The sequence below is a fragment of the Sinohyriopsis cumingii genome, chromosome 1 (assembly GCF_028554795.1).
Source record: "Sinohyriopsis cumingii isolate HCF-2022 chromosome 1, ASM2855479v2, whole genome shotgun sequence".
In the NCBI taxonomy this organism is placed as follows: domain Eukaryota; kingdom Metazoa; phylum Mollusca; class Bivalvia; order Unionida; family Unionidae; genus Sinohyriopsis; species Sinohyriopsis cumingii.
Genome location: NC_142961.1, coordinates 22,481,496 through 22,603,391, shown reverse-complemented (window position 1 = coordinate 22,603,391; position 121,896 = coordinate 22,481,496). Strand labels below are relative to the sequence as shown.

At 36.3% G+C, this 121,896-nt stretch overlaps 3 protein-coding genes across 3 annotated transcripts; 1 reads left to right on the top strand and 2 right to left on the bottom strand.

The window, feature by feature from the left end:
• Positions 1 to 9,231: 9,231 nt before the first annotated feature.
• LOC149806547 (uncharacterized) lies at positions 9,232 to 47,834 on the bottom strand. Its single transcript, XM_089954301.1, has 3 exons — positions 47,763 to 47,834; positions 36,700 to 36,840; positions 9,232 to 23,772 (listed from the first exon to the last, which is right to left on the bottom strand). Exons 1-3 carry the CDS (start codon positions 47,826 to 47,828, stop codon positions 19,918 to 19,920), a joined length of 4,062 nt encoding a protein of 1,353 aa, XP_089810427.1. The 5' UTR covers positions 47,829 to 47,834; the 3' UTR covers positions 9,232 to 19,917.
• Positions 47,835 to 47,866: 32 nt separating this feature from the next.
• Positions 47,867 to 60,895, top strand: LOC149806546 (cytochrome c oxidase assembly factor 7-like). Its single transcript, XM_089954291.1, has 3 exons — positions 47,867 to 48,058; positions 53,380 to 53,520; positions 60,370 to 60,895. Exons 1-3 carry the CDS (start codon positions 47,935 to 47,937, stop codon positions 60,801 to 60,803), a joined length of 699 nt encoding a protein of 232 aa, XP_089810417.1. The 5' UTR covers positions 47,867 to 47,934; the 3' UTR covers positions 60,804 to 60,895.
• Positions 60,896 to 72,374: 11,479 nt separating this feature from the next.
• Positions 72,375 to 101,392, bottom strand: LOC149806545 (UMP-CMP kinase-like). Its single transcript, XM_089954282.1, has 6 exons — positions 101,051 to 101,392; positions 95,784 to 95,930; positions 85,921 to 86,058; positions 84,655 to 84,734; positions 84,100 to 84,196; positions 72,375 to 74,591 (listed from the first exon to the last, which is right to left on the bottom strand). Exons 1-6 carry the CDS (start codon positions 101,126 to 101,128, stop codon positions 74,547 to 74,549), a joined length of 585 nt encoding a protein of 194 aa, XP_089810408.1. The 5' UTR covers positions 101,129 to 101,392; the 3' UTR covers positions 72,375 to 74,546.
• Positions 101,393 to 121,896: the final 20,504 nt, after the last annotated feature.

Here is a 121,896-nt window from a genome sequence, read left to right as displayed (position 1 = left end):
AAACCAACAGTTTGAGAGAAGTCATTCTACACTATTAGAAGTCATGGAAGACTTTTATCAATGTTTATATAGTAGGGATTCTTTGGACATGGAATGTGAAGATCCTGAGGAAGGAGAACCCCAAGACAAAGACGAAGAAGTCATCATGATGAAGTCTAGATGGCCAGAACAAGAATCACATATAGTTTCCTGTTATGCTATAGTCTTGACAGAAAAAAAATTAAGGAATTGATCAAAAAAGATTGCTATGGATGTCATAACGATCATCCCAGTCAAATTCAACACGATAAATGCCTAATGCTGAGTCAAGAAGAAAAATTGGACGAATATCTGGACGAAGCTTGGAGTCTCATCTCGGAAGAAGACGTGTTACAACAGTGGTATAAAGGCTTGCGTGAACATTATTGTCCTCCATTAACAACTCAAGAGATCCATCGCATCGAAGCTCTGTTGGATCAGAGTTGGGAGACAAGGCGAAGAAACGGTTACTTGTCAGACATTTTCAAGCAGAAAGTCAGGATCGAATTGATGACTTATCATTACCTGTGAAGAAGAAAAACAAAAAATGGATACCTGAGAAATTTATTACCTTTTGAACCACAGTTCGTACACGGCTTCTTGGAATCCTGTCGTCTGTGCTAAAGATGAACTCCCTCATCGCAAACCTCAAGACCATCAAGCTTACGTGATCAACACGGACGACAGTCATCTCCCAGGAACCCACTGGGTAGCCGTTTACTTTCCTCAAGAAGGCTGTGTGGAATATTTCGATTCGGATGGATTGCCCCCTTTGGAAGACGATATCATTGACTTTATGAGAAGAAATGCTCAGACCACCCGATTCAATAATGTGAAATTACAAGGCACAGATTCCTTGGTGTGTGGACAATATTGTGTGTATTTTCTGCATCATCGCAGCCTGGGCTATTCCTTAGAACATTTAGTGACTCATTTTGATCCTCGTTCTTCTTCAAGAAACGACGTGAAAGTAGATCGATGGTTTCGTGATCATTATGCTTATCTTTTGTCTCAAGCTAGGAAACGTAGTGTCCATCAATGGTCTAATGACTTCCAACAGTGGAAATCACAATTTCATTCACAACGTTGTCAGCCCTGTTTAAAGTAGAGTGTGAATTGAAAAAATGTCATTTGAAAAAATGTTTGATGTTATATGGTTGGATTATTGTTTAAAAAATGTTAGAGTTGTTGGTTAGTGTTAAGTGATTTTGAATAAAAAATGTTGTGTTTTGAAGAAAAAATGCCTTTGTGGTTTGTTTGGCTATTGGAATCCTGATTCATGCTCTTTGACTTCTCTCTATCCCTCCCATAACACTATTTGAACGGTTCGTCTCGAAAACCGTGTAGTAATGTTTTCCTTCACGTCCGCGCTTTGACAATAAAAACGGGGAAGTCTCCAGTCTGCCCATCCATTGTTAACTTATCTTCCTACGAAGATGTGCTGAAGATTAGCCAAGTTGAACGAAGCCTATGTGAATTTGCATAGGGTCATGACAAGTCTGATACCGAGACCTGAAGAGATAGACAATATCATAATGTTGAAAGTCACTGAAGACCTGAAAGAAGAGCTCTTCAAGGAGGAATTCAGGAAGGAGAAAGAAGAATGGATGGAAAAGTACAGACTTCATAAACAGCAGAGAGAGCATCAACAGCAGCAGCATGAACCTGACAGAGGCTTTGTCAACAGTTGTATCGACACCAAAGAGTTCTTCTTCTCTTTTCCGAAGAAGCAGACCTTATCCCGTGAGAAAGCCTGTCGTCAGAGGAGGCCGTCATCTTATAACCTAAGCGACCGCCATAGCTTCAAGTTCCCAAAAAAAATTCAGGGCTACCCGATACTCTCGAAAAGAAATAACATTCCATTGCCTATGATATGTTAGTCAGTTAGAAGAAAAAATACAGAAGTGAGTCTATCAGCACATGATTTCTTTATCTTGGTTAGAAAGTGTGACTCTAAGTTGTTCATTTTCGTCGCTTATCAAAATTTTATAAATAGTAATGTTCTGTAAAAAGTGAGTGAGTGTTTCTTTTAGGTCTGTGCGTTTTTGTTTTTTTTTGTTGGTGATAATATGGATAATGTACGTTCGGGTACAACGAAATTTAAAGAATTAGGCCCAGAACTCGGTGTGGAGGGAAGAAATACACGCAACAGCAGCGGGAGCAAGAAATGCAGACCTAGCCAGTTAGCATTGAGGCATTCTGCGTTTGACAATGCCTTTGATGTCGTACACGTCGTCTTTTTTGGTGACACGACTTGATTTGAAATACGTACGGGCTAGCGTTTTGGTGAGTACTTAACATCCATGGCTGTCTTGCTGAGCACCTTTTTCCTCCTTTACCACGCTCGGACAGAAAATGAGTGTGTGGTGCGACAATTCCCACTCATGTTTAAAGCCTTCCAGTCAGGTTGTTAAGGACTAGTTAGTCCTACACCTGAGTGGCTAAATTTAAAAATAGTCTGTGAGTACATAAAAGCCTGGGGGATGAGGCTCTCTTTCCTTCCCCAGGAGTAATTAAAAATCACGCGGTGCGTTATTAAACCAGTGATACATGCTCCATTAGAGCGAAAATCACTTTGATTCAAGTAAGCAAGCAAGCAAGTTCGGGTACCGTCTCTAGCACTCTTGATGACACCAACTGTTTGGGTTATTTTCTTTCTTGCAAGCCCCTATGTTCCACTTCTGTTTGTGATAATAACTTGTGATACTTCACATTTCCTAAAGTGGAAATCTTTACAAGCCGTACAAAATACAAAACTTATATGACTTTGGCTTTTGACACTTGCACAGACTCTTCACTTTATAAGTGTCACGAGAAAATTGTATATCCAAGTTTTACCATTTTCAAAAACACGCACACACTTGCAGCTTGACCAGAAATATGTACATCTTGTTCTGTGGATAAGTCACAGACAAGTCCAAGGATATATAGGTGGTTATGAACGTTAGGAATATCCCCTTTTTTCAGAAATATCAAAGCTTGTATGTGCATTTTCCCTTTTCCACTCTATATTAGTGCTTAGATTTGTTCCAAAAAAGAAAAAAGAAACGAAATAAATTTGAAGGAAAAAAAACAACTGAATTTTGAATTCAGGTTTCTCTCTGTTTATAATTTTTTTCAAGTTGATGGTGCATGACAGAGTACATTCGCCTACCTTTCCAAAGTGAGAGGCATTTCTTCACATGTCATTGCCTTTGTTAAATTCGGTTTCATTGGTTAGTTATCGTTAATCTTTAATTTTTTGATGCATTTCTTTTTGATAGAAGATTTAAGGCTTTCTAGTGTTGTAACGTATTTATGTTGTTTAGTCTGTTAATGAAATTATCTATAGCAAAGTGCTTAAGATTTTTCATTTTTTTTTTATTATTTCAAGCCCTACAAAAGGAGACCAAGTTTGTCTTCAAAGAGGATTGAAACTCTAAATTACACGGGCGTGAAGGAAAACATCGTTATGTTCATTCTAATCATGCTTGCCGTATCTCTTTGTGTTTTAGAGGTCATATGTCTTCTTAAGTAAATACACGCATCAATAGACAGACAGATTGGGTCATCATCCTTGAGTTTCACTGTACTTTCGGTTCTTTACTTCATACAAACCCCAAATTTATTAGTTTGAAGAAAAAAAGATAACATGCCCCTCAATACTGTAACACGTCTGTTCTGACTCTACCGATGCGAGTGTGAGTGTTTATGTCGAAATGTTTAAGTGAGATATAAAAAAATGGTCAGCTTGAAAACGCGAACCAATACTGTGACGCTCAGTATTTTGATGTGGTAAGAGGAAATGGTACAACACACACACACACACACACAAAGAGGGCTTGTAAGTTCACATTTCAGTGTCTGCACTGTAATGGTAACAACGCAAGAACATAGGGATTATTATGCCACACAGTCCTAGAACAAAACAATGCATCACCCGTTGTAAGCCATTTCATTGGCTATACTTATTTTCTTACCGCGTTCGCTTCGAATTGACTTGAGTAGCTATTCAGACAGTGACGAGAATGGCCATGCTTTACTGGGTCTATCCTATAGGCGATTTATATAAAAAAATACTTTTAAAAATTAAACTAATGCACGAACAATCGTACCATAGGCGATCCCATGGAAATTGTGTCCGTCTTATTGCAAAATACATCAACATTTAATTTAACCGTGCAGATCGCTAGAACAAACCTCTGATAATACACATTTTGAAAAGTGTTGTGTGACACGGATCGCCATTGTCGCTTGGTGTCTGCTTTCTTCTTCGAAAAGAGATCGTTTCGTCTTGACTATAAAAATTTAATTTGACTAAGTTTTACGCACTACTTGAACTCATACATTTACGTTGTAGGTGTAAGCCGTCGTTCTCAGTTTTCTGGAAGTTCGTTTTTGCGTTTCTCAGATGTGATACTATTTTTTATGGACCGAACGAAATTTCTTTTGGCGTGAATCAGGACTCGTGGTTTTGTGGCATAATTGGAGAGCATTGATGAAAGCCCAGTTATGTCGTCTTCGAAATCGCTGACACGGATTTGAACTAACACTTCAGGTTTTGTGTGAGGCGATACGGTACATCATTGCCTTTTACTTCCTCAATGAAATCGTTTCATCTTATTGCAAAATTACATTTGACTAGGTTTCATACGCAGCAGGTCCCTGTATATAAGGAGAGTGTCTTAGCGTCAGAGTATTCATTCCGCTCTCAAACGATCAAGAAGATGGAAGAGTCAGCACAGATCGACCTGCTGGTCAAATATTTGCTAAAAGTCATACGAAAGCATAATTCACAGGCGAAAGCGGCAACAAAACTTACTCTTTTGCATCGTTGATTTGTTGAGAGTCATACGAAAGTGTGTAAGTGCTAATGAAGTTTGCTATATCTGCAAAGGTAAATGGGTATTTGTCTCCAGAATACCTGCTTCGTCTAAGAAAGAGAGACAAAAGTCAAGATACCTAATATCGTTGTCAGGAGAAAGGACACTGGAATTCAGAGTGCCCTACGAGAAAAGAGAAGAAACAAAAACAAGACGAAACAGAGAAGAGGGATTCAGAAGAAGAAGAAATTGAAGATGATGAAGAACTTGTGCCAGTAAAGACATGGAAATGGAAAAATTGACAATGTGAGCCGATGCGTTGGCCCTGATGTGAAATTTCATACTACCTTCTAAAAGAGAATAGATCAGAAAGAAAACGTAAGTGTCTCTTGGTCTTGACATTGTATAATAAGGATGGCGTGTTTTGTTTTTACTCACACTTTATGAAATTGTGCTCTTTCACCTCTCTCTATCCCTCTGGATCATGTTTTAGTTAGAATTGAAATGGAAGGATGTTTTCCTTCACGCACGCTCTTTAGGCATGCAAGTCGGTAAACAATAGTCAGTCTATTCATCCATCATTTTGTGTCTTGATGTTTCCTAAATCACACACTGATGTCATAAAATAACGGGTTAAATGGGTTTTGTAGTGTTGGGAGTGGGGGTGGGGTGGGGTGTAGGTGTTTGGCAGAGTTGGTCATTGCAGGTGAGGGCTTAGGTGCTTTCAAAAAACTTTTTCTTCTTCACTCTGTGTTGATAGTATATTTGGGGTTTGTATGCGTTCGCGTACGTTTGTGTGGACAGTTTATTTGGGGTTTGTTTTTTCCTCTTCCTTCTGTGTGTGTGTGTGTTCGCGTACGTTGTGTAGATCGTATATTTTGTTGTTTTTTTCTTATTCCTCCCGAGTGTGGATAGCATATTTGGGGTTTGTATGCGTTAGCGACGTTGTGTGAATAGTATATTTGGGGTTTGTATGCGTTCGCGTACGTTTGTGTGGATAGTTTATTTGGGGTTTGTATCATCTCCCTTCTGTGTTGATAGTATATTTGGGGGGTTTGTATGCGTTCGCGTACGTTTGTGTGGATAGTTTATTTGGGGTTTGTATTATCTCCCTTCTGTGTTGATAGTATATTTGGGGTTTGTTTTTCCTCTTCCCTCTGTGTGTGTGTGTGTATGTGTGTGTGTGTGCGTATGTCTGCGCGCGTACGTTGTGTGTGTGTGGGTGTGTGTGTATTGGTCTCTGTTTGTCCCTATAAAACTACCTTTATCCCTATCAGATACACTCTACCTACCTACCTGCAGTAGCGCGTATTCAGGTCAGCCACTTGCAACACTGTTGACATTTATCCCCTAGTGTTCAGTACAGTGACGTCACTGACGCTGGAAATTTCGAGACTATAAATATGGACTTGGGGATTTCCACAGGTTGTAGCTATACATATATACTAGAGTTCATAAACAGGAACGTCACTCAAGCTGAGGCTATAAAAAGATAATGGAATTTTCCAAAGGAATAACCCACAAGTTGGAGCTATAAATAGATAGTGGAATTTCATAGGAATTTTAGCTGATTATAGCTATAAAGAGATACATGGGTGTTTATGGACGATCGTCACACAAGTTGATTTTGTAAGTAGTTACTAATTTTATCTATTTTATAGTGTGTGTGTGTTTGTGTGTGTGAGTATGTCTGCGCGCGTACGTTGTGTGTTTGTGTGTTTGTGTGAGAGTATGTCTGCGCGCGTACGTTGTGTGTGTGTGTGGGTTTGTGTGTATGTCTGCGCGCGTACGTTGTGTGTGTGTGTGTGTTTGTGTGTGTGTGTCTATTGGTCTCTGTCCGTATAAAACTCCCTTTATCCCTATCAAATACATTCTACCTACCTACCTACAGTAACGCGTATTCAGGTCAGCCACTTGCAACACTGTTGACACTTATCCCCTAGTGTTCAGTACAGTGACGTCACTGATGCTGGAAATTTTAAGACTATTAATATGGACTTGGGGATTTCCACAGGTTGTAGCTATACATATGTACTAGAGTTCATAAACAGGAACGTCACTCAAGCTGAGGCTATAAAAAGATAATGGGATTTTCCAAAGGAATAACCCACAAGTTGGAGCTATAAATAGATAGTGGAATTTCATAGGAATTTTAGCTGATTATAGCTATAAATAGATACATGGGTGTTTATCCTTGATCGTCACACAAGTTGATATTGTAAGTAGTTACTAATTTTATCCATTTTATTCTAAACCATTGTAACTTAATTTTAGGGGATATGTTTATTTTCCTTTAAATTCTGGGACAATTTCGTCATTTTAGCGTTACTTTTAGTCACATCCATTTTGTCGTTGAGCATTTCCTTGATTATAGCTATTTATAGCATCATTACAATTATGCAAATTTTTGAACACCCCATCAAGATTTCAGGTCTTGGTAACGCATTATATATAAATCTCACGCTTATACTAGTGTATGTATGTCTCTGTCTCTGTTGTGTTTGACCCTCTACCATCATTGTCCCTAGACAATCCCACCATGTTCAATTCCCCTTGACGCTATACAGACCCACCATGTTCAATTTCCATATGTTAAATTCCCCTAGTCCTTAGACAGACCCACACTCTATTCCCATGTTCAATTCCCGTTGTCCCTAGACAAGCCCAAACTCTATTCCCCATGTTCAATTCCCCTTGACGCTAGAGTGGCCCAGGGTTTTTCTCCATGTTCAATTCCCCTTGATGCTAGAGTTGCCCATGATTCTTCTCCATGTTCAATTCCCTTGACGCTATATTTGCCCACGATTTTTCTCCATGTTAAATTTCCCTTGACGCTATATTTGCCCAGGGGGTGTTTTTAATGCTAAGTCCCATTGACGCTCTAGTGCCCCTATTTACTACTGGGGTAGTTCTCTGGGTGATTGCTTTTTTCTAGATATACACAGAGGACACACCTTTCATTTATATTGCATTTGGTACATGCATAAACATGTATGGAAGGTGGCTCTTTTTCCCACCTGTACAATAAATTAAGAGGCCTGTGGTGCAGGCAATAACCACTTGCAAAAAGGCCCAATGGTCATATGTGAACGTAATTCATGATAAGAGTAAACCTTGCTATTCCCCCTCCCACACCTTAGTCTAGAAGTATGAACAACAGGACCATTAATGGTGCAACCATAAGCAGCGGGCACCAGTCTAAAAGTGTAGCAGTCGAGGAAGGAAGACAGATTTAAATGTGAAAAGAAGTTTCCTAGACCTGTAACTAACAGACTATTAGCATGCCGCAAATAATGAGAGAAGACCGATTCAAAGGTGACAAGATGATTCCCTGTAAAGTAGCACACATGACAACATCACACACATGGCCCTTTTCAAGCCACCATCTAAATTACAACCACACATTTATTTATGAAAGTTAAGTGTGTGATAATAAATAAAAAGGAGTAACTTTTACTCACAGATTGGTTATAAATATTTTGGAACAATGAAGTCCATAGTAATTCAAACTTGAATGTTACTAATTTATGAATTGCAACTTGTACGACTGTCTTAATTAAATATATGGTTAACACATCATTTGGGACTGTCTAACTTACTGAAAACTGGGTAGAGTTTGAATGTCAGGATATTTATGGAGTTTCAGGGAGACTTTGATGACGTTTTGGACTCCAGCCAGCTTTCTACTTTCCTCTCCCAGGTATGTAAATTAAGTTGCATGCTGTGCATGCATTAAAGCGTCCATTTGATGAATAAAGAGTGTCCGATGTCCACAGCTAATCCAATAATCGCTGAAGTGTGTGCTTGCATGCAGCTGGGGTATAAGCTTGTTGAGTGGTGGATCCTGTTTCCCACTCTTAAGAATTATTAGGAAGTACCCATCAAATATACATTAACCAGTTGTAAATGGCTATATGGCCACACATGACCTTAATCCAAAAACAATTGATAAGCCTTGCCATTCATCATCAACCCTTACAGAACAAAGAGCAATGACAAGCAAACATTCAAGGCAGCCAGTATATCTGGTGAAGGAATAACCCATGATGAACCACCCACCTACTGAAGTTATTGGCAAGCTTTCTCAGATACCCATGTTGGTCAAAATGAAACTTCAACCCACACGGACAGAGATGCGGTGGGTGTTCTGAAAAGGTGAGCACAGAGGACTACCTGGGGTCCCATAATGAGAATCTATCAAGGAGCTTGGGATATAAATACAAATGAAAAACCTGAATCGTAACTGTAAACTGTTTATGCCGACTCCACTGGAGGTGGATAAATGACTGCTATATCTCATTTCCAACTCGATAAAAAACTCAACAGAGGACTGAGCACCATGTAAAGATAACACCATATGCTCAAAACAATAAGGGAGGGGGTCATAAATATAAAACTTATCACAAGAACAAGACATATGTAGAAATTTAATTTTCTAGTTCATGATCGTAAATGACAACAAAAGGACAAGCAAACAAAATGTCTGTACAAACAAGAGCATTCCATCACATGTTTTTCAACAGTCTTTGTACATTATATGCATCAATAACATGTTGCATTAGTCCTGCTATATATGAAGCTAATGTACTAATTTACAATTTACAAACTTAAATACTAACCTGCATTCAATATTTTCTTCATCATAAAACCTTAAGCTGACTACAGGTGAGAAAGATAAATACCTGGTACAGACCTCATCCATAATTGCCAGATATAAATGCCATATATCCAGGAAAGCTCATACCAGAGCATTAAATTTCTTGCAAACAATGTAGGCTGCATCTATGCCACTATGTAGATTTTTAATCCAGCAGTCATTGTAAACATTAATTATGCAAAAAATAATTTAAGACTGAAATAATCTTGATGTACAAATTATTGGCCATTGTAATAGGGCAAAAAAAGATAAAACAGTAAAACATTCTTTTCAATTATATCAAAGTAAAACATAAAAACCATATAATTTGGTTACTTTTATCAAATCAGTGTTCTTAAAATCTCATGTCCAACTGACTACAAGTCCAATGTCAGTTCTACCAAATGAGATATCTGTCTAAACAGGATGCGAAAATCAGATGCAATCAATTAAATGCAAACATGTAGGCCAGTAAAATGTGAAAAGTAGGTCACAGTGACAGTCTTTTCTTGCATGGATGTGGTACAAAGATGCATACAATCATGGAAAGTGCTTGAGAAATAAAATTAAAACTGAACTCAAGTCAGTGAGGCATGAAATATGGGTCACAGTGATCCCCTCTGGTGATAAGGGTGTAAGAACTCTTCAATATGCATCCCCTCTCCATGATTCATGATTTTCCTGGTATAACAGTATGTATACTGGGTACAAACTCAGTTAATTGCAAACACCAAACCAAGAATGTACAAATAATGTAAAAGGTATATGTACCAAGCTAGCCCCTTCAGCCTTCAGCCCCCTCCCCAGGTGGTAGGTGTTATCAAACTTGCCCCAAACTGCTGCCTAAGACCAAGGGAGAAAAAAATAGTGGAGATGAAGTAAGGCTGTACATAACAGTATATACTTTTATATATGTGGATGCTAAAATGGAGTGTGGAGATGAGGGGAAGAGGGTATGGGGCTATACACAGACTCCCCTTCTTTGTAGAGATCATCTAAAAATGAAATCTGTTACATTTCTTACTCAACAGAAACAAATGAAACATATCTATTACAAAATGACATCAAAATCTTAACAAAGGCATGCACAATAATGAATATATATCTAGTGATCAATAAACAGTTACACAATGTCAAGATCAAACATGATGTACATTTTGACAAGAGTAATTTAAAGTACAAAAATATCTTGCAACCTGAGTCTTAAATTTTCCAATAAATCATAAAACACAAAATTTTATCAATTATATACAGGTCCAGCTGAATGTTAACAAGTCTAAACTTGTTATCCATCTTAGGAAAAATCCAAAATATGTCATACTTTTGAAAAACTGATGCCTGAATGTTTTTTATTTTTTTTATTTATAAAATGATGATCACTGAAGGTGAAAATTGTTTTCCACAAGATAACAATCAAACCACGTTGCATTAAATGATCTATTATTTTAGAACTTAAAGAATATTTAAATGTACATTTTAAAACCCCAGTGTATCACAAATTTAAACAAGTATTCTTCAAAGGTATATTTCGAGTCCAATAATTTTGCATTATAAATAAGTTATCAACTGCAACATTTCCACTTGCAACATTTCTTAGAAGCTCCTTATTAATTGCCTTACTGACAAATAAGTTCAGTTAAGATTTTAACTTACATTCAAAATGCTAAATGCTTTATTTCACTATTTACTTTAAATTAAATGTATGGTCACAATACTTTTAGAATTATCCTAATGTGAGCTGTACAACTCTACATAAATTGCAAACACAAAATATTTTCTAACTGGAAGTCTTATATCAAATTCGGTTCAAGTTTTCTGCACAATCAGTTTCCAATATCCGTTCTGCACAGAATTTCCTACATCCAATCATGTGATTATTACAAGCTTAACAAAACACAATAGCAGCTTTCTTTAAAACATACTACTTGTATCACTGATCACTGAACTCATCTCCAGCACTGTTCAGATATCCCCACATGCTACATTTAAATTAAAATCTATAATTACTATTTGTTTGACTTGCTGTATTCACAAACCAGTACAATTCCAAAGCCCAAGTTATATCTGAACTGGCACTTATTTAAGATAAACTTCAAATAAATCCACAAACCTGGTTTGATTACAATCTTCTCAAAATTGCCCGAGTCGTGTCCACACACCTTTACTAACAAAATCTGACTCGTGACAGTAACCTTTAAATCAATGTCAGAGTGCTGCCTATGAAATTGTTTTTTGCCAAAGCAACTAAATACAAAGTCTGGTCTCAATTTGTTAGTACGTACTAGAGATCTCATCATTTTCATTTTCACTTTAGTTCATATTATAAAAAGTAATTCAGAGAAAATTCCATGACAATAACAAGCTTTTCAATGCCAATGTGTCAGTGGCCCCAAATTCATCAAGAACCAAAGAACATGATACAACAATCAAATTCAGTGAATCTTTTATCATCCACCTACCATGATGAGGTCACAAAAGAATGCAATGATAAAACATGACTTTGCCTTGTATGACAGAGCTGTGGATTTACTAGGCAGGCATGGAAAGTAGGTAAGCTTCGTGGTTGTTGGGCATTAGAGTAAAAGTGCTGAAAGGAAAACACTGACCAGTGACTGTGACCATGAAAATATGGCCAGGATTTTCATGTTGAGCCCATAATCATAGCATTGCTTTAAAATGCATGACCTTGACCCTAATGACAACAGATTAAGTCTGTTCTGTATGAAACGAAAAGCCTTATGCTGATTCATCCCGATTATATATAGAAATGGAAGGAAATGAGTAAACTGGAACCAAACAAATTTTCTATTAATGTGGTGTTGACCCCAAGGTCAAATGGATGAATCAACATCACATAATAAACTGTCCTTTACTTCATGATTCTTCATCCAAAACAGAATCCCTCAAGAAATTTAGGAAAACATAAGCAAACTCATAACTTTTCTATGGCGATGACTTAGGTGCCAAGTTCAAAGGTGCAAACAAGCATGCTGTAGATTGAACTGCCGTAGCTTTATAGCACTAAAAACATAGGAAAGTAATGTGTGATGGAAAACTTGAAAAAATTAGCCATGATGAAACTGAAAATATGATTTTCAAGGTGGTATTTGACATGACTACTAATTACAAGTTTTCAAGATGGCAACTGTGTTGGCCAAATTGGAGGTTAGTTCTTCACTTTAATTTAGCATCAGTTACAACTAGAAAGAAGAGTTTCAGTGAAAATCACACTTCAATACAACCATTGGCAAAAACAAAAATGGCCACTATAGCAACTAGGCACCCTTTTCATTTAGGACCAACTGCATTTTGTAATAATAATTATATTAAAACATAGTGGTGTGACCATTAGTTTGAGAGTAATAATAGCAAGATGGTGGCCATATTGGATACCTGAGTGACACCATTTTCATTTAGGACCAACTCAAGGATTAAACTGTGTGCCTTGTTTCACGATTTTACTCCTAGTAACTTAGGAGAATTAGTGATGATAAGGAAATGATAACAGATGCCTGATGATTCCAACCAGCATAGCTAAGTTACTTTTTGTTGTTTTGGTTTTAATGCCATTTCTCATCGGAAGATAGGTTACACATGGCAGCCAGCATAACTGGTGGAGGAAGAACCCAGGAAAAGCCTGTTACGCACCACTGGTCCACAGAAAGTTACCGGCAGCCTTCTCACATATCCATACTGGCCAAGCCAGAGATTCAAACTCGTGGACTGAGGTAGGATGACAGTTGTTGGTAAAGGTGAGTGCTTTAGACCACTTGGACATCCGAGGCCCCTGAAGTTACTAAGACCTTATCTTATAGACATGGACAATTGACAGGCAAATACAGTAAAACCTGCCATAATGGTCACCATTGTATAGTGATCAGCTGTTCTGAATGTCCATTACCATTTCCCACTGAGAAATTTAAACCTGAAAAAGTAATGTATTAAATGGTCACCTGGCTTTCTGGGACAGTGGTCAGTTTTTCCTAACCAAAAAGGTCATCTAACTGCTTATAGCCATCACTCTTTCATATTGACCATGAAAATGAGGTGTTTATTTTCCCAAGAAAGACACTGCTTACATCAATACGTGTCATGCGAATTTACGTCAACATGCTTTAGTTTGCTTCTAGTCACTGCAATTAAGTCAATCTGTCAGAGTAACTTTAAACCGAATAATCTCTCCACTGTTATTCATAGAATTTGAACAAAGCCACAATACTGCTTTGAAATTTGTTGTAGAGTTGAATACTAAAGGTAAATGATCATTCTTAAAGTCCATTTACCCCCACTTTTCCTTTGTGGGAGAGAGGATGCACAGAACACAACAACCAATTTGATCAAAATTAAACTTGTTTAACAATTTCTATTGGTTTTTACTGCAAAATAATTGTTTGAGCCGCAAGACTGTGGTAACTATTCTTACCTATTTTTTTAATAACATAGTTGTTTGAGCCGCAAGACTGTGGTAACTATTCCTACCTATTTTTTTATAAGTCAGAATTCAGCACTGCTAATTTCTGTCACCTATTTATTGTAAGTAAAACAATAATACCAAAAGTAATTTACCAGTGTGTACAAGTCTGCAAAAATCTATATGTGAACAGTATTGTGGAAGAGAAAAATAAGCAAACAAACCGTTATAATGTACAGACCAGAGCTTCATTAAATATCCATCTATATTTGAGGAAAAGGTGTTAATCAGATTACTCTTATTTTAAGTAAGAACTGATTATGGACCAACACTACAGTCACTATTTCATACACAACATTCTTCTGGTTCAACATTTTTAAGCGATCCTAAGGCAGAGTTTGCAAGAACACTAAACTCTGGATGAAAACTTGTGCACATCTGCTAGTAAATACATGATGGGAACAGTGTTCATCTTAAAATGCATCACAAGTCATCGAACATAGGTGACATGTCAATTACTGGGTTGACAATTTCCATGCCTGGCCAGATATCAGCTGCAATATACAAGTACCTCCTTACTGTATACTAAAGCAATGTAACAGCATGAACAAGACTCCATTAATGTAACTGATGCACTACCGGCCAAAAGAATTTCTATGAATCCAACACCATTTCTCTTTTTTAACTGTCGAGTGTTAAAACTACATTAATAAGCCATACCAAAATTTTTAAGATGGCCGACATGAGGCTATATTGAATACAAATGTGATCAGCATCATTTTCATTTAGGACCAACCAGACATAAGTACATCATTTGGTGAAACCCCCATGTAAATATGATTATCAATTCTTCTGGAGGAGCAACAAGAATTTCATGTTGCCCATCATGGCAGCTATACTGGATTCAAGATTGGTACAATTTTCATTTAGTAACAACTGGATACTATGGGCGCTCACCAATTATTATGTACTTTTGAGAGAGTGACATATATAATGTGAAGATGTTTGCATTTAAAACATGCACAATGGAGAGATTGTTGGCATACCTCTTTGCTACATTAATGTAATGTGGAGATTTCTTTGGATATTGTACTTTTGGAAATTGAACATGATCTCAGCACACTGCTAACTAAAATGACTGCTCCCTTGTGCTAAAAAATCAGTCTGAATTAGTCTAAAATACAATATCCATAGCAGCTATTAAAAAAGGGAAAATGAATTTTGCCAGACTAGACAATACCAGCTTCTGAAAGTGCAATGAATGAATTACCAAATATATAAAATGTTTTAAAAAAAAGTTATAGGCTCTTTTTTTATACAATTTACCTCTGAAGTTCAGGAAGTGAAAATGACCAAGTGGAGCTAGCATCTTTTTGAAAGGTGCACATCTGGAGTAAAGCCAAGCTGTATACTCTATAACCCATATTACACCCATCAATCATACACAAAAATAAAGGGAATTAAACGTTCTTTGAATTATACCTAAGATATACAAGGTCTTTTTTAAATAACCAGTATAACCAGTGAGGAAAGCCGGGGAAATTTTTTCTTTAAAATTCTAACTATGCAAAAGGGGGCCCCGAGTGGCCGAGTGGTCTAAAGCGCTGACCGTTACGGATCACTGCCATCTCACCTATGTCTGCGTCGGTTCGAGTCTCGGATTCGGCTAATGTGGTTATGTGAGAAAGCTTGCCAGTAGCTTCTTGTGGGTCGGTGGTTCTTTCCGGGGTTTTTCCGGGTTCTTCCTCCACCATTAATACTGGCCGCCATGTATAGCCTATCTAGTGCTGAAAAATGGCGTTAAGCCCTATAACAACAACAACAACAACAACAACTAACTATGCAAAATGCGAAACTGTAGAGTGCCACCATTATAAGAAATGTTTTGGTGAAAGTGCCATGTAATTATTACCAACCACTCAAGAGAAGTAATAATTACATTTTCATGATGGCCATTGTAGTGTCCATATTTCAGTAAGATCTGCAACATTTTCTTTGGGACCAACTTGATATCATAAGAAGACTTTTGATGAAAAAGATCCATATCAATATGACCAGCCATTCAAAAGTAGTAGTGACACCATTTTCAAGATGGCAACCATGGTAACAGTATTAGAGATCAGATTGCCAATTTTCATTTAGTCAAATTAATCATCATAAGAAGTGTTGTGTAGAAAACCCATCATGATATGACCATCCATCCAGAAGTAATGATAACAAGCCTGTGCTGATAGACAGATGTACAAAACACAACAGGTCATTCCATTAGTTTTTCTGGTGTATGACCAGTAGAGCTATAAACAGACAGAGGGAAAGCTTGAAGAAATCTGTGAATGAAAACTTTTTGCACCAGAATAATGAATGATAAATCGGAATTGTGAATTAATTGAATACAAAAGTATGCCAATTGCCTGAAATAATATAATAATCTATACAAAATGTATGCGATCAGGTTGAAAATTCATCGCAGATGGCTTTGAGATGATCATTATTTTTCGTACAACTAGAGTATAAATTATGATGATAAACTCAACAAAGATGAGCAATGAGAAATTTTTTTACATTTTACAACTTAACTATTCTAACATATATACATTTCAACAATTTAAACACAAAACAAGTAATCATATACATGTAAATTACAGTGAAACATCTATAAACCAGATGTCAGCCTAAAATTCTGGTCATTTAACATAGATGGCCAAAATACTGAGGTTTCATTAGTATTGGAATAACCTTTTGATATAATAATGTCTGGTTACAATGGTGTCCAAGTTACAGAAAGCTCATTGTTAAAGAGACTGTTTGGGTTACGGGGGTAGAGGCAGCCAGGTTGCATAAGTTTCACTATATCAATAATGTCAGCTCATTAGTAATTAACAAAATAAAACATACAGTGGCACTTTTATAAAGTTCAAAATATTAAACTTGTCAAAGTACTGAATGTACATATCAATTTTCACACACCTGTTTATACAAAACTTTCATACTTTACATCACTGAGACATGGTCATGGGTATGAAGAGTCCATGATTTTCCTCCTCGGTGAAAAGAATATATGTTACTGAAAATAACTTTCTGAAAATACAAGAAAATGTCATCTAGGATAAGAAATTCATTATATAAAAAACTGGTTAAATGGCTCTTATGTGAGGATATTCACATTAGATGAAGTCACAGCTCATTGGCTTCAAACAGAATCCAATGGATACCATGACCAAGTTCCAAAAGAAGGCAAGAACTATTAGCAGTCAGTGCACTGTAAAGGGTCACATTCACTACAATTTGGTCAAATGGGTCTTATCAGAATTTGTGTTGGAAAACCAAAAGTTTTAAGCGGCCATAACTCCTCTGAATGATGAGATGAGATGCTTGAAATGCAAATCCATCATAATCTCATCAATAAAAGTAAAATCCCATGTAAAGATAAACATAAAAAGATTGATAAGGGCCATAACTCTGTCATTATGGAGTAAACATGTGTCTAAGAAACAATGTTCACATCAAATTGCATCAGAAAAAGTTGAATAGTTCTTGAGTTATGCTGATTACAAGCAATATCCTATGTAAAAATATTATGCTGATTGGCAAGGGTCACAACTCTTCAAAATAGTGCAGAAAAGATAAAACCCATAAAATAACACATCTGGGGCAAAGAGAATATTTTTTACCAAATTTGATCAAAAAATAATGTCCACAAGAATCATAAAAGGCATATTTAAGTGACAATGTTCATACCAAACTGCTCTTCAATAAACTGAATGGTCCCTGAACAATGCCAGTTACAAGCAACATCCCATGTGAGGATATAATATTAACCATCTCAGGTCATTACCTCTATCTGAAAACCCCTTTAATAGCTACTGATATGGCTATCAATGTACAAACCAAACTGCATCAGAATGTGTTCAGTAGTTCCTTAAGCTATACTGGTTACAAGAAACAAGGGGAGATCTAAAATGATCAAAAAGGGGCAATAATTCTGTACATTTTTTATCTGAAACAATAAACCCCTTAAAAGGCACATTGATGTATCCTAAGCAATTCACCTCCCAAATGGCACTCACTTATGTATTAGAACTGCAGCTTTGCTTGCTACAAAAAAAGTGAATGGTTTGACAGAGAGAATGACTGAAAAAGTGATTCCAACAAGGCTCTTGCATCTCCATGTAGGACCCTAGTAAAGTTAAAGATTCTTCATGGAGTAATGTAACAAAATGGCCTTGTACAGATTTTGATACCATGCAAAAATTTATTTCACTTTTCTACATCTATACATTTTGACACTTTTCAGGAAAATATTTATAAGATATTTCTTTTCAACCAAGCATTTTCTTTTGAATCATTCAAACCACACTGCAGCTTGATTACATCCATGCACCTAAAATATTAAGTCTTCAATTTTATGTAAAATCACAGATACTTAAAGCAACGATGAACTGCATAACAAAAATGCCTTATACTTCTTAAATTAACACTGAAGAAAAAAACATCTTTTACAATGTAATACTTGAAGTGCTACAAGACAAGAATTATTTTATATACTTTTTGATACAGTTTTCAAATTCACTAAAAGACAAAAAGCCTAATGCCAGGATGAGGCACCTCATTTAAGTAACTTTAGTGTTAAAATGACCGATGTCCAAGTTATTATGTTTTGTTTATTAACAACCATGTGGTCCCTCTCAAACAAAATTCTGATAAATAATTTTTATTTTCTTGTAAACATGATATGTAAGTCTTTCATGTATGTCTTTCAGGTTGTAATCCAAAGTAGTGCATGATTATAAATATGCCTCTTTGCAGCTACTCACACAAGAAAGATGCCTCTTAGTCCAGTCTCCAAATGATGTACCTGCAAGGCAGACAAATGTCTTTAGTGACATGTGCCAATATAAAGTTTTTCTGTCAGTGGCAATTTTAAAACAAATAAAATCTGTCGTTAGACATGAGATACTCATAAATGAAAAATGTGACTTTTACTAATTCTGCAGGGCTTCCACTTATGCACTGTTTAAGCTGTAAATGATACTTTTTCTGGTCAACTGCCCAACTAAAATAATTATTGCACAGGTCTGATGCAACTCGATTTTATTCTGCCCCTTACTTAAATGATTTTTTGTTTATCAGGTGTTGACTATGGCTTATCCTCCCCAGGTGAAACATCAGTCTGCAAATATGATAATTAAGTCTAAAAAGCAGATTATCAGCTCTCATATAGACCGTGTGGATACAATAAACATCTTGACCTCTGACATGGTTTCAGTTCATGTACAAGTAAATTCAACACTGACTGGTTTTCTCAAATCTGTCTCTTATCTCCTGACTGACTGATAATATAAACTACATGTGAAAATCCGCTGTGAATTATTTAGCCAAGGACAGATACTTGTGCCTGTTATTGAATTGGATAGTTGATCATTTAAGTGAATTTCAGAAATAGGACCGGGCTCTGTTAGTACAACGATTGCTAACACTGCAATTTTCTTACTTTATTTTCATTGAAAACAAATGTTCAATTTTTTTTAAAGACTTCTGTTGTCATTGGATTCTAACATCACTGTTGTAAAAGGTCACTTCTGACCACTTGTGTCTTGACATTAAATAACCTCATGATAGGTGCTTATGACGGAGTGAAAGAGACGTGTTAATAATGACGTCAAGAAGTTTATAAATAGTTATTCTAGATGTTTCCAGTGGAATGCATGATCTTCTATTTTAATAAAATGTCTAAATGTTCAACTTACAATTACTATCAATTATAGGTTAATGTTCAACAGTACATTGGGTTTATGTGCAATGCAACTTAACCATTTTACTTATTTCCTGGCACCAGGAGAGACTAAAACTGTTTTCCAAATCTATACACAAAGAGGCACATTCTTCAAAACAAGGTTCATTAAAGCAAAGGACCTGCATCTGGCAAGCAGATATCTTGTAAATGAATTCTACCTAATTCAATTTTCAAAAGGTTCAAGCTGAACATAAAACTGAAAGATGGGGCTGATCCATGACTAAATCTTGTCAAATATAGTGGATGCCATACCAAGTCAGGAAAGAGAAGCACTTATATGTGTAGGCTGAAGTAGTTCAAAGATGTTTTTATCTTTAGATGATCGTGTTCTATTTGATGACAAACTGGAAGAAATGGATGAGGATTTGTCAGCTGCTGTAGAGTTGTCAATGATTGGCTCGCTATCTGAATCTGTGCAGGTAAATTCAAAGCCGTGAAAAGTTGTTTGAGAGTTTGACTTTCTGTATGAATCGTCTGAGGCTTTGTTAAGACCTGACGATAGTTGGTCCATTTCCCTATTCATTTCTGTAGTTATATTCTCCATCTCACTTTCAGGAGAGCTTAAAAAACTTGTAACACTTCTATCATCAGCAACATCCATCCTGTTCAGTGACTGCAATCTTTCTAAGCCAGGAAAAACTATATCCTCATTTTCAGATGAGCTATGATATGGCAGCTCAACCTGAGAGCACTTCTTCAAAGAATCTGAAGCAAACACCATGCTCTTATCCTCTTCATCCTGAAAATCTGACTGAACAGCAACATCTAGCTTTGGTGCCCCACTTTTCAGTCCTTCTTCACAGTCAAATCCACAATTCTCTACCCTGCTTTTCATATCTTCAAATGGCTCTGAGTCCACTTCCATCTGTCTTTTCATATCTTCATCTGGTTCAGAGTCCCTTTCCAGCTGTCTCTCTTGATTGCACTTAATGAGTAGATCCAGGAGAAGTTCTAAATTGTCCCAATTTCTATAGATACTTGTTCTTGGTGTCAAATCTGGCAAGAGAAAGTGAATCAGGCGACACAGTTGTCTCTGAAGGTTATTAAGGCATTTGTCTGGATTTTTACACACTGATACCTGTGGTACACTTAAATCTATTAGAACAAGCTTCTTATCGACAGTGCCTATCCTCTCAGACATCACAGTCTTAATTATATCACATTCAGCAAAGGTATAACCAATGTCATGGCTATTTCCAGTTGAGTTAGCAGAATCTACATGAAAATTCACATTCTGATTACAGCTTCCTTGAGACTGCTCAATGCTAACTGGATTAGTGGGAGTGATTTTAGTTTCTGAGGAGTTATCTTCTGTTTTTTCTGATTTGTCATTCTCATAGTTATTATCAGATACATTTTCTTTCTGTTGAGTCTTAATACAGTTGCCTTGCTGTTCAGGGACAGTAATATCTGAGGCACACTGTGGAACAGAACTCTGATTATTTCCACATTCTTTTCCTTCTTTCACCTCTGAATCACATTCATGATTAAAGCATTTTTTAAAACTGTTATTTTCATCCCTTAGTTCAGTCAATTCATGCTCTCCTACCTTTCTTCCAGCTATTACATCCCAACAATGAATTTCTTTTGAACATGGCTGCCTCTGACTATACTTCTTTTCCAAAGGCCCTGACTCTATTTGAAATTTGTTATCACAGTCAAGTGAAATCTCTTCACCTTCTTTAGTGTCCTCAGCAATGTGGAATGCTTGTTCTTTCTGCTGACTAGAGTGGTAATCAATATCAACACTGTCATTATCTGAATTACTTTGGACAGAAGCACATGGCATAGCCTGAGAATCTGCACTAGGGTTTAAATGTGGATTAAGTGACCCTTTGTCAAGGTTGGAAGTCTTGGAACGTTTACAACAGTAATCCAATGGACAATTACTGGATAGGTTTTGAGTACTTGCCCTAACCGTTTCTAATATATTCCTATTTTGAGTATCGCAACACAACCAGCAGTTTATTCCTTCATGCAATTCAGATGCTGACTTCTCAATATGTTGGTAGTTTTCATGTTGTCCAGCATCTACTCCAATTTTCCCTTTGCTTGGTATGTTATCTGTACCCATTTTGTCCACATGGTCACTCAAATTATAATTTACTGATGCCTGCACAGCTTGATGATCAAATCTTTCTTCATGGGTTAAGTCATCAGAAAGATGAAGAATTTGCATTATTTCATGGATGAATTTATCAAATTTTTCTGACAGTGGCCGTATTTCTCTGATTAGGTCTTTGCACTTTGGGAAAAGAACAACAAATAGCTGATGGAGTTTTTCCCGAATTTGAACCAGTTTGAGGGTTTTCTTTACAAACTGTCGATAGTTCCTGGGTAAACGGTATTTCTTCTCTTCTGACCTATGTCTATGCCTTCTTTCCTCATGCTGCCCAAAACAACAATGACAAAAAACCTTCTGACCTCGTTTTGATCGACGGTTTCTTATGGACTCTGTCTCATTGCAATCATTATCATCCCTACTTGCGGTTGAAAGAAAAGACAAAAATTGCTGTTGGAAGAGATCTGGTGCCCTCTCTGTTTTCCTGGATTGATCAGTGCTTGAGGAAATTTGAGACAGTACACACGGGATGTCAGCTTCTAAGTCTGTACATAGCTCTATGCTATCTTCCACAGCACAGGTACACTGGTCTGAACTCTTACTATTGTTGTTCTCTTCACTTCCAGCTGGCTGGTCACTTTTCTTCTCACTGGTGGCCACTATCTCAATGGATACATCACATTCAGATGTGAAACTTGTATAAAAATGGGATGAACTGCTGCTGATGCGTTGACTAGAAGTATCACTTACCATTTCCACTCCAGAATCATCTACGGTATGTTTCTTACATTTGCTGATAGCAACAAAAGAATTAAATGCCTTGGAGAAGTCATTTTTCTCATCTCCAACTTCATCTATGTCTTTGATCAGTGAGACCTTGTCATCTGGATAAATTAGGTCCTGTTCGATGATGAATGTGCTAACTGTAGCAGGAAAGACCTCATCATTATTATCAATTCCAACAACAGCAGGAGACAAAGATGGTTGTATCAATGAATTTTGCTTAATCTCAACTGTATTGATGTTGAATTGTGCATGCCTGGCTGGGGGTATTTCTTCCTCTTCCATCACATCATCATCAGAATATGGTTCACCTTCTGAAGAGGGCGTATTTCCATCCAAATCAATCATCACAACATCATCTGGACAGTCTAAACCTTCTGTATCATCTCCATCATCACTGAATTTAACTCTCTTCTCGTTGTCAAGTTCTTGTATGTTTTTGCCATGCAATTTAAATCTGGCTAAAGGAATGTCTTCTCTTTTTGAGGAAATGCTACTTAGTTGCTGAATAATTGTCATTTCCCCATTGCACACTGACTTGGGCAAAATGCCACCACTTTCTATGAGACTCTTGTTTGTAGCCATGTCTGTGAGTTGGGTTGATGGATTATTGATTGTGGACACCATGCTCCTACTGAACTTTTGCGAATGTATTTTCACTGGAGACTTTGCATTCAACATTTTATTTTTCATTCTCAAAAGTTCTCCAATCTCCACATGTTTTTTCTTTGTCTCCCCAACAAAACCAATTTCTTTAAAGGATTTCTGAGATAATATTTTCCTCTTTCTTCTCTGTCTCCTTATGTGATTAGCTATTTTCTGACTCAATCTGACAGACAAATCACCATTATCTATTTTGCCACTTTCATTAAATTCTGAATCACTGATGTCAGTACCTGCATCAACTTCTTTTCTGACACTGAACCTTCCAACAATGCCATTGCAATATCCTGTCTTGTTATTGTTTTCAAGTGGTTTGCATATGTTTAGACAAGGTCTTTTCATTTTGGCTTTGGCCCTGCCTCGTCTATTCCTTACATTTCTCTGCCTATGCTCTCTCCACATGTGGTAGGCCAGAGTATAGCGGTGGCTGAAGGTAGCTCTACACTCGTGGCAAGAGTATTGCTGAACTGTTGAGTGGGAAAGCAAATGAACTTGCAATGACCTCCATGAGGGACAATTAAGCCTACATATACCACACCGGTACAGCCAGTGTTGACTGTGGATTCGTGAGTGGTGCTGCAGGTCACTAAAATGTGAAAAGACCTGGAAAAGAAACAAATAATTATAGAAATTTAATTAAAGCTTCATTGGTTGAAGGAAAAAATAAAATGGAAAGTAGTTGCCTGTATGACCATTTCCTGGTCTAACTCTCAAACCCTAAAATTGATGTTTCAGTCCCTAATTGCTTGGGATCTTCAATAAATCAAGGTAAACATGCTAAATATGACAATACCTATTGCAAGTACATGTATATAATGATACATTTAAAGTCAAAGTAATTTTAAAGTTGCTACAATAAACACCAGACAACTCTGTACCTACATGTATATTCACATTTAAGTCAGATCCAGCCATAGCATATAATGCTGGCAGATTGTTTTGTGTTTTGTTTGTTGTTGTACCCAACTTACAAGCGAGTAATATGGTACTATATTTACTTGAGGTGATTGTATACCAAAACTGCAATCTTGTTCACCAGGAGTTATCATTGCATTACACACCTGCAGATAAGGGAATATGCTTTTCTTTGTAGTTATCATTTCCAGCAGTGTTGATACTATCAATAAGTACAGTACATAATGACAAATATAGGTCTATGCTTTTGGACTTGGTTAGGCAGTGGTGGTGTCATCTACAGGTAAATATGACATGATTTCTTCTGGCAATGCATTTTGCATATAACTCTGAAACGCAGTACTTGAGAACCTAATCATAACACAAAACTTAATGATGGTGTGAAAGATGGATGGATAGAAGGGAAACATACATGTTCTTAACACAGCCATGGTAGAGCAATAAAAGGCAAGAGTACTACAAAAATACTCACGACCCAAGATTGTGAAACGAGGACCAAATTAAAATCATAACATATTCAGGGGTGGCATTAACGATTTTTAATCTGGGTCCATCAATAAGATTGAGCACACTTAACCTTTGTTTCAGACAAAATCATAATGGGTGGGTCCTCTTCTGGTTTTCTGCTAATGGGATGATGCATTAGCCTTCCAAAATGAAAGATTACCATCATTACTCTCTTCCAGTGTACTAGCTCTTTCATGAATAGTAAAATTTCTTTCCTTTCCAGCACTGTCATGTGACATGAATCTTTGTTGATTCATCAACACAAATGCATGCTTTTACACAACAAGGGATTTGTTTCTGATGCTAACAATTCTACACTGGGCTTTGTCACCAGGACACTCAAAATTCTGCCAATGGCCAACCTAATCAAAGAGTTCACTTTTGTCTACCGATGCATACAAAAAAGCCCAACCAGTCTGAAACATTGCTTATCTCCGCCATTACAGCCAGTCAGTCTTTCATATTAATTGACTGTCAATACCCAGCAAGGAAAACATGGGTAAATTCCTTTCTGGCCACTAGGGGTGTCATGTTTATATGCTTAATAGATATCATTTGGTGTTTGTCATGAAAGCATATATAAACTCAATATACTGTTTAAACAAATAAAGTAAATTAGACCTATGGCATGAAACATGTTTAGGATGCTGGTAAAATCAAAATGGCTAACAAAACAATTTCAGAGGTAGAAAATAGTGGTAAAAAATGAAGGCAAAATGCAAAGAGTTTGTTCACTCAAGTAGTAGTAATGACAGTTTGTTGAACTATCTTAAATGCAAATATAAAACCTTCAGTGTATCTGGTTAAGAAATTATCCTCACTCAGCAACCAGTATACCCCATTATAGCATGCTATATTATAACACAAATTTGGATATAACACAATTGTGGTATGGCTGATGAATGTTATATATATTTTTCTATTATGTGAAAAAACTTTTTCTTTTTAAAACTATGAAAAATAATGTGTAAAAAGATTACTATCGCTCTGGAGAAGATATTGTGCTGGAATTATAACAGAACTCTAATGTAAGAGAAATATGTTGTGGCTCCTGAAATTTTGTATACATGTATTTTTCTTGTACACGAAAAACTATTTTTTCTTCTTAAACTTATGAAAAAAAGTAAAAAGTGTATTCAGGTATCGTGCTGGGCTTTGCCAATGTCACAAATTGTGACTTTTTATCCCTTAGTGGTGACAAAATATACCATCTGGCGACTGTTTGGGGGACAACATTGTTGGCTGTTTAAAGTAGTATATACCATCTTAGGTTTGGAGTGGTGAAATTCAAATGCACCATGAAAGGAAGCTGCAAGCATGGATATAAAATGCACTGGAATCTATGTATTTTACACAAACAAATCCTTTGTTCATATAGGCAAACCATCTGAACAGTGCGTTGTTATATAAATCATAATCCACTTATGCTGACATCTGGCTTGAGTACTGTATGCTGTGATACTCTCAAATAGTCAATCTATTGGACCAGCAACAATCAACCAACCTTTGAAAGCAATAACAACAGCAGCAACACTCAACCAACCTTTGAAAGCAATAACAGCAACAGCAACACTCAACCAACTACGGCTGTTTTTTTTAAAAATGTACCCAGAAAAAAAAGTTTGCTGAAATTTCAAAGAACATAAATTACCTCTGAAGCACCAATGGTTCTGCATAACACCAAGCAAATGAAACAAATTTCAGTCTCAGTGTTCTACAATTACTTTATGTTGCCACCAGAAATACAAACATTTATTTGGTCTTCAAAAGTTGTTTTTAGCAGTGACTTTAGTAACACATGATTCCTTTATCAAAACGAGCTGACTACAATCTTCAATAAAATAAAGCACCTTTCATTAAAGGAAGTCAGCACCAAACTTAAATGCAATGAAAGCTGATGGATTGTTGCATTTGCCAATGTGACCAGAAGGTAGACAAACGTGTATGCTTATGATCACAAACAATGGTGGCATGAAGTGCAAATTAAATTTCTGATATTTTGAAACAATAGACATCTGGCTGTCAAGTTACTTTTTAATTTGTTCACATTTTAATTTCCCTATGAAAAGACTCATCCCCTGGGTAGCTTCAGCAAGATGATTGACATTTCAGTCTGACCAAAATCCAGGCCAGTTTAAGTACATATATATATGTTCTTAGGTTACGTGTTTAGGCTCTAATAAACAGTAACAAAAGAAAGAGTGAAAACAACAAGCTTTGAAAAATTTAACAAATAATTTATTTGCCTGGAAAAGAATTGTAAAACTGAAAAAATAAGAACTTACGGTTTTAAGAAATCAAATCCCGAAATAGTCCAAGAATAATTCATAAATTAAATTTTAGAAGTCCTAGTGATGAAAAGTTTTAATGAATTCAAGTTTGAGTCCAGACGAAAAATCCAAAATGGAAGGCGATGACGTATGCTATATCCTTTATAGTAAAGATGTGTCTACAGATTTCTTCGCTGATTCACAAACAATAATATTCTGGTGTTTTTTTTTGTTTCCGAATAAGATGTAAATAAATGTCCTTGTCCAAGAATTCTGTATGAGCACTCAAATATTTCCAGGAAAAAGAATTCATTTTTTAGAATCCAAAATAATCTGAATCATATCTCTCTAAACATCATTTATTAAATCTAAATACTGCGCAATTTTGGAAAACCAAGAATTACAAAATAGAGGCTGTTTACATTTAAAATCACATACTCCCAGTATGACCTTGATAAAAACCAACCATTTTTTAACTAGAATAAAATAAAAATAGAAAGTTGTTTACTTGTCTCAGTGATTTCTGAATCAAGGTCGGAAACTAAGTCAAAAATAGAAACAGTGTTTCAATTATTAGGTGTTTATGAAAAGGGTCAGGTCAAACTGAATTTTCTGGAAAATATCAAATTCCTAGTAAACAATATTACATTACTTTGACATGTAATGAAATTAAAAAATAAAAAGATTAAAAAAACTTACAAACAATTAAATTAAATCAAACATACATAACAATGTAGAATGTAAACATACATACATAACAATGTAGCATGTAAACATATATATATATATATATATATATATATAGACAAAGCCACTTTCTTTATGGTCTACTATGATAATCTAAGATCATATTTAAACAAAACTATCTCACTTATTAAAAATTGTGTAAACATTTCCATTTTTTGTAAATGTGACTGCCCTACCATCCACAATAACCATGTCAACCCAGAATAGACACTGACATGGGTATAATTTAGTCCATGGTGTTACAGGCAAGTCATTCATTTGGGCAAAATCTCAGCAAAATTTAGGTTAAAATTTATAGTTCTTTTCAACCAGTTTATTTACTGCCACATGCATTCAAATGAATACATGCCAGCATCTTGTTAAAAGGACATATATACTGAACCTCTGACACCACGTGCTGACAACTGAAGATGGGTGGATGACTTCAATAGGTACACTAACTACTTTTTGCTGTGATGACTGAATACCATAACACCAATGCAAGACTGCCTCATGAAATTTAAAATCATCTCAAATGCACAAGGATGTGTCAGTAACTGCAAGAAACTTAGAAATAACTTGCAATCACAAACAGATTAAATAGTCCTTAGAAAGTTGTCCATGTATTCATCAGGCAAAATTAAAAAAAAAACATGTTTCCTTTTGCTCTCGTTTTAAAATTAGGGTATGCAGGTAGTATTTTTCTTCAATAATCACACATATTCAACTAGATTTTTTTTTATTTTTAAAAAAATCAACATACTGTAAATATTCAGTATGACTACTTGTGATATTTTTTAACAACGGGGGAAATGTGCTAGGGTTGGCAATGAAAAATAGAGATAGTTGGCCAACCTGAAACATGTTTTGTTTGCCTAACAATAAATGACATATAAGGTAGCATTTTTGAAGTAACATTTTTTAGGCATCTAGCTTGATTTGAAATAAACAGACTGATCATTATGGAACACTTTAAGTCATCAAAAGGTTTCCTATGTTTCTTGTATATTCAATACAGAACAATAAAGTACTACTCAGAATAAACCTTACATGTACCTACATAAAAAACAAGCAATTTAAAAAATGCCATGCGATGAAATTTTTAGTTTGGCATACAGTTTAAATCATATCCAAAAATTTACTAAAGACTATGAAAATACATCAAAATTTAAAACTGAAAGACTACCTTCTGTAAATGTTTACAGCTCATATTTTATATTACAATCTTGAATATACAGTGAATGCACAACATCACAGCCTTTGCTGGGTCATATTTTAGCCTTTTTCATTCATTTGCCCATTTCTGGTACTTTCTTAGTCTCTTCACTTGATCCTATAAAAGTTGCATAAAAGAGGCCTATATGCTTTAATAGAAAGACCCTCCTCTCATGTAATGTCCCCAGCTGGCCTACCAGCAGATCCAGAAGATCAATGAACCATGGTGGCTAGTGCCACAAAGCGGCTGTCAAAATCAGCATAGCAGTAGAGGCCCTGGCTTTGTTGAACTCTTGTGTAATCTTCCTGAATGGTGGAAATGTACAAGTGAAAATCATCAAACTTCAGGCTAAAAGCATCCACTGACTAGGCCCTCTGGGATTGAGGAAAAAAAGGAAAGCTTGTTTAGCGATGTCACAAACAAGTCTACATACAGAATGAACAGAGAAAGTGCAGAGATTATTCTCTGAGCACTACCTTGTCTCTCCTTGAGGGCAACATGAACTCAGTGGGAAACACTGTCCTAGGTTGCCCACTGGAGGTTCCAAATCTACACTTGAAGAGAAGGGGCATGTGTGCCTCATTGTCACCTGAGGTACACTACCACTCATGTGTTGTCATTGGAGACCAACACACTTTGTCAACAAACCTCTGTAGGGCTAAAATACTGCCCTCAATTCCTAATTGTTGAGGTACAGGACCACTGATAACTGAACAGCCAAAGAACCAGTTAAACAAAATTAGAGTAGAAAATATTTTGAAATGCAGAAATTGATCGTAAATGGATTTAATTTTTTCATTATACACTTCGATCTATGTACTTTTCATATAGAATTTGATATTTATATATGTTGGACAGTTCTTTTTTAACGGTTTTTTTTCTAACCTAATTTACAATTATCTGTGCCAAGGTACTATTACTTGGTGTGTAGGTCACCTCTCCTTGACCATCTGTATGAAGATTAAAACTTAACATGTATTTTGTAATTTCTTAATTACAATAATGAACTGTGAAGAGCACTGTCTCTCAGAATAAATGATCTTTGTGCAATATTTCCTCAGCTGTAAATTTGGTTGAATGTTTTCTTAATATTCACAGAATATTTGTTTTTGCTATTGCTATTGTTGTATTTTCTTACATTACTTTTACTTTCCATTGTTTGGTTTTTGCTGTTGCTACTGTTGCATTTTCTTACATTATTTTCCATTGTTTGGTTTTTGCTATTGCTATTGTCGTATTTTCTTACATTACTTTTACTTTCCATTGTTTGGTTTTTGCTATTGCCATTGTTGTATTTTCTTACATTACTTTTACTTTCCATTGTTTGGTTTTTGCTATTGCTATTGTTGTATTTTCTTACATTACTTTTACTTTCCATTGTTTGGTTTTTGCTGTTGCTATTGTTGTATTTTCTTACATTACTTTTACTTTCCATTGTTTGGTTTTTGCTATTGCTATTGTTGTATTTTCTTACATTACTTTTACTTTCCATTGTTTGGTTTTTGCTGTTGCTATTGTTGTATTTTCTTACATTACTTTTACTTTCCTTCATGAATCAGAACATGCAAATTGAGTGATTTTCTTTTGTGTAAGACTGAATAATGATGCATTTCTATTTATCTCTTTGTTTGGAGTCAACAGGATGCAGATCAGCTTAAAAATCTTTGTTGTTGATCATCATTAGGAACTTGTATTGCACCCAAACTCTTTATGAGTAGCAAGCTCTGTACCATTTTTTTTTTCTAAACCAGACTGTACTTTCCCTCCAAATGTCTTTTATATTGTTTTTGTGACATCCTTTCCTACATTTTTCTCATTGTTATGAGAAATACTTCCCACTTTGAAATGAAAGTGTCTCCTATAATAACCTTTTTCATTTTTATTTTTTTTTCATTTTCGACACTGTAATATGGCTGTAGCATGTGATTTAAGTTTCAAAATGTGAATGCATTAACTGTTTCAAGGGGAGTTAGTAGTATCAGCTGACAGTCTGGCCAAATCTATTTTTGGCCTTTGCTTGCAGACCACAACATTCATAAATTTCTGATGTGACTAGTGATACAAAGTAGACTGAACCTCTTAGCTGCCAAAAACACTTCTTAATACATGATTCAAGAAAACAATAACTAATTAAATCCATTTTAGGCATCCAAAATATCTTTGCACCAGAAACTGATCAATGAAAATGGGGAGTGGGGCATTGGGGTAGGGGGTAATTTAATATTTCTTATTCCATAATTGCCCTTAGTTGGAGTTCTTCTAACACGGAACTTTTCCTCTCATTCTTCTCATCTCCTTTTATCAGAGGAAGAATTTTATAATATGGAGGGTAATTCAAGTATGCAACAGGAATAGGTAATTAAAGCTGAAATGATTCATCAATATACTTATTTTTTACCATATCAATAATTATATCAGTATAAGAGGTGAAGAATTTATACAAAACAATATTTACCATAAAAGGTTACTTGAATCTTCAGCAGTCATGGATAATTATTAGTTGTTTGCCTTTTTATTCTTTAAATTTGTAATCTGTCTGAGAAAGTAGTAGAAGGCACACATTTATTTATGTCAGTAGCAAAGAAAAATTAATGACACCCGCCTTCTACAAATTAATGAACAAAAGGTTTGGAATCTGCCGGACCCCTTGCCAATTTGATGCTGATTATTTTATCCCATCAGACACAGATAACATATCAAGGTAAAGAAGACATTTCATATTGATTTAAGTACTTTATTGATCATCTACTTTAACAGAAAGTTGTGCTGTTGCTTCACATCATTTACTTGTACTGAATATAAAGGATGTATTTCAGGTGTGACATGCAGCAAAATATATTACATTCAATTCTGATTGGTGGGTATTGTTTGTTCAAGTCCAGCGTAAAATAATAACCATCTATCAGAACTAACTGTAGCTTATTCACTGTGTGATACACCAGAAGTATTGGCATCCAAACCCAATAGAAATAGATAAAAAGCAACAGAGAAACATCATGCAAAACTAGCCAAGGATTAATATGTAAAGTACTGATATTGTTTAGTGACTGAATGTGTTGACAGGAAATTAGAAAATTAGCACAGAATCGGCAATGGTGCAAATTCCAAACAGCGTGACTTATAGTCCATTTGTTAATTTGTAGAAGGGAAGTGGGCGTTTTCAATAATTTCCTTTTCACTGACAGAAACAAGTGTCTGTGACAACAGCGGTTGTGATTCATCTACAAGGGATACAATGTGAAGGATTTGGCTATCTGTTACCTCCCCTACCATACTCAGATCTGTTCTAGTAAGAGTTGCCTAGCATGAGGAAATTGCACCATTTCTTTGGTTCTGAAGATAACACTGTAATGCTTTCCAAATTTAAGTGAATACATGAAATTGGTAATATAATATTTTAAAAAGCAAAATAAAAGGAATGGTGATCAAGATTAGCCCTGTACCTGACCAAATGGAGCAGCCTGAAATGGTCTAAAAGGTAGAATAAAAATCACTAACACCAAACAGGTAGTTTGGAAGCATTTTTTTTCTTGTCAAGGATGAGAATGTCATATGAAGAGATGATAAATCAAGGTTTGTCTGTGATCTGCATACCAGAAATCCAACCAATATGTCAACACATATAAAACGACACCATCCTACTACTGAGAAACCTCCTAAAGATGAAAAGACATTGAGTTGACACACATTTTTATTTGTAGTTTCACATCTGTGCACAGCTGTGTAGCTTGTGTGTTCTGATATCATTGGTTGATGGAGAAATTCAGTGTAATAATGCTTAAAGCAAATAACATAATTGTCAGTATATCATGCATCAGAAGCATACATGCCACCACCCCTGAGAATTATAAGCATAATTATTGCTATGATAGCTGGAAAAAAAGCATGATTTGGATGTACAAAGAGCAATCTATATATTACATGCTAGAATTACAGCACATATGAAAAAGATAACCTTTTACAACTAACCGGGTACTACAGCTAATCTAAAGTCTTGTCACCAAGAGCAAAATCCGTATGGATTAGAACCAGAATACAAACACATAATACACTGAAAAACTATTTATATTTAGTACTCACTTCAACTAGTCTGCATGTATAATTTTCAATGAATGATCATGCAATGATCATGGCGCTCAGAGTGCTGAATTACATTACCCTCACATTCTTCTTTTAAAGTTTGTAAAGCAGTGTTGATTTGTCCTTTTTTCTGACATGTTTTGAAAAGATCCAGCTACACTAACATCTTCTGTCATATAACATCCATACCTTAAAGTTTTTCACTTAAGATCTGGTGACATTTTCTTTAGAAGTATAGAATGGTCCACTAACTAGCTTATCCATAAAATGAATCTGTAGGCAAATTTCACATTGGAGGAAACCTGTCTGTTTTCGTGGAAATGGGTTGTATACAGCAAATAATTAACATACTCTTATGCTATTCTTAGGCAGCAGTCACCTTTTTAAGAATATTCTCAAATTGTGCAATTAAAGAAATGATAATAACAATGACAAAAACAACTTTTTATTACTTTATTATTGTTATTTTTTTAAAGGTACCAAAAAGGCATAATCCATAAACAGTCTAGCATAAAACGTAATCTGGTGAAAAAAAAGCATAATGATTATGCCAAAAGCATAATGGTTGGCATGTATGCAAAGGATCTTTTTTGTGAAATGTAATGTGAGTTCCATATAAACTCAATTATAATTCCAACTGCAAACTGCACAGGCCTTGATCTGCCATCATCTACGGCACAAACAGATCTGGGTCTCTGTAATTTGTTAGGAGTAATCAGAAGAACAGGCAAACAGGCCCTGATCTGCATGTGCATTATGCTATGTCAGATCAGGATCTTTCTTGTTTGCAGTTTTACTTGACTTTTAAGTAAGTATATATGGTAAGCTGGCAGTAGTTGGCCTATCTATTAGCAGCCTGGTTACTGACTATTTCAATACAAACATCAAGAATGCCACTACTATCTGATTGGTATGCTTAGAGATCCTATTATATCTTAACAAGAGGGCCATCCAGCTTGAAAAATAATTTACCATTTCACAAGACAGGATTTAGTATTGTACGAACCCAACTTATGTAAACTATGTTCCAAAATTTATATCATGTCAAATTCACATTCACATAGCTCAAGATATTTAAAAGTGAAGTTTATAGACAAAGCTTTAATATGGGGATCAGAGAGTCACATGGCTTCCACACAAACTGAAATTACAATTTATTTGTTTTGGTAAGACCATGGGTTTCTGTATTCTTAGTAGTGTAATGTTAAAGTGCTTCAGTAGAAAAGCATATTGGTTTTTTTTTTAACAAAAGCTAAACAAAATACATATTTTAAAACAACTTCACTGAATACTAAAATTTGAAAAGCCATAAAATAAAGCACAATACATGTGATAACATAAATGGGGACGTCCATTAATTATGTCAACAATTTTTAGGCAATTTTTTTTTATCCCCCCTCCCCCTTGTCAACAACTGTCAAACTTTCAGTGACCCCCCTAATAAAATTTTACCCCCCCACCCAACAAACTAACAATATTTTATACGGCTGGCTTTTATGCTAAAAATAGAATTATGGGAATTAAAAGGTCTACAAATAAATTTTAATACATTTTTTTTTTACCTGTTTAACAGATTTCAAATTGACTATAACACTTTGAATTCATGAAAAAAATTGAGAGTTTATATTCTAGCCTCTATCATCTTCCCATGGGGAAGCCCAATGTTCCTCAATTGTTATAATGGGCATAGTGGCTGATTCATTAATTTCTTGTGGAACCGATACACTAGACAAGTCAACATCATCTTCATCTAACCATTCTGCGCTGAACATCTCTCCAACAGCAATAATTGCCATCAGCTCTCTCTGTCTTTTGGCAGCCACTTGTATTGGCTGAATTCTTTGCGGTTGAGGAGCATGTGGTAATTGCCAAGGCCCAAGATCGCATTGTCTGTGCTGTTGAACATGGTGGACTAATTTCCTATTTTTTGATTTATTAAATTTATTGTAAAAAATAACATTGCTGATGTCAATTTATCTTGACCCCCCCATGTCAACAATTGTCAAACTTCTTCAAACCCCCTCCCCCCATTTTGTTGACATAATTAATGGACGACCCAAGTGGCAATTCTTTTCTTCTTGAAATCCTGACAATATAATCATATATTCCAAGTTTGATCAAAGTCAAGTCAGAAATACAGCCTCCACAATGGTAACAAGCTCAGCCAATCAAATGCAAGATAGCCTTGTCAATCTGTGTAGATCTTGATGATAGAAGTACATATTCAAAGTTTGATCAAATCAAATTAAAGGCACAGAATCAAGACTGGCAACAAACATATGTTGAAGGATGGATGCCAGATGATACACAACCTGTACCAGGCACAACCACAGTTCTCAATATATTTAAAAAAACTGAAGAGTCATTTTACCAATGAGCTCAAGAGTCAAGATGAAAATCTCATGAAACAAGAAAAAAATCTCAATATCAGTTTTTTTACAGCCATGAACTCATGTATGGGACTGTTTATTATTTGTGAAGCAAACTGATGTTTAAGACTTCTTATCTCTTGCTGAATAAAATTAAACACTTGTACTTCATTTTGTAAGAAACTGACAAGCAGCCAGTGACACAGACATGGCCATTACAAATTTTTGTACAAGTGTTTCTCTCTCTCCATTGATAACTGTACATATATTTGAAGATTGGAATTGCCCTAAGTGGCAAATGGGTAAGATTATTCACCATCCTTATACCAGTCATTACATTATTTCCAGCTTTCACGACATTTTTAACCCACATAAATTCACTTTTCCAATCTTCTGTAAATTTTCTTACAACTTTTGGAGTTTTATTCTCTTTCTCCTCCAAAATTTTACTTTTTGTTTTATTTGAGTCTGCGGGTTGGAATGATCATCACATGCAGATTGTTTCTAAGACTGAGACAGAAAAGAAAATATACTTTTTTGAATCATTGTAACAGTTCGCAAAAACATCCAATATAACAAAATGGTACCATCTCATTATTCAATCTGGAGCAATTCAAAAGCCAAAAATAAATCACTAAGCGTAATATCCTGAAAATTTGTACACAATGTTAAATTGATTAAAATACCAGATTACAAAAAACTTCTGCGGACTGAAGCAAATTAAACTGAAATAAAACAATGTACACTTGCCTTTGGCAACTGGCTTCAAGAGCTGTTATATTTATCAATTTTGTTTAATTGATTCTTTTTTTATGTGCAATGAAATAAATGATGATATTTTATCAAAACTTACTCCAATCAAGATATAATTTATTCTCTCTTTCTCTATCATTAAGGTCACAGATAATCTTAAAGCAATCTGGCCTCAATGAAATTATACACATCTAAGCAACCCTGAAATTCTGCCCAGTTCATATCGATTTAACAGATATGTGATATTACTGGATGATAGGGTGTAAACAAATGTTGACCACTGTCATATACATAATTTGTTAGGAATTTATGCTTGAGGCAAATTAAGTCAAATTAAAACATGTTCAGACCCAAATGATTGTGCATCATATAAGCAGTTTTGGAATTTTTACATGCATCAGAAATGGGTCACATTTAAATTGTAGGTGTCTAAACCTGAGGGTACATGTCTACTGAGAACCCTGTCAGTTTCATACAACACACTCACATGGCTTTATGGTTAGGCCATTTAATAAGATCAAACTGTCATTCAATCATAACTTCATCAAATACCAAGAGAGAATCCTTCTTAACAAACTTGTAAAACATGCCTTTTTTAATTAATCCATCTATAACAGACACCATGAGACTAGTCAAATTGTTAGTTAAAAATGGGTGAATATGATTTGTTTGAAGGTTCATGCATGCAGATTACCTTTCCACACTGTTTCTTTTTGCAACAGTAAGGCCTGTACTGAGAATGACCCCTTTCATGCTGCCTTAGCTGTAATTTCAGCCTGAAGTTCTTCCCACATTTTGCACATGCCACTGGACTCATTCTTGCACTTTCTAGGTCCTGAAAAATTGAGAGAAAAAAAAAAGTTATTTCATAGCATAGATTAAGCAGAGCAGTGGTTAGAGTTTCGAGGAATCCATGACAAGTCCTTCTCTTCTATCCTTTTGACTGCTCCGGTGGCCTAGTGATTAGAGCATCCGCCTCGGATGTGGGAGGTCACGGGTTCAAACCCCAGCTGAGTCATACCAAAGACTTACAAAATGGTACTAACAGCTGCCTCGCTTGGCGCTTAGCATTTAAAGGTTAGTGTTAGGCCTGGTCGGCCTAGTGTCAGGATAATGTGACTGGGTGAGACATCAAGCTACATGTCTTCGGCATGATGCCCCAGTGCTAGACATCACTATAAACTTTTACACTTCAGACACTGTAGCGATATAACTGAAAAATTGTTAAAGCTACATTAAAAAATCTAAATTTAAATTTAAATTCTATCCTTTTGGGTTTTTTTCTCCCCTGTTAAAAGCATTTTCCAAACTTTTCCTTCCAAATGTGCAAAAGATCATTATTTGATCAGCAGTACATTATATACAATATCATAGAGATGAGACCTTTCAAACAAGTTGGTATTAGTCCTGAACACTATTACTTACATTATCTATGAGATTACAAATACAAAATTTATCACTTATCATGCAAAAAGCAGTTTGGTCAAGACATTTTGGGGTATGCAATAGTGACTGACCAACCACACTCAACCACAGTCCACTACTATGACATAATTATCTGTCAAGAAAATGTAAAGGGCAAAAGAGTTAATTGCATGTGACCAAAATATTTCTAACATTGTTATTTGCTTGGGCTTATCTTGATGCATCTTTTCAAAAAATGCAAAAAGTGTACACCAGAATAAGAAAGTTTGCAAAAAAATGTTGATCTTGGTCTCATTAGCTTGGTGCTTCATTACAATGACATTACCCTACAATGCAGAATAAATACATGTGGAAAATAAATTCAAAAATATTTTGGATGGTACTAATTCTGAAAAGGTATCAACCTGGTATTTGAATGATTCAACATTTGTGATCAACAGTTTATGGCAAAACATTTCATGAAAGTCACCTTCCTGATAAGTATTCATATTGATTTCTACCATTTTTTTTTGGGGGGGGGGGGGTCAGGGTGGTAGCACATTTTTGCAGTGGGTTTTTTAAAATCTTTATTAAAAAAATAATTAGTTTTCCAATCCACTATGCTTTAATGGGTTCAAAAACAATACATTCAATATTGTGGTCATAATTCATAACGTGTAACAAATCCCAATGTTAACTTTTGGATTTACTGAAATCATTCCTGTAATATTTGAGAACAGAGGATCCCAAACAGCACAAGCATATTTTAAAATATGCCTGACAAAACCTACAGTACTACTTTCAAAGTGTGTCTGTATAATAAGTTAATTTTTAATTGGCTGATGGTTGGTTGTTATGGTTTTAACACCACTTTTCAACATGATAACTCTACTTAGCAGCCTGTACCTTTGGTGGAGGAAGAATCTTAGAAAACCACTGGAAGAACCACCAACCCACAGAAAGCTACTGTTGAGCTTAGTCACATACATGTACCATGTTAAATTCATAATAGGTCCAAAGTATTATTTGACTGGGTTCAAATATCTTAAATGTAACAGTTCCATTTAAATAGCAATTGTGCCATCTTAATATTGATTACAATTTCCATATCAAGCATCTTGCAAGCACATTGAATTTGCATACCCAATTTTTGTGCTCACTGTTCTTGTTTTTTTAATGACATTTTGCAGGATTTTAGTATTTAACATGGTTTTAACTGATCTGCATCATGCAGTCATAAATATGAATTTACTAATTAATTGCAAATATAATAATATTAATATACAAGAAGAAAAGGGGGCCCCTGAGTGGCAGAGTGGTCTAAAGTGCTCACCGTTACAGATCCCTGCCATCTCACCTGTCTGAGTGGGTTTGAGTCTCGGATTTGGCTAATGTGCGTATGTGAGAAAGCTTGCCAGTATCTTCTTGTGGGTCGGTGGTTCTTTCCGGGGTTTTCCAGGGTTCTTCCTCCACCATTAATACTGGCCGCCATGTATAGCTTATCGTGTGCTGAAAAATGGCATTAAACCCTACAACAAGAAGAAGAAAAGCACTTGACCAAGTAGTATGCCCTGTGGTATGCCAGATGCTACCTTAGACAAATCAGATACATTTATCAACACACAATGTTCTCTGAACCACAAAAAGTAGGTTTATTCAGCAGACAACTTTGCATGCAATTCTGTAATTAAATAATTTATTCTTTAACAATTCAGGTTAAAAGTTTATTAAAATTCTAGGGAAAATATATATTTGTTCACTTTATCACTTACCAACAACAACAGAATACAATTTCACCGCTGTGAAATGTTTGAAGGTATATAATGGGAAAGTTATCTTAAAGATAGGGGTGAAACAATACACCTGAGCCGTGTATCGATATGATTCACAATACGCAGCTTGCAATATGATATATACTGAAACACAGATGAACCTGATGGTCTTTCCCTCTTTGGATGCTAGGTGGTGCCCTTTTATGTATGTTGACATTCTTGGTCATATTTCCAGTAAGCAGAATACAGAAATATATATATAAAATATTTATATGCCATTCTCATTGATGAGGAGATATTAACAATACTTTCAAACAGACTGCCTGTTGGATGCAGTGAGTTTTGTCCAAAGTTTTAGGCACTTTAATGGTGGTTCCATTTAACTCCCTTTGTTTTGCACAACATGAATGATTTGAAAACATATTATTACCAATTTCGTGTCTCAGTTACACTTGGAAGACATTACAATGTTATCTTCAAAACAGAAGAAATAATGCAATTTCCTTGTACAAAGAATATCTCACCTAAAACAAATCCGGGCATGGAAATAAGGTTGAATACCCAAAAAAATCTATTACATTTTATTTCCTGCAGAAGCAAAAGTCTGCTGCATTCAGATACTTATATTTGTTAGTAAAGAAGGAAAACTATTGACTACACCCAGTCCTATTCTACAATTTTCCTTTAACTTACACAAGGTGATAAACTTGAACACTTTTGAAATCAACCCTACGAGAAATAGTGTGTAAAAAGTATATTATCATTTTGGGGAAGAGTTCACGTATGAATTTTAATATAATATGATCGTGGCTTAGCTTCTGAAATTTAATAATTTCTCCAGGTTCTTGAAGTGTTATGCCAAAATAAACATTATCGGAAATGTTACTTATTACTGATCCATGAGTAAAGCCAGTCATTCGTCTTTGTGATTGTCTTCAATTATTTCTGTATTCAATCGTTGCTCAAACAATAGCCAACATGTGTTTCTTCTTTAACTGCATACACAACCAAGCAAAGAAAATTTTTGCAGTATGAAATATGTGCAGATACCATTCATAGACCCTGGAACGTAATGAACCGTACACGTGCTTCGTGTTTCTTAACCTAATTTTGCTGTTAATTTTTCCCACTGAATACTGACACATAATGATCTGTGACAAAATGATTTTTGTTGTTGTTCTAGGGTTTAACACCATTTTTCAGCACAAGATAGGCTATACATGGCAGCCAGTATAACTGGTGGAGGAAGAACCCTGGAAAACCCAGGGAAGAACCACCAACCCACGAGAAGCTACTGGCAGGCTTTCCCACGTACCCACGCTAGCCAAGCCTTGGACTCTAACCCACGCAGACAGAGGTGAGATGGCAGTGATCCAGAATGGTGAGCACTTTAGACCACTCAGCCACTCGGGGCCCCGACAAAATTATTTAATAATTTAAATATGTAAACAATTTTTTTTAATGCTATTACATGTATTATGGATTAATTGCAAGCCCCAATGGAACGATATCAGACGGCAAGTAAACGGTGTTAATACTCTGTTCAAGCTATATATTAAACGTTGAATTCAGACACAATGATCTGGGACAAATTTATTAAATATTGTAAATCTGTGTGCAATGTTGCAATGGAATTACATGCATTAATGATGAACTACATGCCATGACAGCATGATAGTAAATGGTGTTGAAACCCTATTCATCATATACATTAGACATGAATACAGGGACATGTGCCAATGAGTTGTTTTCTGAAGAAAGTAAAATAATGTAAAACCCCACATTAATACTACCCTGCTATTAACCCGATCCAATTTTTTTTAACCCAAATTATCGCATTATAGCGGGGTTCCAATGTATTCCATCAGTACATCAATCTGAAAGACGTGCAATTTTTGAACTCCAAAACATGTTACTAAATTATTCATTTTTTTTTACTTTTGGAAATAAGCACGATGAAGTAATGCCATTGGTATGTGTAAAAACATTGCTGAACTGGGTGTTCAGCATATCATTTTATCAGCATTTGTTTCTGCTAAAATAGTGCTCAGTGGAAGAATAACAAGATAATTTTTTTTCTGGTGGATGACACTTCCAAAATGGTTTCAAATCTAAAGTTTGGTTACCAATCATGTTGTTAACATAACTGTTATGTGAACTTCTCTTCTTGAATATCTTCTCTTCAGTGTTTCCATTTTGCTTTGGCCTAATTTTGTTCCTAATTTTCAAATTTTATGTATAGGCCAGGGCATAATGACAATGGATATACTAAAGTTTGAATGGAATATTATTTCAGATGAAGAGACAGAACACATTTTATTACTTTCCAGTTTTCTTCCATATCCCTATTTAAATGACCCAGGGATTGTCATGGGCTTCAACAATGTTGCAAATTGCTATTTTTTTACCTTATTGCTGACAAAATATACCATCTGGTGATTTTTTGGGGACAACCTTTTTGGTTGTTTAATTTGTACATACAGTCATGGATTTGGAGTGGAGATATTCAAAGGGACCACGAAAGGAAGCCACAAACTTGGTTACACAATGCACTGGAATATATCTGTTGCATAAACAAATCCTTTGTTCATATTGACAAACCCATCTTTACAGTGCATTGTTACATCATAATCTGCTTATGTTGACATCTGGCCTGAGTACTGTATGCCGTGATACACTCAGTCATGCTACCGGACTATACCTACAATCGACCAACCTCTTAAGATGTGAATGGAAACGGCTACAATTGAATGACAGCTATTCGTTGTTTTGTTTTTTAATGTACCAATAAAATAGTTTTGCTGAAAGAAAACTGATTATTTGTGAAGTACCGATTGATGTGTATAAATTCAAAGCAAATGGAACAAAATCACAATCAGAATTATATGCTGTCAACAGTGCAAGTTTATCAAGGGTAAACAAAAGTTTACCGCTGCATGTTCATCGTCTCATCCTAAGAGTAGGTTAACAAAATTAAAAGCATTAGTCCAAATTCATCAGACAACACAGTCCCTGAACCTGATGTTATACATGACAATCCAACATCATGTAGTGATGGTAGTAATGCTTCAAGTGCAACACCACATCATTTCTTGACAGCTGGAAACTTGGATGTCTGTTGCTGAGATATGATACAAAGTTAAAGCAGATGTTCTGTGATATACGTATCAAGGCTAGGTAATTTTGCTCACTGATCTTTTACTTTTGCCATTAATCCCGTGTTATGACTCCAGGGACTTTATGCAACAAGAAATAGCAAAAGAGACAAGTTTTGCATAATTGAAAATAATTCATTTCTTAAAATACAGGAGTAAAAGAAAGAAATTAACTTACAGCATGGTGAATGAATTCCTGTTTACTAAAAGTCCTTTCAATTCCAATAGTTACATGAAATCTGAATAGATTCCAATGAAAAATGCCCCTTTTGTGTTGAAGTTTCAAAATTTACAGAAAGATTTCCAAAGGATTCAAATAGTCATTGAATAAATTTAGTTAATACCATACAGTTATTCTAGTGTGTCATGCAAAAATGTTTTTTTTTATATCAAAAACCAAGTTGGGAAACTGAATCTGAAAATGCGCTGACTGGAACCTACCATTAGGAAGTTTTTGTGGCATATTTAGGCATCATTTTCACTAAAATATTCACCAATTTTTCGTGTCCAATACAAGTGAAATTCTCGCCGTTTCTCTCTGTGGAGTGCGTAATACTCCACCCTAATATGCCCCCATTTCATATTCTGGTCAGCTGTGCCCAAAACTGCACAATAGCAAAAGATTAGACTCAAGCCTCTTCGACATACTTAAAAAAAAAACTGCCTGTTCTACAGTGAGTGAAAGCACTAGCAATTAATCGATAAATAAACAATGCCCTTTTTTGTTGTAACTAACAATACCTAAAATGTGTGTGAATTTATGTTAACAGTTCAAATGAGGTCTCACGCTACCATACATATTCCACCTTATTTCCTTACTGTTAACTCACATATGCATAAAACACTGCTTACTAAATAACATTTATTCTGAATGAGGTTTCTTGGGGGGGGGGGGCACATATGCTCTGTGATATGTTTCTTCATTCCTTCTTTTAATTTAATGATGTGTTGTGATATGATTTGACTTTTTAACATAGCATTGTTTCTCAGTCATATCGCTACAATGTCTGCAATGTGGTAGTTTATAGTGATGTCTAGCACAGGGGCATCATGCCAAAGACATGTAGCATGATGTCCCACCCTGTCACATTATCCTGACACCAGGCCGACCAGTCCTAACACTAACCTATTAATTCTGAATGCCAAGCGAGGCCACTTTTATAAATCGTTGGTATGACTCGGCCGGGGATAGAACACATGACCTCCCGCATCTGAGGTGGATGCTCTAACCACTAGAGCAGGTTAATTTTATGATGGTAATTAACGCTTATATATATGGTACATTAATGCCAGGTGTTGACTATATAAGTTTCATTGGTGGGAATGGAGATCTAGTTTGCTTGTCGAGAAAAAAATCTAAAGCATTCAGTGATCATTCTTGGGATTTAGGAATCAATTCAATATTAGCAAAGCATGTAAAGCGTGGCAAAAATAAATTTCTGCACTTCTGGTTGAGGGAGATGTACTTTGTGACGCTAGCCATAAAAAAACAGGAGGGGGAGGCATTTAATTCCTGAATGGAATAAATAGACGTTCGCATTATACATCACTTATCTTACATTGCAAAGCATGATCCTGGGGTTTTAGTATCAAAATGTCTTTGACTAAAGTTTGTTATAAAACTGTTGTTTGGAAAATAATACACATAATATAGATTTGCTTAATACCTGATATTTCTATTAAAAAATGAGAGAGAGAGAGAGAGAGAGAGAGAGAGACCAAGACTGTAGATGTCAGGAAAGTAGATATTTTACATCTGATAATGCACTTATTTGAGGTGACAACAGGCACTAACTGTGTTGCGGGACGCAAAGACCATGGAAGTAGTGCAAAACAGTCATATAATGATTTCTTTTGCAATATTATGGATGTAATCCTTGTTGTCAATAAAGTAATAACTATCCCATCTTTTTCAAATTTCACTGCCTATTACATTAATAGACTTGGAAAAATATTCACTACTTGCCCTGGTGACATTTTTTGAAAACTGGCTACAAAATATTGAGGTTGGCGATTTTTGGGCGACAACTTTTTACGAGCCAGAAACATCCCTGATGACCAGTGAAATGTTTTTGTATAACACAACCATTGCATTCAGATTAATAAGCATCAAAATCTTCATTGCTAAACAAAGTGAATTTAAATGGATTTTGTTTTCTGTAAGTGGTATCAGTTCAAGTACAAGCTATAACATCAGGTTACTAAGCCGGTGAATGTGTAAGAATCAATCTGGTAGTGAAAGCAGAAAGAGGTCTTACATTTTCTTTCTCGAGTTGGAATATTTGTTACAGTGATTCTCAATATAAAAGGCTGCCCCTTGTGCAGCAGGAAAGCGGCCTCATAAGAGGGTTGTCTTTATAGAAATGGATCACACAGATGTGAGTAATAATTACATATAAATAAAAAATGCATAACTGGTATTAATATCATTTAAAATGAATGATAAATCTACTCATTGTACCAAACCATTTGAAACCCTTGTTGGAAAAAAAGGACACAAATTTGGCTGAAACTAACATTCTCCATCAATTCCATTATTTTACTGCTACAGAATATATAAATTAATATTTTCTGGTATCAAATTTCCCTGCAGTGATCAAAGGACTCTCCTATTTATTTAGTCAAATTATTTTCACTTTTCATTCAAAACTAAGAATATCAGCTCTTGTAATAACTTACTCCTTCACTGACAGCTATAAACTTTCTAACTTTTACATGATGTGCTCTGTGTTTAGAAAGGAAAGTGACTTTGTCATGTGATTGTCTGGTACCATTTCAAATACATATCTTATCTGCAAGAGAGAAGTCATGACAGCTAAAATGACATTTTTGCTTACCCAAACATGATGTCACCCTGACCTGAGCTATAAAATATTTTGCTTCTCAACCATAAGCTTTTCTCATGTTGATAATTGTCAGCAGTAATAACTGCAAGTAATTATCAAACTGACAAATCCTAACAGATAATTAAAGATAAATGGAAAACTTGCAGTACTTTGTATGGACTGAAGTTAGGTAAAAATGTCCACTGAATTTAGAAATCAACAAATATCTAACAGATATCGATCTGTGACCAGACTGTTATCTACTTGTCAGATCTAATTTGACATTTTGTACACTAATGTGTTGGCCACATTAGCTGGGTGCATATCCTAAAGGGGTACTGTTGAACTCAACTTGTCTGGCTAAAGAAATTCTGGTTGTAAAGAGGTGCTCAATGGTCATGGGGACTGTTCATGAGGGGGACCAGAGTATCTGTTCTAAGTCTGTCATTCACATCATTAGTTAAATGACTGAACATCCAAATTATTAAGTGTGCTCCCTAATTTACATTTGTTATTTGTCCAATCAATGTTACAATTAAAAATCCTTAATAACATGCATGCAAGTATTTTTGTCCCATCTTATCAGAATGTATGTTTTCAAGATTTTTTTTCTTCTTTAACACATTAACCCCTGGAGCTTTTCGTCATTTTAGCCTGAAAATCAAGTAGGAAACACATTTTGAAAGCTATTTCTGAATAGACTCGAAAACACCAAATCCCCGGTCATCTTTCAATAACATACTGCCTAGTTGTGTTAGAAACAATGTTTTTTGCTGGTTATTTGACTCGCGCATGAGCAGAATGGTAAAAGTTGGACATCTTTTTTCTTTTTTTTTTTTTGTTAAACGGACCCATTATTTTTGTATGGAGACCACTCTTTATTCCAAATGCCCATCTTATCTTACTTTTTGCAAAGGCTCATCTGTCTGTTTGCAATTCATACCAGTTTGCCTTAGATCTGAGACCAAAAAGTCTAAAATCCAGACACAAAATCGGATTCCGACCACAGGCGAATTTTGGGTAAAAAAAAAGTTGGGTCCAAAAAATGAGGTTTTACTATCTGTATTTTGTAGTGCAACTACATATTCCAGATTATTTGGTATCATTGTAGAGCTACATCTGTCTACCTTTCTATAATACCACCCACTTTAGTGTATCATGCATGACCATGACGTTACAGAGCTTGGCAGTAGGCTACTACCTCCTGCCCCATAAAGTCGTCGCTAGGGGTTAATGTGTTAAAGAAACCATATAATAAAACGTTACATCACCTACAATCATGGCCTAAATATTCTTATACATTGTCCAGTAAAGTTCCACCATTCCCATATGCATTACTATTTTATCCCTCTGGAAAAACTCACATAGTTTTCACACTAAGTTTCTTGAATATCTGTAGACAACTGTTTTATTTCAAGTTCTAAAAAGGTATGGAACTCAGGCTTTCTACCACCAAAACTGTTCAAGTTCACTGATACAACATCAAGGATTCCAGTCTACATTTTAGTATTGTATATTTAATTTTACAATTAAGTACTACTATTTGCTTCACTTTTTATGGCATTTGTTCTTAGTTTGTTTGCATGGATTGTTTTCCAAAAACGAATATGAAATTCTGCATATCACACTGGAACTGAATATACTAAACAGCATGAATCTCATGGTATTCCAAATTACTTATATAAAAGCAATCATTGTTGATGCTCAAACAGTCACTGTACACAGCCTTGTGCAAATTCAGGGCCTTGCCATTTTATAAGTCACAAAATGCTGCACAACCATTAATTATAATTCATCAACTTTCACTTAGCTTCTTGTTGATACCCATATCCATGCATTTATGTAGTCACCACAATGATCTTCTAACATGATCAAACTTACTTTGACCAGCCGATGTCAGAGCCATGATTGAGTTTATTATAACCACATGGTAAATAATTCTAACACTATAGTTGCGGCCTGCACAATAAGACAAAACTGGCAGTATGTCCACAACAGAGACTATTGTAGGATGCACAAAATGCAGGGTTCTAATTTCTCAAATATCCCCAAAGATCAGCTGAATGTGAAAATCAAGCACAACATTTCTGACCCTACCTTTATTTCTACACTAAATCCCTCCTTTACTCACAAAACGATGCTTTTTAAGAGGAAGGGAGAGTCTTCCCCAAAATTCTATTATGGACTCTACCTCAGCTAAAGACAATTTAATCAGCCGAAGATAAATTATACAAGGAAGTGATATTAAAGTTATCTCCCTTACACTATGATTTGAAAAAAAGATTCACTCAAATTATCCCATTTCTTCCAACGAATTTTATCCATTTAACTTATACAGAAACATACATAACAGTGATACCAACTAATATTGATCTATCCGCTCAAAAAAACCGCCGAACAAAATATATATTTCAAAACGCGTAACTTCAACATCCCTTGTATCCACGAGTCATCTATAAGAAAATGTCAACAGATATAGGTTACCAACATAACTTCAGTTGGACATATATTTTGGTCCTATGAATCATGCCCTAAGCCATGCAGTCAATAAGATAGGTCTCTGTTATTATATCCTGAAAAGATGTCGGCTTTGCAAAATACCATTTGACTCAGTTCTTTGGCGTATACAATTCTGACATTTCTATCTGGACATAGTTTCACCTCCATTGCTGATTATTCTGGCGCGAACCGCCATCTACCGGGCGCCTTGCATTTCCGGTGGCGGTTAAACGCGTAAAGTCAAATAGAAGGAATATTGCATAATTTTGACATAATGTCTATTAACACAACACCTAGCATACCATACGACTTGAAAGATGAGGAACAAGTCAAAAAATATCTTGAAAATCTCTATGTGGAGTTTAATTATCAGTGTAACCAAGACAAGATGCCAGACGGTGAGCTGGTTGAGCAAAATTACAAGGGAGACTACTCCCATTCCATTCATTTTTGTGAGAAACGGTAGTGGTAGGATAAAATGATTTTCAAAACCACTAACACGGGATTCAAGTTATTTGTACTTGAGTAAGGAACTGATTTACATTATTCTCTCGCTAGTTTCAAAATGTTAAAAACATATAAATCGTACCTTTTTTGAAAGCTTATGTCTTGAGAAGTAAAAATCTGAAATCCTTTTCTAAAATGTATAAATGTTTCAGTTTTTTAAAAAAAAGGAATTTGTAAAGCTTGATCTCGGAAAAAAGGTGTCTGCAAAAATGTAGAGTCACCGGTTCATTGCGTAAAACTTAAAATTTGTTTGCATGAAAATTTCAAAGGAAAACATTGAACCTGTAAATGAAGTTAAAAACTCATTTAAAATAATAACTATTTATGAACATAAAAGATAAATAATTTTCTTATTTAAATACCTAAATGTATCAACTGGTTGCCTAGTAGTCACACAATGTAATATGTATCACATACTTTTGTTTTGGTGTTATGTCTTGCTGCCCAAATAACTCTGTTCCAATGTTGACTGACATCTGAATAATCACCTAGATATACAAGAATATCTCACATATTAAAGCTTTTCTCCAAATTAAAGTCATGTTGATTTAGGCAGACTTTACTTGCTCTGATGTCTTTTCTTGGAGTAAACTCAAAATCTCACACCAGCAAACAGACATGTTTTCAGGTTTGTTTACCTACATTTCAGGTGGTTGCAATGCTATGGAAGCCGGGAATACTGAAATTGGTTAAAAGGATGATAAATATCAAAAGCTCTCTATATACTTTCTTCAGCATTAGTATATATTTATTTGTTTTGTTAATGAAACATTCAACCTAATCCGATTTCAGCATTCCTGGCTTCCACCGCATTCCAACCAGCGGAACAGAACATGAAAATGCGTCCTTTTGCTAGTCAGATTTTTATTCCATGAGGATAATGACAGTGAAGAAAGTATAATCAGTTAGATATAAATTTGTGGAAGAGTTTATTTATTTAGTAAAATCCGACTTCAAAGAAATGTTTCTGCTGTTCACAAACTTCTCAAAAACTTTTGATATCTATGGTTTAAACATTTTCATTCAAAGCAATGATACTAATAACTTTTGTTCTCCTACACAAATCTAGCATTTGTTTGATGTACTGATTAGGTTGTTCCATGTCCTGAGCGTACCTATGCAAATTAGCACAATACACAGCAGTCTTCAAACACATCTTGCTAGCTATTGTCATCCAGTTAAGTAATGTATGAAATGGTGGTTTATACCTGACCTTTTTGCTTTTTAATTACTGCTGTTTGAACTGCCCAAAGGATAGTTTTATGTCAGCTCCAATCATGACTGTTTACTGTTTATATATATGCTGCATGTAACTGGCATATACTGATAGTGGTGGGGATTATTTCTGATTGTGAAGATTACTTCAAATTGTTTTCAGGAAAGACGACTATGTTAGGTGCTTTGGGAGTACAAAATTGTGTTTTTAGCATGACATGCCATGTTACAATTTGATTAAAATCAGATCTCCACTTCATGTAGAACAGTGGCGATCTGATTTTAATTAGATTGCACTGTGTTATGGCAGGTATGTCAACATCTTGAAAATACATTTCCACATTTCATCAAAGCGATCAAAGTTTTTTCTGACAAATTTGATTTATTTTTTTGGCAAGCCCAATGGGCACCTCTTTTAGAATACAGGATGGGCCTGCTCTGAAGTTAGAGAGGCCCCTGGCATTGGGTGATCAGATGTTTTTTAGCAGTGAAATAAGTTAGTAGATGCACATACTACTGTCAGTACTGGTACTTCATTTTTCTAATAAAATTCCTTTGTAATTTGCCAAAGAATATTGTTCTGAAAAGATTATATTATGAATGAATTGATTATTTGATAATTTTTTGGTCTTAATTGACATTTAAATAAATTATATCTTGTTTATCTGGTGTAATAAGTGCTAGTAGTAGGATAGAGTTTTCAATGAACATAATTTGGTGATAACTTAAGGAGGTTTAGATGGGAGTTATTGTGCACCATGGTTCACAGAAAAACCCTGCTGTATTTGAATCAAATTAAAACATGTTATACATTCAGACAAGTGTTTGAATTTACCTAAAATTATGTTCTTTCAAGTTCTGTTTAAGTTCTGTTACATGCCAAGGGAGTATGAATATGTTAAAATTTGCTCTTATTCAGATTCATTAAATGTATACAAAATTTGATTTTTAAAGTACTATTTTGATGTACTTATCCTTTGGTAGCCTCAGAGGTAATGATTGGTTGCCTCGTTCCAATGTTTGGTATTTTGTCTGACTTTGTTTTAGACATACGGGGTTTCCATAATTCTCCGATATGTAAATAATAACTGTAAAGTATCTGGTACTTAAAATATATGTTTATCTATTTGAATTTACTATTAAGAAATACTTATAAAACTCAGCTAGATAAACAGCTTAGTTTGCATTGTGGCAGATACAAATGGAGAAACTGTTAACATGGCTACTATCTCTCATTAAGGATGTACAAAAATAGGACTTAAAGTAACCCATTAGGCTTTTTTTGACCTATTTCCTTGTTACCATTTCAAAAACACATACAGAAAAGTTTTACTTTACTTTTTCAACTGCATGCTATTGCATCAATATGTGAGGCAGGGTTGGCTCTGGCTTTAAAAAAGGTGTTGCCAAAAACATTACCAACCTTAATATTTTGTTGCCAATTTTCAAAAAATGTTGCCATGATCAGTCAAATCATGCTAGAAAACACAACAAACATGTATATTTAAAAAAAGTTATACCCTCGTTTGATATATGCCCCATGGTCATGTGTCCCAAACATGTATATATAAAAAAATTGTAGTTCTCATTTGATATATACCCTATCGTAACGTTTCCCAAATTATGTATATATATAAAAATTATAGTCATTTGATATATACCCCATTGTCAATAAACATGTTTCCCGAAACAATTGACTCTGATATTTGTTATCCTAGTAGCACATGGCTGTATAGTTATTTATATGCTACATGTACATGTACTTAAATTGGCCTAGATTTTGGTTGGTCAGTAACAACTACCATGATGCCAAGGCTACCAAGGGTATGAGGCTGTTCAAAGGGAAATGAAGACGTGAACAAATTAAGAAGTTTAACAAACATGCTTGTGAAATGTTCCACCTTCATTTAACTTGATGGCCAGATATCTATTGTTTCAGAATATTGGAACTTTGATTTGAGATTTACGCCCCCATTGGTAGTGATCATAGCACAATAAATATGTTCCAATCAATTTAAAAATGAAAAAAAATGCTTTTATTTAAGTTTGTTACAGACTTCTTTTGATCAAAGGTCTTTGGCTTGCATTGATGAAGGTGCATATTTTATTGAAGGTGCCGCTAAAAGCTCTCTTTGAAGGACCAAACAAATGCTCCTTAGTTATTGCTGCGGCAGCATAAAATTGTTGAACATTTGCTGGGACAGGTTTGTTTTTCATTTGCTTAGTATATATAATGAATGACCATGATTCAAAGGTAATCCATTTTCTTTGAAGTTTTAATAAAACTATTTTTTCTGGTACCTTTTTCAACAAAAAAATATTTCCATTGTCTGGTCGATTGCAGTCATTCCTGTTCCCTCCATCAGAGGTGGTCGATGGTAGCTAGTCAGGTAGTAGTAATATTTTGGTTATATTATGGCATACAGTACAAAGGCCAGACATCAGCATCAGTGGATTATGATATAATAATGCTGTGTTAGGGTGGTTTGTCAATATGAACAAAGGATTTGTTTATGTAGCAGTAGATTCCAGTGCATTCTATATTCAAGCTGCAGCTTCCTGTCCTGGTGCCTTTGAATTTCTTCACTCCAAACCCAAGACTATATACCGTTTTCAGTAGCAAAAATTGATGTCACAAAAAAAATAGCCAGTATGTATATTTTGTCGCCAATCAGGGAAAAAAAATCATAATTTGCAACATTGCCAATTGCAATCCCAGACGAGATATTGGTCATGGTGAATAGAAACACCAAAATACACAAAAACCAAAATAAATGATTTTATAATAATACTTGTGATGTATTATGATTTGAATGTGTTTTAATTATGTTAAAAAGCAAAATCAAATATGAGTGATTTTTTTTATAGGAATTATATACAATTTTATATTTATAGAACAACTCATGTAACTGCTTCAGTGACCTAGTGGTTGGAGTGTCCGCCTCAGATATGGGAGGTCGCATGTTCAAACCCTGGTCGATTCATACCAGTGACTTATAAAAATGCTACTAACAGCTGCCTCACTAGGCATTCAGCATTAATTGGCTGGTATTAGGACTAGTCTGCCTGGTGTCAGGATAATGTGACTGGATGGGACATCATGCTACATGTCTGCAGCATGATACCCCAGTGCTAGACATCACTATAAACTGCTGCACTGCAGACATCATAGTGATATGACTGAAAAGTTGTTAAAGCTGCGTAAAAAGTCCGAATCTCTCACACACACACACACATAAACTGTAGGGTTTTCCTTTGAAATTTCAAAGTGCAACTTGCTGGAGCCTTGACACTTCACTTTCCTTAATATAAGTGTTCAAGTAGCTCAGTGAAACCTTTTTTAACATGAAAAAAGTGTATCTTTACTAATGCCATGACACTTAAGGTCTAAGGATGTCATTGACTAGCATGGATTTTTTTACCAAAATACCTCAGATGTTATAGGTTACCATTGTGAATTCAACCACTGTATGTGAATTAGAAACATGGTTATGTCAAACAGGGGAATGCTCAAACCAAGTGATTTTCAGAACTTATATTTTAGTCACCACTAAAGTATATATCCATGATTGTGTTGATGTGTCATTAAATCCCTTACATACATATTTATATAAAGATTTGTATTTCACATTTTATGTGTGGAAAATGATATATAAACCCTAATGCCAGAATCATTACAAGCATGCTGTCAAACATCATAAACAAATCAAGTAGACATCATTTGTTATCAATCAATTTAAAGTTAAGGTTTTAAAACAAAAGTATGGACAGATGGACACAGGTGATTTTGTGATTACTTTATTGTTACAGCTGATCTGGTCTACGTGACAATAGCAAATGAAACAAGTTATTTTATTAACATTTCTTTGCAATAAAATCTTTCTCCAAAAAATGAAAATGTGATTAAAAGGTTTGGCAGAGCTGTTCTACATTAAAGGATGATTTGTTTGACTCACTTTGTTTCTTTGTGTTTTTATAAACATTACTTTTTCTTCAGGTTGCCATAGGTTGGGAGACTTAATAGAGTTGGTAAAGAAGGACTTCACCAAAGCAGGAATGGTGTACAAAATGAACTGTGATGAACACAAGTATGGACATAGCTGCTACAAATATGCCCAGTATAATCTAGCTGGAAGGGGTGAGTTGTTCTCTTTGTGATGAAGATGTTATCCTGTCCATCTATAGTGTCATTATCTACTTTTAGATTAAATTGGCTACGGTTTTGTTGACATTTGTGATCGTTATCAGACTTTGCACAAGGGATGAAATGATAACACCTATGGCATGTGTCAGTATGTATCAGGATATACAATTGGCAATGTGATACATATTGATAGCGGGTCCCGAGTGGTCTAAAGCACTCTCCGTCACGGATCACTGCCATCTCACCTCTGTCTGTGTGGGTTCGAGTCTCGGGCTTGGCCAATGTGGATATGTGAGAAAGCTTGCCAGTAGCTTCTCATGGGTCAGTGGTTCTTTCCGGGGTTTTCCCGGGTTCTTCTTCCACCATTAATACTGGCCACCATGTATAGCCTATCTTGTGCTGAAAAATGGTGTTAAACCCTATAACAGCAACAACAACAACATATTGATAATGTTAAATAATGCATAGGTAAATGACAAACAATTATTCCTGACTGTTGAAGATTAAATATGTTCAGAGTAACTTTCATAAGGTAAGTATAGTTTTGTATCAGTTCTCTCCCTTTAGAATTAATGGTGTATTGACAGCGAAGTTATCAAAGCATCAGTATACTGGTAATCTATTTTTACCTTTACTTTGTACTAGGGTTGAAACAATTCATCAATATATTGTTGCATCGAAACTTTTGTTGTAACGATACACATATTGTTATTTTAGTCTTCAGCAGTCATGAATAATTATTATTAGTTTGGTTGTTATTATGTAAAATTGTAATTCATCTGAAACAGCATTTGCAGTCACAGGCAATCATTTTTATTAGTGTGTGTGTGATTTGGATTTTTAACGTAGCTTTAACAATTTTTCAGTCATATTGCTACGATGTCTGCAGTGTGACAGTTTATAGTGATATCTAGCACAGAGGCATCATGCCGCAGACATGTAGCATAATGTCCCACCCAGTCACATTATCCTGACACCAGGCCAACCAGTCCTAACACTAACCTCATAATGTTGAGCGCCAAGCGAGGCAGCTGTTAGTACTAATTTTGTAAGTCTTTGGTATGACTCGGCCAGGGACCGAACTCGTGACTTCCCACATCCGAGGCAGGTGCATTAACCACTAGGCCACCAGAGCTGTCCTTTTTTATTAGTCAAAATGAAATCATTGAGAATACTCACTCGTCATCTATAAATTAACACAAAATGGCATGATTCATAATCTGTCACCCCTCATTCCATGTTAATTATATGAACCGAGCAGCATTTTCAGCATATACTTTATATTCTAAACATGTTCCACATGTATAATGAAGTACTTTACTCATAATTTGAAGGCTACACTAAATATGTGTCACACAGTGAAATGCGTTAAATAGAATTCTCATTGGGGGTTATTGTTTGGTTCCATGGCAGGTTAAACAATAACCACCAATCAGAAATTAATGGGGCTTATTCCCTGCATGACAAACAGGAAGCATTGGTGAAGCAACAGAGAGACTTCATGCAAAGGTCATTAATTGATATGTAAAGTACTTAAAAAGAAATGCTGTCAGGGTGTGCATTTGTGTGAATCGTGCAGAATTTGTACTAGTTTGTGCACTTGCGGAACAGTGATGTGCAAGAACTCCCTGCTAATTTGTTGAAAGTCCCACATATGAAAATTTGCTTGGCAAAGTATACAGTGTTTGTTTAACTGTTCTTGTTGTGATATCGTGATATGTTTTTTGGATAGGCAACTGTTTATACATCTGGGTTCATTAAACATCATATGAATGGTTGTTAAACTAAATTTGATTGGCACAACATGCCCAGGAATAAGCATTATGGTGTAGTTTGAACCTTTCATGATGCAAGTTTTATAAATGTGTGTTTAAAATATGGGCTACCTAGAAAACCCAAAATGAATGGTCATTATGATTTCATTCTGGAAATGCTGGTATTTGATAGTGATGATGACAATAATTTTGAAAGTTATGAAGTATATAGATTATTAGAGCAGGGAAAAGTGTTAATGAAGATACCAGTGAGTATTTTGAGCCCAGAAATGGTTATAAATACGAGTCAGATGTACATATTGTACAAAATTAGAAATTGAGGATCCATCTACCTGTCAGCTGTATTTTGAAATTAAATGTAGAATTGGCAGAATACTGAGTCAAATTAAATACAGAAAAATAAAAAGTATGATGCAACTTTCATATGTTTTAAATCAATCAGTTTAGCACTGCAGATCATATTTTACACAACCATATATCCATATCAGGATTAAAATAAACTGAATAAATATTGGTTTAAAAAAATGAAATTTACAAAGTAAATATATTTATTTCAATAGCTATGTCTGCACAAGCAGACTATGGAATTAATGGACTAAAAACCATGTACAGCATTATGGAACAGATAAATCTGGCATAGTAGTCAGTCATTTCTGATTCAGCGAAGTAAGTTTATGTTAGTGAAAAATCCTATTTTGGAGCAGATGTATCCAAAAGATAATATCTATGAGTCATGGAAAATTGTACAGAACAGTCATAAAGGTGAGTTTTCCTGACATTCAGTCTAACAAAGCTAGCTATGTATATACCCCTTCAGAATGAAGTACAGAACAATATTCATATACAGATAAGGAACAGAGCATGCTCAGAAATAATTAACATATTAATGCTTATAAAACTAGAGGTGACATCTTTTAGAGATGTTGATTTCAGTAGAGCTCTAAGAACATGGAGAAAGAAGAAAGAGAGACAGATATTGAAGTGTTAGATTATTATTAAACAATGGCCATTTCTTTCTCTTGCTCCTTTGTTTCCACATCCCATTTTTTTCTTTGATAAAGGTGAAGGTCTCCCTTAAGATAAAATCCTGGCATCTGCTCTGCTTAAATTATACATGGCAAACAAATTTGGAATTTCTCTTTTTATGCAGAGATATTTAACCAGTCAGTGAAGGTGCCAATGGAAGAAATAAAATGAGCACAGAATCAGCAGTGGGGCAGATTTCAAAGAGTTCAATTTTATCCCCTTGTGTTAGCGTAAAAAAATAATTATAGAATAGGGCTGAGTGTTGTCAGTAGTTTTACTTCTTTACTACAAGTACCTGCAGCCACAGTAGTCTTTTGCATCAGCAGGAAATGCGAGATAGATTTTGTTGATATTCATCCTCATTCCCATGCCCAGATTTGTTCTAGATGACATGTTCTTTGCATGATGAAATATTATTATTTAATCTGTTTTGAAGATAACATCGTAATGTCTTCCAAGTTTAAGCAAGATGTGAAATCGGTAATAAGGTGTTTTCAGAGCATTCGTGCTGTGTACAACAAAGGGCCTGGTGGCTAAAGCGAGTTAAATGAAGCCATCATTTAATGGCCTAAAACACTGAATAAAAGCTCACTGACAACCAACTAGTAGTCTATTTGAAAGTATATTAATTATCTTCTCATCGATGAGAATTACATATAACTATATGATAACTATACATCTGTCTGTAATCTGCATAATGGAAATAAAACCAGAATATCAACATACATAAGAGGACACACCTACCTTCATAAGATGGAAAGACCATCAAGTTAATATGTAAATCAATATGTGTAATATCGCAGGCTGTGTATCGTGAATCGCATCGATACGAGGCACTGGTGTATCGGTTCACCCCTACTCTGTACATAGGTCTGTTTATACCACTGCAATATTTTTCTGCTGTTTTGCATAGGGGACAGCCTAATAAAATCAGCAGAATGTTGGACTGGTCATTAGTCTTTCATACATAAATATTTGCTCAGATTTGTAAAAGTGAAGCAAGGTTTGATCACTCTAGAAATATGTTTAATCAACAGTATTCTTTACACATTAATTATACAACAAATTCCAACAGTGAATACTGTTATATTATTGACTATGTATTTTACAATCACAGTATGTCAGGAATGCCTGGCCATAAAGGAAACTCCAGCTGTATAAAAGAACATGAGGAAAACATTTTATTTTGTTCACAATCAAATGCTATTTTTTCTTTCGTTCTTTAAAAACAAAGTAATATTATAACAGCATCTATTTTTAGATCACATGCCTGTGATTCCAAGTTAGTATGTGGCACAGTACTTCGATCATCATGCATCATCCATTCACAAGTGTCATCCATTTACAACTGCTGTTTTTATAACTTATTCTCAAACACTGCTCAGCAGAATTCGACCAAATTTGACTGAAAGCATCCAACCATGAAGCTTTTTCAAATTTGACTGAAAGCATCCTACCATGAAGCTTTTTCAAATTTGACTGAAAGCATCCTACCATGATGCTTTTTCAAATTTGCTTAAGATGTTAACAGTTATCAATCAAATATGTCCACCAATACTAAAACTAGAAAAACCTATAAATAACTTCTGAAAAACTGCTCAGCAGAATTTGACCAAATTTGAAAGAAAGCATGAGAGCATCGGACTCTTTCAGATATCTTCAAATGATGCTGAGTTGCCATACAAAATGCCTGTCATTACTAAAAAATAAAAAAGCTATAAATGACTTTTCAAAAACTGCTAAACAGAATTTGAACATGTTTGAAAGGAAACTCATATGAGTTATTTCTGATTTCTTCAAATGATGCCTATCCAGGGTCAGATATTGGCCTTTGTTAATAAGAATACAGAACATCAGGTGTACTCATTGGCCTTTGTTAATAAGAATACAGAACATCAGGTGTACTCTATTTTCCCATGTATTTAAGACCACCACATATTTTCCTTTATTTTTTCAGACATTCCTCTATTTTCTTTTCTTTTCGAAGACTTGGGTAAACAGGAAATATGAAACTGTGTAACAAGCATTAAAGATGAGCATATTGTACATTTCCATGTTTGTTTTCAAATGTTAATAATACTGTTGCAAAATGTGTTGTAAGTGCCTTACCCAATAACACACCTAGGCAGCCAACCTAGTTTGTACTGGGTATACAACCCATGGATTACAAGTGTGATGCTCATCCGAACTGAGCTACTGTGACTCAATAATAAAAATGTACATATTTGAAATTTTCTACATTTGACGACAACGTCCAAAAAGTAAATCTGGACTTAGCAAAAGTGGGGAGCAATAACTTTGGACAGTGGAGATAGATCTGAAGATGACCGAGCACATTGTCACACAAGATTTATGTGGTAAAAGTTTAAAAAATTAATAAATGGAACAATTCAGTTTCGAGTTAAAGATAATGCAAAGAAAAAAATATAAAAATTGAGAAACATTACATTTTTATCGTTATAAAAGTTATTTGACAATGATTTGATCCATTTACAATTTAAATTTTTTGTAGTTGATTCTGGAACTTAATTTAGTGTTCACTAAATAAAATTGAATGACCTATCTGCACATTTTCCCCATTATTTTGAATTTCCTTTCACTGCAATTACAGAAATGTTGACAATAGTTTCATTGTATTAACATTGTAGCTCAAAAACTAAATCTCTTATTGTTTGTTTCAGATGTAAATAAATATAGATTTAAAATTTTAAAAAACTTGTACCTCTGGTATAGTAATAATGTTAAAATAAAGTACCACAAAAATAGCAGGGGACCAGGCTACTGCTGCTAATAATAATACTAACCCATTGTAACATCCAACAACATAAACTGATGTATTCACATAAACAATGTCAGTAGACATTGTGTTTAAAACTGTAGAGCTCTGATAAAAACTTGCCCAATATTACTGTCCACATATTGAAATATTTGCAAGCATTGTGAATATTATAACCTTTCCACAGTTTAGGGCCTCAACCTTTCCACAGTTTAGGGCCTCCATTGCTTCAGATAGAGATACGCTGCTTCAGCATTTTTAAATGGAGTGTTGTGTTCATCCTATGGCAGTGATTTTTACATGAATATACAAAACAATGGCACAATGTGCACAGATGTATTAATGTGAAATGTAATGTCAGTGAGCTATACCAATTAAAACGCAAAGAAACTCTTTTGAAAATGGGTCAAAGATGTTATAGGATCTGACCAAATTTAATGCTGTTGTCTGAAACAGGGTTGTGACCAGAGATCCTTTAAACTGAATGGCTCTTGCCAGACATTTTTTCCAGAAAATTATCTGGCAGCTATGTATTATAAAAATTCAATATAAAAACATTAAAGTGAGATATAACTAGTTTGGTAAAACATTTATATGCTAATTAGTTAATGTACCAGAAAATGTTTTTATTTATGGTTCTGGATTAGCAGCTGCTTTAGGGTTATTATTATCTTTCCAAGATTAACTGGATTCCTCTCAAACTATTTTTTTTTAAATCATTTTTTTTTCTTCAGAAAATTTTATTACAGAATTTCACCTAACAATAGTATATTATTCCACTCTGTTCATTTTAACAAATTAGTTATTAACTGAAAACACACTGAGGGCTGTTGTATTTAAACATACATGGTACCCAGGAAGGGCACATTTAAAAAAAAACAACAACTAGCCATTAGACTATTGAAATTATTAAAACTATTTGTCTGTCAGGACATACACAAGCCTCAGGTTAGCAGACTACTGCCAATTTTGACCTCATTAGTTATATCATGTATCAAGAAAGTTTAAGACAGTAAGTTTAAGACCAACAGTCATAACAGTAAGAACTGGTTATTTAAAAAAAATTATGAACTGATTTAATCTTTTTTGGGTAGGGAAAATGAAACTAATACTTTATTCTGTTAAAACTTAGGAGCACACATATAAATATTTTTCTCTTAGTCTGAAATCCTGTAAATAAAAAGAAACAGATTCTTGAGCATGCATTTTAAAATAAAAATTGTATTTTTTGTTGAAATATGTTAAATTTTTACAAATAAATTTCAGGTCGGGAGAAAAATCTTGAGGAGGGATTGAAGTACCATTCTATTGGTTGTGAATTGGGTTTTACTGGAGCCTGTCATGTTGGAGGATTGTTACATATAGAAAGTATAGTTTCTAACAAATCAGATCCAATTAAAGGTGCCGATTTCTTAGCGAGAGCTTGTGAGAACAAGTATGGTGATAGTTGTGCTCGACTAGGAGAGTCTTACTTGACAGGGAAGAAACAATTTCCACAAGACAAGACAAAGGCATTTGAGTATATAAAAAAAGCTTGTGAACTTGAAAACTTCCAAGGATGTGCAAATTTGTCTGTAATGTATAAAAAAGGAGATGGTGTGATGCAGAACTGTGAGATGGCAGAGATGTACAAGCAAAAAGCACAGAAGATATATGATTCAGTGACAAATCCAAAAACTAAATTACGATTTGGTGAATGACAATACTTGTGGTTTGTTTTCTAGTTCTGGAAGCGTTTATATTTTCAAGTAATTGATCATAAATTTGAATAAATAATGTTTGATTTTTGTCATCACTTGTAATTATCAGTTTTCTCTCTCTCCTTTTCATTTGTTTTAATGCATGGCTGTTAGAGCCCACAAAAGTTTGTGGAGATATTTTTTCCATTGTTATTAGCTCTTCTGGTCCTATGCCAGAAGACTGTTCATTCATCTGTTAGAAAAAGTTAATTATAACTACTCCTTAACTACCTGGAGGATTTCCACGAAACTTTACATGTAAATTCATTGCGTGGCATAGTTAGCCCTAAATGAAAATAGTACTGATATGGCCACCACAGTGACCATCTTGAAAATCTTGTTATCACTACTGCTCCTTAATAGACGGCGATATCAACATGGGATTTTCAGAGAGTTCTTACAATGTCTAGTTGGTCTTCAATGAAAATGAGGTCAGTCTGATGGCCAATACGGCCACTGTGGTGGCCATCTTGAAAATCTTGTTATAGTATAGCTACTTTTGAATGGATGATCATATCAACACAAAGTTTTCACTCAAAGACTTCTCACGATGTCTACTTGGTCCTGAATGAAAATGGTGCAGATCAGATGTCCAACATGACCTCCACAACGGCCATCTTGATCTTGTTATTTCTATTTCTCTTGAATGTAAAGTCATATTTATATGAGGTTTCGCTAGAAGACTTCTTAAGATGTCTAGTTGGTCATAAATGAAAATGGTGCCAATCTGATGTACATATAGCTGATACTTGTTGTTGCTACTGCTTCTAAATGGATGGTCATATCAAGAAGATTGCTTATGGTGTCCTGTTGTTATTAAATGAAAATGGTGCCCAATATTGCTACCACAGTGATCATCTTGAAAACCTTATTGGTTATCCTTCTGAATGAAAAGTAAAGCTGTCAAAGTTTTTGGAAACCTGAAAATCCTAATGATTGGTTAACCAGGTACCCAATCAAAGGGAAATTGTATTAAATATGAACCTGAACTGCTTTGTTGTTGGTTCATATGTGTCAACTCCCAGAGAGTTACAAGCATAATTATTACTAATTCAAGTGGCAAAAAAACATAATCTGAGCATAAAAATAGCAATCTATGTATTGATGTATTGGCAGCCTGCATTAGGAAGTGGACCATTTTCAATAAAGCTTATTTTCTATCAACCGTATCTTCGTTGTAGATGATGATCAAAAATAAAATTTGTGCTGGAATAAAGTGTGCTAGTTCTTTTTAGCTGTGTGTTTGGTTTGTTGATGAAAATAAGAGAATGAACAGTAATTTGCATCTAAAAGAGGCAGTTTTACTGTTGGGTATGCTTTGATTAGCTGAACATCTCACAGTGAAAGCAGCTAAAATTTTAACCAGCCACAAGCCACTGGGACAAAACAAAAAATAGCCCAGAACTCCAGAACTGTAGTGCAGAAAATGACCTTTATTTTCACATAAATGTTTGAATTAAATTTTCTTGGTAAGCCTTCAAAAATAGGTTCATTTTTTTCAGCAAAATATGTGAATATAAATTAATTTTTCCAGCAAAATATGTATATGATACCTATATGCAGAGGAAAGCTCAATTGTGACTGAATTTAATTATATGCATGCTTCTTTGTTTGATTAATGGCAACTAATCACAAGCCGGGAAACCACAAGGTCATAGTCATATGTATCAAATCACTTACTCCAAGGAAATTGCAGATGTAATGGCTGACTGAACATGGAAATGTAATCCAGATTTTGGTCCTTTGTATGATAAATTGCAAAGCACATTGATAAGTATTGTATCCTTCTAAACTTTTATGAATATTTATATGCCTTTCTTTTTTTAATCATTTTTTGGATTTAAATAAGTTATTCTTCAGTGAAGTCTGTGTGTATACTGCGACATTAAGTTCACAACCACGTATTAGCATATCTTGCATCCTGAGAGTGATTGCCTATATTGGTTTGATGAATTCATAAAATTGTAATCATTCTGTGTGTAACTATTGTGTATAGTGGTTGTTCTTGTGTTCATTTAATTATGGTTTTTGGATATCATTAAACTGGAAGTTGGTTTCTCTCTTACAAAGAATTGCTACATTCTATTCTATTTACTTCTTTAAATACATTACCCAATCATAATACCTTAGGAGAACTACTACTACTACCTTGCAAATCCAGTCCTCCCAGAGTCTACTTTTAGCTAAAGGGAGCTAAAAGTTAGTCTGCCAACCTAGATGGCAGTCTGGCAGAGTGATCTTCCCTCAGGTATAAGGATTAGCGGCAAAAACCAAGAACCTGTTGGTTACTACTTCCATCTGTGCCAAGGAACACACTTTTTTTGTCACAAGAGGCCTCGCAAAAGTCAGAACCTATGTAGAAGATAATACCATTACAAGTTGGAGTTTTCCACTTCTGTTTCCAACTTTTTCTCTTCCTATGCCAGCAAAGTTTTGCCTTTACAATTTGCGAACACTTTGTCACTGTCACACATTTGGTACTTGGGAAGCCTAAGTGACCTCTCATTTAGTTTGGGCTATAACTATAATTATTTTATGTACATGCAAGCCCCTAGCACTTAAACTTTAAAAAAATATTTTAAAATCCTTGTATGTGTGTAATGCTATTATGAACAGGTACATATCAGTGAGTTTCTATTCCAAGGCATTCGTAGTGTCCAGGTGCCATCTTAAGTGTTTTTACTTATATAGGTGGTCTATGGGCCTTTTTCCTTACAGGTAATTGCCTCATAATGGCTATTGTCTGTCACACCTGCTTTGTATGCATTTATAGCAGTTCCTGATTTCCCCTTTTATGATAAGATTTGTTTGTGTAACATAGACACTTGTGTACATTTCTGTATTGCTTCCGTTCTGGTCAGACAAATACAGGTAAGCCTTCTATGCACAGTTTACTTAGTCGTGTCTTGTTCACTCAGGTTTCTATAGATGACACTTAAGTCGTGTTTATTGGCATAAGCATTCTGTCATATTTAAAGAGCACGGTAGCCTATGCGACTTAACAGATAGGTTCAGGCTACAATATTTATATATAAGCATGTCTTTATGCCCTTAAGAAATTCCTTATATATGTATAATTCTGTCATATCTGGTACAAACAGGTGAGTTCCCTTTGCCACAGCATTCTTAGCCATGAAATGCCATTCTCTAATGATTCTACATGTACATGCCATCCTTGACCTTCCTAAAAATTAATGCTGTAATTGAAATCATCTGCTATCACTATTTTCCAGGTAACCATCATTTAGTGTAGCTCTGCGCCCACTCTATTCAAACAACATTGTGATCAGCCTAAGCCATATACTAGGGATCACGAAGGACAAAAACAATATTATGGGCTCAATCACTAACAGTCCAAAATGGAGTATATTGAACCCAACTTTTGCAGACATGTACAGAGACCAGTCTAACCCACATACTGCCTTCTGACATTCATGATGCCAAGATTATTCCTCAGTTTTCAGCAGATTTTAAGAGACTTACTCAGCGACTATCTCAAAGTCACAGTTTCTAATTCAGGGTAACCTATGAGTTTAGTGAGCAGCAGACCTAGTCACTCTTCACCAACTACCTAAGCCTCAGTCATGCAACCAAGATGTTGCTTGTTCTAAAGTGATGTCATCACCTCTAGGCTGACTGATGTCATGGAAAAGTTCAGCCTTTTGAACCTCCATTAAGGACGTTATCCACCTTTGGTATTATGTATAGATATATCTGAACATTTTTTTGTATTGAAAAAAAGGCAAAACAGAAAAGTTAAAACATTTTTAGTCTTAAGTTATAAGACCTGAAAATTTGTAGAAAATAACTTTAAATTTTTTAATGTAATACATCTTAAATTTCTAACTGCAAGAAAAAAAATATTTCAGTTTCCCACTGCTTACACAGTTTGCAGGTCTTATTAATTACTAAATATGTTGTTTTGCACTTTTACAGAGAATGAAGACTTCCACCACATGTCCAGGTGGTTGATTAAAATAGGAAAGGGAGAAAAATAGCCCATGGTCAACAGGATGTCATCATGTACAAGTTTTTGATCCAGCTGCATCAGTTTAGAAGCAAATTTCCAGTCTCTTTTTGTAAGATTCAAGAACTATTTAAAAAGGTTTGCTCAGCCTCATGTCAAGGTGATTTTAAGCACACACATTTGTAGAAGATATATTATTATGCACCAAAGAGCTGCTGCAGAAAAATATTCTTAAATCATTTTGTCATTTCTTATCCCTAGTGCAACCCATGCCTTGGACAAATGCAATGTCCGACCTTTTCTCCTGAGGCTTAACTTAAAGCAGTATCACTTGCTCAGCCCTTATATACTAAAGGCATTTCCAACTGAGCCACCAACTAATAGAACAATCATCAACTTGCTGAAATTCAAGAGTCATGAAGAAACTGTCTTGTGTAAAGACTGGTTTGCGTTTGTTGGACTAAATGTTTCTAGCCTTTGAGATAGCTTCTTGACTGGCAGAAAATGACAAGAAAAGCTTATTACTGTCGATTATTGTCGTAAAAAGAACTTAAAGAGAAGAAGCTGAACAGAAAGTAAAAGTATTTTTGTATAGGCCTTCAGAAGTGTTTGAAAGATTATTTTCCTGGACAGACATTGATGAACTATCACCATCATCAGAAAGTCCACAGGACCGCAACAAAAATACTCAAAATTTAACTTCTTAACTCAATGACTTGGAAGTGCCAACAATCAGCTTGCATCTTTGCATCACCAGGTACAAGAGGAGCAGTGCATGAATGAATGCCATCTTGAGAAAACGTGTTCTTGCAAAGGAGAGAAAAACTGGTCTTTAAAGACGCAGTGATATAGCAAAATTTGAGGTTTTTACAAAAGTAAATGTTTATCTCACAGCGTTTCTTAATATCATATGTATAAATGTTACAGTGGACATAAGCATTGTAACAAATGCAGTTACTATCACTTAAACTGATCTCTAATTTGGGGGTCAAACTCAGCCCTTATTCAGCCTAGTCTACATTGGTGGAAATAATGTAACGACTGTTGTCTCCATGCAAATCCTTAAACAAGATGGACTTTTTTTTATTCTGTAACAAATTCTTAATTTACAATGCTGGTTATATCATAAGAATGTCTCTGTTTTATGTCAAATTCATTTTATATGTTAATTGTTGCAGAAATTTCAGTTTAGGTGTAGTCTGTACTTGATATCATTAGAGATGCAAGGCTTCAGTGAATGCTGATAAACTTAAAATTCACATTTTTCACATGGTTTACATGCAACAACCAAAATGATATTTCTAGTAATAGGTTATGAATGCATGCCGTTATATTCTGTAAAAATATGAAATTGGTTGTTGCTTGTGGACCACCTAAATATTTTAAAATTAACTGAAGCACAAAACACAAAATCGCTATTTTATTGCCAAATATAACATCATGAGCATGTGCATATGATTTCATATCTTAATAAATATTTAAGACCAGTTGGAATTTCATGTTTTTCACATGTTAATCAGTTTTTGCCATGGAATTCCCAAATCAAAAGAGATCATATAATACCTACCCCTTTTACAGTCCAAGTCAAGAAGACTCTGCTGATCAGTGCTAAAACTCCCTGCTGATCAGGGCTAAGACTCCCTGCTAATCAGCTGCATGTGATTAAGTCCCTACACACTATATTACTGTAACAATTCCTGTTAGCAAAAGGAAACAAGATTTGATACACTAAATAAAAGACTCCAGTGACTGCAAGCTATTCTATTCAAACTAAGCTTTATTCATTATTGTTTTGGTATACTAATGCTGTTCAACCTCTAGTGCTTGCACTCTAAGAACTATGTGCGAACCCAAAAGCTGCTTTTTGAAAATTAAAAAAGGAAGTCATATGTGTGTCTTTCTCTAGATGTCAGTTCCATCTGTTCATCCTTTAATCTATTGAACCATTAGATGATGCCGGAATTGTTATGTTCCTGTCAGTAAAATTAAGTATCAGAAACTTCTGTTCAATTTTACACTGAGAAAGTTTCCAAGACACCTCAGAGTATTATGCGCCATTTTGCTCAGTTCTTTTGCAGAATGATATAGCATATTACACTCTGGTATAGCAAGCTTCACATTCTGTGACATTTCAAGAAACAAGTGTATGTAACACAAGTTATTCTTGAAAATTAATATGGTTTATATACAGCTTAGTTAAAAGACCTAGAACTTTATTGTGATAATTCTTATTTTCTAAAAATTACCCAAGATAGTGTAAATACTGACTGGTTACAACTGAAACTCTACTAACCATCAGACCACTGTAATTATGAAACTATTAGTCTGACAGAAAATGTACCCGTTTCAGACTGTACCATATATACTCACTTCTAAATTAAGTCAAACTGCAAACAACAAAGCCCCTGATCTTCCAGTGCATTATGCAATGGCAGATTTGGGCTGTGCAGTTACAGTTAGAAAGACTGTGACAGGAAGAATTGGTTATCACAAAACATAGAACATTGATTTAATCTTTCTCGACAAGGAGAATGAAACAGTACAACTTTTTTCTGTTAAAACTAAGGATTACCACTACTATGTTTGGTATGCTGGTGGTGTTCAACTGTTGGTGCTTGCACCCTTAGAGTTGGTTGTGGCCACTTAGTCACTTAATGAAAAATAAAGCATGTAGCTGGAAGTCATCTGTGCATCTGTCTTTAGATGTCAGTAATTGTTGGATTCATTGAACCATGACACCAGTTTATTTGCTTCTAATGTACATTTATAAATGTAACAAATGTAGTTTATTACTGGTAGTTTATTCTCATTTATTTCCACACTCATTCTAGAAACAGCAGCTTTTGTCATCAAAAGCAATGGTTTGGGTTTTGATGAAAGTTTTGCAGTAGGATTGCAAGCCCCCAAAACTGAGATGTATGGGTATCATACTTGAACTCTTTAAATAAAATGCTCTGTTCCTTCACATCTATCCTCTCCCAGACCCTCTGGCAAGGTCAGGATCATCTGAAAAGTTTTGGTAAAGTTTTCTGTTAATTTGTGTTTGTTGCAAGTATGGTTTGGAGTCCCAAAACCCTGGGGAGAATAGCTATTGCATTTGGACTGTTGAATCAAAAAGCACTGCCCATCCATTTTAACAATTCTCTAATATCCTTTGTCACAATAACAAGATCAGGGTCATGAAAAATTCTTGGTTAAATGTTATTTTGTCCTAGGTTTGAGACACTTGGATGGATCCAATAGCTGTCATTATTGGTCTGTAGAATCATAAAGCTCTGCCCTTAATTGTGCATTCATTACATCTGACAGTCTGGCAAGGTTGAAGTTATTTTAAAAAAAATATAAAACAAAGATCAGTATGATGCAAGATATTAAATTCCCTGGAATTTCATTTATATCTCCTTCTAAAAATGTCAATTGTTTTAATTAACTTGCCTGTATCTTATTCCTTAAAAATCTTATTTCAATCTACCAAACTCACGTATCATGCTTATGCTGACCCATACTTTAAATGCAAGATAAAATCACTGCAACAAAGGAAATTTGATGTGGAAAATGTCTTAGAAGGATAAAGATTATAAATACAGCAGCCTATGACTGTTAACATCAAAACTTTATTTGATGAATTATTATTTCCCTTTTGAAATCTGTTGTACAGTTGCAACAAATATTTCCAAGGGAGATAACTACTAACAAATCTTGTTATCATTTAGGGGCACTCTACAGACATGAACTTCTGAGAGAGTGGTGGGTGTAAGGTGAAGTTGTTTACATCTGCAACATGCACTATGGAGAGAATGTTGTATACCTCTATGCTACTGTCATGTGCTGTGGCTGAAATTTCTTTGGATACTGTACTGTGGAAATTTTACATGATCTAAGCACACAGCTAACTAAAACGACTGCACCCTTGTGCTAAATAAAATCAGCCTGAATTTGTCTAAACTAAACTGTCTGAAGCACTTTTTAAAATAGGGAAAATTAATTTTGCCAGACTAGACAATACCAGCTTCTGAAAGTGCAATGAATGAATTACCAAATATACAAGATGTAAAAAAGTTGGGGTTTTTTTTGATAATTTACTTCTGAAGTCCAGAAAGTGAAAATGACCAAGCTATCAGTTTTTTTTTTTAGAGGAGCACATATGAAGTAAGACCAAGCTGTATACTCTATAACTCATATTGCACCCATCAATCATATGCCTAAATAAAGGTAATTGAAGGTTCAATCTCCATTGTTTAATTTACAAGGTCTTTTTTAAATAGCCAGTATAACCAGCGAGGAAACCTGTGGCAATTCTTTTTCATCAAAATTCTAACCCAATGCAAAATATGAAACTGTAGAGTGCCACCTTACCTAAATTTTAGTTGCCTCCCTTGACAGTTTAACCCAAAAGGCAGGTAGACATATTATTTGTTAATAACTTTAGTAACACTGTACAGTTTGTTACTTTTATTATTAATTCAAACTGTCATTATTAAAAGTAAAAATAAATGGCTCCAATCCTATGTAATGGAAAGACTGAAGTCCATACAAGCCACAAAATGTGGACCAGTATGATAATGGTGTACTAGCATGGAATCAAGTTTTAAGTTCCAAGCAAAGTCCTACATTTTATGAAGTCTCTACAGAAATGAAATCAGATGATGTGTTCTCTGATCACTTCTTTATCCAAAAGATATTGTAAATAATGAAAATAGAAAATATTAAAATATACCACACTTTTATTGAAACAAAGTATATAACCTATGTATATAACCTAGTTTTACTCTTTTTTTTTTGTTGCTCTTTTTAAATGCATGATCAAAATCTCATAATACATGAATACAGTTCCTTTAATCACAAAGCAACTCTGGATCTAAAAAAAATTAATTACATGCACAAACTTTCCACTGTTGTTAAAAGGTCCACATGGACACTGTAAATGATTCCCAGACCAAAATCTGTAACTGGTGTACAATCCCCATTGCTTAATATACTTTGCAAAGACCTGAATTAGCATCAAAGTCTGAGCAAAAAACCTGACAAATTCTCATTTCATAAAAACAAATTAACCAAAATATGTGAAGTATGCCCTTCTGAAACCTAGACCAACTTAAACTAAGAGAAGAAAAAGCAAAATACTGAAGCTACTACAGTTTGAATGCCATCATTTTTAACTGAATAAAATGGGACAGGTCCATGGATATAGGTAACAGCCAATGTGCTCCTTGTAAGCAATCATTAATTACAGGAAAATGTTATAAAATAAAAATTCATCTATAATATTCAGAATGGATAGACAGAAATTATGAACTTGATGCACCCACCATAGCATGAATTGTATTTGAACAGTAGCAATAAAATCGTTACAGGGCGAGACTGTAACGCATGGTTTCATATTATCTAATGCACAAGTTTGGCAATCAGCAATTGAACATTTTTTAAAAATTGCAGCTCATTTCTTTCCAAATTTAATAAATATGAAATAACATATTTCCTCAACATTAAACAGGTTAAAAATAAATCTGTAAAAACATGAATGCTGAACTGTCATTAAAGTGTCTTCTGAGAAATAAGGAGGCCGCAAATCCATTTTTTTTCTTGAGATTGCAACAATCATTGTACATATAATTAAAAAATGACTGGATTCTCATGTTATTTTAAAAATGTTTACAGCTTATACTGTTAAAATTTATATAACATAAAACACACTAATAAATTCATCAAGCCAACCTTTTTATTTAGCTAAGTAAAACACCTAAACACTGGTTAATATAGAATGTCTACAGATGAATAGACACCAACAGAGGCACCTAAGTAATGATGTTCAGCTTCTGCCACAGTGGGCTTGACAAAAATGTAATGCTTTCTGTCATAAACTCATTACATTCTGCAGTCATTGGCAAGGATTTCAATTTCTACTGACTAGTAGCCCCTCTTTATAAAGCCTCATAGCATGTCAGTCCTTGATATACACATCATCGACCCCATTAACATGGGTACATTTAGTTCACTGCCACTTGATTTACTTCATTTGGCTTATAGCAAACAATGAGTTTTTGTGGTTTTTCGTGTGTTACCCACTATATGACACTGCCTTGCAGTCATTACCTACTTGACTACCTCAGTGTAATAAGGTCTCACTTCTAATCCTGCATTTCCTTTTATGGTTCCTCTGAACCATGTTATAAACAAGATTGTTGTACCTTGGACGTGCATACAGTAGCAGGAAAGAGATTCTAGCATATTTTTTAATTGATCATTTCTTTATATACTGTCCTTGCAAAATATAATCATACAACAGTCGAATCTTGTTGCAATAATGCTCATTACAGATTCCAAAAATAATAGCATGAATAAAACGGTTCAAATATAATTTTGATCTTCAAAACAGAGTACTCATCTCCCAACCCTGAAAACAACTACCCAGTAATAAATGTGCTTATTTCACATAAATGCTTGGGAGATGTCAATTCATTGACAATTACATAATTACCTTGCAGTGCTGGTGAGACATACAATCCACAAATATTCATTCACAAGAATTACATAATTATTTCTGACACATTGTTCTTTTGGGGTTCTTGACCTATTCAGCAATTTAGAATTCAGAATGATGCTTAAGAAAGTAACAATTTAATTTATTGCTTTTAATTACATACCCATTTAATGTTATAAAGTTGATATGGCATTCAGTATCTAGGCTCAATCATTATTTCTGTTTGGCACACCCTTACTATACCCACTGTGGTGTTTTCACAACATCTGCATCAAATTTTTTGTTAAACTGAACTTTGATAAATCCCAATTTATAACAAAAAATAATATTTGGTGACCATGAAAAAGAGGCATTTTGAAAATGCAAAACACTGCATTAGTGTTTTGTTTCAAATCTGTGAAAGAGAACTTGTTTGAATGTGAATTTGTCTGACAGTTTCAGTGTATCTCCACACAGTATCAAACTTGTTCTTTTCATAGACTTGGAACCATCACCTTGATTAATAATAGGATCCACCTATTATCTCACAGCCCTAGTATAACACGAGATTCCCATGGTAATTCACATAACAACAAAAAAAAGGCAGGTATACCATATTTAGATATTCTACAATACATCATTCAATGCATGCCATATTTACTACGATCTTTTTATGTTTTCAAAAAAAAAGGATGCAATGTCCTTATATGGCACACTGAAAAATGAGGCTGAAAATGGTAACAGTGCTTCAATGAATTAATATGGTGGATGACCTAAAACAATTTTTGTATAAAGAATATAAACCCTATTTTACTTGTGGTATTAAATAAGACTACAGCTCGATTTGTTTAATGAGATATGCATCTTCAAACTTTCTGACAATATGCTGTACTACATACAGGAATGCTTTAGTAACCCACCACAAAGGAGGGGTACTAATATTAGTACTAGGTTATAGTGTATTTAAGCAAGTAGAATAAAGTGCCTTGCCCAGAAACACTCCAAAACTACAGCTTGTGATGATCTGATAACATGATTAGATCCTGCACTTTTTTTGGACAAGTTGCATGCATTTAAAGTCACTCAAAAAAAGACCACAAACAGGTTGATAATAACACTTTATATTCACAATTTAAAAAGACTACATTTTAAAAATAAGATGTACTAAAACAGGAATATTCGAGTATAATAGATTGTTACAAACTTGCATATATTAAAAAAATCAGTATTCACTACATACCAGAAATATGACTTTCAATGTTGTTGTTTTTTTAAAATCATGTTAAAAATTGGCCATTAAGTTCACTTATTCAAACCTCAAAGTTGACACTGAGTGTGAAGATACCTTAAAAGACAACTCAAGATATATTATGAAAGCAAAACTTACGCAATTTTTAATGACTGGGTAATAATACATAGATAGATGGAAAAAAATAAATATTTTTATAAAGCTTGTGATATGAATGGGTACTGGATGTTCAACTGCTCATTGCAAGAACATGCATTCTAATAAATAACCATAAATAAAGTGCATTACAGTTAATGTGAATACAGTATAATACATTTATGGTTATTGGAAGAATTCACATAGCCAATTATGTGTATGTTCCTAATAAGGAATTCAAAGTATGAATATAACAAAATAACACTGAGATTGGAGACTGCTATAAATACTGTTTTACTGTCTAAAGCATATACTAAAAAAGACAAAGTTTTCTTCAACACAAGTTTGATTTCTCAACATTTGTATCAGTTGTGGAACACTAGTGTTACAAAAGATTTTTTTTTGAACAAGATAAACTAGTAACAATGATTTTACTTTAATGATGCAATTGCTGACTAATCAAATCCAACGTAACTATATCTTAATAAGCTTGCAATAAGTTGCCTTCTTTTGGCATATTAAAAATATATCTTAAAATGATAAAATACACTATCAAAATCATTTTAATCTCTAAGCAAACCCACACAAAAATAAAACAGAATGCTTTTATGCAATCCCATCCACACCAAAATTTTGTCATAAAGTAATAAAGAAATTACATCCTAATGCTGGAAGATGAGTGGATCAGGGTTTATTTTAGCATGCATGATTCGTACTAATGTCTACAAAGTTGTGCTGAAACATTAACGAAATGCATGAAAATGTAGTAACAGACCCAGGTGGGCAGCACCCCCCCTCCACATTTAATGCATCATTGCTACATATGTAAGTCTAAAAATATGTCTCTAGTTCTATAATTAAACATGTGGCCCAAGTGGTTACATGACCAACATCTGCCTAATAACCCATTGTTTGTACATCCCTGGAAAGTATTTTTTCCATGAATATTCAAGGGCTTCCACAAGTTATCAAGTAGTATTTTGTCTTTGTAAACTGAAATTTCTCCATCTGTTACTGTGATAACTACCAGTGACCATTCTTTCTGTACACCCTCTGACAAATTTGGAGTTTATGGCAAAATTCAAGGACTTTGGAAGTACAAAACCAAACTTTTTGAAATCCAAGGAGTTTTTATGGCCATATCTGATGACAGGTCAGCTCATTTATATAAATTTAAAATTACTTCAAGCCAATATGCTTTCCATCAAATTTTATTAAAGTATGCTGAGCAGTTTATTTTTTTAAAAATCTGTTTAAATGTTTTCTATTTATAATTTTTTTTGGTTTGATGTTTTGCAGTTACAAATCAGGCATCTTAACTAACCACTTGGCTCTTCTATTTTTTGTAATGGCAGCCACATTTGATGGCATATTAGTGTCACTGGTATAAATTTGAAAGCAATTTAAGCCAGAATGTCCTTTGCCATATTTAGTTTAAATTTGTCCAGTGATGTTTATGAATGCAACTGATGATGGACTAACAGACAATGCATGATGGATGAAACACACTGGATGCATTGACATGCCATCAACTCACTTGTCCTTATGGCAAGGTGATCTAAAAAGCCTAAATTTTGTATGCAGGTACATCCAAGTAAACATATATTTAATGGTAATATCTATGTATATTCCTACATGAAATTCAGCTTCTAATACAGCTGATGCTGGGAGCAAATCATCCTCTAATAATCTGTAGAATGTAATTTTAAACTGAACCAATAATACTTGCTTTTTTGTCTGACAAAGTATAATTTTGATGTGGAAAATAACATCAAGCCAAGATTTATTTGTTTCTATCATTTCCCAATCATACACATGTACAGCTAAGCAATAAAATAATAAAAGTTACATAAATAAGCCTATATGTGTGATATTGTTACTCATAAAAGGTAATCACAACTTGAGTTCTGCTAAAATCTGCTTCACATCCTTAAATACCTGCAAAAAAAAAGGAAGAGATGAATGCAAAATGATGTGCTGTATACAGATAATGGAACAAGACAACTACTGAAGGGAAAAACAATGCCCCTACTGTGGCACTAATCTGTCTCAATACAGAGGTCAAAGACAACATATTTACAAGCAAAATATAACTGGAAAATGTTTCATATTTCACTCATGCTAAATATCTTTAAAATTAAAACTATGTGCACAAATCTTCATTCAGATATTCTGAAGGTACTGAGTTGAACAAAAATTTGGCTCTTAGTAAAGATGCAAGATCAACAGGGGTAATAACTCATTGTCATTAATGGATTAAAATTCTGAGGAGAATTATATCATTACACACCACAAGGACAGAAGTGCTAACTGATGCCATTAATTTGATACTGCGAATTAAAGATGAAACAAAAATTTAATCCAGCCCTTACCCAGGGTTCCTACACAAACGATTTTGTTCCCCCATAAATTATCAATGACAAATTTCTGATTTTTCATGACCAAATTCTTTATTGTTTACTACATATGGGCTCGAAAATTGGATATGTACATAGAAAATAATGATGATATTGATAAGCAGGATAGGAATGATAACTGCATAATTAGCTTTATTGTCAAGAGGGCACCTTCTTCTCCTGACAGACACCCAATCCACCCATTTTAATATCAAAGACTGACAAGCAAATAATGAGATTTTCAACTATTTTCCATGACTTTCCCATTACATTCCATTACAAACATTTTTCCAATATTTTTTCAATTACTTTCCAAGACAAATTTTTTTCCCCAGGGTTTACCAGGTACTAACTTCACAAAACAGTGATTTTTTTAGTTTTCCATCACATATATAATTATAACAAATTTAAAAGACTTGAATATCACCATACAAGTTGATTAAAATTATAAAATGAACTCTCCTGATTAAATAAAATTTATTCAACTAAATTCCTTCCATCTGCAAGAGGGAGGGACACTTAAAAGTTCATACTTTGTGTTTAAACCTTTCTCAATTAAAGCTTGCTATGCGAGTGATCAATTATCAAAATATTTGACAGTTTCCAGACAATTAGTTTAGTAATTGGACTTTCTGTAATCAGTCATATTAGTAGTTTTATTTATTGAATTTAATCATTACACACTATTATTGCCATGGTCCCAGCTGTTTATCTTTGACATAGTCAACAATATCAGCTTTCAAATACAAAGTCTTATGAAGTCTGATTTCTCTGAGCTACCAAAATTCCAAACAGAGATGATGCATAGTAGTCTACTAGGTTATCACCCCTGATGGTTGATACTAAAACATGCTCAGATTTGTTGCAGAATATAGATTCCTTGTAAGACTGAACTTCATCCAGATAACACCGACATAACTTTTCATATAAAATCTGTTCTTAATCCATCTAACCTTAGATTATTCAGCAGAAATGAAACACTTGGACTGAATATAAATATGTGCAGAATTACAGACTTCTGTGTACATATTTTAATGTATTTTTGGCATAATTTGATTTCCTACCCATTTTATGAATTAATGAATGGTTTGATAAAATGTCAAATTGAAATCTGTTCCTTCAACTAAAACGTCTCTTTCTAAAAATGAAAATAATACAAAATTTGGCTATTCACTCCAGTGACACTTTTAAAAACAATGGGAATCATTTTTCAGAGTTTGATTACACACACCTTTAAAATGGCCATTATTCACTATATTTGGATCCACATATATCCATATTCCTTTGTAAGGTCATTATTTACACACCCAGCAAAATTCAATGTTAAAGTGCATGGACAGTTTTAGAAGATTTTGACTTTATGGTGTGATTCATTACAAAACAAATTAAAATGTTGTATGCTGCAATGTAGTTGCCAGTTTATACAAAAAATAATTCTATCCTGTTATTTGTCATGATAGACCCAACAGCCTCCTTTCTTGATCTAGTTCAGTACCTGGCCTCCAATGTAAAATCTTAAGCAATAAATTTGTGTTTGAAAGGTTTTTGATGACATTTAAGGTATAGAGCTTTCAACTATTAGATTGAATTGACTTTTGTGAACTATTTTACTATGAAATTTTGAACAAGAAGGAATATTCAATTTAAATTGAGTAAAGCAAATTGTTTAGTAAATGTTGTCTCTGATAATACTTACAAGATCATATTATACAAGGATAACTTTCTTTCCTAACTCCGACACCAACCATTCCAGAAAGCCAGAAAATAAACAGCTTTGTCTAATATCAATACAAAGGGAAGCAACTCTTACAAGTTAACTCCCTGTTCTACCCAATTGGTGGCTACTATTATATCTTTTTTAAACCAGTTTTTTTTATATACTTAAGCGCCAACACAATGAATACTTAGATTGCGGAAAAGAGTGGGAAGGAATATCTGTAATATCATCAGGTGAGTATTATCATGGAAACATAATTTACTTAAAAGTTTGCTTTCTCCATCAAATGCATTACCTGATGACATTACATTAGGAGAATAGTTAAGAGGAGAAGGAAATGCTGAGCATCTTACTTCTACCTGTATCACCTGTAGGAGCAAGATTGCTCTACTAAAAGGATGAGCTTCTAATGTTAGTTTGGAACATCAAGAGATAACTTTTTAATTCATGTGTGCAGGAGTTCCTGGTGGGATTTGTCACTTGATTATTGTTTCATCATCAAATGTTCTCCAGAACCACCCAGCAAAAGTGGCAAACTCATGTCTGTGTCAAAGGTTGTGCTTTCATGAATGGAGAGTGGTCACTATCTGTGTAACTACCACCAACCAGTTTATGTCATGCAAATGGAAACAAGAAATGAGAGAATGTGTATGCCAGTCAGCTGACTCTGCTCTGTCCTGAATTGAGACACTACATTCAAGGTCAGACTCATGGAATCTGCCTGCATTTTGAGATCTTCAATGCATGATTCTGTAAGAGTTCTGAGTACACTGATTTAATAACTCTCTTTAGCCATGTGGATAGTGCTTATGGGGTTACATCTTGCATTCTTGTTTCAGTGGCAGAAATGGTTTTTCATAGTTGCAGATATTGTATGTGCGTCTCAGGTAACATCTGAGGGTGTGTACTGGGTTCTGCATCTTTGCTTCTCTTGCAGTCCATTCAAGTAGTGGGAATGAATAATTGTTGGTTAACTAATGACAGGAAGAAACCTGGTTGTGTCACTATGAATACTGAACCATCAGAATGGAACTGCATCTTCAGATTTCATTTATAGCTCACTCAGGTTGAAGTTAGCATTACGATAAACCGCAAGTCATGTATGATAGCTGCTTCCATGTGTACGTGTATGGATGTGTTAGAATTGGACCACAAGTTAGGAAGTACCTTGCTGCAGCTAAAATCACCTCTTCCATGAAGTCTGAACATTTTTGAGATCTTGGAACAGTATCCCTTGATTGTGAGTGCAGCAAACTTCTTGTCTTTAAAGAAAAAGAGAAAGCAATAATCTCCAGGATTGAAGCTCCAAACTCCTGGTGGGACACCTCTCTTAAATCAGTTGTCCTCACTTAATAATGAGGTGGCCAGGACTATGATTGTGTCAAGCTTGAATATTTTACGATATTCGGAGTACCCATACAGGTATTCCCTTACCATGAGACAAAGGTATGCCCCTTTCAGTACTATGTCACCACAAACGAATTTTCTGACATTGTCAGGACTGTGATTCATGTGTGGACGGATAATAGAATGGCTTTCATTTCTAAGAGGTAGAAATAAAGTGCCTAGTCTTGAAGAATCCATATGCTACTGACCACTGCAGGTCCAGTAGTCAAATGGCACTGTAACAGGTCCACACACGCATTAAGTAAGCCAAAGAGTTGTAAGAAACTTATGCACCTACAAAATACCTTGTTTCATGCTTTCTCTGATGCATGAGTTATACTTCTGACATGTTTGGAGAAAGACATAAAGTTAATATGTGTTGATTCCATATCTAAATGGACAAGATGTTGAGAAGGTCCGACTTCTTTACAGTGAGTATTTGCCCTGAACTGTGAATGAAGGAAGTAACATTGTTCATGTTGTGAACCATGAATCCTTTTGTGGTCTGTCATGCAGTGATGGTGTATTCCTGACGATTCATGGTAGGTATGGAAAAGGAGAAACTGTACTTTGGTAATTGTGAACAACTGTAGCAAGGTTGTGAACATCATCAGTTTGTCATAATCATCTACATCTATCAAGGCATTGACCAAGTTGTTAGAATTGATTGAAGGTGGAGGATGGCATTCAAATGGAGATAAAACCTATAGATTTCCTCTATTGCTGACTAAAATGCATCTACTAGTAATGCATTGTTGGATGGGCATGTTCAAAGTGGTTGGTCAGCAGTCAGAATGGCATACCAAAAACAGTACATGCCTTACAGTCTGGTTGGCCGGTGTGGTATGGTCAATACAGCCAGTGGGATATGTGGTATGTCTGGACATACAGCTTGCCCATTGGAGATGACAAACTTCTGACAACTATAATCTCACAGAGCTCATTCATACGGCTGGACCAGTTGGTCAGTAACTGGAATGGTGTACAAAACATAATATATACTTGTGGTCCAGTCAGCCAGTGTGGTATTGGTAAGTACAGAACCTTCATCTGTACTGTATTGTTGTTGTTGTTGTAGGGCTTAACGCCATTTTTCAGCACACGATAGGCTATACAAGGCGGCCAGTATTAATGGTGAAGTAAGAACCCGGGAAATCCCCGGAAAGAACCACCGACCCTCGAGAAGCTACTGGCAAGCTTTCTCACATACCCACGTTGGCCGAATCTGAGACTCGAACACACGCAGGCAGAGGTGAGATGGCAGTGATCCTTAACGGACAGCGCTTTTGACCACTCGGGGCCCCGTACTGTATTGATATAGACTGTCTATCTTTGATGCATTGCAAATCTTGACATCCAGATTATTTTTGTAACATTGTCATGCGTGGACGGAATAAAAACTTGCAATTCCACATTGGCCTAGCCCAGTGGGATCACAATATATAAATGTGATTTCTACTCATCAACATGTCCACAACAAAGTCTTTTGAGTCATACTAATCATATGCTGTTCCAATACCTGATTGGAATCACCTGTGCTTTATACTGTATACACAGATAAAGTAAGTTCTGGTACTGTTCTGCATCTTCATGGGCATCTAGGCATTACTCACTAGACCAACCAATGATTATATGGATAGAGTAAATTCAGGCAGTATACTGCATCATGATGAGAGTTTCAATGGCATTTCAACATCACTCCTGAGACCAATTAATAATTATACTGTATTCACTGACAAGGTATGTTGTGATGCTATTCTGCATCTTCATGGGGACTTAAGAAGGTGTCTTGACATCCCCCACGAGACCAATTAATGATTATACTGTATTCATGGATACTGTATAATCCAGTATTATTTTCCGCCAGCATAGGTGGTAGAGTGGGCATCTTGACATCCCCCAAGAGATTAAAAAGTGATTTGGACATGAATTATGTTACAATGCTATTGGAGCATGTTCATTTTTGCAGCCCTTGAGCTGCTTTTTCCAAACATTAGACCAAATATTTTCATGCCAATATATGTGTGTACCAAAAAGCAATTGAATACTTAGACATGTCTCAGGTCCATCCTCCACGACCTTAAGTTGTTTACACTTAATGCACTTGATGACCTGAAGGTGATCTCTGTAATGAAGAACAAACATATGTATATGTTTACTAACTGTATGCAACAATTACATTCTGTTGGTGGCTGTACAAATAAAGTTGACTGATTTAAGCTTTGGACATTGTAGGGCTTTGGGGGCCCTGAGTGGGCCGAGTGGTCTAAAGCACTCTCCGTTACAGATCACTGCCATCTCACCTCTGTCTGTGGGTTCGAGTCTAGGATTCGGCTAATGTGGGTATGTGAGAAAGCTTGCCAGAAGCTTCTCGTGGGTCAGTGGTTCTTCCCGGGGTTTTCCAGGGTTCTTCCTCCACCATTAATACTGGCCACCATGCATAGCCTATCGTGTGCTGAAAAATGGTGTTAAACCCCACAACAACAACAACAACAACAACATTGTAGGGCTTCATTTCAGAAAAAAAAGTGATGTCAACTATCGGCTCATTACAGTGTTGGGGGGAGGGCCAAATTTCAAAAGGGTCTCGACTTTGCTTGAAAGGGCACCAAAGCAAAAGTCTATGTGTTTATGTACTCAAAGTATGCATAATACCTAATAAACATGTGAAGAATAAAATGATGGTCTAATGTACGTTTGTGTGCATTTAAATGTTGTTTGTTTTTACATTCAATAAGGTGGGGGTCTGGAAACCCTGGACCCACTCCCACCCAACCCCGATTGGCCCTGCATTAGCAGCTATAACAGTTATAAAATAGGACTTCTAAATACAACTTAATTTTATTAGTTTACCATAATGCATTTAACTGCAATATTCAGTTTGTATTCATTGTATTTTTTTTACGTTATATATATTATGGTGACACCATCAAGTGTAGATGAGTCGAGATACTGGACAGGATAAAAAATGATATGCCAGTAATTCTTTAAACTTATATTTATGTACAAACTGCATATTATAATAAGATGAAATAAACACAGGTCAATAGATGTATTCATTAATTTAATTCAACAATTATTGAATATACATGTACAGCTAGCAAATGCATGTACATATACAGGGCTCGAAATTATCGGTAGTCTGTTAGCCCGAGGCTAGTAGATTTCCTGTCAGACTAGTAACTTTTATAATATTAATAGTCCAATCAGCTAGTAAGTTTCGGTTATCAACAGTCAGCATTTGTTTACACCATTCCCTAATAAAGACTTGACTTCAGCAGATGTTCTGCAGAATCAAAGCAGTGGCCATTGTAAACAGTAAAAAAATATTAGCATGAGAAGATGAAGCCAGCTTCTGCATTGGAAAGGTATGTTTCTATAACAAGAAGCCATCCGATTTTGTGCATTTTGCTTAAAAGCGCAAATTATGGTTCCATCATTAACAACAGAAGTTTGGTAATTGATCCTAATTAGTCTTAGAATGAATTAAATGAAAAAAATGACATGTTTCACACTTTATTCGCTCGACCACAGGAACAAGCTATAAAGTGATATACCACACAAAAGAACACAGCAAAAACTATTCAAAGAAATTAGTTTGCATGTTTTTTTGTTTACGGTTCTTGTTGTTGTTTTTTGCTCGCTAGCCAAATGCTAGTCACAAACGGGAAACTGCACATTTTACATCTACATTGAAATAATTATAAGAATTAGATCAATTTATTACAATTATGTTATTGACACATCCCTTCCATACAACTACTTTTTGTATGATGATAAGAATAGTTTTTATATTTTTTCCCTTACAAGAATGAACAAATAATTAAATACACATGGATATATCCAAGCAGAATGCCGTACTTTTGTTGGGAATTAAAATCTCATAGCATGTGCATCTATGATTTGAAAAATTTCCACCTTATTTTTAATCTAAACAATCACTGAGGTCCGATTATTTAGGAACAATTACCAAACTTACGATATTAATGATGAGACTGTAATTGGAGCTGTTAAATACAATGCGTCAAGTAAGATGGCTTCATTTGATGGGAACGCACCTTTTCCAAGCTGAAACCAATATTATCTTCTGATGCTAATATTTTATAACCGTGTTTACAATAGCCACTGCTTTGATCATGAAGAACATCTGCTGAAGTCAAGTCTTTATTAGGGAGAGGCCACTTAACTGGGGGGTGGGGGGTGTGTGTGTAGGCAAAGGCATGTGTTTTGAAATGTGTTTCCTACTCTGACTTTCTTATATAAAAGACACTGTGCATTCCTTTTCTTACTTGAAATAATTCATGTCAGCCATACTGTACTATCTCGTATTTTAAAACGAGGCACAATTCCCTCCTTATAAGACAGGCAAATGTGGCATTTCATAGTTTTTCAGCAAGAGGAAAAAAAGCAAAAGTTGAATGAAAATGACATAAAAGAGAGGAATAATTCTTATGACAGGGAAAAGCGTAATCAACTGGCTCATTAATTTGTTTAGAAATGCACATGCTAAAGAACAGAAGACCCTTCACTGATTTTGTATGGATGTGTCAGCTGGATGAGATGAAAGGAGTCGGTGTTGGAGAGACTTAAAGGAATGATAAACAGGTTGTTACATTTACTCAGAACATGGCTGAAAGTGAAAGGCAGAAATTTGTCAAAGGTGTGAATGAAGCAAGGTTTCTTGCAGACGTGGCCCACAGTTGTAAATTCATGTGCTGCTGACTGCAAGAATATTCTGGCATTGATTGACCTTATCCTGACAATCCCAGTCCACTCTGCTGGTGCTGAGAGGGGTTTCTCAGATATGAAAATGGTTAAGAGTGACTGGAGATCATGTTTGAGATCTTGGGTTCTGTCTGCACAACTCTTTATAATGTTCCATACTAATGATCTATCATCAGCAATACATTTGTGGAATGTTTCAGGGAGTCAGGTAAGGAGACCAGAACAAACCCCATATGGACCCTGAGTGCAGGTGAAGAATGAGAAAGGACATCTGAATCCCTTTCTGGAATTGGATCCAGATTATCCTGAGAAACAAGAAATGTGAATTGACTGATTGGTGATTTGGAGCAGGATTTAATACTTCTGTACTTCTGCATTTCATATGATAATGCTATTTATGAAATAAAACTCAATACAAGTCTGTGACATTGTTTTGTAGACAGGACTAGTAAAGATTTGGCAGGACTGGTAAATTTCTCAGTACATTAGTCCTTCTGGCTACAAAGAAATTTGTGTTAATTCGAGCCCTGATATATATGATGTGATCATACTGTAAAATAAAAATGTGTGTGATTCAATTATCCAGTAAATTCATTAATCTGGACATAATTACTGGGAATGTAGGTGTCTGGATTAATGAGGCTCCGATAGATAGATAGATAGAGATAGATAGATAGTCTTCCATCTTTTGGAAAGGCTGGACTCAAGAGGTAGCAAAGAAAGTTATCCTATTGAAAGTAATCAGGTAATGTATTTGTGTGTATCTACATGACCACGCTGATATACACTTTAGCATATTTCTTACTGCATCCCATGCAAAAAAACATTTATGTTCTGCTGTTTTTTCAATGTAAATTCACATACAAAATTTCAGTAGTAACATAATTCTCCTCCCAATTCATGATAAAACAGCACATGACTAAAATGTAAGAAAAATGTATATGCACACTGTTGGATCTGAACTTCATCTGGATGTGAGGTGGCTATATTTACCACTACACCACAGAAGTGTATAAAAATTACTAAGATCTTTTGGTCATAATGTTACTGTTGTCTATTGACAGTACAGTGAAAAATATCCTTGGTATTCCACTCCAGTGAATTATCAAAACTATTTCTCTCTTGGAAAATCCAGTAATTCACTGCCTAGCATAAAATAAAGTCTAATATTGTAATCTTTATAAAACAGTTAATAAATCACACTTCAACCGGTATGGTTTACCTCGTCAGGTGATTTCTCTCCATGGATCTCCCGGACAAGATTTAAACCCCTATAGTGGTCTATGATTGGCATGGTGGAGTTGTGATATGTTTGTATTCTGCAAGATAGAAGACAAGGACCATAATGATTCAAACACAAATTTTTTGGGCTTTCAAATAGAACAGTAAAAGTGTTACACAAAACTTGGTATCTTGACTGTAATAGGAAAGGTTAGAGCAATACTACAAAATGGGTCAACACCAAATCTATAGCCATGGTGGCTCCGTGGTAAAAATTTAATACTGTAACAAAAATATTTTTTTGCCATCATATGTTGCCAAATCATGTGGCATGATGGAACATCTATTTATTCTGCTAAGACTTAAATAAGTATGTTGAAAAAATATGTAATTAGGCTAAACATTCAATTCATATCTGTTTTGGTTCAACAGCATAAATCCTTTACTACTGAATTACCTTTACACTTGTCACTTTACCAGTCAGCATGTAAGTTTAAAAATATCTTTTCAATTCAAGGCATCTGAAATTCACATATATAAGATGATCATTTCATACCTTTTTGTTACGCTTTGTATGTTATCATCTGATCTTCCACTTCCTGCTTCTCCCCTTGTTAGACAGCGGCTGATACACACCTAAAATTATTTCCGACAAAATTACAATGCGAGGTTTAGAGGCATGATTACTTTAATAAATAAATAACATTTTTTATATTAATATGTTGTAAAATATGGGTTATCAATGGGTTTAGGAAACTTATTTTCATTGAAAATCCTTGTTAGGACTCTATCACAAAAATAGAGTGTGTTAGTCACCTGTTTCACAAACATATGCAAGCTGTAAATTAGTGTTTTGATATCATGCAGAAAACAAAGATCAGTGACGAGGATAACAGTATAAAACATACATGCATTTTATGTTTGTGTTGCATAGTGCACTAAATAAAATGTGTTGATAATAACAATAATAATAATAATAATTAATCAATATTATTCGTTCAAAATCAAAGTATGAACATACATACAACAAACAGTTCGGCATTTTCCCCATGTACAGCTGCCACTGCCATGTTTGATATTATACATGCACAAATCAAAACTACATTTTAAATATACAGTTCATGCTCCCCTCACAGTAACATCTATATCCCATATTAACAGTTTTCTGGTTTTTCCCTTCTTTAATTTTCAATGTTTATTCTACCTACCAGTGTCTTAAAGTTCTCAACCTGTTCTCATTTCATTATTTCCAACATAAAAGTAACATTTATTTTAAAACAAGTATTAAAAAGACAATATTATCCAAATGTTTTAGCTGAATACAGTTAAGAATTGAATTTCATATTTTACTGGATTTATGAAGTCGTGCAATTTAAAAGCAATTACAAACTGCATGAAAGGCAGAAATGACCTTTAAATTTTTCAAGATTCATGAAGTCACGAAGCATGAAAAATCAATTATAAACTGCATGCATGGCCACATTGAACTTTATCAACTGCATGCATGGCCACACTGAACTTTATAAACTGCATGCATGGCCACAGTGAACTTTATCAACTGCATGCATGGCCACACTGAACTTTATTAACTGCATGCATGGCCACACTGAACTTTATAAACTGCATGCATGGCCACATTAAACTTTATATATTTTGCTAGATTCAGGAGGCATATGCTGTATGAAATTCAGTTCTTCAAATTATAAATTGCTATAAAATATTAAAAAATCTAAAAATATAAATAACAGCCCTACATTTTAACAAATGTGTACGAATATTGTCAAAACACATGAGGGAATAATTGAGGTCCTGATTTTTTTACCTCCTCTGAGCAGTTAAAGAACAGAACAATCCTGACATCTGCCACTCCTGCCATAGCCTTATTCCACCCATCCAAGTTGTCCTTGTTACGAGGAAAACCATCTATAAGAAAATTTTTCTTGCCACTCTCTTCCATGGCCTAGGAACACAAAAGATCATAGTTTAGCTATGCTTATTTTGATGCATTAAAATTTAGTTTTCTCGAGGTAAAACTATTCTTTAATTATGTAATATTTATCAGATATTATTGAGGTACTATACCTTATCCTGGTGCTGGTCCCCGGTTAAAGGAGATGAGTCCATCCTCCAATTTACATATATATACTCACTTATAAGTCAAAGACATGTAGTATCATGTCCCACCCAGTCATATTATTCTGACACCAGGCTGACCAGTCCTAACACTAACCTCTTAATGCTGAGTGCCAAGTGAGGCAGCTGCAAGTACTATTGTCATAAGTCTTTGGTATTACTCTGCAGGGGTTTGAACCTGTAACCTCATGTATCCTAAGCAGACACTCTAACCACTTATGTCACCAGAGCAGTTGTCATGATGTCATCTAAATATGAATGAATAAAAGTACCAAGATTGAGCAATAGCCATGACCTCATAAGCCTTGATTGTCATGAAAGAGGGATCTATCTCAGTAAGAGACTGATAGGCTCTTGTAATAGTCCAAACAATCTACCTCAAGATAATGGCTGCCAATATGAAAGAGGTACCATTGAAAGGCTGAAATGATGGTTATGACCCTTTCTTATCTTTTTTGGTTTAGACTAAGAGAAACAGAAAGCTTTAACTGGGCACCTAAGAATCTATCCTGATCATCCCCAGTAATGATATGACCGAGACTGGAGACTTTCAATACGAACAGGAGCTACAAAGGGAACTGATTCACGGCCAGAAACAGAAGCTGGTAAAATTGGCAGGTGCATTACTTCCTTGAATATGGCTCAGTTAGTTGGATGTTATGCAGGAATGTAGAAGTATATTCATTACACGATCACTGATTGTAAATATGAAGGATTTTATGCAGTATCATACACAAAAATATCCTAATACAGAAAAATGCAGAAAATAGGGACCTGCCATTTATACCACGTCAAACACTTGAGTGTCATGGACATGTTTCCAAAATAGGCCAATTGCTCACTAAAAAATTTTCTTCTTTCACATACATGTTACAACTGACTGAAACATCACAATCCTTCTGAATGACAAAAAAAATTATTGAGACACTTTACTATAGCCATCATTAGGGTAGATAGCAAGCAAACAAGAGAAGAAAATAAATGTTGAAAAATAAGACATCCCACTTTCATAGGGTACAGAAATATGAAATACAAACATATCTGCATTAATAGTTTACTTTATAGATTTATGATGAATAAATAAGAGCAGGAAAAATCATGTAGAATTAGCAAAATCAAATTAGAAGATTAGGGTTACATGCACCATTTTAATGAAATGCACTGGGGAGGTTTCAAATAGTTCATGTCTTTAATTAAACAAAAAGAAGGGATATGATTTCCCTATCTTTTCCATATGGCTTTTGTACATAAAAAAAGAGAAAATTCACGAGATTGCACTTCTGCATTTGAATGCAAAGTATTTTTTATTTCTTTCCGATAACTATCATCCAATCATTTTTTAAAGTTTTCAATCCACCACCATCCAGACTATATGTATAGCATTAGTTGTTTTAATTTCCTAAATTACAAGATCACTCTTCATTTCATAACCTACTGCAAATTCCATACATTATAATATCTTTGTTAGTTTTTTAGATTATCTTCCTTTCTCATTTTAGTTTATTTTCATTTCTTTTGATCCTTTTCATAAAACAAACTCAGTACACTGAACATAACAACCTTTGATGAACTTTGAATTAGTGAAAATGTCACTAATAACTATCAGTGTAAATACTTTAAGAAATAAATTGCAATGAAATCAATTTTGTCAAGTGAATTTTGTTTTAGTAATATATTTTACTTCAGTTTCAGTGTAATCATCAGAAATGCAATACATCCTAATGAATTCAGACATGCAAAATGTTAATCCAACTCAGTTATGCCTGCAAGCATTTCTGTGCAAATTTAATTAACTGCCAACTGTGTTTTGATGTACTGTTATACTCAATTAACAGCAGACTTGCTTTGCATTATAACATTAATTATGTCTTTTGTATCAAGTAAAATCAAGGGAATGGAATAAATAAAAACGAAAGACATGCAAAATCCTACCTGAATAGGAGCTAGCAATCAGTCATGTGTCAGGTCAACTTATTTCAACTGGCCAATTGAACACTGTCATAAATATTACTGTGAACATGACAATTAAACTATCAGAAGTTATCATTATCATTCAGCTATGAATGGAATACCCAGTGTATTCAAAACTTTGTTTGATGGATATGGTTCATCATGGAGAATCAACTTCCAAAATTTATAGTGAATTTAAAATTACTGAATTGACTCTCAAAGATTTGTTTAAGGCTGAGGATTACACTATTACTTGCAATAAAATCAGTGCATCGTTATTTCACCTTTAACCAGTCTGAACACTGACAGTTTTTGCAAGAAACAAAAGTCTCTACTTTTATAATCAAAGGCATCTTGTTTTTCTGTGCTAAAAGTAGCTACATAGTACACAATGTTTTGCAGGTAAATGACGAGGCACATATGTGATGTGTTGAAACTTCATGGAGTTTTCAGAGATTGCTTTACTGAAAATAAAGGTTGTTGTTTTATGTCGGTTTAACACCATTTTTCAGCAAATAATAGGCTATACATGGCAACAAGTGCAACTGGTGTGAGGAAGAACCTGGGGAAAAATCGGGAAATTACTAACACTTATGAAGCTACTGGCAAGCTTTCTCACATACTCACATTGGCTGAGCCTGAGACTCAAACCCATGCAGGCAGAGGCATACATACCAACCCCTGGCAAGGAAAAAGTGTAATCCAAGTGGACAAAAAGAGTAATCCAAGCAGAAAAAAAGTAATCCACATATAATAAAATTCAATAAGCATTGGTACAAAATGATTTATTTATCCCTCTGGTCTTTTAACATCAATTACTGCTTCAAATTTTCATATATAGCACTTTGAGCCTTAAAAAGCAAGTCTCTCATATTGCATTTCAAAACACATTGTACCAGCTGATACTATGAAGGTTTTGCACACCAGTAGAGCACTAAGTGCTGGGTTACAATGCCTGGATCTGAATTCAATTTTATTTTTGTTAACAATACTGAACAATCTCTCGTAGAATGGTAAAGAACCAATATTCCTTTCATAACCTGACAAAGAAGAGGAAATATATATCTTCCAGTTACTGGGTCTTTCAGCTGGGAAATAAAGTGCCATTGCACATCAACTCTGTCCACATTGAGTACACTGTCAGGTAGAATGCCAACTTGATATTTCAGGAGTTCTCCTAATATATCGACAACCTGATATGTACACTGATGGAGACATTTTTCAAAATATAGAATGCAACTCCTTTATGAATTCCAGTCATCACTGATGCATTATCTGCTGAAAACCACATACAATTCTGCCAACTTATGTTTATTCAAAGCATTATTAAGCAAATAAAAAACATTTTCTCCAGTGGAATTGGCTGTTAATTCTGGTAATAAAAGAAGAGCACTCTAACTTTGCCCTTTTCATTGTCAAAGTCTCTTACACAGACTGGCTACAACTTTTTGTCATCATAATCACTCCTTAGTCTGCTGCAATACTAAACGACCCAATTTTCATGGCTTCTGCAGTTTTAAGTGAATTATCTTCTGTTAAACGCCTAGCAATAATAGATGATTTTGTTCTTGCACATGCATATTTTCTGCAATTCTGGAATCAGGAAACATCCATTTGAACAAAGGACCAATGTAGTCTTCTACTGCTAGGGTAGTCCTTTTTCTATTAAGAACTTGGTAAATAATGTCTCTGCATTTATGAAATTCGTGTCCATAATTTAGTTCTGCTATAAAAAAGAAGTTATCTTAGTAACGGAGTTAGTAAAACAAGCTAATTCAAGGTTTCTTTGTTTTACCACCATGAACAATATTTAAATCATTTTCACACAGCCTGCAATGTGTGCGAAGCTGCCCTAGAATGGAACACTGTATTGTGTAACTCATGTATTCATCTTTGAATTGATTTTTTGTCTTTTTCTATTCTAATCGATCTGTGAAAGTATTTGAAAAACATTTTTGCTCAAACTCATGCATCGACTAGAAAAAATCTGATGACTTTTAGCACCAAATACCAACAGAATGGTTCTTTGTACCATATATGAAATAGAACAAAGAATCTGTGAGCAATGATTATAATTTAGAAAACCAGTCTGTTTCCTAACTAAGCCATACAGCTGCTATAAATAGAAATTGAGGCCAAAGGTTTGAAAGTAGAAACCAGCAAGTTTCTTGGAAATAGGGCAGCTGTTATAAACAGAATATAATACTGTTAGGAAAGTTCATGCAAGTTTGCGGACAAGCGTACTCTTATGTTGTAGTTACACAGAAGCCGTCTTTTTTAGAATATGGTCTAAAAGATTAATGGGATGCTAATAAAAATGAGAAAACAAACTATTAAATATTTGGGGATGGGGGTATACTAAAAATATGTAATCCAAATACATTTACTTGTAAGGCATAATTAAGTGAAAAAAAGCATAATGATTAATGCTAAAAGCTTAATGGTTGGCACATATGCAGAGGTGAGATGGTAGTGATAGATAAAGGCAAACTCTTTAAACCACTTGGCCACCCAGGGCCCCCCAAAATAACGATAATTAATACCAAAAAGCAAACAACTTCATTAGACAAAGGTGTTTACTGACAAATATTCCTAATGTGATTATAAAACGAGTATTCAGCAATTAAATAGTGCTACTACCCCTCTTCCACAATCTTCTGGATTTAGCCAAGATGACCCTCTCTTCTTCATTTATCAGAGGTTCAATGATACCTCACTCCCTTGCCTCAATTTCAGTTTATATTTTTGGACCCTGTTGTGTACAAGTTATCAAAAGAGAGGTGTATTGATAAAGCTTGCATAATAATTTTTTGATTTTTTCAGTATTATAAGCAATCAAACTAACCTTTTTTATCGCTATGCCATTGCTATCATTGCCTTTTCCACTTGAAATGAGAAACACTTGCTGGACTTGACCTTTTCCTGTGGTAATACCAGTCTGCACTCAAATGCATTTCTTTGTTGATTCATAAAGAAAGCTCAAAAACCAGTCGGTTATCTCAAAGCTTGCATTATCAATGAGGAATGCAATAAAGTCTATGGCAAGTCAGGATTCATCATTCATCCACTGATTTAGACATAAAGAACAAGTAAAATGAAGATCAATCCCAGGAAAGGACATAAAAAAAATTAAATTATGATTCTTAAAAAGTCAAGAGCAGTCAAATATAATGATGGTACAGATTATATGTCTTTGCCAATCATGGACCTTCTGACAATGAATGTCTGTGGCTTCTATTCTGCCAAACCAAACTACCCTCCAAATTTCATATTTCATAACTCATATCATGACCTTTTCGCTACTAATGACCTTGACCCCCACATTATCCCTTGAGACTAAGGTATGACTGTGAAGAGGTGAGACAATGTTGAGTCAAGATATGTATAAAGCTTAGGTTTCATTAAAAGATCTTCACTGGTTCCAAAGTCTTACCCATACCTGATAGAAGTCATGGATTTACATTTCCCTTATCATCACCATCACTTTGTGGCAGGGTATGACTGTGGCTGTGGTATGTAACATGCTACTGGGCATGAGTTACATTTTCCTTTGCTGTGACCTTCACCTTGAGACAGGCAAGCATAGCTTTCATATGTCACACACTATCTATGCATGATATATAAGCTCAAAATTAACACTAATGTGCTTGCCTGTGCTTAGTGACTGCTGATGGATCACTAAAACCCTGGCCATCACCAATCCGTTGGTGCACTGAAAATTACTCTCAGTCGATATCATATCATGTCAGATGACCTGACAAGGTACAATAAATACTCATGGTGCAGATAGACAAGTGTTAAACCACTCATCCAGTAAATTTGTGTGATTGTTGTCAAAACAGTCTTTGTTCATGTTAAACTAGTCTGGTGTACTGACCCCAAGCACTGATTTCATTACTGATAACAACAAAAGGTATAGGGTATCAGGCTGGTATTGAACAATTTGAAAAGGTCAGGGTTGCCAACTCAATGAATATGCCAGAATTATACCAAATGTTGTATTTTAATACTTATATTGATGTTGATAAATTTTCAATGCATTGTGTGGTTACAACTGCAAAGACGATGAATTATTTGCAAGATGCACAGCCACCATCAAAACAGGAGAAACTAGATGATGACAAGAGAAAGCACAATGATAAATATGATCAAAAGAGAGTGAGAAAGTACTAGAAATGCTGGGCAAAGAATACAAATGGCTGAAGTATGATTCATGAAAAGCTGTGATATACACTTTCTGCACTGAGTATTCAGAGAAATATGAAAGTGCACACAGTATTGGATTTGCTGATGGGTGCAAAACCTCCATAAATCATCCCTGGAATCACACAATGCATGCTCCCTGCACATAATGGAAGAATGACACATGAATCATAACATAAAGTTTGCCCAGCAAAGCAAATTGTAACACCTTTGAACAAGATCATTTTGAAAAACCTTTAACAGGAAACTTGTAACTTTCTGTGAGTTTTGTTGGTAAAATACAGTTGTTGTAGTTGTTGTAGGGTTTAACGCTATTTTTCGGAGAGCGCTTTAGACCACTCTGCCACTCTGGGCCCCCGTAAAATACAGTTGTTTATTTAATGATAAAGAATAATGAATGTTGAACTATAAACTAAACTGGCTTTTGTTTGACTTTTGCAAGATCAGTGCAATTTAGAACACAATTTTTTTTTCCAGGTGAACCAGTGGGTTAGTGAGAAAATCAAATCTTAATTTTTAGCCCTGGATATATAACTGTTCAAAGTTTCATTAAAATATCTTCAGTGGTTGAAAAATCAAACTCTGGACAAGGATAGATGTCATAGAATTATTCAGCAGGTTATATGTAATACACCATCTAGTTATGAAATAAACTTGTACAAAGTTTAATGAAAATCTCTCCAACTGTCACAAAGTTATGGGTCAGACAAGCAATTGCTCACAGATGGGTGCCAAGATAAGTGGATGGATAACATTAACCCTTTAAGCTCCGATCCCGTCTGTAGTCGTGATCCGGTTTCTGCATTCAATGGCCGATCCCGCCTGTACTCGTGATTTTTTTTACTGCATTCAATGGCCGATCCCGTCTCTAGGCATGATGAATGTGTGTTAGATTCAACGTCTCTAATTGGTTACAAATGTTGTTTATCCAAGAAGTAAACAACTATAAAACCAATCAGAAATGATTTTACTTTCATCTGTGGAAATTTGAATTGTTCAGAAGCCAAGGGTTACCGCTTGAGAACAGTTTAACGTGGTCTGTTCATGAAAAGTCGAAAATGATGGCAGACGTAAGAGTAATTTTTGATGATGATGACAACAAAAATGAGGAGTTTCTCGGGTTTGATCTCGAAAATATTGAGCAAGCAGAGGAACGTTATGCTTGGCAGTTGGATATTTTGCGAAATGTAGATTTAGAATCGGATATAGAAATTTCTGAGATTGAATCGTCAGAAGAGGAGGATGCTGATAGCGATGATGATATATTTCTTGCTGATCTAGCAAATTGGAACGATCATCTTCAACCTGTCCAAATTGTTGATTTTATTGGGCCAAATCCCGGACCTACAACAAAAATGGACAAGGAAAAAAGAGAAATTGATTTTTTTCATTTGTTATTTCCAGAGGAACTGTACTCCGACATTGCAAATGAAACTAACGCATATGCCCAAAAATGCATATTAGTGTCACCAAACAAAACGTGGTATCCAACAACACCAGGTGAGATAAAAGCTTTGATTGGGGCTCATGTTGTTATGGAAGTTCTTCCAGCACCAGCCCAAGATATGTATTGGTTTAAGGATAAACTTTTCCATCCTTCCTGCATTGAACTGAAATTTAGTCGTACAAGATTTGAAAATCTGCAAAAATATTTTCATGTGACTGACACCAGCAACAACCTACCACGAAGAGCACCTGGTTACGACAAACTGGCCCATGTTCGACCAATATTGGAGCGTATTCGCAACACATGTGCTAGAGAATACAACCCACATCGTGAGGTGTCCATTGATGAAGCAATGATTGGATTTTCAGGACGACTGGGATTTAAGCAGTATGTTCCTTTAAAACCGATCAAGAGAGACATCAAAGTATGGGTTCGAGCGGATCCTCATAATGGTTATGTTGGGGACTTTCAGGTTTACACTGGAAGGAATGACAACAATCCAGAATTGAATCTTGGACAAAGGGTTGTTCTTGATTTGATGGAGCCTTTGTTTCATCTTGGACACCATGTCTACATTGACAGTTTTTTTACATCTCCAGACCTATTTCTTGAGCTTCGACAAAAAGGTACTTATGGCTGCGGAACAGTTCGATCAAATCGAAAGGGTCTTCCATCTGGATTAAACAAAATAAAGCTGAAGAAGCAGGGCCAAAGCATAATCAAACAGAAAGGAGACATGACAGTTACAGTTTGGCGTGACAAGAAGAATATCACTATACTGTGTACCAACTGTGATGGTGAGGCCACATCTGTCAGCCAGAAGCAGAAAGATGGTTCCATCAAAGATATTCCATGTCCACTCCCAGTCCAACTGTACAACATGTACATGAATGGAGTAGACCATGCGGATCAAATGCGAGCAACTTACAACACTGGTAGAAAGTCCATGAAATGGTGGAAGTATCTGTTTTTCTTCCTTTTTGACACTTCAATAGTAAATTCATATTTGCTGATGAAAGAATCAGGGAACCATAATATCTGTCAGCCAGAAGCAGAAAGATGGTTCCATCAAAGATATTCTATGTCCACTCCCAGTCCAACTGTACAACATGTACATGAATGGAGTAGACCATGTGGATCAAATGCGAGCAACTTACAACACTGGTAGAAAGTCCATGAAATGGTGGAAGTATCTGTTTTTCTTCCTTTTTGACACTTCAATAGTAAATTCATATTTGCTGATGAAAGAATCAGGGAACCATAATATCGTCACCAAAAACAACAAGGAAAGAGCTAGAACCCAGTTGGATTTTAGAATGAATCTGGCACATCAACTACTTGGAGACTTTGTAGGTAAAAGGAAAAGGGAAGTATTAGTTCAATCCCCAGTTCAGCAAGGTCAACATTGGCCAGTGGTCATGCCAAAGAAAAAAACCTGCAAAATGTGTACCCTTAACAAAATTCGATCTGAACCAACAACTGGATGTGAACAGTGCCAAATAAATTTATGTGCAAAATGTTTCAAACCATATCACAGTTTAAATTTTCCTGGTTTTTTTCAATGAAATTAAGGGCTGGTGACGTGATATTTCGAAAAAGGTGGCACATAATTTTGTAAATAGTATATAAATAAGTTGTGAAAGACCTGGACAAATAGGAAAGAAATAATCACTGTGTAGACAAATTCATTGGGAATAATTGGTGAAAATTGTTTGGATTTGGATTGGATAGAAGAAGAGAAATTAAGGTAAGAGTGAATGCATGTGCATGATGTTTACAAAATTTTCCAAACAGGTAAAATCTCTCTGGGGCACAAGCAGCTAGACACAGCTTAGTGCTGCTGGGGCATAGCAGCAGTGATACTGATAACAGGTCTGGGGCTGAATGAGTTAACATGCCTTACTTAAATATTTATTCTACAGCATGGTATAATTTTGTACATTCATTCTTACCCTCCTGAGAAGAGAGCAGGTGATCTGCACAGGGACAATTGTTCCATTTCGGATATGAGTCTCAATCTCCTCTCCATACTGGGAGCCAGGTCGCTGTCTCTCCTCTCGCAATAAATCCCCTGCACTCAGATGGACAAATCCAAAGTGCTGAAAAGTACAATATTCATTCTCTTAAAATGCATACAAGTATTGTGAAAGGCATACAGATCTGCCCTTGTTTAATGGGCTGGCTGATGTGGGTTTAGAATGGAAGCATAAACTACAACATACTGTAGACTCTGATAGGCCTAAAAACATTTATGAACTGCTACTTTTCCTCCATGACATTTGACTGTACTGTTAATACAATTTTATATTGTTTTTTTCTCTCAAAAAGTCCACTTGCAACAACCGCTACAAGTGCATGACGGGACTCTTCAAGTCCTACCTTATCATCCATCTAACTTATTTACATAATAGAAGTACTAACTAGGGGTGAAACGATACACAAGTGCTGTGTATCGAAATGCTATTCATGATACGCAGTCTGCAATACAATATATATCGATACACATATGAACTTGATGGTCTTTCCATCTTTGGAAGGTAGGTGGTGCCCTTACGTGTATATTGACATTCTAGGTTATATTTCCAGTATGCAGACTACAGACATATAGCTATCATATATTTATATGCAATTCTCATTGATGAGAAGATATCAACAATACTTTCAAACTGACTACCTGTTGGTTGCAGTGAGTTTATCCAACGTTTTAGGCTATTCAATGGTGGAACCATTTAACTCCCTTTGTTGTGTACAACACGAATGATTTGTAAACATATTTCATGTCTCAGTTATACCTGAAAGACATTATGATGTTATCTATAAAACATTAGAAATATTGCAATTTCCTCGTGCAAAGACAATCTCGCCTAGAACAAATTCAAGCATTGGGAATAAGGTTGAGTACATGTTCCAACAAAATCTATTACATTTTATTTCCTGCAGATGCAAAAGACTGCTGCAGCCACATGTACTTGTATTTGTTAGAGACAAAGGAAAAGTACTGACTACACCACTACAATTTTCTTTTAACTTACACAAGATGATAAACTTTAGCACTTTGAAATCTATACAAATTTTATTTATTCCATCAGCACCTTCACTTACTGGTTCAATATCTCTGAATAATAAAGAGAAATTCCAAATGTGTTTCCCATGTACAATTTAAGGAGAGATGATGACAGGATTTTATCTTATGGGAGACCTCCCCCTTTATCAAAGAAAAAAGGAGGGGAAGAAGAAATGGTCATAGGTTAATATTTAACTAAACTTCAATATCTGTCTCTCTGTTTTACTGCCCCACTTTCTTATAGCTCTACTGAAATCAACATCTTTGACAGATGTCACCTCTAGCTGTATAAGCATTAATCTGTTAATTATTTCTAAGCATACTCTGCTCCTTTTCTATGTATCAATATTGTTCTGTGCTTCTTTCTAAAGGGGCATATACATGGCTAGTTTGGTCAGCTTGAATATGTTGGGAAACTGATCTCTGTGACTGTTTTGTACAATTTTCCAAAGATCACACATATTATCTTTTGGCTTCAAAAAAGGATTTTTCACTAACATAAACTTTCTTTGTTAAATCAGTAGTTTACTGACTACTATGCCAAATTTCATATCTGTACCATAACGATGTATAAGGGTATTTAGTCCATCAATGCTTGTGCAGATAGAAGGTATTAAAATAAATATCTGTACTTCTTAACTGCATTTTTAACCCTTATTTTATTCAATTTATCTTAACCATGATTTGGATACATGTATATGGATTTGTAGCATACTATCTGCAAGATGAATTTGATTACTTAAAAAAATGAAAGTTGCTTTATACTTTTAAATTGTCTTTATTTTAATTAGGCTCAGTATTTTGCCCTTTGTACATTTAATTTCGACTTTCAAAATATCACTGAAAGGGCCATGCCATCTATTTTTGTCCATCCATCATGTACATCTTACTCACATTTAACACCATTTCGGGCATAAAATCACTCCAATAAACTGATATATGTCATAACTTAAAAATTATCGTCATGATCACTATTATCAGCCAGTATTTGCCTAATGAAATCAAAATGAACCTTACCGGGAATCTGACATTTTGAGTTTTCTATGCAACCTCTTCATGAAAAATGGTTCAAATTATGCCATAATTTTTATTCCTGGACACATTGTTCTAATCAAATTTAGTTTCACAACCAGTCATATCATGCTTGAAAAACCCAGCCATGGAACAGTTGCTACCCGAAAAACATGTCTCGACAAGAACAGCTAAGTAAAAATTATATACTTTGCCAAGCACATTTTCACATGTGGCTCTTTGAATGAATTTACATGACATTTCCCATTTCGCTGTTGTGAAGTGTCGAATTTTGAACTGCAGCTAACTTTAAAGTTGGATGCATTGATCATTAAATTTTATCACATTTAAGCCAGAAAAGTCTTTGTGAAGGGTCACTTCGACCTTTCTTTGTTCATCTCCCCCCATGTCAGTGTAAACTTCAAAGGGGCAGCATTCCAACTCAGTGAAATTGACCAGGGTATCTTAACACAGTCCTTAGAAAATAAGCATTTTAGCTACCAACCCTAACCGCTTGGTAGGAACCTATGTCCACTTATCATTTTTTTCAAAGGGAAATTGTCATGCACTGTCATTCACAGATTCTGAGCTGTCTAAACCTGACGAAAGGAATTATTTCTTTGAAAACACTTAGGGACTACTGCCTATGATTGGGCAGAATAAATTAGGGCATACACTTTAGAGCAATCCGACTTTAAAGTGATGATATAGGTCGAAATTCTTTATTCTAAAAATTTCCTGGAAGGAGGAAGTGTAATCAACTCCGGGGATGCATAAAGAGATTAGTGCTTTCCTTGTTAAACAAGTAAGGGACAAGGTGGCCGTCTTGTTAAAAAAAAAGACAGGTTTTAGTGCTAGAATGCACAAGTTCTGAAAGAGAACAGCAATAAGGAAATGCTTTATTCAATGACAAACATTTGACCATTAAATTGTTGTTGCATAATATACTGGCTTGTGACTAAATATAAATACCACTTGGAAAGTTTACATTAACCTTACCATTTAGACACTAGAAAACTAGTATCATATTATCAATAATCAGAACCACTATGATATAAGCTCAGATAAACATAAAAGATAGACAAATTTCTAGTCAAGGGTAGTCAACTACTAGGAAACAAATGCACAAGAAGACACCAAGTGTGGTTACTCATGATTATCTTTATAGGTTTTGGGACTGATTTTCCTGGACTACAAAATGCAACCAACAAAGGAAATTGCATCATTATCTTTCATTTGCTGATCTCAAACAGATTAAATAAGTGTCTTAACATGTGTGACACTTTCCATTAGCAAGACTGATGGTGCATTACTGGTTTTGTATGCAACACACACACACACATATATATATATGGTAAAAGTTGTTCAATTTATTTATCCTATATGGAGTCAACTTCACTACTGTAGTATCACAATCATCTTACATCCATTCTTAGAATGTTTCTCTTTTTAATTCCAGTTTCTGCAATTGTTATCAAGGTATTAATGTCAATGATCAGTTGCAATCATGACTTTAGCAGTTTTCACCATGCTTGGGGATAAATATGGAATATATGTGTGTGTGTGTATGCAAATGCATGTTAATGAATGAAATCAAAAGACATAATAAACTCACCCGTAAACAACATGAATTTATATAAAGACAACAGCTAGGGCTTAATTCCCCAATGACATAAATAGATTGTCTCTACACAAAGGGTATAACTACTTGCACTAAGATGAATAGATGATGGCTTGACCTGTGGGCTGTAATCAATGTAACATCAAAAATGGCAAAAAACAATACAACCCTTTAACAATGACTCTCAAATCCAAAAGATGATTACACTTACAATAGTTCGTTCCACACAGCACTGTGAATGATAGCTGTGTCTGTATCTCAGTGAATTTTCAAGTCAGCATCTCAAACTGTAACTAAAATTACTGAATTTGTTTCGTGCACAAATGATTTAAACATAATTCATACTGACAATCAAGTGCAACATCATTCATTTGATACATGGTGAAAAAGACTGGTCTGTGTACATGTAATCCACCATGTTCATCCTGAATTCTGCAAGAGTATATTTGTTATACTACAAAGAAATCAAGGTAGGCAACTACATTATGGCCAAATAGGAAACTGATTATTCCTTAATAAACAAACTGACTCTTCCACAGGTTGTGACAACATCAAAGAATTTGATGTAAACAGACCACTCTATTGCAGCATGTAATTAGTAGCAAGTATTACACTGTTAGTTGATACAAATGGTGTAGACACAGTTCTTGTGCAAAAAGAATTAAGTAATTTTATGTACGTTTAATGACACTGACATAAAAATTCACTGAGCTACAGACACTGATATCATGGATGATGCTGTGTGGAACAAACTTCAGTATTAAAGAAAAAGACCCTCATTCAACCTTGGAATAATGGATAATTCCAGAGATAAATGATGTTCTCAACTTCTGCTCTTAAGTCCTTTTAACAGATTTCTCAATATGTCCTTATAGCCTATCACTTGCTGAAAATAGCACAAAAAAAGCATCTGACAACAAATTCAGATACAGATCTGTTTTAAAATCTGTAGTGTGTCGACAGACCATAATTACCTCACTAACAGATGGTTATAAGGTCTCTGCTCAAGATTCTTAAATGTTCACAGTTTGACAACTCTAAGACTAAAAACTACCAAAATATGTAATTTAAAAATAATAAACGAAAATCATTCAAAATAATATGGCTGGTAATGGTGACCTAATTACTGTATTGCGACCTATAACAATTACAGCTACATGCATGATTAAAATGACTATGGGATAAAAAGTTTTGATGTTAGAGTATTAAATATTAGCCTAACTCCAAAAGTGAACCATGTCCTAGTTTTATAATCCTGACCCTTACACACCTTCCTGTTCAAAGTTAAACAAGATTCCCTGGGTGTTTATTTCATTTGATCCAATAGCCTGAGATTATGTCTTTGAATATTTTGCACAACTAAGTCTCAAAACACTGAGAGCAGATTTATTTACAACCTATGCATAATTTTGTTTCGTAAGTGTGCATGTATTCTGGTAATGACGGTTATACCCGTGTTCTTATAAATAACGGGAATCAGCCGGTTATTAAGACTTTAGAAAATCAAGGAAATTCGTACACACCTTCACGATTTTTTCACATTGAGTTCCTTTACCAGCACCAGGCCCACCTAACACAAACGCAACATTATACTTTGCCATATTTATCAGTAACTGTGTGAGCCTAAGGCGTGGTGACGATAATAGGGACGTGCCAGACTGTAAGTAACCTCTTAAAACGGGTGCAAGTTTAAAAAACAGTTTCAGTTTTTCAAAGCTAAGCAAGATAAAGGACGTATTAAAAGAAAAGTTAAAGCACCCCTGCACCCTTTTGAGTGATCAGTTATATCTATATCAACATTTATATGTAATTTGTTGTATTTGGTAACGTGGAATCTCATTCGGAGCACTACGGTTAAGTATGCTCATATTAGCCTGGTTCCCGAGAAAAGTTAAAGCTAACACACTTTAGTCAAAAGTGTGTCAGTGGACCAGTCTAGGTTCTTATTTTGTGTTATTCTACTCGGTCCATCAGGTCAAACGGACCGGTACCTAATAGAAAAAAGGCCCACGACCAAAACGGACTAGTGCTTAAAAAGGCCCGGTCCGAAAAGGCCTGATCCAAAAAGGCTCATTTTTGTATCTGTTACGTGTTTAGGCTTGAATAAATAGTAACACAGAAAGAGTGAAAACAACAAGCTTTTTAAAATTTAACAAATAATTTATTTTCCTGGAACAATTCTGTAAAAATAAAAAAATAAAAAAATAAGAACTTACGGTTTCAAGAATCAAACCCAAAAATAATCTAAGAATAATCCACGAATTATTTTGCAAAAGTCCTAGAAACAAATGTTCTAATAATTTCAAGTTCGCATCCTGATGGAAAATCCAAGATGGATGACGATGACGTTTGCTGTAGTCAGTACTGTGCTTATCTATAGTTCCTTGTAAAAATACAAATAATGGCACTCCGGTGTTGGAAATCCAAATTAGACTTGTAAGCAATGTCTTTCCAAACTTTCTGTGTGAGCACTCTTCAAAATATTTTCAGAGAATAAAGAATTAATCCTTTTGAAATTCAACTGATCTGAAGAAAATTATAGCTCAAAATCTGGCTACAACAAACAAACTTGACATCAGCGTACAAAGCCCCAAACTGATCTCTCTCTCTCTCTCTCTCTCTCAAACAAACAAAGGTTATATTGTACAAAAGACGCAATTTCGAAATTCCCCCAAATTGCGAAATCAGATGGGGTTGTCACGTGATCACGTTTATATCATGTACACAGAATATGGTCTTGATTAGACCAATAATTTTCTCTAAGAAATAAAAAATAAAAAGGTTGTTTACATCTTAAACACAAAGCCTGACCATGACCTTGACAACAACCAATCTTTTTAAAATAAAAATAGAACTTTGTTTACTAATTTTGAATCAAGGTCAGCATCCAGGCCAACACCTGGTGTTTATGAAAAGAATGATTCAGGTCAACCAATTTTCTGGAAAAATAGCATCTCCATTGAATAAATTTACATTATAATAGCATATAATAGAATAAAATATTTAAAACTAAGAAACAATTAAATTAAAATAAATATGAATTAAATCAGATATACGTAACAGTATCAATTACCAATTACTAGTATCATGTCCAATAAAAGTAACAGATACGTAAATATCGAATCCTTGTTTTACTGTTAAATGTCTATAAATAATGTGCAGTAGAGAATCATGGTGCAGTATGTCACAATCGTGCGTCAAGTGATCATGAAAATAATTGCGACACGCTACTACATGTTCTATGTAAAATGAACAAAGAAGGCAAATAATAATTGTGTAAGAAAACATTGGAAGTTAAACGAATCAATAATATCTTTGTTATAACATATCATGACCGAATACGAGTTAGTGTCACCCACGTGTGGTTTGTGCATGCAAACTTTGTCATAGTAATGCTTTATTACGTAATGACGATTTCATTAATGATGGATGAATATTCTCATCTGCGAAGATTATTGGCTCCTCCTATTTGGCATGCATTTAATATCGTTAATACATGTGTATGTCTAGTTTATTTGCGTTAATTATAATTTATGCTTTCAATAGACATTTGTTATATTCTGTCCCTTGTAGGCACCGTTATTGCGTTGTGGTTGTAATGAAAGTCAAGTCACAATTGGAAAAGAATTAAGAGGTTATATATATATATATATATATATATATATATATATATATATATATATATATATATATATATATATATATATATATATATATATATGTATATATATATATATATATATATATATATATATATGTATATATATATATATATATATATATATATATATATATATATATATATATATATATATATATATATATATATATATATATATATATATATATATATATATATATATATATATATATAAGTAGTTAAGGGGGCCACCATAGGGACAATGGGACTTACCATTAAAAACACCCCTGGGCCACTATAGGGACTATGTAAATTTAACATGGGAAAAATTGCTGGGCCACTATAGGGACAAGGGAATTTAACATGGGAATAGATTTTGGGCTTGTTTAGGGACAAGGGGAATTTAACATGGGAGAAAAAAAAAATACTTTAGGGACAAGGGGAATTTAACATGGGATTTTAAAAAATTTTTTTTTAAAAAAGGGTAGGCAATTGAAAGTGTATTTCTATTCGAGACCTATGAGTGGCCCTGAAAAGGGCCTTTGGGTTTATGTTAATATGCCCTTAACATAAAGGGCATATGCGGCATCTTCTTGTCCTCAAGCTGCGTCTTAGTGTAGGGCCATAAATCAGAGTCCTCTTGAGGCATCCTTGTCTTTCCACATAGACTCTTTGTATCCACAGACTGGTGTCTGACTTGTGGACAACTGTCCACTTGGATCGGACATACATTAGCATGTCCGTCCTAAACATCATTGAAGACACAAGGGTGGATGATTCGACTGTGGTCCACATCTTGAGGCGCCGAGAACAGGTGAATCAATGCAGTGAACTGCGCTTATTTATAGGTAGAGGAAGGATTGAAACGGATTGAGTTCATTGACCAATCCAAACACACGTTACAAAATTCAGTCAGTCCGCATCCAATCCGAAGAGAACAGTCTGTGACGTCACGTGGTCTATATAGATTCGCTAGCGCCTGTGCGGTGTCAATCCATGCGACAGTGATTCAACATGACGGAAACTCAGAAAACGATTCATTGGGGTGCACCAGCAGTGGAGACCACCCAAGGGAACCCGGACTTACTTTCAGAAGAGGTGAATTGGGATTTTGTGGATTTTCTTACCTCGCAAGAATTTGTTCCGGAACCTTCGTCACCTTCATTACCACACGTGGAGAATTTTAGACAGAGACAGAAAGAAGAATTGGAGAAATTTATACAACGACAAAAGGAAGCGGAACAAGCTTTTCTTTTACAGCAACAACAGCAAGAAGAGGTAAGAAGAAAACAACAACAACAACAACAAGAAGCAGCAGCAAAGAAACAAGAGGGTGAAAATCAAACGGTCACGGTACTGTTAGACATTTTAGCGGAGTTAAGAAGTCTGAAACAAATGTATCAGACTTCTTTATCACGACCAAAGAGAATACGACCTTCCCGAGCTAAACACGCCAACCCTGTGACTAAGCCTACCGTACCACCCTTAGTGATTTCAACCCAAATATCATCATCAGAAGTAGGCCTCGGCCGTGGCAAAGGCTTAAGGCAGTTAAAGTTGATTGCTTAAACTCACCCCTACACCAAAAACCAAAGGCCCTTTTCAGGGCCACCCACTTCTCTCGAAAAGAGATACACTTTCAATTGCCAATAACTCAAAAAAACCCCCCAAAAAACCCCCAAAAAACCCATTTTACCCCTATAGTACGTGTATATGAGTGCGTGAGTGTACGTTCTTATTTTAAAATCAAAACCCAAAGATACTTACCTTATATAATTAATGTATTCTTTTAGCAATAGTTACAATCCAATTCACAATTCACAACAGAGCACTTTAAAAAGTTCATACACTTCTTCTGTCTCACTGTTTACTCTCTCTGTTTTTTTTTCAATTTCTTCACCGTCACAGTCTTTTCCACCTCTTCCTCCTCACTTTCTTCCCTTCTTCTTTTCTTCTCCTGTTTCTTTTTTTTACCTGGCTGCTTTCTTCCTCTGAAGAATCCCTCTCTTCTGAAGAAGAATCCCTCTCTTCTTCTGACTCCTCTTGTTTCTTTTTTGGGCAATCTGGAGACCAATGTCCTTTTTCTTGACAATAATAACAGGTATCTTGACTTTTGTCTTTTCTAGCCCCTTTTTTTCTTTTTTGATGGTCTGGACACTCTGAAGACCAATGCCCTTTCTTCTGACAGATATAGCAAGTATCTTGACTTTTATCTCGAAAGGAAGGAGAGTAGTCCGTCGGCTGGTCTGAAGAGAATTTTCTAATGACCCCTCGCAAAACTCTGATGAAACGTTCCATCTGGGTAGTCTCTTCCATCGTTGTCCTCGGTTTGAGAGTGAAATGAATAGTGAAAGGACAAGACACACACCCTTTTATATACGCTGGTCTGCCATGACTATAAATTAGTCTATGGTGTTTAAACTTTAGTCATTTGACGTTTTACACTCAAGATGAAACGATCCAATTCATTTGAGAAGAAGGAAGAAGAAAGTAAGACGTAGAAACGTGATCTATCGCCTCGTACCAGAGCTGAAGTCTTGGCACAAATTCATGCCAGTGATTTTGAAGAGGACATGAGTGAACCAGAATCCAAACCCTCTAAACAAAGTTCGCCACCCTTAGTCAACCCTGAAAAATACTATTCCATTCGAGAGACCGAAAAGCGCTCCTCTTGAAAATTTAGAACCACGGCTTACAAATACACGGTGAAGTTTAAAGATTTCAAGGCTGAAGTACCGTTAGAGAAAGCAGAAGGGTTCATCACCGGAGTGTGGGATTCTTTGCTCACCACACTCAAGCGACAATGTCAACCCAAAGAAGACGATCGCTTGAGACTCTCCGTACAACAAGACGGTTTGAAATCCCCTGTTTGGATCGAGTTTAGCACCCTTGCAGAATTGACCGCTTCCAAAGTCATGGACAAGATTCAACACGTACAACAATCCAATGACCAGTTTGACATCACCGATGGAAAAGCCAAACTGGACATGACCCACGTCTCTCCTCCTCAAGGGACTGGACGCAAAAAGATGTTATTGGTGAACGAGCTTCGCAGCATTAAGCGTAGCCTCATCCAAATTCACAACCCTTAAGACCAGATGTGTTTAGCCAGGGCTATTGTGGTGGGACGAACCTATGCCAACAAAAACGAAACGGTAGAATGGAAAAGAGCCTGGGAGAATATTCGAAAATCGGACCGAGCCAAACAACGAAGTGAAGCAGAACTCCTGTTGCAACAAGCCGACTTGCCCAAAGACACACCCTGTGGCATTCCTGAAATGCAAACATTGCAAGATGTCCTAGCTCCACGATACACCTTGAAAGTGTACCCTCAAGAAATGCGCGGGCCTCTGTTGTTTCGAGGGAAAGACTTTAAGGATGGAAAATACATTCATGTCTATTATCACGATGACCATTTCGATACCATTACCAGTATCACCGGATTCCTGGGATACAGATATTACTGTGAGAAATGTGACCATGGCTATAACAATCGAGAACAACACAAACATTGTGGATCGAAATGCTCAGGATGTTTGGCCTCTCCACCCTGTCTGAGCGAAGGACCAGTGCATTGTTCAACTTGTCTGCGCACGTTTGTCAGCCCTACCTGTTACCAACAACATTTGAAGACGCAAGGTTCACAGCAGAAATGTGCTTGTCAACTGCTGAGATTGTGCCCTACGTGTGGACAAGGCATACGTACCAATAATGCCAAGGCACACTTACGTTCAGAAAAGAAAAAATGTCACATTTGTCACCACATCGTGGACTTGGAACACCAATGCTACGTGCAAAAATACCAACCCCCACCAGAGAAAGAGGACGGTCACAAGAAGAAAGGCAATTTCATCTTTTTTGATGTCGAATGCATGCAAGAGACTGGCATTCACATTCCTAATTTCTGCGTGGCTCATCGAGCGTGAGAGAAGTGCATTCAAGAACCTATCTTCAGTCATTGCCCTCACTGCAGTAAGATTCCTGGAGGGCGTGAAAAAATCTTTCGAGGACCGAACACGCTAGCCGATTTCGCCCAATGGGTCTTAGACCCCATCGACAAGACGTGGAGTCAAGAGGACATCGAACGTTACGGAGATTGTCATCGTCATGCCACGGTGATGGCTCACAATTTTTCCGGATACGATGGACAGTTTCTTTTGAGGTACTATACGGAACATGGCACCGAGCGTCCTAAAGTCACTTTGAACAGAGCCAAAATCATTTTCATGCAAGTGGGACAAGTACAGTTTAAAGATTCGATGAGTTACTTGGCCATGCCTTTGAGCCGAATGCCTAAAACGTTTGGAATGACAGAAATGGCTAAAGGGTACTTTCCACACTTTTTCAATACGGAAGCCAATCAACATGCCGTTCTACCCCATTTACATGAGGCTCACTATTACGACCCCGACAACATGCGTACCGAACAACGAGAAGCTTTCCACGCTTGGTACCAGGCTCACGCCTCGGACCCTTTCGACTTTCAGGAAGAAATGCTAAAGTATTGTCGTTCCGACGTGGACATTTTACGGCGATGCTGTGGAAAATTTCGAGAACTGTTCATGGAACACGGAGGGGTCGATCCTTTGAAAGAAGCTTGCACCATTGCCAAAGCGTGTTCCTTAGTGTACAGGCAACGATTCATGCCTGAAAACACCGTGGATGTCATCAGTCCTCAAACGACCAACTATGTCAAACGTCAATACTCGGTCAAAGCCCTACGCTGGTTACATTACTTGTGCGACAAGGAAGACAAATGGATTCAGCATGCCCGCAATGGAGGAGGTGAAAAGACCATCGGAACGCATTCGGTCGATGGCTGGGACTTAGAAAACCCCAAGATCGTGTACGAGTTTAACGGTTGCTTATTTCACGGATGTCCCCTCTGTTACCCTGATCGTGACACTAAAAATCAGTTTTTACAACGAACCATGGAAGACTTGTACCAGGCCACTTGTCAGCGACGCCTAAAGTTGGAACAGGAAGGATACCAAGTGGTGGAAATGTGGGAACACGAGTACGATCACCGTTTGAAAACCGATCCCGAGTTTAAAAGCCTCGTGGAAAGTTACCAGTTCATGGACCCGCTGAACCCGAGGGATAGTTTGTACGGAGGAAGAACCAATGCCACCTGTTTGCTGTACCAAGCCGACGAAGAGAAAGAAGAAATGAAATACTTGGACGTGTGTTCGCTGTATCCCTACGTGTGCAAATATTGTCGCTTTCCTGTAGGGCACCCACAATTGTTGACGGAACACATCGACCTGAAAAACATTCGACAATACGAAAGTCTGATCAAGTGCAAAGTTTTGCCTCCCACGGACTTGTACCATCCCGTGTTACCTCACCATTGCCAAGGCAAACTGATGTTTCCTTTGTGCCGTACTTGTGCCGAAACGTGCAACCAAGATCAGCCTTGTCAGCACACCCAGGAAGAACGGGCCTTGACGGGAACCTGGGTCAGCGTAGAATTGTTCAAAGCTCTGGACATGGGATACCAACTGTTAGAAGTGTACGAAATTTGTCACTTTCCCAAGACACAACAATACCACAAGGGTGACCCCACGCAGAAAGGCATTTTCGCTGACTACGTGGATGCCTTTTTGAAACTGAAGCAAGAAGCCAGCGGCTATCCTTCCTGGTGTCACACTCCCGAGGACCAAATAAAATTCAAAGAGAAATACTATGAACAAGAAGGCATCTCTTTAGACCACATCGAGAAAAACGAAGGCAGGCGATCGTTTGCCAAAGTGATGTTAAATTGCTTGTGGGGTAAAATGGCACAACGACCGTGTTTACCCAAGACGGAGTATTTGACAGAACCTTCCCGCTACTTCCAGATGATTCACGACAAAACCAAATACATGAAACACGTGGACGTCGTTCGTGAGGATTTGATCTTGGTCAATTACGAAGAAGATCTGGACTTTGTACAAGACGACCCTTTTGGAAATGTCATCAGTGCGGCTTACGTGACAGCTCATGCTCGCTTAAAATTGTACAAAGCTTTAGAACTGTTAGGGGAACGCATCCTGTACTTTGACACGGACAGTTGCATTTACATCCATCACCCGAGTCAACAGCACCCTGACATCGAAGGAGACCGTTTAGGAGCATGGACAGACGAGCATCCCGACGACAAGATTCTAAGTTTCGCCAGTGGTGGTCCTAAAAATTACGGTTACGAATACCGGGACAAACAAGGAGAAGTGCACACGCAGTGCAAAGTGAAAGGATTGACTCTGAATTATCGTACCAGTCGAGTTGTCAACTTTGGGGTACTGAAAGAAGCCTTGCAGGCTGGAAAAGATCAACACTTTAAAGTGACCACCTATCAACCGAACAAGATTGTACGTTTACCCACTCACCACATCGTCAGTCGACCCTTGGAAAAAGTCTATCAAATCGTGTACCAGAAGCGAGTGCGACTTCCAAATCATTTCACCTTACCGTATGGACACGTCGGTATTGGTCTGTATATAAAAAGGAACCCTAGGCAAGATCGATAGTTCATTGTGACTACCAAGACCAAGCGAACAAGATGAATACTTTCAGAGAAACACAAAACAAGTTTAGAAAGGCACAATTCAAGTGTGGGGCTTCGGAAGTGGAATGCGATTGTGAGCCTTGCGATGGGTACGATGCTTACGTTATGACCTTAGCGATGCCGTAAAGCATCATGGGAACTTTGTTTTCACTGACCCTATCATGGAAAGTGATGCTGTGCATGCCAAACCTGAGGGATGCGAAAGCGATGCCGCTCGTCCTCTTGGACACTTTACTGGGTTTCGTTTTAAAGGTGAATGTTCACCTTCACGTCTACCCCCCTACGGATGTCATCCAGCCCTGAGCAAACTCCTGTCCATGTCACCCAACCCTCATCGAAACGAACCTGTGAAAGACGAATATTCGTTCCCTGTGCGTTTGTCGGAATACTGCGACTTTGAAAATCGTCTTCAATCGTTCAAAGGAAAATGGCCTAAGTATCTGGGAGGCCCGACCCCCGAAGAATTAGCCAGAGCCGGATTCTTCTACTTGGGCGAAGGAGATAAAGTCAAGTGCTTCAGTTGCGGTGTGTCACTTCACCACTGGGAACCGCAAGATTCGGCCTACGTAGAACATGCTCGATGGTCACCGAATTGTCATTACTTACCCTTAGTGGGACCGAGACATTAAAGTAAGTTACCATGTCGTTGACGAAGAAGAAACCAGTTTGGCTAGGAGTCAAATGTTGGACATCACCGAGACCAGTATTTAAACTTCATTTCAAAAACGATATTGAATCATTACCTAAAGAACTGCAAGAGAAGATTTACAAGGAAGTTTGGCAGGGGTTTGCCAGAGTGAAATCTCAATGGGTGACTGTAGAACTTTTGTGCCGAGAAATTCACAAGAGGAAAGTGAAAAAAGTCAACCAGTGTGTTAGATTTCTTTGGGTCAAGTGTGCATTCGTCCGATTGTATTACTCTAGACCGTTTACATCAAAAGAGTTCAGTGAGATTCTTGGACGTTACCCTGAATGGCAGTGGTCAGAAATTACTCACTATGTGGATTACTTTTGCTCTAGGAGAAGATTGTGAATTGTACGGACTGACCTATCCATGGATACTTTACAAGAGAACATTCGTGCTTTGCCGGTGGAGTTGAGAGAAAGGATTTACCGACAGCTGGTGAAAATACAAGTGAAACGTAAAGAACAGTTGCATCCGTTACGTCACCGGTGTTTGAACCACTGGTACCTGAATGCTATACAAGGACTGATTGAGTTGAAAGTGTTCCATTGGACAGACATTGATCAACGACCCCTGGTTTTAAAAAAGAATGGTTTGGCATGGATAATTCTATCTACTACATTGTAAACGTACTGGATCCAATTATAGAGGAAGAGTTAACGAATTACCAACATCTTTTACGCAATGTCGACTTAGTGAAAGAGGAAACTTCTGAACGAATTTTAACGTGTAGATTAGTGTTTAAACGATTTAGATTCGACAAGTAATTAAAACCATGTCTGTGCAAACAGTACATGTCTTGTGTCAGACAAAAGAGGATTTAGCATGACCTATTCATGGATACTTTACAAGAGAACATTCGTGCTTTGCCTGTGGAGTTGAGAGAACGCATTTACCGAGAGCTGGTCAAAATACAAGTCAAACGTAAAGAGCAGTTACATCCGTTACGTCACCGGTGTTTGAACCACTGGTACCTGAATGGTATAAAAGAACTGATTCGTCAGAAATTGTTTCAGTGGTCAGACATTTTTCAAAACTTTAAGGTCTCCAATGATCGACATGTTCATAATTTTGGTTACTTCGAGATTCACCTAGTGCAACGCATTGAGGAAGACAAGTTAAAGGATTACCAACATATTTTACGTGGAATCTACTTAGCGGAAGAGGAAACTCCTAAACAAACTCTGACGTTTCGGTTACAGTATGCAAGATTTAGATTCCCTACTGGAGAACGAAGATGTCTGGCTAGAAAGTACGTGTATTGCATCCGAAAAAAAGAGAATATAAAAACAGGCTGTCATGCCACGACTTATGTCACATGTGATTGAACAGATTCCGTGGAAGGAACTCAATGACCATATTCAAACCGTGGATCATTACCATCGATTATTACAAGAACTGTATCCGTTCAATTTGGGTCGACAAGTGGTGTGTGTCTTAGTGACTTGTTTTCTGGGATTTCGTTTACCAGCCGATTTGTGGACTCTTTACGAACAGTATTTACCACCCCATTCAACATGAAAGTGGTGCCTTTAAATGTTCATGAGAGACTCCTTTTGCTCAAAGCCTTACGTTTTCATCTGGATACTTCTCGACCTCTACGGGAAGAAAGATTCGTCAACTTTTAGCTACCCAAGACGTGTATGACGATGTGTGTGTAGCTTGTGACTTACACCCCCATTGGACAGATGTCCGTGCCTGGAAAAAAATGGGATTTTGAGGGCTTGGACCCAAGAAGTGGCCCAGTATGCTCGAGAGTTGTGATCCTTCCTTTCAACGTCCAAAGAAAAAAGTTACTTTTCAACCTGTGTTAGTGACGGTGCCAGAAGAACCCGTCACCCAGGACAGGACTGTCGTGGACAGGCCTGAAAGACCCTCTCGGGAGGACACTTGTGTGACCTTACCCCCATAGAACTGGTCAGAACTTTACCCAAAACATGTTGTACAGACACTTGTTTTTATTCCACGTTAATGATTTTCATGTGCCTTTTATCGTTGTACTTAAGCCTTTGGCTTTTATGTATTTTTGTCTTTCGTATTCATGTTTAAAACATTCAATAAACGTGTTCTGAAAAAAAAGTATATAAACTCTCGTCTTGTTTGTTTTCGTGTCATAAGTGACATTCCTGACACTATGGCTACTTCTGCTGTCTCTGCTCCCTCTTCCTCCACTGTCAAAGACATCGACGAACACTTAGATCGTGCCAGTTGGGAGGCTTTGAATCTTCGCCATCCCTTTAACATGCTCATTGCTGGACCTAGCGGTTCAGGCAAAACCGAATTCGACAAACGTTTGATCGAACACAAACATCATTTGATCGATCGACCACCTCAGCGGAACGTGTGGTGTTACAAAGAGTGGCAATCGGCGTACAGCCTCTTGCGAGAAAGTCAAGGCGATTCCATCGTGTTTGTGGAAGGCATTCCTAAAGAAGACGACGGCATCGTCTCTGACTCCCGTCAAACCCATTTGGTCATTTTTGACGACATGTTAGGAGAAGACGAAGAAGAAATTAAACTGTGGTTCACGCGCAAAGGGCATCACCGTAATGCCAGTGTCGTTTACATCACCCAAAATTTGTTTCAACAAAGTAAAGCCCATCGCACCATCAGTCTCAATGCGCATTACGTGGTCTTGTTTAAAAGCCCTCGAGATAAATCGCAAGTGCAAGTCTTAGCCAAACAGTTAGGAACGCCTTGGCTGACTCAGGCGTACGACGATGCCACTCAAACTCCACACGCCTATTTACTCGTCGATTTGAAACCTACGACCCCCGAGGATTTGCGATTGCGTACCCACTTGTTTCACCACTGGTGCCAAGACGGAGGGCCTGTCCTGTACACGTCTCCGTCCTCGACTTAATTTCACTCCACAAAAAAATCTATAAAAACCTCAGACCCTTTTCGTCTGTCTCACACACATTTTGAACATGACGTCCCTTCAGTCGCATCTTCCGGTCAAATTGATTCGTGCCTTGTATGGCATCAGTCGAGAAAAAAATCCACAAATACGAGCTCGTGTCTTAGAAGCTAGTCTCAAAGAAGTCTTACGATGGTTCACGGTGACGGCACGTCAATTCCTCCAAGGAATCATTCAGATTCCTCATCAAACCAAACGCTTTTTTGATCGAAACAAAGTCGCTTTGACCCAACTGGCCGATCCCCGCATCGACACTCAAACCAAAAAACAAATCATTTTGAAACCTGGAGGGAGCGGTACTCTAGGAGGGGTCATCATTCGCTCTCTCTTAAGATGGGATCCTAATGAACCCAAACTTCTCCCCAAGAAAAAAGTCAAACGAAGCTCCAAGAAGAAGATAAAGACCAGGTCCCCAAGGAGAACTTCTCCAGTGGCGGGACCCTCCTCTTACCAGACACCACCCCGGAAAAAGAAAAGAAGCCCCCAGAAAAAGAAACAGAGAAAAAGTCCCCAGAAAAAGAAAAGTCCACAGAAGAAAACTAGTCGCAAGAGAGGCACTTCGGTCAGGACGCAACCTTACACTCGCAAACCACGACCTGCAACGGCGGTGACCGCGTCTCCGGCAGCCTCACATTCATCCACTTCCACGTTGATGACACCAAGAACTGAAGAGTACTTGGAGACGTTGATCACACCAAGAACTTCTCCGTTGATGACCCCAAGAACTTCCTCAGTTGCAGGACCCTCCAATTTAGTGACAGTGGCTGCTGCTCACAAAGTACCTGCTCCCAAAATCAAAGTTCAAGAAAGATCGGGCATGTTACAAAGTTTACTGGATTTGTCCAAGCAAGAACTGGCTCGATTTAGTCCGTTGTGTACACCTGCACGACATGTCATGCCTGTCCTGAAGTTGATACGACGTAAAGACAATCAGTGGCGACGTGTTCCAGTATAAAATAGGCCTGTAACCAAGTCGGGGGTATCAGTGTTTTTGGTGCTGAAGACTCAAAGATGTCACCCTCCAGAAAACATCCCTCTTCTAAACAGTCCCAAGGAAAGAAAAGAAAAGGACTGCCTCCTCGTTTAGTCAAACATGGGGACATGTTATCTGTCCTGTCCAAAGCTTCTCCACCTCTACGAAAAAAACTCATTCAATCAGCCTCCAAAGAGGTCATCGATACCGTGTGCGAATGCTGTTTGAACGTCTTGAAAGGCACGATCCCTTTGTCCAAACACCAGAAACAATGCTTAGGCAAACATCGTCACGTTCTTCGCCAAATGGTTCAAAAGAAAATTCCCATTCGTCAAAAGAAGAAGATGTTGGTCCAACGTGGAGGCATTTTACCCCTCTTGTTAGGCCCCTTACTGAAAGGAGTCTTGGGAACCATGTTGGGAGGACTGGTGGGAGCAAGATAAAAAAAGGCCCTCTGAAGTCCCAAGATCTCAGAATCAACCCCTGACAACCCCATGGAAGGACGAAAACTAGCTTTAGTGCCTTACAAACGATGGATGGAACACCATCGTTGGCAAGAACAACGCACCCCGCATTTACCTCCCAATCCCAATTTGAGCGAGATGTCCCAGTTACAACACGAATTGCAGTCCTTGATGGATCGCCAAGATTTGTCCGAAACAGAAAAATCGCAAAAGTACGGTCAACTCTTGCAACGACTGCAACTCTTTCACCAGAAAGCTTTAGACGAAACAGCTCTACCCACTCTGAAAGATTTTAAGACCTTAATGAAAAGTCCAGCACCATCATCACTACCACCACCACCACCACTACTACCATCCCCAGGGGTCACCAGAGATGCTACCCCACGAAGACCTGAGGAAGAAGAGATGCGAGAAGTGTTTCAAACACCGTCAGCAGCATCCATTTCAAGTAAGAGTTCAGCATCCTTGTTGACCCCGTCCCCCACACCCCAACGAGAAGAAATGAAAGCTTGGGTTAAAAAGATGATGTCCACTCCTCCTTCGACAGAAGTGAAAAAGAAAGAAGGGAAGCCAGAAGTGAAAAAAGAAAAGAAGACCAAAGCCATTCCATTGCCACCTCCACCATCACTACCTTCGACTTCTACTCCCGTAGCCCATCGGACACGTAAATCCGTTTCTAAACCACCCTTTCGTCCCACTCAAAGTAGCATCACCAAAGAGTGGGTAACTTATCAACACACAAACAAACACAAAAAATGGAAAAAGTCTTAGCCAGCATTTACTACGATCCCTCGCATCCTGCAGGTTACGCAGGAGTTCAAAAATTGTATCGTGCTGCCAAAACGCGACTGAAAAGTCTCCGTTTACCTCAAGTGCGACGATGGTTACAAGAACAAGCTACCTACACTTTACACAGACCCATTCGACGCAAGTTTTCCAGAAGTCGCACCCGAGTGGAAGGCATCGATCATCAATGGCAAGCCGATTTAGCCGATGTCTCTCATTTGGCCAGCTACAATCGTGGCTACAAATATTTATTTTGTGTCATCGACGTCTTTTCCAAATTTGCCTGGGTCGTACCCTTGACTTCCAAATCGAGCAGCGAATTATTGCGAGCCCTGCAACGAGTGTTGAAACAAAGCGGTCGTCACCCTCTTCGATGACAAACGGACAAAGGCACCGAATTTCTGAACCAAGCTTTCCAAAAAGAATTAAAGAAACGTGACATTCATTTTTTTACCACCGAGAATCCCGAAACCAAAGCCAGCATCGTGGAACGTTTTCAACGCACTTTGAAAGAACGCATGTGGAAATATTTTACGCATCACCACACTCTGAAGTACATCGACATCTTACCGCACCTGGTGCAAACGTACAACCAATCTTACCATCGAAGCATTGGACGTGCCCCGCAAGAAGTGACTCCCGACAACGAAGTGTTGGTGTTTGAGCGCCTGTTTGGTACTTCCCCGACGAGGGCTGTCCCCAAGAAAAGTGGAGAGTTGACCGTAGGAGATTGGGTGCGCATTGGCAAAACCAAACGCTCTTTCGACAAAGGTTACTTACCTAACTGGACGACCGAATTGTTTCGTGTCACTGGACGAGTGCATGGTCGTCATCCTGCCGTCTATAAATTGGAAGACATGAACGGAGAAGTGCTCAAAGGAACGTTTTATTTGCCCGAGTTACAACGTGTCACCAAAAAAGAAGACGACGTGTACGACATCGAAAGCATTCTCGAACGCAGAACCCGTAAAGTGGGCAAACGACGTGTCAAAGAAGTCAAAGTACGTTGCAAAGGATATCCACCCAATTTTGATTCTTGGATCGACGCTTCGCAAGTCATCGATCATAAAAAAGTGACCATCATGCCCTTTCACACAGACGCAGCTACGTCGACCACTCCTTCACCTAGTTCTTCTCTGCAAGATTTACAAAAACAACCTTTGTGGGTGTGGTGCGGAGAACGTGTGCCTAAAACGCAAATCGTCTTTTTCTGCCAAATCTTCGTGGTGTATTGTGTCATCGGGGCAGCCACCGCCAATTTGAGTTTGCAACAAGGAGACAAACAACTGTGGACCATTTTATTGAGCAGTTGCATCGGTTACCTGCTTCCCAATCCCTCCCTGAAATTCTCCTCGAACGGGAACCACGGGAACCTTGTGTCCAGTGCCAGTGTCAGTCACCACTCCAACAACAACCACAACCAGAACCCCATTTTGGGCGGAGTTACGCCTCTGACGTCCAGTAACCCCTCGGACAGCCACAGAACTCTGGAATTATGAGTCACCAAAACCAATTTTACTTAACCTTATCCAGTGACAGTTCCATGGAGGTGTTTCCCCACAACACGTTGTGCTGTTACACGGCCAAATTACCTCAGCCCATCCCATTAGATCACGAAGCCCATTGGGAAGTTGCTTTGGTAGAAATGATTCATCCAACACAAATCAAAAACATCACTGAAACTCAAAACACTTTTGACGTCGAAATTCTGGACCCAACAGTGCAGCAAACCATGATGACCACTTCTCAACATAAATCACTTCCCAAGATCCCAATACCCCGCAGGAGCAGTGACACATCTCCTCCTTTTTAAGTTTATCACTTTAAAATTAACTCAGACCATTATTTTAGTGGTCAACATCTGGTGGAGGTCATCGCTGACAAATTCTATGCAGCATTTGACAAAGTTCTGACCGGACTAAAAAAACGTGTCACCATTGAGTACCACAAACTGTCTCACCGTCTACTCATCAAATTTGAAAGTGAGGAAAAAAGTATACGTATTAAATTTTGCCCAGAATTGTATGACATTTTGGGTGGAGACCTCAATTTGGTCACGGATAAGCACTCCAAAAAGATTGAGAAAGCAGAGATTGACAACAACGGGAATTTTGCGAGGTATTTTCGTTTCCCGGTAGAACTGAACCAGGGACTGAATTTGATCTTTGTGTACTCCGATGTGGTGGAGTACAACGTGGTTGGACACACCTCCGTGCCGTTACTGCGTGTCATTCCTTTCAAAGTAAATTCTGCCACGGTCACTGACGAGGAAGGTGGAAACACTTACCACATTCACCGCGAATTTGTACATCCTCATTATTTGCCTGTCAGCAAGTCGAATTCGGACACGGTCAACATTGCTATAAAAGGAGATTTGGGACAAAATATTTCATTCACCAAAGGAAAAGTCACGGTGAAACTCCATTTTAGAAAACGGTTCTCTCACGATTCGTAAGTCATGTATCCAGTGTACCGAGGGGTTGCTCGACAGCGAGGACACGGTTTAGGAGATATGCTAAAATCGGCCTTTCGTTCGGTGGCTCCGGTGTTGAAACCGATGGTGACACGCGAATTGCACGCCTTGAAAGATGCGGCACTGACACAAGGCAAAGAATTTCTCCAAAATGTCATCATCGACAAACAAAACCCAAAAGAAGCCTTCATGAGGGCAGGCAAAAATGTCTTGCTACAAACGGGTAAAGACCTTTTTAGCCGACGAGACACACCTATAAATGCCCTGCACGCTACCGAGTCAAGCATTCAGCAAGGACAAGGCAGAAAGAGACGACGAAGAAAACACCCTTTCACCAGACTTCACACGTCTAAAGCTAGAAAGGCAAAGAAAAGAAGAACCGTTCGAGACTTAGACGTTTTCGATTATTGAGACACAGAAAAAAAAATGATGCACCGAGAGTCATGCGCTTGTTCCAAGCCGGAACTGGATCTGATTGCCATGCCACCTACGATGATGACGATGCAAGAATCCCAATGGGTGGAATTTCACCCCGTCTCCTCATTGACAGATTCCGCTCCCATCGAGTTTGAAATCAAGGGACAGCCCGAAGATTACATCGATCTGAACAGCAGTTACTTGTACTTGAAAGTCAAAGTTCTAGATAAGGATGATAGTGGAGTAGAAGACACTGAGAATATAGCTCCCGTCAACAATTTCATGCATTCCTTGTTCAGCTCATTGGACTTGTACTTGAATAACAAACTGGTCAGCAGCAGCATGGATACTTACCCTTACCGTGCCTACCTGGAAAATCTCTTGACGTACGGAATAGATGCCAAGAATACTCATCTCAATGCCAGTGTGCTATGGGAACCTGACGAAGCGAAGGAGTTTAACACATTAAATAAAAGCAACGACGGCTTTGTGGAAAGACGAAGCAAAATCTTAAATAAGAAGAGTTTAGAACTGATGGATCGTTTGCATTTGGACATGTGGTTTCAAGAGAAATATTTGCTGAACGCGGTAAATGTTCGCTTGAGACTGAATCGTAGCAGTGCCGCTTTCCATTTGTTGGCTGATAGTTCTGCCAAAAGCAAAATCGAGGAGGCCAAACTCTACGTACGACGCGTGGAAGTGTTACCTAAAGTGGGAAACGACATCAGTCAAACGTTGAGCAGAACGACCGCCAAGTATTCCATCCGACGCGTGGAAGTGAAAACGTTCACCATTCCCCGTAACCATCATTCCATGATCGAAGATCATCTGTTTCAAGGACAGTTACCCAAGCGTTTAATCCTTGGTATGGTCTTGAATTCAGCCTTCAACGGAGCCTTCGCTGAAAATCCTTTCTACTTTCAACACTTCGACGTGAAGAAAATCGAAGTCAGTCGCGATGGCAAGACCTTGTGTACCCGTCCTTTCGAACCTGACTTTGGTGACACAAAGATGAATTACTTGAGATCGTACTTGTCCCTGTACGAAGCCACCGGACAATTAGGGACCAACACCAGTCACGGCATTACGTACGAGGATTACGCAGGAGGCTATGCTTTGTGGGCTTTTGATTTCACTCCAGACCAAGGCAGCGACGAGGGACATTTCCACCCTATAAAATCCGGCCAGATTCGTGTGGAACTTCAGTTTGCAAAGCCACTGGACGAGACAGTGAACGTCATCCTGTATGCAGAATTCGATAATACCATAGAAATCAACAGTTTGAGAGAAGTCATTCTAGACTATTAGAAGCTATGGAAGACTGTTATCCCTCTTTACCTAGTGGAGAAACTTTGGAGATGAAATGTGAGGAGACCGTGGAAAAAGCATCTCAAGACAAAGACGATGAAGTTTTGATGAAGTCAAGATGGCCAGAACAAGAAACGCATTTAGTCTCCTGTTTTGCCAAACACTTGGTGGAAAAAATGACGGAATTGATCAAAAAAGAGTGTTATGGATGTCAAAACGATCATCCCAGTCAAATTCAACACGATAAATGTCTGATGCTGAGTCAAGAAGAAAAATTAGACGAGTATCTGGACGAAGCTTGGAGTCTCATCTCGGACGAAGTCGTGTTGCATCAGTGGCATAAAGACTTGCGTGAACATTCTTGTCCACCATTAACCACTCAAGAGATCGGTCGTATCGAAGCTCTCCTGAATCAGAGCGAGGAGACGAAACGAAGAAACGGTTATTTGTCAGACATTTTCAAGCAAAAAGTCAGGATCGAATTGATGACTTATTATTACCTGTGAAGAAGAAAAAAACAAAACATGGATACCTGGGAACTTTATTACCTTTTGAACCACAGTTCGTATACGGCTTCTTGGAATCCTGTCGTCTGTGCTAAAGGTGAACTCCCTCATCGCAAACCTCAAGACCATCTAGCTTATGTGATCAACACGGACGACAGTCATCTCCCAGGAACCCACTGGGTAGCCGTCTACTTTCCTCAAGAAGGATGTGTGGAATATTTCGATTCGTACGGATTGCCTCCTTTGGAAGACGATATCATTGACTTTATGAGAAGAAATGCTCAGACCACCCGATTCAATAATGTGAAATTACAAGGCACAGATTCCTTGGTGTGTGGACAATATTGTGTGTATTTTCTGCATCATCGCAGCCTGGGCTATTCCTTAGAACATTTAGTGACTCATTTTGATCCTCGTTCTTCTTCTAGAAATGATGTGAAAGTAGATCAATGGTTTTGTGACCATTATGCTTATCTTTTGTCTCTAGCTAGGAAACGTAGTGTCCATCAATGGCCTAATGACTTCCAAAAGTGGAAATCACAATTTCATTCACAACGTTGCCAACCCTGTCCAAAATAATGTGTAAATTGAAAAAAAAATGTTTGATGTTATATTGTTGGATTATTGTTAAAAATGTTAGAGTTGTTTGTTAGTGTTAAGTGATTTTGAATAAAAAATGTTGTGTTTTGAAAAAACAAATGCCTTTGTCTTTTGTTTGGCTATAAGAACGTTGATTCATGCTCTTTGACTTCTCTCTATCCCTCTCATGACACTCATTGAACGTTGCGGCTTGAAAACCGTAGAGGGATGTTTTCCTTCACGTCCGCGCTTTGATTTTAAGAACCGGGGTAGTTTCCAGTCTAACTATCCATTGTCGACTCATCCTCCTACGAAGATGTGCTCCAACCTAGCTAAGCTAAACGAAGCCTACGTGAATTTGCATAGGGTCAGACACAGTCTGATACCGAAGCCAGAAGAGATAGAGAATGTGAGAATGTTAAAAGTCACTGAAGACCTGATAGAAGAGCTCTTCAGCATAAGAAGTGAACAGGGAGAAAGAAGAATGGACAGAGAAGTACAGACTTCAGAGACAGCAACAACAGCAGCAACAACAGCAGCAGCAGCAACCTGAACCTGACAGAGGCTTTGTCGATTTTCGTATCGACACCAAAGAGTTCTTCTTCTCTTTCCGAAGAAGCAGACCTATCGTCAGAAAGTCTATCCTCAGAGGACGTCGCATTCTTAGAAACTAAAAGATTGCCATAGCAAACAAAAAAACAGCCCTTTTCAGGGCTACCCAATACTCTAGAAAAGAAATAACAATCGATTTGCCAATGTGTGTATGTAGAGTAGTGTGAATATATACACTGACTCTTTTTTATAATGTGAGTGTATGTGTTTGTGTATATGATTGTGTGTTTGTAAGTGCTCACGTACGTTTGTGTGGATAGTAGATTAAGATCATGTTTTTTGCTGTTTGAGGTGTGGGGAGAGTAGATTTGGGGTTTGATTGGATTGCTTTGCGTATGTGAATAGTATATTATTTGTTTAATAAATTTTTTTAGAATAGTGATGGGCAGTACAAAAAAGTGAGTGAGTGTTTCTTTTAGGTCCGCGCGTTGTTTGGTTATGATCTAGGTAAGATCAATT

Excerpts from the sequence above, each read along its gene's own strand:
- LOC149806545 (XM_089954282.1), bottom strand. The coding sequence starts at position 101,128 with ATGGCAAAGTATAATGTTGCGTTTGTGTTAGGTGGGCCTGGTGCTGGT. Across the intron at positions 95,931-101,050 it reads AATGTGAAAAAATCGTGAAG|CACTTTGGATTTGTCCATCT; the intron begins GTGTGTACGAAT and ends TGTACTTTTCAG. Across the intron at positions 84,197-84,654 it reads ATACAAAGCGTAACAAAAAG|AATACAAACATATCACAACT; the intron begins GTATGAAATGAT and ends TCTATCTTGCAG.
- LOC149806546 (XM_089954291.1), top strand. The coding sequence starts at position 47,935 with ATGTCTATTAACACAACACCTAGCATACCATACGACTTGAAAGATGAG. Across the intron at positions 48,059-53,379 it reads CCAAGACAAGATGCCAGACG|GTTGCCATAGGTTGGGAGAC; the intron begins GTGAGCTGGTTG and ends CTTTTTCTTCAG. Across the intron at positions 53,521-60,369 it reads GTATAATCTAGCTGGAAGGG|GTCGGGAGAAAAATCTTGAG; the intron begins GTGAGTTGTTCT and ends AATAAATTTCAG.
- LOC149806547 (XM_089954301.1), bottom strand. The coding sequence starts at position 47,828 with ATGGAGGTGAAACTATGTCCAGATAGAAATGTCAGAATTGTATACGCC. Across the intron at positions 36,841-47,762 it reads CCAAAGAACTGAGTCAAATG|GACCTAGAAAGTGCAAGAAT; the intron begins GTATTTTGCAAA and ends TCAATTTTTCAG. Across the intron at positions 23,773-36,699 it reads AAAAGAAACAGTGTGGAAAG|GTCTTTTCACATTTTAGTGA; the intron begins GTAATCTGCATG and ends TTTCTTTTCCAG.